The 121896-nt window shown below is 38.5% G+C and overlaps 1 protein-coding gene across 3 annotated transcripts; it reads left to right on the forward strand.

Annotated features, from left to right (window-relative positions):
* Window positions 1-24704: 24704 nt before the first annotated feature.
* Window positions 24705-119713, forward strand: FAM135A (family with sequence similarity 135 member A). 3 transcript variants are annotated; one of them, XM_075747432.1, is made up of 22 exons: window positions 24720-25224; window positions 41238-41323; window positions 44887-45006; window positions 67865-67944; window positions 72052-72191; window positions 72307-72377; window positions 72696-72869; window positions 75027-75153; window positions 75524-75677; window positions 78172-78249; window positions 80409-80458; window positions 82142-82297; window positions 88581-88654; window positions 88962-89116; window positions 89376-91692; window positions 93701-93861; window positions 95581-95672; window positions 97739-97836; window positions 103441-103592; window positions 105372-105482; window positions 117358-117471; window positions 118220-119713. In XM_075747432.1, exons 3-22 carry the CDS (start codon window positions 44918-44920, stop codon window positions 118423-118425), a joined length of 4599 nt encoding a protein of 1532 aa, XP_075603547.1. In that variant the 5' UTR covers window positions 24720-25224; window positions 41238-41323; window positions 44887-44917; the 3' UTR covers window positions 118426-119713. The 3 variants fall into 3 exon arrangements, 2 of the variants coding, with proteins under 2 accessions (XP_075603545.1, XP_075603547.1); XM_075747430.1 differs by lacking the exon at window positions 44887-45006 and having other exon boundaries at window positions 24706-25224; XR_012834439.1 differs by lacking the exons at window positions 44887-45006; window positions 97739-97836; window positions 117358-117471; window positions 118220-119713 and having other exon boundaries at window positions 24705-25224.
* Window positions 119714-121896: the final 2183 nt, after the last annotated feature.

The raw sequence follows: 121896 nt of genomic DNA on the forward strand, positions 1-121896 counted from the left end.
TGTGTGTTACATGCACTCTTAAAGGAAACTGAGTATATTATTTCCAAGAAGAAAAAGAAACTGAACACATCATCTTTGGTAATCAGAATGCATCTTTTAAGCTGATAAATATAAAAAACCAAAAGGCACAAGTGATCTTGAAAATTGTACCTGAAACTTCTTTACGCACGGTTGTTATAACTACTATGCAAGATTTCTGACAGTGAACAAGATGAGAAAGAGAAGTCTCTCTTTTTTGCATTTACTTCATATGGTTGACAGTACTTAGCTGACTGCTTTTCCCTAGTGAGGCCAGATCAAGCAGACACTTGCTTAATTTTACAGACATGAGTAACTAACCCCACTTGCTTCAGCACCATCAGGTATTACAAAACCAGGGTTCTCATCAGCTCATGGACGATAATGTGGATTACCTTTGCAGCAGGTCACAAATGACAGTGTAAAAATCAGAGAACTGCTTGAGCAGACAGCATGTATTTTTCACACCAGTTTAAGTGACCATCAGCCACAGCCGCTCAGGGCTTTCCTCCCAGCCCACACACCCTCCGCTGCCCTGGCAAACCACTCATCAGATATGGGAGTTTTTATAAAGAACCAGTAGAAAACTATTTCCTTTATATTTTTAGTATGAACCCTTCTCTGATCGTTTATTTCCTGGGATGAACTGCCAATGGAAGCAGGAGGAGCCAGCACTAGGGATGATGGGGGGTGAGAGGTATTTATGGCTTTGGGAAAGGAGAGTAGGAATGTAACAGCCCCACCTGAGGTCAGTTTGAGTACCACACCTGATGATAGGCAAAAATATTACCTGAAGTTACTTTCAACTATTATTAAACCTGATTAACTTTCCTACTGACAGTTTCTCTGAAATACCAGCTGGCTGCTTCATTTTCCCCCATCTATAGAAACAATTCTGAGGTATTAATACAATGAAATCAAACATGCTGAGGGGAGCATTAATGGGCTCATGAATATTAAAAAAAAACCAACAACAAAACCAACAAAAAACCCCAACAAAAAACCTCCTCTCTTAAAAGCTCCAGGCTGTTCTGGTGGTAGCGCAGAAGTGGTTTGGGTTTTGGTTTGTTGTTTTTACAAGGCAGACTACAATATTAAAATAAGCAGATCCATCAGGGGACATGTGTCATTATGTATCTGTGGGGTTTAAAGCATGCAAACAAGTAAAGCAGTTTCTTGACCTAACAGTGTTCTTTCAATTGTATACTAACTTTGATTTGTAAGAACCAGCTGTTTTGGCCCCAGGGCACTGCTAGAAATTATTAAGCCATTTAGCAAAACTTGAAATGACTACATGAAGCACAAAGCAGTAAAGGATCAGGGTTTTGGGTCTGAAACCCAAAGGGGTTTTAGATGCCTTAAATCAAAACTCAGTCAACAGTACCTTCTGAACCTCCACTTTCCTTCAGCGTGTTTTCTGCCCAAAAGAGTATTTCTTCTACTAGAATCCATGGGTGCCTAAATTTCTGTCCTAAAGACTCTCATACAAGCCCCGTGCTTCTCCACACTTAAACGTCAGTAAGACTCCCAAGACAGGCTGTCCTCAATCTGTCTTAATGCATGACCCATCTGAAAGTCACTCTCAAAGCAGTGTCAGTGTTTTTTTCTGTCTTAATACTTGTGCTGCCTAGGCTAGGTGGCCTCTTTCTTAGCTCACTGGATTCTTTCAATCCTGCTTTTAGGCTGCACATAAGCACCTACAGGCTGAAAGTAGGGCTAATGTGGAATTTGGAGACCTAAAATCAAGGAGTAGGTAATCCCCACCAATCTTTTTATATGTCCAAAAGTCTTTAGGCATATCTGTTTTCACCAGAACAGTTCCTGAGGCACGTACAGTTGTTACTTTTTGTGGACTAAACTGGTTTCTCATTACCTAAAACTGTTTGGATCCACCTGCTAGTAGTCTTTCCATCTAAGTCCCAGTTCAGTAGGCAGGTGCAGAAGATGTTTGCTAGAATCACTTCTCTGTCTTACCTCAAACATTATTAAAAGTTACATTATAAAAAGTCTTTCTGTGGCTTTGGCCTCTGATCTTTCAGACATCAGTAGTTTTCACGTCCGGACTAGGCTTTTTTCCCTAATGTTACAAAACATGCTGAGGGGAGACCTTATTGGTCTCTACAGTTACCTCAAAGAAGGTTGTAGTGAGGTGGGTTTTGGTCTCTTCTCCCAAGTAACTAGCGAAAGAACAAGAGGAAATGGTCTCTAAGTTGCATCAGAGGAGATTTAGATTAGATATTAGGAAAAACTTCACCAAAAGAGTGGTCAGGCATTGGAACAGGCTGCCCAGAGAGGTGGTGGAGTCACCATCCCTGGAGGTGTTCAAAAAACATGTAGACGTGGCACTTCAGGACATGGTTTAGTAGACATGGTGGTGTTGGGTTGACAGTTTGACTTGATGATCTTAGAGGTCTTTTCCAACCTTAAAGATTCTATGATTCCATGATTCTATGAAAAGTGTGGTTGTCATGCTCTTAGTCTTGCTTTTCTTGTACCATTTCACTTCCAGAGAACAACCAGCAACTAGAAGACACTGCTTCTGGTATAAATACTTGTCATAAAATTATGTCCTTTCTTCACCATTTTATTCCCCTTTGACACCCTCCAGGTACATTATTTCCCCCCTTCTTGATTTTCCTTAAAATGTATCTTCCTTAAAGCATGGTAATATTGCCAAGATTCAGACAGGGTTCCCTTGCTTTTCTTCACACTTGCGTTGTACCTATGATGTATTCTCATAAAACAGAGTATTTGTGCTGAAGAGTAGAGACCAACAGAAAAATGGATATCAGAATTGGGAACAGAAGTATCAACAGGAATCAAATCTTCCTTTAAATGCTCTCAGAATGAGGTACAACACACTGAATGAGGAGGACAATACCTGTTGTCTAACCATGCTGTAGACTTTCCCGAATGCTTTAATAAGCCTTTTCCCCCCCTTCCAGATCCAAGCTATTTCAGTTCAGCTTTCAAAACCAAATATGCTTTCTCATATATTTATGTGACTTTGCAATGTCTGGTTTAGGTCTCAGCTACAGGCAGATTAGCAATTCTAATGCTACAAGGACAAAAAGCATGTATGCAGGCAGAGAAGGTTAAAATTAGATGGGTTGTTTGTTACTTGTCACATGCTGTTGTAGATTGCATCGGCTCCATGTATGTTATGCTATATAAAAAAGATTCATCACAGCCAATGAAAGGAAAATAATGAAACTTTAATACACTGGAAAGGAAAAAGAAAAATAACTGTGTAACAGTCCAAGCCTTACCGTCAAGCACTTTTTAATCTTTTTATTGGCATCTTGCCCACTTTATAAATAAAGTTATAGCATGTCTTTAGGGAAAGCAACTAGTTTACAAGATTACAGCATTTAATTATATGCCAAAAAAGAAAAAAATAAGTGAATATAGTATCTGTGGAAAGGATAAATGGTTAAAATGAATGCATGCAATTATCCACAAAACCCTATGTTTGAATCACAGATTCTATTAATAACAGAGATGTGTACAATAAGACCAAACCATCATGACATATGATTACATTAAACAGATAGAGTACATCTTTCACAGCAGCTGTAGTTTGTAACACTCGGAAGAAATAAGTGGCCTTTTTAGTAAAGACTTTTCAGATGATGACTCCATCTTCCTTTGTTGCCCTTTGTATAGCTGATGAGTGAAATGGCGGTGAAAGAATTCTGAATAAATGATTAAGTACCAGACCCAGGTTTGCTCAGAGCATTGGGACGGATTGGGGCAGAATCTTGACTTGGCAGAATTCTGGTTGCTTGGTAAGATTGATTTAGTTAGAAAATAATTCTCAAACATTAGGGAAGATTCTTCACATTCCCATCCTATATGTAAAAAAAGCAAACAAAAAAAGTGGTTTGAGATGACAGTATCCTCCCATTTTCTGTCTTTCCTGAACTAAAAAAACTGGCATTATATTGTAACTCTTGTAATATATGGATTTTACTAACATTTGATTAACAACACACACAAAAAAATGAAGAATAATTTATGTGATTATTGGATGATATTTTTGCTAGTTAGCTGTAAGATTTTTTTTTCATATCAATATCAGTTTTTACTTCAGCAGAAAAAGTATTGGGCCAAATGTTTTATTGAACAACTCACTTGCAAAAAAAAAATTAGTTTTGGCCAAAAGAAAATATAGTGTTTTCTAACGTAGAAAATGAATAGTTAATTTCAGAAATACAGAAACACTTTGAGTAAACATTTCTAAATGATTTTATATCTTGTTACTCTTCATTTCCAAAAGCATTCTTTCTTTAAGAATGTATCAAAATGCACCACCAAAAAAATAATAGTGGGAAAGAATCCACAATTAAAAGTATCATTTCATATTCAGTCAAAAGAATAATTTTGAAGTGAATTTAAAAAAAATAAGATTTTTTTTTTTAATCAAAAACAGGTAAGTATTTCTGTTTCACTTGACCTAAACCAAAAATTTCCAGTTTCTCTTGTTAGTTGAACAAAAAAATACTCAGGAATTTCTACTGTATACTTTACATTCAGCTATTACAAAAGAAGGGAAACACGTTTAATATGGCTTACATTGGTGATTCACTGGTAAGCTTTTAAGAAAAAGAGTAGACAGTGTACTATAGCCAAAAAAACAAATACAGTTTACCAACATAAGGATTAAGGATGCAAGAATAATGTAAAGTTACTAATGTAATTTTTCTTAGAGTTCTTGGAAAGATATTCATTCATTAACAAAACAGTTGGTATGTGATAATCATAATGGAAATAATTGGAGACGTTATTGATGACACTTTGCAGTGGTTTGTCAGAATAAAGGTAATAATGTTGCTAAATTATGTTTATTCATATTATAATAAATTAGCATAAAATGAAAAAAGACAACCATATTATTCCAAGGACCAGCAAACATATTCTCTACAATCTACATTTTTTCTTTGTGGTGATATGGATAGGAGTGAAAGAAAGACGGAACTTTATTTACCCACCGAACACAGACATCTTCACTAATTGAATATTTACCCTTCCTATGCTTGGCAAAAGCATTAGAAAACTCTGTATTTTTCTTTTCACAAGGATGAATCATTTATTTGAAAACATATTTTTCATTCCATTTATAAATGGGCTACAAGTAAACTTTATGTATTTACTTCTGGCTTTTTCCAGTAGGTGGAAATAGCCTGGTATTTCTATCCAAAGTCCACATTTCATCAGAACGTAGAGTCAGAAGGAGGGCTTGCTGCGTTTAGTGCAGCGAAAATTCAGCTTCATCACTGAAGTTCAGTTTCCAGTAAGTGAACAGATGAATAAACTAGTTTCATGTAAAAACAAACCAAAATGAATAAAGCAAACTAGGCATCCAGACAAACCCATTTTTCCCATTACATCCCTTTATAAAGAGTTTTCCCTGAATAAAAGTTGTAGGTCTTTCCTGAACAGGTAGAGGTTTTAAGGAAAAGACTGAAAAGTATTCACAGTGGAGGAAAAAATTGGAAAGGGTCAGATTTATCTTGTTTTGAAGAAAAAGAGGTTTACTGAGTTTGCATCATCTGACAGAAAAGATCAGCTTTCTTCTATAGTGTTCAGACAATGCATGGAAATGGTAGAAGATATTATAGATTGTTCCTGCTGCCCATTTGATATGATATGAAGCTAGATCCTTACTCATGGGGACTCCTCACAGGAGGAAGGTGGGATCTAAAGGTAAGTAATGACATCTACCATAGACTTCAAACTGAACTCCTTACGTGCTGACTGGTTACCATCCAAAACCACCACTCACATGGGTAATGAAAACAGAGTGAAAATATACTTTTACCCCATAATACATGTAGTGGTTTTTAAACTGAAAATGGGAAACTGCTACAGGGATTGGGTTAATAAAACAAGAAAAACTTGCTGTCCTTTACTGGACTACAGTAAACTCTTTCTAAAATATCCTGTCTTGAATAATAAACAGTTTCAGAAGCTTCAAAAAAGTCTAAATGAGAAATGGAAAATCTCAGCAATTTAGAAAGGGAAAATAATGGTAATAAATTACTTAAATATTTATTGATCAACAAACTGATAACAAAGTTTTCAACTGCATATATCATGTTCCCTATCTCCGATTCCAATATATAGTCAAGTCAACAAATCTTAAAATACGTGTATGGTCAAGATTAGCAGATGGCCATCGTTCTCTGCTCAGAAAATGCCTTAAAAATCTGGTCTCTGAATAGCAGTTGGCAGGAAAAATATGCAGATGGCAGAAGTAACTTTAATATACATCCATTACTGATATTAAATTAAATGGGATAGATAATTACACAGCATAATCCCTGATGATTAATTGCAAACAACAGACATAAAATGTATATATTTCATATGCTAGTTCTTAAAGTGGACTGCTGAGGCAGCTAAGCATCAAATAAAAAGATTAAATCACAAATTAGATATGCTGTTGGCAAAAACAAAACGAAGGAAAAAAATCCATAACCAGTCAATCAGCTGCTCAATAAAATAAGCATTTCTTGCACTGTGCCCTGAAGGTCAGTAGTCTGTGACTCTGATGGCATGTCAAGAAGAGTGATTTGCTTCAGCTGAAAAGAAGTCTGCACAGGTCACACAGCATTCGAGCTTAGGAACTAGTCAGAAGGGTATCTGAACACATCTGAATTGCCTTTTCCAGGGTAAATGCTATCATCATTGAAATATAGCCAATCATCTGCTTCAAATTTAGATCCCTTTTTCCCTCAGACAAACAGGAGATAATCTGTATTGTGCACCTTATGGGCATAATAAAGAACTTGATGATCAAGCAGGCATCCGAGCGCTGAAGTAGCTTTATGCTGCCTTTGCATCCTTCTCAGTTTGGACTACGAAGGCCTGGCAGTGATTCCTAGCACCATTCAAAATGGTCATGGAGGCAATTAAGTTACACGTTGCATTCTGGGCTGTTCTATCATCTATAGCATTATGCTTGCACTGTAGAGTAAACAGACTTCCACCCTTGAACTGCTGTCCTGCACACCAACGTTACCTCATGGCAACATCACACACTCCTTTAGGGTCCTCAGCGTCCTCCTCCACCCTGCTATTAGCGGTCTCAGGGCTTGTGTGTCCCTTTTGAGATGGAGTTCTTTCCCCAAGATTGCCAGGTCTACAAATGTATACATAGAGCAAACATAGCGTCAGCATCCTGGCAATGCTACAGCCAAAATTTCCTTTTCTGATAAAAGTTCAAAAACATGGAGGGATGATATTTAGAACCCAGGGGTCACATATGCAAAACATATTGGAAGGGAAAAAGATGGCCAGTAAAACTACAAGTTAAAAAAAAAAAAAAAATAGATAGGCCAGTAAAGAACAGCAATAACCTTTCTGGGTGTTATTGATAATGAATTCCCTACACTTTGGATTAACAGTATCAAGAACAGTGGCAACAACAGATTTGGTATGATGCATTTTATTCTTTTTATTTATCATCAGCCCTAAATATTATTGCAATTCCAATTTCATGCCATATTCTCCATGCCCTTATTCAAAGACATGTTAATAGAAAACAAGGGAAAACAAGGGCGGGGGGGGAGGGTGGAAACTATGTCTTTCACTAACTTTTTATTAAAGGAATGTTCACGACAATATGTTAAATACTGCCATGGTTTTTTTTTTCTGTAAGGATGTTCAGCTTTTCCTTTAACAAGCAAACATTGACTACACTCATCAAAAAGGGACCTAATGTCACACTGCTTTACTTGTTCTATCAAATGACTTATCTGTGACACAGTAATTACTGTGGTATCTGAGCACAGCATAAAAAATGGCAGCTTTACCCTAGTGTGATGAACAGTGCATTGATCAGTGATATGTACCTCAGCCCAAATCCATTTCAAATGTTTACTTCCTGATCACCAGCCTCAATTATTAGTTCTGTTTTATTTTTTTTATATTTATCAACAAATATTCCTATTCTGGTCCTATAGGAGTCGTGAGTCTGAGTTTAGGATTCTTCTTGCAAATAAAACTCTAGAAAGGCAGAGGTACGGACAAAGATAGCACACAAGGGAGCTGCCAGCAGAAAAACGTAGTTCTGATACAAAGAGCCACAGTATTTACCTGTCTACTGACAATGTATTCTTCCTATGGGGAAAGCAGGTTTCAGTCATTGTAACACTAACAATGAAACCTTTCTAAATAGTAATGAAGGCAAAAGCATGACCCTGCTTTAGGTTTAATCATTTTTTGGTTTTGTTTAATTGTAGTTTCTAGGCCTACCTATTTTGAAATTATGGCCTTCCAAAACATTTTAAGTATTTAGAAAACATTGTCTCAAATTATCATGTCTCATAGCCATTTTGTCTATTATTGTTTTCTATTTGTCATCAGTTCAGTCAGATTTACAATAAAAAGTTTCCTTGAGAAACTTCACTTGAGAAACATCAGGAAGATTGAATGTACCCAGACTAATCAGAAGAGTAAGATTAAACCATCTCCACAAGGTTGGTAGGAAGGAAGTTTTGAAGGAAGATACCAGCTCATAATTTCAAAACCAGCTGGCTCATTGAACAATTTTAACTTTAAAATGCCAGATTGATAAGTTGTGTATGTGATTTCAGTGGATTTCAGCTGGCCAACAGGACCTGTGGCTTACAGCAGTACTGCATAACGGTAATTGTACAGATACGACACATTTGTCTGGCGTACTGCTGTAGTGTGCCAATTTCTTCAACTGCCAGATGACAGGGAACTAAAATTTGGGATATGGAGAGGCGAAACAGAAATGGGTATTTAAATCCCTTGGACTGTATTATCCTTCTGACATTTTAAGACTGCATATCTATGAAATCTGAATTTTATGAAAGTTATAGTAGCTTTGCAATTTAATTTAATCTTTATGATTGGTGAGGACCAAGCATGTTACCAAACATATTTATTGCTCAAACAGTGATTTATTTTTTGTGACTTCTCAGCATAAAGGAGAGATACAATTTGTGCCTATGGACCTGAAACAAAAATTTGTATGTTTATCTTGAGACTAAAATATATGTGAGGGTATTCAAAATCTAGACTTATTTAAACTGGCTCTACAAATTATCTGTATGACACCTTTATATCATTTTGCCTCTGAAATTTATAATACGTACAAGTTGCCATGAAAAATTTTATTAATAAGATAGGACGATCTTTGTGATAGATAACCAGTTTCACTAAAAAGCATTAATGATTTTCTGCAGAAACAGACAGCGGTGATCAAGTGCAATTTAAAAAATTATTAATTAAATCATTATGAGTTAACCTTAGCCATCCAGAATTTTGATGTAAGAACTCTATTAGGGAAGTGCATTGATTTAATTGCACTTTATACTTCTAGTCAAAATGTCAAAGGTACGCTCTGAATTGTATATTATCTGAGGGCTTGATTACTTGCTTGTTAATAATTGTATCACTCATCTAGAAATAAACTCTTCTGACATTTAGCTTTACTCTGCTTTTTAAAGAAGTGAGACATGATTTAGCTAAGGCAAAGAAAAGAATACGGAGTAGGAAGCATATGGAATTAATTATTTACTGTGTAAAACTACATTTACATTAAACTGTCTCAGATCAGCTGGTTTTTTTTAAATGTTTACTGGCTATGGCTGTGGATGATGCCCTTTTTGGATTCATCTGCCCTGGTGTATGAGATTGCTGTGCTTTGCCCTCTGCTCTGCCTACCCTCTGTGCTTGCTCCCACCTCTGCTGATCTGCCAAGAGAGCTCCTCATATTTCCCCCAGAAGTTCCAGTTCAGCAATGACTGAATAGTTTAAGCTAACAGTTTAAGCCATTGCCCTGTTTGGGCTAATAAAAAGATGGAATGCTAATAATATATTACTTAAGCTAATACATGTCACTGCAAATTAAATGGATTGAGAAGTCCTCACATGAGCTACTGCTGCTGAGCATAGCAACTTCTTGCACAGAAAGGTTTTGGAAAGGATACATACCCACAGCTAAGCTTTTATGTAGTCTTCAGGGTTCAGTGTGGACAGGTCATACTCTGGCTAGATCACGTCTTTCAGTGATGGTGTTCCCATCTAGACATAAAATGCTTTGATCATACAAACTCTGACAACATTGTGCAAGAGCTAGGTCTGAGCTAGCTCCCAACATGAAGAGCAGAGCACAAATCCTAACATGCTCTGGGTTCCTCTGTACTGGATGCCTAACCATGCTGAATCCAAGCTAGTTTCTGCTGCTTTGACCTGTCTAGGCTTGTTCAGCAAATGGAGACTGAATCCAGGAGAAACCAGGTTGAAGGTCTGCTGACAGCACAGATAAAATTTCATCACTGGATTTGGTTGCAACACATACTTTGTTTGGGGTAGTATCTTCATCATGATAATACAATTCCATTTGGTACTACAGAGTAGAATCTTAGTAGTTATCATTGGGCCTGGATAAACAATTTTTTGAAATTATTTCCTATCAGGTTACAAACAGACTGTATTCTATTAATTTCACTGTTTATTGGTTAATATTAGCAAATAGTTGCTATTTCCTGGGCAATTAGGGGGAAAAAAGTGATTGTAACATACCATTTTTTCTGTCACTGTAAGTTTTTCTTGCACGGATGGACGTGATGGAAAGGAAACATTGCACTTGTGTTCTTAAAAATCTTACTTCTAATATTTTATGTAGCAAATTATAAACATTAATAAATTGTTTCAAATAAGTAAACTGAGTGTCTTCCGACCCTTTTAGTCATGCCTCCCTTCCCACAATAGCTCACTCAACTAAGGATCTTCAAGTTCCATCATGATGCATGTCGTCCAAGTCCAAGGCAGAGAACAACTCATGCCTGACTGCCAGCGCAGAGCTCCTCACCACAGCATGGTGCCTCCCAGCCTGAGAGGTGCAGAACTAATGAGTTGTTTTCCAGCGATGTTTAGATACATCATAGCAAATTATTGCAATTTAAATATTTCCTATTGTTATGCTGAACACTATGTACGTGCAGAGTGTGAACTAGACAACGGATGTGCTGATTGTCCTGTTTCAAAGTGCTGATCCCACATTCATCCCTCTCAGCGAGAGGCTGGTGCTGCACTACCACAGCCTATTTGAACACTGTCGATAATTTAAATGCAGTCAGAGACTAGATAAGAAAATGGGCAGAGTCATGTTTCCAGTTGCTGCTTTGCAAATCACAAAGCAGAATCTGTTCTTCAAAAGGGGGGAAAAAAAACCCTGAACCACCAAAAAACAACCAAAAAACCCCAAAGCAATTAAAATGAAAAGGGAAAACTAGAACAGGTATGGCCAGGTCCCAGAATTACTGCGTCTGTCTGAGCTCAAGTGCCAAACTTACGACTTGGACGTGGTCTCAAAGGTGCTGTATGCCACCCAGCAATTTCTGCGCTGCTTCCTCCTGCCACCATTCACCTTCTCCCAAGACCTTGTGGGTCAGAAAATCAGGCCCAAGGTTTTAGTTAGGCCATACAGGAGGATGTATATTAGACCAGACCAATGATACATGTTGAATATATTGCTCTGGTATTTCACCTGTAATCCATGCTTCCAAGCTGCCTTTAAAGAACTCGGACTATGCTTATGCAATATTTTGGCATGGGTAAAATTTGTTCCTGATACTGTGAAGTTTGGGGATTTTAAAATATATTCAAGTTGCTGAAAATGTATGCACTTTTTGTATTCGTAAAATAAGCTCTTTTCCTCTTAATGGAGACCAACCTCCATAGCAGAAGTAGTTCAAAATACGCTGTGATCATGATCCATAAGAAAACAAATATAATAATTAAAATAACCCACAAAAAGTGAGAAGAGAAATTCAGTGCCAATAGTAATCTCTGTATGTTTTATATAACTGTTTAACATACCCTTCCCTAAGAAATTATACAAAACATTCAGAAGAGCTCTAGCGTGTACTAAAAACAAACCATAAAGGTGGAAAATGCCATCTGATGAAATACCACTGCTGGATCTTAGGCATGCTCAGAAAAATGTAATTTATGATGGAAAAGCTTATTCCCAATAGTTTGGGTTTATCATTAGCAGCTGCCAAACGGGGTACTGCCGTAGAGGCGAGGCTGCCTCAGCCACAGTCCCCGGGGCTGCCAGTAGTGGGGCTGAGCACGTACCCCCAACAGGCTAATTAATGGCACTAATGGGCCTGACTCCCCCCCTGGGGTGCCCCCACCTGCCCATGGCCCTAGACCTTATGACGGCCTGGGAAAGTGGCTGATGCCCAGGGCTGGGGCTGCCCCGGAGCCCCCCCCAGGCCACCCTGCTCCGGGCTGGGGCAGTGGGACGGGCCCTGGCTGCCAGGCCTTGCTCGGATGGGCCCCTGGGGAGCCCCCCTGCTCCCGAGGGACAGCCCTCGTGGGGGGGCCAAGGCGGGACCTCCACTTCCCTGATCAGAGTGCGGTTCCTCTGTGCCTCACTGTCTTTGTGAAGATGAGTCTTTAACCTGACACTCGCAGCCAACGAACCCCACGAATCGGGAGGGGCACTGGGGAACCGCACTGATGTCACCTGCCGCAGACACCTCTGCGATCCTCAGTTTTGTTCAGGCAATGCTGCAACCCCACAAGTACAACAGCAAAGCTATTATGGCTTATAAAATATCCCATTAATTCCAGTTATTCATGGGTCATTCATATTTTCACAGCACTATTTTCAGGAATATTTGGATTATGTCATTTTACCTACAGCATGGTCTTCTTTCCTTGTTCCACTAAGCATTGAACTTTGAGCCTTCTACAGTTCAAAGGCCAGATTTTTTTAAAAGGCCACTGAAATCCTTGCTGCATGCTGTAGGTGTGCGTGGATGTTTACACGTGACAATACGGCGTCAGAGGTGAAGAATGAAGTAACAGGTAGTTGCGTATGTATTTCAGTGCCTTGGCTTAGCTAAGTGAAATGCCAAGGTGCTATAGCTGGCCCTGCTGTCATTGCTCCCTCTCACAGGGTTTTTGTGGTACTTTTTCTGATCTTTTTGTTCTGCCTTACCTGGTGTTTTTCCTCATGAAGTCAGGACAATCTCATCTTCTACTTGCAGTGCATCACGTTTGTGGCTTTTGTGTTATGGATGTAAGCTGGAAGCAGTGATTCCTAAAGGTTCAAAAGCTGGGGAAAAAGGTTAATGTGGCACACAATAGTTTATTTTGCTAAAACATTTTTAAAAGCTCAGTATTGGTAATTTAAGGAACATTTATTTCAGGAGGCAAACAAGGGTTTTCTGCTTCCCTTCCTACCCATTTCCATGTATAACAGCCAATAAGGAGACCAAGAGGCATAGGATCCACCAGGCAAATTTTTCATAGGCATAGAAGAAACCGTAGTACTTTTGGTCCATTTCCAAGGAGCAGATACCAAAAGATGAATTGAGTAGGAAACAGAGGCAGAAGAAAAGCAACACCTTACAGAAGAAGGAAATCTCTGCTCTCTGAATGATTGCTGGCCATATATATTTGGCTCTGTGTTCTCTTCTCTTTTGTAAACCTTGTGTTCTTGACTACCTCACTCCAAAGTGAAGAGGACCTTACACAGTAGGACTAAAGGGTGCATCGGCTCTGAAAAGGAAGTAACTGAAAACCAACCTACCTTCCTTCCTTCCTTCCTCAGAAGACATTCTTGTGCTGTATCTGAGCGAGGTTCTGACAACAGGCCTCCCTCTCAGAGTTTAACTGAAAATGCACGCTAAGAGTCATTTAATACTAATTGCAGATTATTTAAGGCACGGTGGCCTGATCCACTGCAGAAGGATCACATCATTAATGTAAGTGCAGTGATCGATATCAGCACTTTATATCTGCATTTGGCTGTAACAAGCAATTCAGCTAAGAGAGTGCATGTTCTCTAACCCATGATATCATCGTTCATTGCCTTGCTCTAGGTTAACACTTGAGGAGTGCTGTCAGCCAACGTGTTGTGAGCATTAAAACATGAAATAGTCTAAGGCTTGGAAAAATTTCCTGGAACAACTCAAGCTGATGTGGCGGGGAAGGCACGCTGAAGGTCTGTATTCTTCTCCCTTTCACTCCTTTCTTTTGGAAATATCACAGTGAAAGTGGGATACGAGCAGCAGTGGGGTCCTGAAATTTCTGCAGTGCTGAAACTTCAGGAGGGTTTAACCGTTGTGCCAACCACTGCTCAGAAATGTGTTGCTTTCACTCTGTGGAGCCTGGCAAAACAGAAAGAAATGAATTGGCCATGAATCGAGTGTTGGCAATTCAATCATTGGCCCAGCAGCCACAGATGTTTTCAAGGCAGCTCGTGCTGTGCTGTCCAGAAGCATAGTCAAAACGTGAAATATTCCCCAAGCGGTTGCCTTTAATTGGGTTTAAATGGATGGGTTACGGACTGAATGCATATGTACCACCAGATATGAAACAAGCAAGCACATTAACAGAAAAAACATTATTCAGAAACTTGAGGGCTACTGTTCTGTGTGAATGGATTAACGGGATAAAGGATGCCTTCATTATCCAGAGATCTGTTATTACGTGCATGCCAATATTTTGTTCTCTCTTAGTAGCATCATAAATGTGTCCACGCCAACCCTGGTTTTAGGCGACCCAAAGAACCATCTGCTGCCTTGATTGCACACACCTTGTCCTGACATGTGCCAGCAGGACAAGAGGCAGCGTGATGGTGCTCCGAGCACAGTGGTGGAATGTGATTCTGGCTGACTGACAACAAAAGGGGCTGTTTGCTTTCTTGTTTGGATACTGGGCATGTTTTCCTCTTCACATTATCTTTGTGAACAAAGAAACAGCTTTGCAGCCACCAAATACTTAAGGCTGTCAAAGGTGCATCGTCTGTCTCAGCAAAGACGATAAGAAACACCTGTATGTATTTAAATTCTCAGGCTTATCAGTAATGTTTTGAAACTCGGGTCAATAAGATTATAGTTCACTGGTGTACTTGGTTTGTATTTAAATTCAGCATTTTTGCAGGCGTTCAATGTGAGTGAAACAGCTGTACAGCTGTCATGAAAAATTATGAAAACATTGCATATAACTTTGTCACATCCATTATTTTGACCTCATTCTTTGAAGCATTGAAGGAATTGATCCTCTTGCACGTGAACCTGATAGAGGAAAATAGAGTTTGGAAAGGTATAATCTAATTCCCTACTTGCAGTACACAGCCATAACTGAGAAGTAATGACTTTTATCTAAAAAAGAATCCATTGTGCTAGCTGAATCTCCAAGACAGTAAATTTCTGCATATTGTGAAACTTTGTAACAGAATTGTTTTCCCCAGGAAAGCAACTGGAAACTTATTTATTAATTATCTGTAAATTATCTTTCAAAAATATAAATGAGTTTAATGATAGGTCTATATCTCAGCAGGAAGAGCAGTAACTAACTGGTTTAAATCCTTTTCAATATGCTGCAACTTCATAAATACTGTGCTGTTCAGATATGAGCATGGAGGGAAAGATCCATGGAAGCCATCCACCTCTGCAGGCACAACCTTCCCATGCCTTGTCATATAACTAGACATCGAGGTGCAGTGATAGTGAGACACCTTCTGTATCAAAGAAACTCAGAAATGCATTGGAATTTTTGATGATCCAAGAGCTATATTTTATTAATCTCCAGGAACAGGATGAGTAAGAGCAGCAGTTAGAGGATAATGTCTTAATACCTCAGGTATGGAAATGTCTCTAAGGACCTTTACAGTAAGTCATGCTTTGCTGGGGTATGCTCCATGAAGCTTTTTATTTTTGCATTAGTGCTTTCCATTAAAAGATACTATTGCTTTCAACCACCAACTGCTGCCAGTTTGCAGGAAGGTTTTTCCCATCACCACCGTAAGCAGAACAATAGTATGAGCAAGGAATAAGGGCCAAGCAGAGCTGGCCTGTAGCATGGGGAAAACATCCCCTGACCATTGCTGCAGCAGCAAGGGTCTGTAGGACAAAACCCACCCACAAATTTCACATTCTTTGTAGAAAACAAACATAGATGACCCTATCATACCCCATGGTGATGATCATTTTCCCCTTCTCTTCTCCCTCAAGCTCACTTTCATTCTTCCTTGTCCAAATTGAGGAAGGGATCATTTGAACTGAGAGCGATCTGATCCTCCTTTATGAGGGGCTGCACATAAGGAGAGGTTGGGACCTATCTTTGCAGACATCCCAGTTTTGACCCTGTACCCTTCATTAAATGAGGCTCATTGCTCACAGCACTGTAGAGCCTGTGGTCTGGTTCAAGTTGCTGAAGTTGTGTTGGGTTTCTAAAGGTATATCTACCTGCTAGCAGCAGTCCTGAGGGTGACATGTTCATGTTAACTCAGTGCACACCCCAGTGAATTAGCCCCATCAGTGCTAGCTTGCAGATCTCTGCACCAGACATCAGTAAGTAGTATAGCTGTATGTGAATAATTATTCATCTTCTAGTACTTTGCATCCTCTTTACCTAATTCTTGCACTCATGTCTAGTTGCCTTGACACCATTATAAGCCCCTAAGTGTGTAGACTTAATACTGGACAATTCAATGTTGTGTTGTTTTCTTTCTCCCTTTGATTCAAAGTTGTATCTTGGGGTCATTTTCCAGCTAAGTAGTTGCACGGTATATTCCTGGGTCCCTATACCAGTGCACAGGAGGGATGTACAACAGCTTGTGAAAAAACACCATTTTGACCTGATTTTAGCAACAGTTAATTTGATTTAGTAGTGGCAGGATAAGATTTTTGGTTGTCTGGCTTGTGTATACAATGGTAGGGTAGCTTTGCAAGCATTCAGAAAAAGATTTGTTAATGGAGACTATACTATGCAGAAGAGTAACTGCATGATGTCTGCAAAGAAATGAACACATCTAGAAACACCTGGATGTGATGGGCTGTATATATAATTTGCATCTTACCTTGAGGTATTGTAATTTGCAGAAACCCTTCTGATTCATTTATCTCCTTCTACATATTCTCTAAGAGGTTAATGGCAGCCTGCTTGGATCTGTACTAGCAGACAAGACAGACACCTGCTGCTGGCTCTGTGGTTCTGGATGGGGAGTAGGATGGGGAGAGCCAAGGTACTGCCCATTTCAGCTGCACCTGCTATGATGAAAATATAGACAGATGCTTAGTTCCAGTGTTTGGGCAACCACAAACAGGCAGAAAACCAATTACTCTTACTGTCTTGTCTAGACAATAGTGCTTACCTGCCAAAAGATATTATTTTTCCATAGTACCACTTCAGTCATCATCTGGCGATTTAAAAAACTGAATTAATGGAAGAGTTTCATTCACTTCGCAGCTTTCTCCGCTTTTGGGGCTCATGTTTTTCAGCCTGTTTTTGTAAGTCTAAGAGCAGAGACATTTGGTTTAGTAAGAATTGATACTATCTAAGAATATGTGTTTATATTCATATTTCTGGGAAATGTGGCATTTAAAATCCCAGATGATGTGAGACTTATAATAAAATGAGAAAAAAAATAATATTTTGTAGCAGACATGGTAAAGGACAAGGACCTTTCCTCCATTTTATTAGTTAGTTGCAAAATTAATTTTGTGTCAGAACTGTCTGAAGCAATACAGTAGCGTAAATTTGAACAATAACTTGTAAAACACTCTTTCTTCTGTATTTGTAAGCAGCAGCATTTGTATGACTTTTGGTCATGAGTAGAATTTGTGATGTTCTTGCTCATCCTTCTTTACAAAATGGGTCTTACAGCTTTCCCCTTCAGCAGATACCTGAACCAGCTCATATGTGAGGAAGCTGAAGAGAAAAATAAATAAATGTTCTTCTGTTGGAGACACAAAGTCCCCCACTCTGACACAGCATCATCTTTTTTCCCAAACCTTACACTCACTTTTTGGCAGGGCAATTGCAACCTAAACCACTTTCAGAGACACAGTGGAGATGAGAAGTCTTCAACAGGTAGAGAAATTTGGAAGTAGACTATCTGTAATAATAATGAAAGTATTTGCCCTCAGATGTAACTTCCCTTTCATCTTGTAGACATTTAATGCTATGCAAAGGCCAGAGACCTTCAGAATATTTTTTCTCATACAGTAACCCTGAAAAAGACAGTATTTTATTGCAAAAGTTCTTTATTGCCACCGAGTGTGTTGAAATGCTTGTCTGATATTAGAAAAAAAACGTGTCTCTTTTGACTTACTTGTTTCAGGATGGCATTTCACCTGTGAATTCCCATTTTCATACTTTTCAAATTGCTGTGATCATTAAGATCTTAAACCATCATAATTTCAGAAGTTCCTATTTAAGCAATTCTTTCTCTTTCAAGACGTTATTTTTCAATCCAAAATATAGGTAGAGCCGTGGTGGCTTTAAATAAATGACTTGACAGTCCTGAAATTGTGCTACATGATTTAAATTCTGCAAGGATGCATTTTTTTAACAGTTGAGGTTGTAAACTTGACAGTAGCTTTGCAAAAATCAATGAAAGACCATCAGGATGTCTTAGTGAATTTCATATTCTAACTAAATAGAAAATATGACAATTTAAATAGAAAATAATCCACAGCTCTGTGTATAAAACCTCATATTAACAAGTTTTAAAATTAACAATATCATAGATTTGAGATTATCTGCAAACTATTTTTCTGCTCCCATGCTTTAGAAACTTCATTGTTGACTGCAAAGAGTTGGACACCAAAAAGGTAGACAAAGCTCTTAACACACGTCCACTAACAGAGCTGCATTTTCAGGAAATCAAGTAATTAGCTAAGGCCTTTACTTCCCCTTTAAATCTCAATAAAGTTGGGGGGGGTTGGGGGGGGGGGGGGGGTTGTGATTGTAATTACAACGGTGGGGATCTCTTGTACCAGTCCTGTAACAAAGCAGTGTGTGACTCACGTTCTTCAAGCCCTGGCCTTAGGGCATACATGTCTGTTTAAGTCCTTGACAAACGCAGAGCAAAGGGCTGAGCAAAACATAGTTGAGTCCCAAAAGGTTTTTCTTCATGCTTGTTATACCATACCTCTCTCTCTTCTTTTCAAGCTTATTATGAGAGCTGAGAGCTCATCCATCACGTGCTGTAGAATAAATCCACATGGATTTATTGTATTGCTGGGCTCCCCAGCTCTCAGAAGTATATACTCTCATTTAAAAAAAGAATAACAGTAAATCTTATGCTACATAATCAGCCAGAAGTTTGGGAAAGATACTGTACACAAAAGACAATGATAAATAGCAACATAGAAAGTTGGGGAAAAGCATCTAGATGAATATTTTAACCACTGTTTTTAGGTTTGGTTTTAATTAATAATTTTCATTTGTATTTCAGAAGCAAAATCAAACAATACATTATCTTAGGAATGATAGCCAAATCAAGAAAAAAAATCAGCACAAAGAAAGAATAGCTCCAGAGAAACTGACTGGCAAAAAGAAACTAACACTGAGCTCAGAAGCAAGCAAATACAACAAGAGAGAAAATCCTCCAAAATATCGTGGAGTTGGAAATGGATAGAAAATTGTTTTTGAAGGTCTCATTTGATATTGCCGAAACGCAAATTAAAAAGTGGTGGGATATTTGACTTGTACACACAGACTGACACATCAGCACATATAGTGGTGTCCCTCTGTCTGGCACCAGTGGCATTATACATCAAATACTGCATTTTCCTCCATATGAATACTACAGAAAATTGGAAAGAATCCAAAGACCATCAGTTACCGAGTGGAGTTATCTTATGGGAAGAGCTGGTGGTCCTAACTTGGGCAGCTCAACATGATAAACAGCAGTTTCTGGTGGGAACGTCAGTGTGTAGTACTCACCGCAGACTATAATAAGAGACCTGTTAATGCTAAGTGCAACCCAAGACAAAGCAAAATGCGATTTGAATATGAAGAAATACTTAGCATTAAGGTGGGACCTGCTAGGCTATGGAATATCCTTCCAACAGTCAGGTCAGTAGGTTCCAAGGCCAGGGAACGACCTGGAGAAAACTGTTTTCAGAGACTCCACGGAAGAGCGTACCCATACCATGCAAGCAGGGCACTTATGGTCTCATCACTGCCTCAGAGAACTTGCTCTGAAAGTACTGCTCTTGCACTCTGGAGGTGTAATTAGTTCCTATTGCTGCTTTCCCAAAAAGATGAGAATTGAAATTGTTAGATGTTGATAGGATTGTTAAGTATTACTGCATTGAGATATTTAGGTTTGATGCATCATAACTTGCTAAATAGCAATGACAGTTGATGCAAATGTACTTTGTGTAGCCTCTCTTGGCACTAGACTTTTTAAACCAAATCTTCAAGTAGATTACTTTCGTAAGTCCTAGCTAAGAGACTCAGAATTATTATTTTACATCTCCTTCCCTCGTTGGCTTTCATTTGATGAACACTAATATAACATATGCTGTGCCCTTGACTGTTGCAGTTTTTTCTTGTTATACTTGTAAAGAAAAGCAAAACCAAATGCAGTTTTCTCTGTAGAATCTGTCTTCCCCAGCATTTCTAACTGACTATAAGTATTGTGTTCCAACATCCTATGGATTATATCTCTTCCATATCCTTGTTTCTCCTGTTTTTGAAGGATAATTAACATGCTATATTTAAAATCTTATTTTTCTGCAAGCCTCACGCTGCTGTCTTCTAGTGGTTTCTCTACTTCCTTTTTCCTTTTCGAATGTATTTCCACCTTTGGATCATTTCCTCTCCCTCTCCAACTTATTAATTGATCTCCTTGCACTCATTCTGTTCCCTCCTTACTTGCACATTTCCAGCATCTAACATGTGTCCATTCATTTAATCCTGTATCCCGCCACTTTTGACACCTCCTGAAGGTCCCTTATTTAAAGTCAGTGTACCTAAACCTAAATTCCTGTTGCCTCCTCTGAAACCACTGACTATAGCAGTGGTCTGAGGAGTTCCCCATAACACTCTATGTACGCTGTGTGCTAAAAAAGCAAGTTCCTGATTTTTGCATCAACCTAACAGCGTGCAAGCTGAAGGCAGTTACAGCACTGAGTTCCCCATTTTGAGCTGCCTTTAGAGAGCCACTGCTGACAAGTGAGGGCTGACCCTTTAAATTCTGTAGCCGTATTTTTATATCACCAGTTTGTCCTCTATATGTGATTTGTGATTCTTCAGCCCTTTTGCTTTGCAATCCCCAAATGACAAAAACCCTCCCATTATTTGTTATATGAGGAAATAATCACAATGGTTAAAAAGTAACTTTTAACCAATCCTCTGTGAATCCTGTAAATATATATTGCATCCATTTATTATATAATAAAGTTTACAAGCTAATTTTAGACTGTACTGATCAAATTCTTTCAAGTAAAAAATAACATTGCAATTGTAATGCTTTCTATTTTAGTAGCATACTAGTTTAATTATGATTTTGTAATTATATATTCTAATGAGAACTTTGCAATTCCTTGCAGTACACAGAAGTATCTTTTCATTCACTGTTTTCAACACAGTTATCAAAATGTTCTCAAGATGTAATTAGTTTCTATGTTTTCTTATGATTAAAGCCATTGCAGACGATGTTTCACACAAATCTGTTACACGAAAATGAACATGCTTAGTGCTGTGTATCCTGTATCTGGATATTCATTTGGGGCACACAGCCAAATCTGGCAGTTGTCTAGAATTTTATTTTCATTGAGCAATCAGCTGAACGTTCATTCAGCATTTTTCCATATTTTGACAGCAAAGAAGCACAATCAACAGCTGCTTCTCTGACAGAAATCGTTCCTCCACTCATACTTACTCAATCCTAGACACAGTAATACATGAACCATCCCCGCAATATAATATTGACTCAAAATCTGGCTATCCTATGTCCAATTTTTTCTTCTTTGGTAATTTTTCTGAGATTCAACCTTTCTCTTTGTCCACCTATATAGATTCCTCAGAAAAAAAATGTTTTCTCTCAGTTTATTTATTCCAGACTGTTCTTGAATGGCCTCCTGATACACAAACTGCTTGTGCATACTGTTACCAAGCTTCCTTGCCAGAATATTCATTGTGTTTTCTTCTCCCAAGAATCAAGATTAAGCTTCATCCAATTTTCCAAGACTTCTGCAGCTCCACTCTGCCTCACTGGCCCTTTACCATGTTGTTGTTCTCCCACAGTGTGCTTGCTATACTACACACGGGAGCAGTGTGGCGAGATCCCCAGCTTATCAGAGCCGCTCTGAAACTGGAAACAGCACAGTTGTTTTCGTGTGGTATCACGTCTGGGTTCCCAGTCCTGCTTCTTCAGCTGCTGGTGGCTACACGGCTTTTGTTTCCCAATCTGCATGAGTTTGGTGCTAGCTGGAAGATACAGACCAATTAGTCCTGTATTGAGCCATGAAGACATACCCATAAATCAGTGAATTATTCTTTTAACAAAATCCCGGACTGGTAAAAATGCTCAGCAATATGAGCTTAGGATTTAATTTAATTTCCCATGGGAAAGACAGCTTTGGCAGAACTCAAATTGCAGAAGTGGGCTTCTAGGGCCTCCTGCATCATACCTAAGCAATGAATTACTTCTAGGCCTTTCTACACTAGTTATTAGTGAGGATAATCGATAACTTCCCGATAGGCATCTCTAAACTAATGCTTACCAGTGCAGCTAGCCTTGAATGGGGTACCCATTTTGTGGCAGTTTTTATGTATAGCACCCAAACTTTACAAATCTCCTGGAAATGAGGGCAGCTTTGCACAGAGACTGAGAGAACTGCTATTCCAAAAGGTTGTCTTAATTCAGAAAAGCCATCAGATCATCCTTCTTTATACACGAACAAGCGGGGAGGCAACAGAAAGACATGCAAGGAGGCCAGCAGACCCCATCCCGTAAGACAGCACTCACTGCCACACGCAAAAGAGCATGGTCAGCAGTTGGGCTAATTGACGACAGATCTTCACAGGTGGATTTTGGTGAGGGAGAAAATTAGATTTCTCTAATGGGAGCTATGCCATTTATGGGAACAAGCTGCCAGTTTTCTGCTCGTATCAGAAGAAAAGATAGTTGCCAAGAAATGCTTCCTCCATTTAATGGGAAAGAAGCCTGCGAGATACATTTTCCTAATAGCAAAAGTCCAGGCAAGGTTCGGGAGAGATAAAATAACAAAAATAATGAGCCAGACAAGTACATATCTGTGCAAATATATAAACTGTCAGCCTGGCCTTGGACTAATCAGAAACCAGAACATCTTCCACAAATTCTAGCTCTTGAGAGCCACACGAACTATCTGGTGCTGAGCATTTTTAAGTACAAAAATGCTGTATTTCTGAGCCAAGTAAGTTTGAGGTGTGTGTTGTATTTAGGCCTGGTGGGTCCTTTTGTCAGACATGCATAAACTGTTTTAGTACTGTTCTGTATTTCAGAACTGACTCTGCCTGACCACAAAGCAGTTACTCAAGCTTATCCTGAAATAGCCAAGGGTAAATAAGTGAAACGGCAGCCATGTGTTTTCAGGTTCAAGGATCAATAGTGATGCTCTTGAAACAGCCTTTTTAAAAAGCCTTGAGACACTGGCATGGTCCTGACAAATCAGATGCAAGTTTCATTTAAATCATTAATCTCCCATGAACTGAGATTTCTTTTATGAAAAGTAAATTCCCAGATAGCCATTAGTTCAGCCTGCAGTAAGATTCTGCCAGCAGTGATCAGTACAATCTCAATCAGATTTCACAGAAGCAAACAGGTGCTGGGAACTCGCAAGAATGTCTCACAAAGCTGGTCTTGGTACTCCGTGGCGATCAGCTTCTCATCCCTCTGTCATTCATGCAAACCCAGTAGCACTCAGGCTTCTCACTTTCACACTCATTTTCTGTCTGCATTTTTGGATGCTAAATCAGTGACAAAATTACTGAAAGAATCCTATCCAAAGACTAACAGATCAAATTTAACATTGCTGGCCACCTGACTGGCCTGAAAGACTCCCTAAACTGAAAGCAAATGTACTGCTTTGTAACTCCTCTTTCTGCAAACCAGCTACAGGCTTAGGTTTGGCTTTCAGATGGGAAGCCCACATTGGAGTCTAAAGTCTAACTGTCTTTATGCAAGTTTTCTTCATGTCCAGGGTAATTTTTTTTCATGTGAAGGCGAGCAGAGAGAAAGGGAAGAAGAAACCGATTTTTTTTTCCAGACAGCTGATCATTTTGGTTTTAGTAGCTCTCTGAACCAACTAACTTTAGAGCTAAGCATTGCACTTGTTAATGACACTGTAGTACCTAGCATCTCTCCTCCTTTGCGTTACGACAATCGGTTTTATCATCATCTCTTACAGCCCATTTACTTGTATTTTGCTACTGCGTATTTCTAGAACATCTTACTCCAGAAATGAAAACTTTTTCCCCAAAACGGCTTAAAAGAAGCTCTTTATCTCCAGTCCTGCAATCGGGCAGGTGCCCCACAGCTCGCCCCCCGCTGCCCTCATTGCCCCCAGGCGAGCCCCGGGGTGCCTGTTGCCCGCGGGCTGCTCCCTGCACCGCCTTGCAGAGCCCCAGCCCCGGCGGCTGCCCGGGGGCTCCGTGCCTAGGTCAGGGCGGAGGGTGCCGGGAGGGCAGCGCTGGGTGCCGCGGGGCGCCCGAGGCCGCCGGCAGGAGGGAGGCCTCCTTCGCCTTCCAGTGTGCGACACTGGAAGCGGGCTCTGGGGGGTACGGGGCCGCCGGTGGAAGACGGCCAGTAGCAAGCCCGGAGTTGGTCACGTCTCTCCCAGCCGCCCGCGGCCCGGCCTGGCCGCCGCCCCCGGGGGTTGCCGGCCTCTCCCCTCCGCCGTCGCCCGCCTGGCCCGGCAGGGCAGCAGGGGGAGCACGAGCCCGAGCCGGGCGCAGCAGCGGGGCGAGCCGGGGCTCCGGCTCCCAGCAGCCGCCGCAGGAGCCCCGCGGGCGACTCCTCGGGGCCGGAGGTGGCGCGAAAGGCCCGACGCAGAAGCCGAGGATGCGGCGGCCGCGGGCTTCGCCGCCACCGCCGGCCTCTACCTAGCCGCGGGCGCAGCCCCCCCGGCGGCAGCTGCGAGGCTGCGGCAGCTGCCAGCCTCCGGCACCCGCCGCCCCTCGGCGCCGGGGAGCAGGAAGCGGCGCTCGGCCGGCTCTCAGCGCGCCCCCCCCCCCCCCCCGCCCTCCCCGCCCAGCGCAGAGCGGGCGCCGGCGGCACAGGCCGCCGCGAGAGCAGCAGGCGCTGGCGTCGGATGCCTGCGCTACGCCATCCCGGTGCTGCCGCGGCCTGGACTCCGCGGGGAACGCGGGCGAGGAAGCGGCGGGCGATCGGCGGGCAGCGGCGGCCGCTCCTTTGTGTCCAAGGTCGGTGTGGGGGAGCGGTGAGGGGGCGCGGGGCGGTGGGGGAGAGTGGCGGGGCGGGCCGGGAGGCGCTCCCGCCGGGTGTCGCAGCCCCTCCTGCCGGGCTGGGGCCGACGGTCGCCAAACGCGCCCCTCTGTGCCTGGCCTCTGGCTGCTGCGGGCATGGCGGGCGGGGGACTTGTTTGCGTTGGGCTAACCCCCCCCTTCTCCTCACCCCGGCAGCCCCGGCGGGAAAACTCCGGGAACCTCTCAGCACCCGGCCTGGGGTGGGGGGGTGGGCTGGGGTGCTCGGCTGCCTTCACCGCGGGGCAGAGGACGCCGCTCCTCCTACCCCCCCCGCCCCGGCCCCTCGCCTGCCGCCGCTTTCCCCCGGCCGGGGAGCGGCTTGTGACCGCCGAGAGCGGCTCGTAGCCGGGGAAGTTTCTGCTCGAGCAGCGTTTTGCCGCTGATGTTGATTGTTTATCGCTCTGAGGCGACATGGAAAATAGGTCAGAAATAATGTCCACCTCGTCCCCTCCGTGAAGTGCCCGAGTACCGGCCGCGGTGCTGGGGCAATCGGAGGCGTTGCTGCCTTCTCCCTCCTTGCCTTCCTGAGAAATATCGGGTTCTCCCAGGGTTCGAAACTGTGTTTGGGCTTTTTAAAATTATTTATTTATTTAATACTGTTCCTTGGTGCGGTGTGGAAAGTTGCTGGCCGAGCGTTAGGAATAGCTCCCAGCTATTTCCTGGTGCGCGGAGGGCGGCACTGGCAGCTCCCCGCCCGCCCGGCGGCTGCTGCTGCTGCCCCGGCGGGACCGGCCGGGCTCTGCTCCCCGCTCCGAGCAGGGAATAGCCTGTTCACCCCCAAAACGCCGGCCGTGCGTTGCAGGGTGTACGGCAGGGCATTGCAGTTACGCGGTGCGTGCTTTCAGCAGATGGTTGTAACTCCTGTTACCATCCGTAGGATATCTTTAGGAGTGAATTAACCTTAGGACGCATACGGCAGAAATTGCATGATCAGTAAGCAGGCTTGTGGAAATAATCTTTCCTTTCTGTCCTGTTATTTTAAACAAAATTTTCAATAGAACTTATTTGCAAACTTTATTTCATGATTATATGTTGCAGATGTACCACTTTGAAGAGAAATTTCATAGCATAACGGATTTTTGAAAATTCTAGTTGCGGGGATTTATGGTCATGTTGATATTATAACTAAAGAGGTATTTGTGCTGAAGTGTTTAAGTCCACTTCCCCTTTCTCCTGGTTGCAGCAGATTTTTCTGATTGAAAGGTAAAGAAACTTCTGTTTGAAGTCTTACATTTTATCAAGTAAATTGACATTAATGTCTGTTTTGTTTTACTGGGTTTTGCTTTATTTTCTAAGGAATTAAGTCAGCTAGCTTAATGTTGTCTTATACATGGGCAAAGCCTGAACTAGAATGCACACGCACTGTTTTTTTAGTTTGCTGGACTGATAAGAAGTAGGGAATGCTACTGGCGTGATCCTTATTACCCGGGAAGGGAATGTATTACATTTTCATCCATAAAATATCTCTTATTTAGCATTTTGATTGTGAAGAAAAAACTGCTTGACCCTTGCCAAAGAATAACTGCCACAGTCCAAACCTGGTTCAGTAAAGCTGTGTTTTGCTGAAACGTTATGTCTTTTTCAGGATGAAAGAATTCTGGGTTTGTAGAGGAGCAAATTAAATACTTCGACATAGTTTTTATTATTGCATTCAACAATTCTTTTCTCCTTAGAACTGAAAATACTGTTTTGTAGGAAGTGAAAAGTAGTACAGGCTCAGGCTCTATCTTTGCAAATACTTTTAAATGAATGAAACGCAGAATTGTTATCTTGCTGTGTTTCTTCCATACAACTGTGCCAGTAGTCGCAGTCTGAGTACCTGCATTTGGTATGTCAGAGCACAGCTATAAATCTTAGTCTACACTTTCCTTGGATGGCCAAACTTATTTTCCTTTTCCTGCCTCTCATTTTTTCCCCTGTAGGTAGCACAAGTCAATTCTTAAGCTTTCCTTCAATATCAATAAAAAACTACAGAACATAAATTTGAGCTCATTCTTTGGAATGGTTTAAATTTCCTTTATGTGAAATACAATCCTATAAAACTGGTAAGAGTTGGCTGATACAAGAAGTGAAAATATTAGTTTTGTTCTTAAATTAACACCTGCTTTATTAATAAAATTGATTTGTAATCTTCACTTTAAATTACAGTCAGTATGACTGGCCTGGGTAGGGTTTGGCATAAATAGTAATCAGTAGTAATAAAGTGCACACAGCAACTAAAATCTGTCTTCAAAACTGTGATTTTCAAAACATGCTTGACAACCCAGTACCTTTGTTGATTCAGTTTAATTCCATTACTGTAGAATATAGTTTTGTTTTGAGTTCAGCGAAACCTCAAAAATAACACCTTGGATTCTGTTCAGGCTTCAGAGGAAATAAGCCATGGTGTCACTTCTGAAGCCACTGAAGCCCCAGTGATGGCTGTGAGACTGTTACGTGGCACTCTAGTTCTGTGATTGTAATGTTTCCCTTGGAAGTGTGTGGGTTCCAAAACTCGGTTCTAGAACTGTCTCCTGCATTTTATGCCACATAGAAGAATTACTAAGTACAATTCCCAAGCAGGGAGCGATGTGAAAATTGAGATATGTACCTCTTTCTAATGTTTCCTGTTGACTTTGCTAGTCAGTTCTCCACTGAGGAAGACTCTGGCAAGTTCTGGTGGACTTGATTATTGTGGTTTTAAGACATCATGAACACCCTGTGTCAGCATGTTTCCATTAGTATCGCTTTGACCAGGTTATGGTCTGATGTTCTAGTGTGAGCTTCTCTTTGAGGGTGCTGGAAGTGATTAGGATGGGATACACGTGCTGCAGCCATCTGGCTGGCTGTGGAGGTGGATAGGAAAGCAAATTCTGGCAGAGGGGCAAAGCAGATTACTGTGAGCGGCAAGGTTTTGAACTACTGCAGGTAGAGATACGGGAACTGTGTCTAAGCTCTGACTACTGTTATTTTATTTCTTTGAAGAGAACGTAGATGTCTATACCAATCTAGGAGACAGGTACCTAAACATTTATTAATGTAGTGCTGAGAGTACTGGTGCCTGTGTGTCTCTCTTGGCCTGGGTACTGTCCTGAACGAATGTAAAAGTTGACTGGTACCTAAGATGGACCTCAGTGTGAGACTTATCATAAATGGTTGTAAATTCTTGTTACTGTTGACCTTGTTTCAGCATTTGAAGTTGTTACTGGTATAGACTAGTGCTGCTCATCCTTGCTTGCTGAATGATTCATTTTCTCTTTTCTGTCTTCTATCTTGAAATCCTTCTGTTCTTTTTTGACCTCTGGTCCCTACGGACTACAGGGTAGGCTTGGTAGATTATACCCTCTTGTTAACCAAGGTGGAAGAGTTGTATTTTTGTTGTGTGGGGTTCTCCCCTCCCCTTTTCCTTTGTATGGAAAAATACAGTCTCACTACTGCTTTAATTGTTGTCTTGGCAGGATGGACGAGTAGGATCTGTGCATTGACCAGCAATTGTTTCTGATGGGTATTTGTTTTCGCAGCCTGCTGTTGTGTATCGGGTACCTCTGACAGGCCGTGTGCTCAGAGAGCCTGTAGCCACAATAGGTATTCGTGTGAAGTGCCAGCACATTCAATTTCTTTTTTGGTTAAACTATGAACATAACTTCAAGTTTCTTGAATTATGAATTATTTAATCTTGCATTCATTTTCCCTCCTAGTGAAAAAGTTTGGGAAATGTGATTTATTTATTTTTTTTTAATTAAAAGTTTATTTATATGGCAACCTTCAAATGCTTTATATGTAGGATAAGGATCTTATATAGGAACCTTCAAGGCACAATCTTGCTGTTGTAAATCAGGAGCAAGGGACTGGATTTGATTGGTTAAGTCCGCTCAAAAGCCACTTTTACTTGTCCCTGTGAGCTTTCTACAATCAGACTATGTTTCTGAATAAATGCTACTTCTGTGTCTTTCTGCCACAGCTAGGCAGAACAGTAAATTATGTTCTTACATTCTGTTGGCGTTCGTGCACCTTATGTTTTCTGTGTGGCAAGACATGTGCTTTTATGTTTGTTAAGCATCTGCTGATTTTGGCCTACTCTAGCATTTTACTAAGCACGTTTTGATCACTTTCATTCATGGGATACATCTCATGAAGTATTGTGTATAGAAAACTACGTCACTGTAGAAGTATGAGCATAGCAGTTAAATATTTATGCATTCATTTCTAGCAAAAGCATTTGGTATGTTGGTAATGTGGTGTCGCTGATATTTGTAGAAGTCTGTTGTACAAATAATTTTCCTCAAAGAACAATACATGGAACATTTGTGGTAACAATAGCATACAACAAAGAGTATACAAGAAAAAAAATCTGAAAGAGAGGAAGTAAGTTTGCCATAGTTTGGGCGCAGGGAAAAGTCAGGTGAGCAAATTGTGTTTACTTCAAGCAGGAAGCTCTATTCTTGGAAAGAACAGGCAGAGAAATAAGGAACAGAATGAAACCTTGCAGAGTTCAACTTACAAGCAGAACAAAAGTTGAAAACACTAAAGCAGATTGAAATGACATTAGGTCTATTTTTCATTAGATGATTTCAGTGCCATCTTCTGTTTTTCTAATGGATTTTCTTTGGAGGTTTTGGAATTGGGAACATTTTCAGTGCTAAGAATCTTGAAATTTGTATTTTGCAAGCAATTTTGTTGGAAACAAGATACAAAGTCTCCCTTACCAATATTTCTTACTAAAAATAAATTTAAAATTTCCTCATTTCTGAATTGTGTGACTGGTATCAGGAAAATTGAAAACATATACATTTCACTGGTTTTTAAATTTCAAGTGAAAAGTTACAAGTTTGTTACCTCTAATGCTAGATAATTATACATATATAGATACATATATATATGTATGCATCTAGTTTGCTGAATCTCATTTATAAAATAAATCACAAACCTGCACACACCACACCCCCAAATTCTTAGAATTAAGAAGAAAAAAATCTACAGCATTCATCAGTTGTGCAGGAAGCCTTACCTTTGACTTCTGACATTTTAATAAACTGGCTTGGTTTTCAGATTACTCTGCTTACTATAATCACAACCTTGTTCACATGTTGTAACCTCATGAATCTATCCCTATTAGTGATCATGGCATAGATCATTCGTTACCTGTCATGTAGAGGCTGTCAAGCTAGATAAGCTTATCATGCTGTCTAGCTATGAAATAAACTGAATTCTCTTTAAGCTTTGAATTATTTTCTGAAGTTAACAAGCAAGGTTTCCCTTGAAATTTTGGTATCAGAATGGCTTGCAGTATATCATTTATCGTCTTTCTGTTTAAACTTACAAGAGAAATGTAATAGTATTTGCTCTTCTGCAGTTTTAAGAAGTGTTATTCATAGAAATTGTACTTCCCTCCCAGGTGGTCAGTTCAGTTGTCACTTGATGATGTTTCTGCATAATGATTGTGTATTTCCATGAAAAAAAAATTACAACTAAATAGTGTTACTAATGCTGCTTTTAGTAGTAGAGGTATTTGCATATCTAGTACTTGTAAACTACAGTATATATTGCTTGCCTGCCTATTTATTTGTACATGGCCTATCTAGCTTTCTATAAATGCATATATACACATTTTAAAGATTTTCTGAATTTTCAAAGCAAACTCTAAGATTATACCAGCTATTAGATAATTCTGGGGCCTTTGGTTTCATGCACTTCTGACCTTAAACCCCTCACATCAGTGAAATAATTCAGATCAAAACATGGCAAGATATTGAGGATATTTGAAGTGCCAAAACAATGAGGTGTAGGTAGTAGAAAACATACATTTTAATGCTTTACATGTAAAACGGCATCGAGGAAAGAGACTTGTAATGGTTTAATGGTATACTACTAGACCTAAAGGTGAAAGTCAAGACTTAGATCTCTCAGTTTGTGGCCATTCTGTCAGGCTGAACTACTTTTTCTAATGAAAGCCCTTGCTGCTGGGGCAGAAGCTCTGAGGCATCGGGTCTTACCTGCTGCTGATTTTACTTCATGTATTCTTAAGGTGCACCCTCTTCTGCCAAGGTACATGTATGGCTCTGAAATTAATTTGAATGTCAGCTAATGCTACAAACGTCTGAATTTGGGTTGGTGACTAGAAGCTCTAACAGATGTGTACCTGCCTTTTGACTCATGAAAGGTGTAAAAGCTGGCAGAGTTTAGACATTTTCATGGCTGGTCAGTATGATCAGCTGTCAGTTTGTCCTTCTCAGGTAGGACAGGACAGAGCAAGGACCTGTTTGAAAACAAACCAGGTACACTATCAGCAGGGTAGGGAAAGCCTCTGCTGACTGTGGTTCCTAGTTGTTGGGCCTTTTTCCCCTGGATGTGTTACGTTGTATTTAATAGGTGATTTTGCTTGTTCTAGTTGTAGCAAATTTGAAAGCAGCATATAAGGGATTTAATGATTACGAAACCTTAGTACGTGAATTTCTGCCTAAATATGACAAGTAAATTGTAGGACAAGAGGAGTGAACAAAACCTGTTCCATATAAAACATTGTCAAAAAATGTTTAAATAGCGTTGGTGACGGTTCAAGCTAATTCAAAAATCAGTTTACTGCTTTGTTTTGATGTAACCCTTCAAGTCTACCCGTTGAAGCTACTGAAGGTGATCATTAGACTTGTTTTATTTTGAAGGTGTTATTTCGGTAACAGAGCTATGCCATTTTAAGTTTGCATCAGTTTTTTTAGCGGCTTCTCACGCATCAGTGTTGTTCTGTCAGTTAAATGCCACACGGGGAGGGGGAGGCAAAAGGGGCATAAAGCCTTCAAGCAAAATAAACAAAAGCAGAACTTGAATTTGATGTGGTTGCTATATTTACCTGTTTAATAGGGACTCTTTAAGTAACTTATTTTGGTGCTGTAGTCAGGGGGGAAGCAACGCCGGTGCTGTGAGGCTTGCAGCCTGTGGAGCTTCAGGTGGGTGCGGGCTTGGAGCAGGCTATGGTGTCCAGGGTGGCCTGCCTCTGTCTTCCTCCATGACAGAAAGAGCCCTTCTTCAGCAAAAATTGTTCCTGTTCCCTGACGCCAGATCTGTGGGTCGGTAACTGCGAGCAGAGCATGTTTCTGGGCCTGTTGGGACAAAGAGCTGCTGGATACTGTTTGGCTTTCCAGCCTCCCGTGCCTCCTTTAGGAAAGAAATATCCCTGGTCCAGGTTACGAGGGAGGGTTCCCAGGTGAGTGGTTACCTCCTTGGGAAGCTAGGCCCCTGAGGAGGGAGCGGGATGTGCCCTGCCAAGCAGGGGAGAGGTTGGACTGGGCTGGTGCTGGTGCGTGGGCTCCGGGACTGTGCCCTTCCCTAGGGGGGAGGGAGTACTGTCTCCTTCCTCTTTCAACTTTTGAAGTGAATATAAGGAAGGAATGGAGGGTATTTTACTTCAGGAATGGCCATGAGAAGGGGCAGTTGCTCTCGCCCTGCCACTTAAACCTCTTTGTTTTGCTGCTCCAAGGCGGTGCCTTAAGGAGTTGGGTGCGCTGAGGAGACAGCTAGCCAGAGAAACCACTGTGTCCTGCTGCTGCTCACCTTCCCTTCGCCATTGCTGCGATGGCACTGCTATTTGCGGAGCTGTGCTTTGATCAGATCACTTCCTTATCCTGTTTCAAGCCCTGCAAAAATAGATTATTCTTAGATGGTAACTAATTCATTTTAAAATACTGTCCCACAAGCACTTGGTTGGCAGTGTTGCGGGGGGCAATGTACTGATGCTGCAAAGATGGGAATGAGCACCTGGAGCAGAAACATCTGAAGCTGTTGCTGGTGTGGAAGACTTTGTGTAGTTTCATGGGCGAAGTTGGCTTAAATTCTTGCTGTGCCCTTGCTTACTTCTTCAGGGATTAGATATGAATATTGGCATAGTCTTTCAGATGTATCGGTGCAGCTGTTTGTGGATCCATGCCATATTTAAATCAGGGAAATGTTGTGGTTTAAATAAAAAAAATAAAAACCCAAAAGCTTTACAAAGTAATCTCCAAAATACCTGTAAAGGTTTGTTGTGGTCGTGATGGGTTTTTTGCCATCCGCAACTGCCAGCGCAATTGCAGAGATGGCTGGTTGGTTGTGGGGTGGGTGGGAGCAAGTCTCCAAGGGGAGCAGAGGGAAATCCTTTAAAGATTTTTCTGCTGATAATATATAATGTGCTATTTTCTCACAGTGCTCACTGACATCCATTCTTTCTATAGCATCTATGCTGGGCTCTGCTGAGTTTATTCAAGCTATCATCACAGTTGTCCATCACTGTTGATCAGTGTCTTCTTCCCTTGAAACTTCTTTCTTTAGAAAATACTTTTGCTGGGCATTGGTTGATCAAAAAGTGGACACAGTACTCTATGTACTGTATTTAGTCCCTTCTCTTGTAAATAAAGGAAAGCAGGGAGTTATTTGATTTAATTTTATTTTGAGGTGATTTTTTTGTTTGTTTGGGTGTTTGGGGTTTTTTGTTTGTTTGGGGGTGATTTTTTTTGCTGCTTGTAGCTGTTGGGTCAGATCTGATTTGCTCTAGGCAAATGGCAGAAAAGAAGGTGAGGGACATCAAAGAGCATTAAAAACTGGTGCTTAACTGGTTTTGGTAATAGCTAAGTGAACTTATAAGGTTACATATGTTTCGACTTAGTGTTCTTTGATTTGGAGGCAAGCAGCAAATAAGTTGCTGGAGGTGCTACCTGAGGTTGCAGAGAAAAGTATGGCTCTTCTTCACCTGGTCAGTATGAAGATGAAACAAGCAGCAACGAAATTGACATGCAGATGTTTGTTTGCTACTATATGTTTGTGGAAAGCCTTAATGTACATTCTGAAATACTTTCCCATGACCACATAAGGTCATTGCTTGCAATAACAGTCTGCTTAATTGTCCTTCAACTTTACACTTGTATCATACAACCATAACTAAATTGCACTTTGTAGTAGAATAATATAGATTTGACTGTAAAAGTAATGCCTGTTTTGTGTAACAGAAGAGTTGCAGGGAGGGTGTTAGAAGACCTGTGGGCAGAAAATCATTACAAAAACCAAAATAAGAATCTGTGATACTTCTCTGGTGGGTATTGAATAAAGACAGTGGACAGCAATTACGAGAAGATGATAGAATCATAGAATCTTAAGGTTGGAAAAGACCTCTAAGATCATCAAGTCCAACCGTCGACCCAACACCACCATGTCTACTAAACCATGTGCCAGAGTGCCACATCTACATGTTTTTTGAACACCCCCAGGGATGGTGACTCCACCGCCTCTCTGGGCAGCTTGTTCCAATGCCTAACCTCTCTTTTGGTGAAGTTTTCCCCAATATGTAATCTAAATCTCCCCTGGCACAACTTGAGGCCATTTCCTCTGGTCCTGTCACTTGTTACTTGGGAGAAGAGACCAACACCCACTTGGCTACAACCTCCTTTCAGGTAGTGGTAGAGAGTGATAAGGCCTCCCCTCAGCCTACTTTTCTCCAGGCTAAACAACCCCAGGTCCCTCAGCTGCTCCTCATAAGGCTGGTGCTCTAGACCCTTTCACCAGCTTTGTAGCCCTTTGGAGCCCATGCTCCAGCACCTCAATGTCTTTCTTGTAGTGAGGGGCCCAAAACTCAACACAGTACTCAAGGTGCGGCCTCAGCAGAGCTGAGTACAGGGGCACAATCACATCCCTACTGCTGCTGGCCACACAAATTTCTGGTACAAGCCAGGATGCTGTTGGCCTTCTTGGCCATCTGGGCACACTGCTGGCTCACATTCATCTGGCTGTTGACCAACACCCCCAGGTCCTTTTCCTCTGGGCAGCTTTCCAGCCACTCTTCCCCAAGCCTGCAGTGTTGCATGGGGTTGTTGTGACCCAAGTGCAGGACCCAGCACTGAGCCTTGTTAAGCCTCGTACAGCTGGCCTCAGTCCATCCGTCCAGCTTGTCCAGATCCCTCTGTAGAGCCTTCCTACCCTCAAGCAGATCGACACTCGCACCCAATTTGGTGTCATCTGCAAACTTACTGAGGGTGCACTCAATCCCCTCATCTAGATCATTAATAAAGATACTAAACAGGACTGGAAACAATGATGAAAACAATGTTCTATATTTCCGGAGGGTTCAGATTTTTTTTTTTAATTGAAAATCAAAGAATCAAACTTTTAACCTAAATTTATGTGCTATAATGCTTGTCTCATTTTGTTTTGTTAAAATGATGGGGAACTGGAAGCCAAACCACAAAGAAAAAAAGTGAAATCAAGGATTATGGTTTTTAAAGATGTAATACTGTAAAGTCAGCCCCAAATCAGCTGATTTTATATTAGGTTATTAACATTGGGTATTGGAAAATAAAATAGTCTTTGACAGAATACACTTACGTGTTTCTAAAATAACTTATATCTATATGAAAGCTCTAGTGGAGTCACTGTTTTTCCATGTTGGCCCATGCAGCCGATGACCACAGATGGTATTAGTGTAGGAACTACCAAGAAACTGGTTTTGTGACCGCTGATTCTGGATCAGATTTGCTATCAGATTATCTCCTAATGTAACTTTGGTCAGGCAGGCAAACAATCACATTTCTTAAGTTAATAAGAGTACACAATATATTGTTTGCGCTGACTTAATGCCTACTGTGGGATGAAAGACAGTAACTATTTGGCATAAAGCCTTCCAGTAGAAAATCAGCCTGTCAAATCTAAACTGTATTTACTGTCTTGTCAAACCATGACCTCAGAGCAGATATTGGAACAATGACTCAACTCTGTAAATTGTGCTCTGTTTTATTTACAGAGGACAGTAATGTGGAATTATTTCCTATTAAAAATAATTTACTGAGCGTGTACAGGTGGGCTGTTTTTTCATTTCTCTTGAAATCAAAGCTTTATTTTTTTGACAATAAGTTTGCTTGGGGTAAGAGAGAAGTTGCAACAAGTGTCTTTATTGGACACTCTTCTGATTCATAAAATATTTCAGAGTAATGACATTAACTATCATTGCAGACATTTTAATGCCAAATTCATCCATCCATGTGAAAGTTATTTTTCATTTAATGGCATTGCTTGGGACATGGAATTCAGAGAGATACTACTTTTTTCCTTTGTACAAGTAGGAAAATGAAGTATGTTTTAAGTACACTAAAATAGACCCTTAATATTTCATGAAGAACCTGTTCAGTTAGGTAGAATCAAATTATTTTGGTAAGCTTCCCTCTCCTGCTTTATTAATTCTTACCTATTGTATCCTTCGTAACTTCTTGAGATTATGAGAAGGTGAATGTATTAAGCTATTGTGGTGGGTCGACCCTGGCTGGGGGCCGGGTGCCCACCAGAGCCACTCTATCACTCCCCTCCTTCTCTAGACAGGGGAGAAAAGGTATAACGGAAAGCTTGTGGGTCGAGATAAGGACAGGGAGAGATCACTCACTAATTATCATCACGAGCAAAACAGACTGAACTTAGAGAGGGAATTCATCTAATTTATTACTAAGCAAAACAGAGTAGAGGAATGAGAAATAAAACCAAATCTTAAAACACCTCCCCCCACCCCTCCCATCTTCCCGGGCTCAACTTCACTCCCGGCTTCAACCTCTGCCACCCCCAGCAGCACAGGGGGACGGGGAGTGGGGGTTACTGGTCAGTTCATCACACGGTGTTTCTGCCAGCTTCTTCATCCTCAGGGGGAGGACTCCTCTCATCGTTCTCCTGCTCCAGCAGTGGAGTCCCTCTCATGGGAGACAGTCCTTCACGACCTTCTCCAATGTGAGTCTCCTCCACAGGGGTGCAGACCTTCAGGGAGCAAACTGCTCCAGCGTGGGTCCCCCACGGGGTCACAAGTCCTAGTCAGCAAACCTGCTCTGGCGTGGGCTCCTCTCTCCACGGCTCCACAGGTCCTGCCAGGAGCTTGCTCCAGCGCTGGGCTTCCCACAGGGTCACAGCCTCCTTCAGGTGTCCTCCACCTGCTCCGGCGTGGGGTCCTCCACAGGCTGCAGGTGGAATCTCTACACCCCCTCATCCTCCTCCATGGGCTGCAGGGGGACAGCCTGCTTCACCATGGTCTTCACCACGGGCTGCAGGGGGATCTCTGCTCTGGCACCTGGAGCACCTCCTGCCCCTCCTTCTGCACTGACCTTGGTGTCTGCAGTTTCTTACATCTTCTCACTCCTCTCTCTGGCTGCAAAAGCTCTCTCTAACTGTTTTTTTCTCTTTCTTAAATATGTTATCACAGAGGCGCTGATTGGCTTGGCCTTGGCCAGCGGCGGGTCCATCTTGGAGCCGGCTGGCATTGGCTCTATCAGACACAGGGGAAGCTTCTAGCACCTTCTCACAGAAGCCACCCCTGTAGCCGCCCCACTACTGAAACCTTGCCACGCAAAACCAACACAGCTATGCAGTTTGTTCTTTAAGCCAAAATACTACAGCTTGCAATTTTTTTTTTTTTAGTTTACTATAAGATCAGTATATGCTTTTTATGTAAAGTTCCAGAAGACTCTTAATTAAGTATTTAGAGTAAGCACTTCATTTTTCTTTTTCCCCTATATTGCTCTTCTGAATAGGTTGTCAGGAAAAGATAGATTAATTGTATTAATTGAAAATTATAAGCAACGTAAGTAATCAATTGATTTGCAGATGTATTTCTAGATGCATTACTTCTGCTTTAGTTAAAGGCATTTATTTGCATCACTGTTGTTAAGGTAGCTTGATGGTGAATGGACAGCTTAACTGCTGATGTATACTGTCTGCTCCCCTTGGTTCTTAGCATGAGAGTGTAGTGCTATTTGGTTCGTTTTTCTCACTCAGCCAGTACGCGGGACCAAAGTGGGACAAAGGGCTGGTGTAATGTGGTACCACATATCCTGAAAACGCTGCATTTTGCTGGTTCTGACTCAAAGGCAGTCACATTTGTGCCAGTTATTTCATACCCTTTTAATCATACCTTTTAAAATGTGGGGTTTCTTTTTAGGGGAAGTCTTTGTAAAAGGCTGTCATGGTTTAGCCCAGGATAAAACATTCAGTTTGGTTTGCTCATGTTCTGTTTCCTCTTTGCAAATTACTGTTGAAACCATTGTCCAATTCAGCCTAATGTGGAAGAGGAGAAGGGCTCTCAAAGATGATGAAGTTTTTATTTACTGTAAATTGGCGGCTGAAGAGAGAAGACACTGAAGATAGTGCCCTTACTGGGACGAAAAATACAGAAGTCAGCTAGCGTGGGGTCCGTTTTGCAGCAGCTAGGCAGCTGCTGCAGATATAACTTCATCATACCTTTGGGATGTGTGATCTTTTGCCTAGTCGAGGGGCCATAAAAGGTAGGGGCTTATCATGGTGGAGGGAGAAGGACGCAGAGGTAGGAAAGCAAGTTTTTAACTGTGCTGCTCACAGAACTTTTCATGTTAAACTTTGTAATGAGGAAGCTTAGAAATAACATGTCATTTGTCAGACAGACAAAGACCAATGCCAGGGTAGAAGGGAATAAGCCTAATAAATGTTCAAAATGAATTATTGTATCACATACATGATCTATTAATAGGGGAGAAGAAAAGAAATAAATGCAACATATTAATGACTTTCATGCTCAGTGGGAATAATCAAGTTGTCAGCTCGAAGTAGTGAGTATGTTGTTTTTATCAGTGTGCTGCATAGAAGACCAGATATTGGTGCTAAATTTAAAGCAAAAAGTAGGAAAATCTGAATTTTAATACTTGATTAAGCTGGTTGTTTATCTAGCCCATTAAAATGTCATAGATATCTTGCATTAGCTTTGTTAGAAATGGTGAATCAAACCTTGTAATGGCTGTCTGGGAAGTAACAAAGGCTTAGAGAACCAGGCAAGAAGAAAATTGTAATAGTTGAATTTTGCCCTGAGCCCATAAAATTAGGTTTTTAGGTTTAACTATATTTAAGTAATGCTGGTTATTTACATTTATGTAATTATTTATAACTGTAAAGCTTTAAAAAGAATTTAATTAATAAATCCTGATAGAAAGCAGTCTATTCTGTTGTCTTTTTCTAGAGCGGTGATCATGTTGTCTTTTTAAAATTGGGATAATGACTTGAATAAGGTATCCTAGATATTTCCACTTAAGGTTTTTTGTTTGTTTGTTTCCTTGTTTTACAACATGATGATTATGCAATCCAAAATTCAATTAGCATTTCTTTTCTACCCCCTCACCTTTTTAATTATGGAGAACCAGGGTTTATTTGTAGTGTCGGGAAGCTTTAGTCTTCAACAAGAACACTGTGATACTGGGTACTGCACAGCTGTGAAAAGATTTCAAAGGAGGACAAGAGGGTTATGCTTGATGCAGTAGTCCAGGCTGTCTCTGCAGGGGATGCAGAGAGAGAGGTGAAATGATCAAAATAACAAGCTGGTTCTTTGCAGCACCATGCTGAACTAATACATGCAGTGAATTATGCTTTTTCAGCTTCACAGTAATTAAAACAAAAGAGGATATTAGCTTGAATGAGTTTTGGCCGTATGGATAGATGGGACATATTTCTAATCATGTGCAGAAAAATTTGGCAGGTCTTGTGCATAGTCTTGCCAAAGTCTATGAGAACCCAGAGAAAACTAAATGAAAAATAACTGTCTAGGTTTACAGTCAGATTGTATTATTGTGCACGCTCAGAAAGTAGGCGTTAGGAGTAGCCATGCAGGGTAGGTCAAGAACTCTGTTTTCACCACATTGAGTTTCAGGGGAAGGCTGTGTCTAAGAAACAGCTAAAACTGGAATTGAAGACAGTTCTCAGGTGGCGGAAACAAATGTGTGAGTCGTCAGCACAGAGATAGATGGCGGCTGAATTTGTGTTGGCAGGTGCTGGATCTCTGAGCATAAAGGAGAAGAGGATGGGAAAAAAAGGGCAGGCATGGAGGTGTACAAAGCTCCTACAACAACTTAAAAAAATTGTCTGAAGACTAAATGAGCAGCTAGAAGAAAACTGGAGGAAAATAAACATTTTGTTGTAGTTTTGTTGTAGGATTCTGTATTTTTGCTCTTCCACTGAATATAAAATATTAAATCTAAGGCTAGAACAATTTCAGGTACTCAGGATTTTGTGTGTTTTCCTCTTTTAAAAAAGAACTGAGTCCTTTACACAGGTTGTATTGCATTGTTAAACAAATGGAATAAATATCAGTGCCACTTTGATGCAGCATTGTGGTACCAGGATTTTACCAGGGCATTATTGATAATTTATGGTGTCAAAGATGTAATATCACACGTGACATATGCAAGTGATTTCTATTTTAAAAAAATCCAGAGAATGTATTTTTTTATGCCCCACTTTTTCTGTTTTCTTCTCTCGGAAGCTAAGGCAAAACCAGTTTAGTTTCATGGCTTGCCTGCACAAGCAGGAGCTTCAAGGAGAGTTTCAGAATATTAGGTGGCATTGACCTACCTCTAATGTTTGCTCTAAGAAAGCGGGTTCTTGGTCTTAAGACTCTCGCTCTTGTCCCCTGAATTTTGTCTCCTGAGCAGAAGGAATACAAGATTTACCAGAAGAATTTTATCTGACCTATTATTGTATGTTGTGTCCTCCCTGGTAGCTATGTAGGACTGCGTGGGGGCATGAGCTGTATTTGATGACTCAGACCAGAATATCCTCCTACCTCCTCGTTGCTACATGGCTGCTGAGAGTCTCTCTGGGGATCGGGGTGGCTGGGGGCGTACTGGAGTCCTCTGGGAGCAGGATTTTAGAATTCTTGGTGAAGACAGGAATAGTTTGGCTGAACATGGCAACGTCAGTTTTGCCAGAGCATGGGCGTCCCGAGAGGTTTTATTTTTTTACTTTATTTTGGAAAAATAGGTGTCAAACTGCTACACATACAGAAAGCTGTAGTGCAGGAACCAAGGGCAGATTGGAGAATGCTGGCAGGCGGTACATGTATGATTGTTATAGAGGATGTGGTAGGGGCTGTTATTAGGATGCAGAAAAAGAGAATAAAGAACATGAGTACTGAAAAGTTCTAGAGATACTGCTCTTAGTAAAACGTTTGTTTGTTTATTTTTTAGTTCAAGCAGTATGTTTTTGACAGCAATAGTGAAGAACTGGAAGACTGGTTAATTAACATACAAAAATGGAGTATTTACCAGTGGAGGTAAGACATTCTTTGAACGTACTGCAGTTTTGTTTCTTAGCGTTGTCTTGAAATTCCCAGTACAAGTAGCTAGATTAATGGCACTGTTACACAAGCATTTCTCCGAGAACAAAGCTGGTTTAAGAGGTTTCTGTATATCTCCATCTGTCTTTTCATTGCACTCTCAAGTGCTCTGATGCAACTGCTGTAAAATATCACTAAAATGATCAATTTAGAAAAAAACAGAATCAAGAAACATTCTCTCCTTCCGATGTTCTTTTAAAATCTGATATCCTGTGATCCATTTTGTATTGTGGCCTCAGAAAAGATTAGTTTGGATAACTAAAGAAGTGATGGGCTAGTGGGGAGACACCATGGACTGGCCAGGGTATGTAGGAGATTTTCCACCTTAAGAAAATAAATAGAAGAAAAGTAAAGTTTTGACCTTCAGTATAGGATCAAGTGGTTTTAACTGATACTTTAACTATTGGAGATGTTCAATCTCAGTGCTTAAATATTTTTGAATATTGAATACAAGTTTATATGCTGCATTAACCTCTGTTGCTCATATGGAGAGAGCTCCTACTGAAGGAGTCTTCTGCTTCTTACAGGCAGCCAGGACAAATGTGCAGTTCAATAGCTTGGTTTCTGAATGCTAATTATATGCTTTAAAATACAACAATAAACTCATTAAATATTAAAAAGAATTGTGGACATTTAATGTCATCGAAGTTCATCAGTGAAGTGTAGCTGTAAATTTGAATGGAATCTGTACAAATAAATACTTCTACATGAGTTTAACTTTTTTTTTTGGTTGGCTTTTGTATGATTAGCATACAAAAATAAAGACATTGTCCAAGTTTGAGTTTTTCCTTTAAAATATTTAATCACTGCGTAACACTTTCTATTATATAGTTCAAAGAACACAGTTTTCCTTTGCACAGACGTGAAAGACTTTGACAGAAAAGTACTGATTTGGTTTCTGTCAGCCCAGGGCAGTGAATGTTCCCCTTCATCCAGGTTAAGGTGCACATGGAACAAGCTGATGCTTGGCAAAGAAAAAGCCATCCTCAAAGGTCAGCTGATAGACTGCAATCCCAGGTACATGCAGCGTTGCTTTCTGGATGCTCTGCTTTGTGAACTGTACTGGTTCTGCAGTTGATAGTGGTGCAAGGCATGGGTGCCATTTTTCCAAATATTGTTGGTAGCTGAGTGAGGGCTGTGTTACTGGATTAAAACACATGGCGCTGTGTAATGCAGGACTGGGTTTTTACTGGACCCTGTGTTCGGTCTGCAGGAGTTGCCTGCCAGGCAAATTTTAGCTGGCTGGGGATGCTAAATCAGCTCGACAGAGGAAGGAGGGAGTGGCCCCAGCTAGAGCCATGTTAGACACAATAGAAATACCACAAGTTCACTGGACAGCCCTTTTGGCAGTAATGCAGGATGTGGCTCTCCTGGCTTTTATTGTTGAATTAACTCATTCATAAAATAGACCTTCAAACTTGTCTAATTGGACTAGTTTTGGATTATTCTGAGTTTTCCTACTGGGGACTTGAGGGACCCTGAAGCATTTGGGAGTGGCTGCTTGGCCTAACAACTCCTGCAGAAACAGTTTTCCTTTCCCTTAGTGGAGGCAAACTGTTCAGGGACATAGACAGTGCCACTGGGGAGTGGCATTGTGCATTGTGCTGGGCAGTCAGAGGTGTGTAATGTTTTCCTCCCTTGAAAATGTAGTTTCATCAAAATGCAAGCTGGATGAGGCTGCCTCATGGCATCCTTTGTCTAAGTTCTTTCATTTTTTTTCGGAGTCTTTTAAAGTGGCGTCGTTTCTGAGGTGTTGGACAATTTCATCACAGGTTTTATGCACAGCCCACAAGGTTTGTTGCCCAGTAGCCAAGGGTCATGGGTCTAGGATCTCTGGATCTCTGCTCGGTGGCAGATCAGGTTCCATTTGCAGAGGATACACTTGCATCTTGGTAGGTGATGCACATGTGATAACACAGTATGGTAACCCCAGAGAATTAGAGTGCAGAACTTCTTGATTCTAGCTTTAAAGACCACTGAGGACATCCCTACACAATCCTTTAGACAAAGCAGTGGAAGAGAGAATTGCTGCAAAGCCATGTAGGTTATCAGTGACAGTCCTAGCGCTACATATTGCAGCAAACTTGTGGCATCATTCAGTTAATATGTTGAAGTCCCTTGATTGAAATTTGAATGAACACAGGATATTTAGACAAGCTGGACATCTAGATGCTGTAGTTTTGATCTTGCGGTAAAAGCCCTTGATCTGAGTTCATCATATTGTCATAACTCAGCTTCAGCAGCAAAATTCCTCTTTCCCTGTTCCCTGTTACTTCAGTAACATTCTGTTTCTGTGTTTTTGTAAAGTGCATGTGGAGTCCTTGTATTGGCTGTTAAACCAAGGTCAGAATTAACTTTTTGTTTGTAGATAAAAATCTAGACCTGTGCTATGGTGCTTGAAGCCTTCCAGCTCCTCTGGAGTGAGTACAGAAAGGTAAATCTTATCTTGATTCATATGCCGAGATAATTTAGTTGGTAGGCTAGAGGTGGCCTCTAAAGGTAACTTTACTTTCAGGTGACTGACATCTGCAGCAGCGGTGACTTTTTCTTTTGCCAGCTACTCTGTTTCAGTCTCAGTAGTACTACCTGCTGCTTCACAAAAACCCAAATGCATGTTCAAAACTTTAGAAACAAAAAAACCCCATAATCCATTGAAGCTCCAGCCAGGCTAGCTTTTTTATGTGTACTGCTTCTGTATTAGACCCAGAAGATGGACTAATGTGCATGAAGGATAGTCTGAGTTAGGTGTTTTTGTTTGTTTATTCCTCAAACCAGACAGTGCTTGCAGTGTTTGAAGTGCTTGTAGAAAATGAAGTCTGTTATTAATCCAGTTGATATTGTTGCAGGAAAAACAGCAGAACTCTGTAAAGTCTGTAGGATTTTAATTTAAGTATCAGCAGGTAGTTGAAAATTAGCAGGAAGGTGCCAGTCTGTGGCTGCAGAGACGACAGTGAGAATTAACACTTTACTACTAACGAAGATTGACTAAAAATGAGCATGTTCCTCGCCTTCCCTCTAGAATCTCTCCATCTAAGTCCCTACATGACCTGGTCAGGCACTTTCTCTGCACTGTTTGGCCACACTGTAATTCAGCTGTCCCTGTTCTCACGTCAGAGTTGAGGCACTGCTACCGGCACGGTCATTCTGCTTCAACAAGGGCTGGAAGCAGACCGTGCTCTTTTTCTCCTTGTCGGCAGTATTTTTCCCTCTCTCCAGCCAAGTACCAGAGCAGCACTGCAGTCGTAGCTATCAGTAAGTGCCAGCATTATATTATGCTGATGGTGTGTTGTGATACTTCTCTGATAACGTTTGATTCCTTCACAACAAAGATAGAAGTTATTGTGGGCAGGATTTGGTACATCCTATATTCTGGTTTACTCCAGGGCCTGTACACTTAAGGAAGCTGTGCAAAATTGTGTATAGTGTTGTCCTTTTTAAGGATCAGATAGGCATTATCCCCAGCTTGTGTTCTAAAAAGTTTGTTTTCTGTTTGTTTTCAGTAACTAAGGTGCTGACAATTTTGACTTCTTCATGCTCATAAACATGAGTGAAGTTCAGGCTATGGTAGAATTCTCCGTGGAGCTCCACAAATTCTTCAATGTGGATTTGTTTCAAAGAGGGTAGGTAGTGCGTTCTTTCAAACTTCACTGTGGTGGATGGCTGGTGTTGGAAGGACCTTAATGGGTACTGTCATGTAGCACTGGTTTGTGTATTATTGACTATTTTTATACTGATTTGAAATTTTTTTTTCCTTGTTGGAAAGGCATATACTTTCTAGGAATTAAAATTAAATGCTCAAATAATTTGGCCTAAAATTTAACTTGTAATGAAATATTTTTTATCTGATAGGAGAAGAGGGAAGCTCTGTAGGTTTGTAGGGTAGATTATGTTCTTATCCAGACCTTTACACTTTCATGTCTTAATTTCTGTAATCCCTTCTGTTTGAAATATGATAGGTGTTTCTCTTCAATCTTTTGAAAATGTTGCTGCCCCAATTAACTTACTAGTTTATCAGTTTGGCAGTGGAGAACTACACCAGCTTCTCTCTTCCTCACACTGACTCCATACTGCCTTGTTAGACTCTCCTGACCTCCTCTTACTGATCTCTATAGGTTTTTTCACATTCCTTTCATTTCATATTACCTGATTGTCCCTAGCTTACTTTCTAAGGTCCTCCTTTCCCATGGAAATAGGAAATAATCTTTTGTAGCTTATTCTGGACTTATTAAAGATTATTGGTCATCTAGTGTTGTGGTACATTGCCCTTCTGTCAATCTGCTAACAGACTACAGAAAAATACACGTCAATATTGTAGTTCTTACGATGTTTGCTTTAGATAAATCTGGCTGAGGCTGTGTCAGTGTTTACAGACAGGGAACAATACATATCAGTGTTGATTTATGCTAGCTCCTTTTTCCAAAACATTGTAGAGTAACTTTCCTTAGAAACATTTTAGTAATAAGAAAATATATTCTTGTTTTTAACCTTGTCATAAAGGCAGGCAGTTGGGGGGTGTTTTATTGTTTTTAGTAGTGTTGGGTTTTGACAGGGTGAGTTGATGAAGGTAAAGTAATGGGAAAATGTCATTGCTTTGGGATACACATAGTTCCTCTACCTTGTATTAACCCTCTGAGGTGGATGTTTTGGTGAAGAGGTATAAAAAATAAAAATAAGGTAGGATTGGGATAGAGCTCAGGAGAAAGAGGCATATAATACTGTTATAAAACATAGCTTGGCTAGCTAGCCTCTCTCTTTGCCATGTTACTGTTAGTTTTCATCTATGTGTTATTAAAGCTAGCTTTTCTCTAAATTTGACCTGAAGCTGGCATTGACAGAAGTGATTATCCGTTATGCTGGCAACCATTTGCAGTCAAAGTATATGCAACAGACTGTCTATGTCCCGTTTTGGGGGAAAGTTGTAATTTCACTCTTCATTGGAAGAGGAGGATTAAAGAAGGCTTAAGAGGTCTGGGAAAACACTGAGAATATTCTAATTACTTCAACAAAAAAACACAGTCTGTTGAAATGTGGCCTTTTTTCATCTGTGAAACCTGTGAGGAAGGAGAGGATAGAATATGGCAGCATGTTAACTGTAATAGAGAAGAGCCTGAAGAAAATCTTTTGGTTGTCTTAACCAATTCAAATGATTCCTCAGAAAGGTAGTTGAGAAGCAAAGCATAGCAGTATAATTACCAGTGCTCTACTTGGCATGTTTCTTTTTAGCTTACTCTTTAAAAAGCACACAGGGCAAGTTCAGAGAGGTGGAATGCTGACATAATGAGAAAAGTGACACGACTAGATACTATACCTGTCTTGTTTCAAGCTGAACCTTTAACTCTGGGCATATTCCCTTAGAAAGCAATGTCGGGAAAGAGAGGGAACTTACAGAATAATTCGAAAGACTGAGTAATGTGACTGTTGCAATAATTTCTGTCAATTTGGCTAAGTTCTAGTATTTTTCTAGTGAACTGTCTTTTTACTTATTGGAGACAGGATGTAATATTTACATTGCCAGAGGAACTCTTGGATGATGGATTGAATCAGCAGAAAAGAAAATCTTTAGTTTCATTGTTAGCCTCCTGTTTGTGAGCTACTGCTGTGTTTAACATGGTTTCTCTCACCGAAAGTCAGGTATAGGATTGATTGTATTCATGGTTTGTTTGTGATTGTGTGCATTCAAGCCTACCTAGTTTAGCATGCCTGTCTCCTGGTGTTAGAAGCATAATGACCTTCTGAATTGTGTAAAATAAAATGCTGGCTATTGCAAGTAATCACATCAAGCTGATCAAGCTCCTTCTTAAACCTTAGTAGATTTTTATCCAAACTGTTTGGTTGGAGAGTGAGTCCAGATTCTCAGTCTCGATTATTGGAGACATCATAATTTCCAGCCTAAATTTCCTTCTGATCAGTTTTTAGTTGTTTTTATTAACAGCTTTGAATGCTATGCTTTGAATGACTCTATCAGTCCGAGTGTTCACCATGATGTATTTTTAGATGTCAATCTTTTGTCTCTTGTGTTAAATATGAACTGAATCAGTTTGGTTATTTGAATTTGTGGCACATTCCCCACCACCCCACTCCCTTTCTGTAGAATCCACATATCTCAATATTCAATCAAAACCATTATTATCTCTTCCTGATTTTATAACTGTTTGAAGAAATCTGCCAGCTATTGCATCCAACTGTAGTGTGTTTTCTTGGATCTGTATCTGTAGTGACACTATTGCCAGAAGCACTTATGACTGTGTTTACACTAACAGTTAATTTGGTACTTTAGGAATGAATTACTAGAAGCAGTGTTGATGTTCCTCTGTCTATGTGGTTCCAGGGTTACTTCAGACTAGATTTAATCTCATCCTCTGGAGCAGATGTTTGGCATCGTGACTGTATTTTGAAGTCGTTCATACCAGGAATTGGTTCAGACCTTTTTGTCCCCCCCAGGGGGTTGAAGTGCATTTTGTAACATGTAGATCAGAGCCTGTGGTTTAGCTTTCTCCAGGAGACATCTAGGTTATATACGTGGAAAGCTCTCAGTGAGTTGAACCAGCATGCAGCAAACTGGGATCATTGGGGAAAGTGCCTCAAAACCACTCTGCTGATCTAAACCAATCAGTAGTGCAGACTAAGCCAAAATTTCTTTGAGTGTTTCACTCAAGATCAAATTTACCTGAAGAGTCCTTTAGTGGACTCACAGTTATAACCATTTTATTCTCCTAACTGACCCTTTAAAGCAGATTTTTTATTTTCTTTACTTTTAGATAACGGTTATTATTCTAAGCAGAGGGAAAATACACAGAGCAGACACTTCATTCTAATACATCAGGATTGTCTGTATGTGTGGCTCCCTGCTTCTCATCTAGTTCAAGAAAGGTTGTTCCTATGTCTGTGGTGATTCTGATGGTTAGGTTCTTCTGAAAGTTGGACTGTAGCTTTAAGTTACAGAAGTATGTAGTATAGTTAAATAATAGTTCAGTAGTAACCTTATCTAATACAGCTATTTAATTATATTTTCTTATAACTCTGTGCCACTTGCTTAAAACCCAGCTTGCTCCAGATAGCTCTGTTGGTTTATTTTAATCTGTTGTTACATTCAAATAAGGCTTCACATAATTTTCCATTTTGAACTAGTGGGATTTGATGATGGGAATGTTTTCCAAACAGCGATTGATATGTGAGTATTGTGTGACAAAATGAATAAAAGAAATGTAATTGTTTGGGACCTGCGAGAAAGTGAGGCTTCAGGCTATTATGTCATCTTAGCTCATAAAAGCTTCAGTTAGATTTGGGCTCTGTAGTGCTGACCTTGTATAAATACAAAAGGAAACATAACATAGCTTGAGTGAGATGTGGACTGCAGCAGTGGAGAATGAGTTGAGTGGAAAACTGGTTGGATGATTGGGGTCTAAGCGTTGTTGTCAGTGATGCAAAGGACAACTTGCAGCTGATGACTAATGGCATGGATTGATACTGGGTCAGTAGTTCAGAGTTTTGATTAACAACCTAGACAGAGTGCCTTCTCAGCAAGCTTTTGAATGATAACAGATTGCAGGGAATGGTTAGATACCCTGGAGAAGAGAGCTGCTCTTTGGAGGGATCTAGCCAAACTGGAGAAATGGGCCGACAGGAATCTCATGAAGTTCAGGGCAAATGCGAAGTCCTCCAGATGGGCGTGAATTACCCCATATGTCAGTGCAGGCTGGGGCCCAGCTGGCTAAAAAGCACCTTTAAAAAAAAAAAAAAAAAAGCACCTGGGGGTCTCGGTGGACAAGGAGTTAAACATGAGCCAGTAGGGTGTTGTGTCAGAAGGCAGCCAATTGTATACTGAGCGTAATAGCAGGAGTGTAGCAGCAGGCATAGTTTGGAAAAGCAAGGTCTCCATCCTTCCTGTGTTACGCTGCCTGACTCCTGCCAGCAGCTTTGCAGTGCTGTCAGGCTGTATTTCCCACTTACTCAGTTTTCAAACCAGGATACTTGTCTTTCCATACTGATTTTCCTCTTTGAAAAATCTGCAAAATAGATGCTCAATACATTTATATTTTTTTGCAAAAAATTGTCTCATAAACTTGAGAACTATTAGAGATACAAGGTTTCTCTGTGATGAGAGTTACTGACTAGAATCTGGGCATGTATGATCAGTTTAATGTTACTTTCTGTGCTGGAGATAGGGAAAAGGAATTTTTTTCTGTTTGGCCAGTATCTTTGGACAAAAGATCATAGGATTATAGGATATCCTGAGTTGGAAGGGACCCATAAGGATCATGGAGTCCAACTCCTGGCTCCACACAGACCAGCTGAATGAGAGCATATGACAGAGCGTTATCCAGATGCTTCTTGAACTCAGTCAAGCTCGGTGCTGTGACCACTTCCCTGGGGAGCCTGTTCCAGTGCCCAACCACACTCTCAGTGAAGAACCTTTTCCTGATATCCAACCTAAACCTCCCCCGTTGCAGCTTCATTCCATTCCCTCGGGTTCTATCACTGGTCACCGGAGGGAGGAGATCAGCGCCTGTCCCCAGGCCTGTCCCCAGATGTTTCCTGAAATAATTTTTTGCCATTCTGACAAATACTCTGTCTGTGTCACTGTGCTTCCCTATTTGTATTTCTGTTCACATGTTGTCTCTTATATCTGTAAGTCTTTTAGCATAAGGACTGTTCTCTGTTTGCACAACAGACAGCTATTTAATTTATTAGATTTATTACTGAAAGGCCGATTCTGCCTACTTATAATAATCATTAATAAGAATAACCTTTTAATACTGTGTCAACAAGCTTGTTCCAGGTAAATGAAATGAAAATTAGTTTCAGATGTAGAACAGATTACAATGTTCTCTTGAAACCTTTTCATATGCACTTACAGCATTGCATTCTTGTTTTTTCTAGCGGTGATGTTATCAGCTCTAGATGGACAGTTAGAATATATGATTTTCTGGTAATGTGATTTTGACCTATCTTTTCATGATGTTTAAAAGTTTGTGCAGGTAGGAGGTTGTGGAAAAACAGTGGCAATTTTAGCACTGTTTGTAACAGAAGTTTGGGATGTTCACTTACACCACTTTCTGCTCTACATCCTGGCACTGCCTCCTAATGATTAGAAACGTCATTTACAATGCTGTTCTTCAAAGATGTTGTTACTGTAAGAGCAAGTTGTCTCTTACTCATTTTTCTGCTGTGGACTGTGGATGCTTACCCAGCATATTTACATAATGTTTTGTATGTGTCAGCATCCTCAACTGAGATATAAATGTATTGAGCATTTCTGAATTCAAACAACTGGTTACTGAAAGTGCCACAGGACTTTGTAGTGTTCAGTTTGAGCTGCAGTGTTCCACCACTGGATGATGAATCCTGATGTCTAACTTGGAATAGTTACACCTTTCTTGTGGGTAGTGAGGGAAGTTTCCTGGTAACCCTCAATTTTAATAAGAAGAGGTTTTCATTTTTCTGGAGCTACGTATTGCTTTTTCACCTGTGAACTGGCAAATCTAACAGGCTAAAGGAACTTACGTGATGGTTTCTAGTTTAGCATAGCTCACACATTGCTGCAACATCTGCTTTGAAAGCAGCTTTAGTCTACATTTTCCCTATCTTTGTGCATTCTGATAATCCCAATGTTAAATTCCTATTTTGCACCTAGTCATTTGTTATTTTGTCAGTAATATGCATACACATACCATGGGCCAAAGCTGGATTTAGATGATTTTCAATAGTAATGTCTTTATGTCTGTGCTTTGTTGTTTGTTTGTTGGGGTTTTTTTGGTAGCCATTTTCTTTGTGAAGTAGAGTATCTACTGTTTCATTGTGGGTTTCAGGAACAGAACTTGGTAATGGTTATTTCAGCTAAGTGTAAATTTGTTGTTAACCCAAGTAGACTATGAAAGGTGCAAGTAAAATAAAGTATTATGAGTAGCTCTTTATTATAGCTGCAGGTTTACCTTTATGCTCAGTGTGTCTAGTTATCTGTTATTTGACTTTGGTTTGACTTAAAAGATTCTTGCAAAAGCACATCAAGAGTTTACATTAATAATTTAAGTCTACCACACTTTTTAAAGTGGTATTGCTTTATAAATACTGGTTAACAGATGCAATAAGAATATTAAATACCTTCCACAGAAGAGACATAGATTTATGTTTTTTTTCCATGTGCAGATACTTACTGATGCGTCTAGGCAGCATTGACATTTTATGCTTCCGTGTGTGTGGTTGTGTAATGTAGCGTAAAAGAAAATACACTGAATCAGAGTATGAATTTTAACAAATCTCACTATGATTACACAGTAATTTCCTAAGAAATAATGCAATATATAAAAAGTTGAGGATTTTTCCTTGATCCGGTGAGTTGCCTACATTAATTTTATAATTTATTAACAGGAAATTAGAATTTGAAGAGTACACATTTAGTGGGACCACTTTTCTTTCTTCTGGCTTTATCAGGAATGAAAAGGTTTTGTTCTTAAATAAAGAAGTAGCCTCTGCTAATGCTTTGTGTCAGCATATGATGAAATAACAAACTCGTATGGGACAAGGAACATTCAGGCTCACTTGTTTGGTTTTCTTTTTGATTCATACAGCCCAGTCATACTTTTACTTTCAAACTTTCTGTATGACATAGCCTTCTGGAAATAAGTGTTGTGAATTGTCTTCTGACATGTAGCTTATCTTCTGAAGTATTGTACTGTGATCTTTACTTAATGTAATACGGTCTTTACAAAGGGAGAAGAAAACTGTCAACTTGTCTAACAATTGCAAGATGAGCTCTGTTCTTCAGCTTTTGGTTTTACAGTAATACAAATAGCAGTAATACGGGTTTAAGATTTGGAGAGCTGGGCTATAAACTCAAGGGAATGGTCTAGGAAAAATAACACAAATACTTTTCTTTTGCTTTCATTTTTATTTTTTCAAAGTGGATCAGTTTCTGATTCTAGTTCAACAGTGGATGCACACACTCAGGTCCTGTTTGCTCTGAGGCAAGAATGGGTAAGACTGGGAATGAGCAGTGGGGAAGTCATATTTTAAGTTGATACTGCTTCAGAAGTAAAAAGTTGCTATCATCGAATATCCCACTAGCCCTTCTGATGCAGGATGTCTGAGAGACCAATGACATCGTCTAGTCCCAAAGAGCAATGACAATTTGAAGTACTATATGATGGTACTTCAGAATCTTCTCTTTTCAAATAAAAAGCCTTGTATTTGTTGAGAACAAGAGTTGGCTTATTAAGGCTTTTGAATTATACTCTGCATTAGCTATGTGAGTGGAACTGAAGATGTGGGGAGGTTGTACTGCTTGTCTGCAGATACCCGAGTACGGTGCCTGTGTTAGGAGACATCTAGGCACACAGGGAAGCTTATGGTCACCTAGAGCCATTGTAAATTGGGCTTCTACTCTGAAGTCTAGAGAATCCTCTCTTCCCACCTCCATGTTAATTCCTAGAAGACTAGCCTGTAACTTAAGAAACTAAATCGGATTCCTGAAGCTACCTGTTCTAGGTACGTATTCTGATATGTAAAGATGACTGTACACGTGCTTATTTCTTCAATCATTATTCATAGAGACATAGCTAACACTTGGTAATTGTAGTTGTCCTGGAGGTGTGTTTTCTAAAAACTTAGGTATGTTGGGGTTTTTTCTGAATCCCCCCCATATTGGTTCAAAAAACCCCAACCTTCAATTTTGTAAAATGTCAGTGGGTACTCATTGCATATTCTAGTCTTCTCAGATATTGGGTACAAATTTCAAATCACCTGAATTTTTCCAGATTTTAGCTCTTAGACTGACGTAGTACTTCTGGAAATTTTAAGCTTCATAGCTTTTGCAATTGAAATTGTTATTTGCAATTGAAAATATTTTCTCAACTCAGAATTAAAGCTGTCTAATGGTATCCCATACCCTGCAGGCATTGAATTTGGCAAAATTCTGGTTTTTAAGAACAAAAAAATAAAAAAGTTCAGATGTATACTTATGCTATTTTAATGTCTTGCTGGAGCCTGACAGCACTGTGATAGGTGCAGCTATTTTCCATGACAGCAAAGTTATATATAATTGTGATATGGCTTATGTCATTTGTCCTCCTTTGAGGACTGTATTTGAGGGAGTCTATGTAATTCCTTCTTTCTTTATGCGGTCAAAGAAAAATGGATCTTGTGTATGTAAGACCAGGTACCATTTCACATTGCAAAGTAAAGATTGTATATCAGCATACCTTGCCATGAAGACTGTCAGCAGAAACGTGATCAGTGAGTTTAGTTTAGCGAGGGAGTAAATGACAATGTAAGACAGTATTGAGTATAAAAGGATTCTCTTTGGATAAGGCCCATTTTTTTAATCTGTAGAACAGTATAGCTAGCTTCTCTGTGTAGCGTGAAGGTAGAATGGGAGTAGGTGTTAGTTGAAGACATCAGAATAACGATTTGAGTATGTACCTTCTCTTTCTAAATCAGAATTTTATGGAGTTCAGTATTCTGGCATGGCATGTTACAGCAGTAGCAGTTTTAGCTTTGCATTAAACACATGTTTAGTCTTTTAAATTGCTAATTTTGAGACGCTTTCCCATGTTAGCACTCTTTTGTGCAGAAGTGCGTGTGTAGCTTCTGCATAGGCTTACAGTTCAGACCTGTCCCTGTGTGATAGTAGTAAAAACCAGAGACAAACCATCGTTTCTAGGTGTTCTGCCCTATTTATGTGTGCTTGGTTAATACACATAATAGTTACAGCAGAAAGATGATTATGGTAGTTCTGTAAGTTAGTTTGCCTGCCATGGCTATCTGAAGGGAGAAAGATGCTCATTCTGTGTTCCAAAGTCTTGACTGCCTCGTGATAAAACAGAAGTTCCTAGCATAGTATCTTTTTTGTGTCTCTCCTGCTGCACACACATCTAATCATACCTTTATGTATACCTGTATGTGTAATCACAGACAAGTTTACTGGATCATCACATACTTCAGAGAGCATATAACTTTATCTGAATATGGAACCAGGCTCATTCCCACCACTAAACTCAGACTTGCTGTCTCCGCTTCAGTCAGGTGGTGTCTCCAAAACATCTTCCTCTTTCATTCTTTAAACCTCCAATTACTGTATGCCATATAAAGTAACTTCTCAAATTTTATTTTTTTTAAAAATCCTTGTTTTATCCTCTTCCGCTTGTTCGACCTTTCCCAGATTCTGACTCCTGTTGGCAGTGGGGAAAGACGCTCAGGACACCTCCAAAGACTTAAAGGCACTCCAAGCTGGAGCATCATGTTCATGCTTATCCATGAATAACGTAATTTGTTTCTTCCAAAGTTTCAAAGTTACTTTAAAAACGTTTCTTGTTTCTTCAAAAAGATGATGAATTCCATACACTAAATAATCAAGACCACTGCTGCTACTCATTGTGTATTTTTGTCTGTTTTTAATGCAAGAAATAACCTCCAGACTGTTGGAGGTGATCAGACTGGGAGAAAAGAAAGGTGTATTTTTCACCTATGCCAGTTTCTTTGATAATGGATGGTTGTATAACTGCCTGAGCACTGGTTTCGGTGGAGGGAAGGGATGAGAAAGTGTACCCAGCATGGCCCACCATGAACTTGAATCTGTTGTGAAACACTGTTCTCATCTATGGATTTGTAGTTGGCTTGAGCCAGTACAACTGCATGTTTCTGCCAAAAGGTGTGATATGCATCGTCTTCTCCTGTTTTGTTTGCTCTTGCAGTCATGTTCTGTGGTCAATCAGGTGGGCTTGCTCTTGGCAGAAGTGTAGTCAGAGAGTGGGTTAAGCTGGCAGGAACACTGGGCTAAGGGTATAGATGTTACAGGTAGGGAAATTTGTTGGATAGCAGCTTCCTGTGTGCCTGTACCTTATGGTTGGTCAGCTCAAAATAGTAAGCCAGCAGAAAAATACAAAACAAAAATTGATTCTGGTTTTGCCAGTTTGTTTCCCTGGCCCACAACAGCATCAGATATTTTGTCAGCGCTAGCGCAGAAGGAGTATAAAATACACAAGAGGAATGGGATCCTTACTTCTATCACCAACTAGCTTTTGGGTTGCTTTAACTATAATGCTGTACTGCATCCAGAGAGAAATGTCTGTAAAAGTTGTAACCACCGTGTTAGGAAGACATCTCTTGAACGGGAGAGGCCGCTATGTCAGTATGATCTGCCGAGCAAGAACAGCCCAGAGATTAGTATGTTTTGAAACAAAACCTCTGTTTGAACTTCTGCATTCATCTCAGTTGGCATCCCTGCCCGTAGGATACAGAGTTATGACAAACATCAGGTATGTCAATTCTAATTTCCCTAATCTCTTCCGTAGAGAATCAGAGCTTGCCTGGCAAAGCCAGTTTGCAGAGTTTCTGCCTTCCTTGTTGCTGGCTGCTTCATGCCACCGCAGTGCACTGCCCTGTCAGTTGTGCTGGCTGAGCTGCTGTAGCAGCCTGCTCTAAGTTGAGCTGCTGAACTGGCCCAGTTTGCAGCATTGCTCTGCAAGTGTGTTGGTGTAATTGAGGAGGGGGTAATATATTGCAGCAGAGGAGCAAGAGTGAGTGTCTAGGAGGACAGAGCAGAGGATAAGGGGAAAATGGAACTCCGTAAGCTTGATATCTTGCAAAAATCCTTATATTGTAAAAGTATAGTCTCATTGTCAAGAAATTATTCTTGGTATTTTCTTATTATGAGGAATGGCAGGATTTCCTAGATGCCAGCTTGCATGAATAACAAAGAGGACTCAGTCAACTGCAGAGGACAGAGGGACCCACCCCGATATTTACTGCAGAAAGGGCCCTAATCACCCCCAGAATGCCAAGTCCTTTTCCGTAGGTCAACTCTGAAAGGAGGAAAGAAGAGATGATGGAAAGGTGAGTTTGCAGACATCCAGAGCAACAGAGACCCCCAGCTTCCAACTCGCCAAGGAGAATTTGGATTCTTCTTCAGCGGGTTTTGCAGATCCCCGGCTTACAGGGAAGAGTGGTGGGAGGTCAGCCTCTTTAGGGGAACACAAGGATTCAGATACCCATGCTTATGGAAAGATTGAGGGTCCTCAGTGTACATGCACAGTAAATCATAGCATCACCTGGATGATCACTTCTGCACTTCAGTCCTGTTACTGTGGTTAATGCTTCTATGCACTTTTTCCCTTTTCCCCATCATACTGTTTTGCCCTTCTCAATTTTCATCTCGTAGTCTTTTTGCATGCTTTCCCTTCAGCAATCTTTGTTTCCTACCTTTCCTGAATACATTGCTAGACACAATTTATTTCAGATTATTTTGGATACCATCTGAAGTTTTCTGCAATGCTCAATACAGTTTTCTCATAATAAAAGCCTTAGACAAAATGTAGACTTTAGAAAAACAATTTGTTTTATTTTGTTTGCTTGTGTAAATTTTTAGACTTGTTGAACAGGTTCAGTGGGCACTGTGTGTTTTCAGGGTACCCTGCTTGTGGAACCTGGCAGGAGAAAAAAGGGTTTGGCTACTTAGTCTGTTTGTGCCCATGTAATTTGTTTAGTTTATTTAAACTGGTATCAGAAGGTTAACTCTTCTGAGTTTAGATTTTTAACTTTGTTCTTCTAAGGGTATACTTGCTGCTGTGTACTAGATAGTGTAGGTGTTAAGAGACCAAAGGTAGTTTTGCTGTAGGAGGTGACTCTACCATGGCCAAAAAAAAAAGGTTAAGAACAGCAGCTTTTTCATTTTCATGAAAAATCTCTTGCTTTGGGAATCTCTTGCTTTCAAATCTTGAATGCTCACCTTACTCTGACATTCATGAACTTTTAGGATCTATCATCTTAATAAGAATGTGAATGTTGGAATTTAGAGAAACAGATCTTGACTGCTGCTGCTGCTAACTTTTCAAAGCTTGCTTGTAATACTGTTCTGGTAATCTTGTCTGAGATTATTCTTTAAGAATTATGTTAATAATGAATGCATAAATACAGTACACAGCAGATCTGCTTCTCTCAGTCTTTTTAGAGTTGAAACTCTTGAAGTTGAGGAAAAAAATAATGTACAGGAAGTGACAATACAATTTCACATTATTTCTGAGTAGCTCAACCTGACCTAACCCCATGTCATGTCACTGAAGGGAGTAGTCTTGCTGTCTCCCCCTGCTGTGCGGTCCTGCCTTCTGTAACAGCCACCACTGGATTCTTTTTTTTCCCTTTCCAGGTGGATGGGCATGTTGATCTGGTTTTCCATACAGTTACTGGAACATCAAAACTTGTTTGAGTTTTGAGCAAAACCATGCAAAGGAGGTTTTGGACTGCAAATTGCTCCTTCTGGTGGCAACACTGTCTTAAGCTGACTTAAATGAATCATGAAACTGCGCCTTGCTTGAAGGAAAAAAGATAGATGTTTCTGATTCTGAAAGACTTTTTATTTCTTAGTGTCCTAATAATATCTCAGAGCAGTATGTTATATTTGAAACTATAGTGATCCTATTTAAAAAATGGAACTAGAGGAGCTAATGTGACTTCCTTGAATGACATAGTTTTCTACAGGGGAAAAGATGAAGATGTTGGTAAGGGGTAACAGTGATGACCTTTATTTGATATGTCTTACATAAGACAACAGTTCATGTGGACATTTTGTCATGATTTTTTAGAACAGTTTTCTTTGTGCTACCTGAATTTCCATCTCTGGTTGAATGTATTTGTTGTTAAAACAGAGATTGCCTTTCATTAAAATAAGCTGCAAAGTGAATTGAAAGCCTTGTATACTTGATTACTGACAGATGAGAGGAACAGAATTGCACAGCTGCAAAACTTTAAAAAATTGGAAGACCAGTAAATGCCAGAAAATAAGTTGTCAGACTTGTCTTCTGGTATCCCATCTGTTGTGTTTGCTAAACCTTGATTTCAAAATTAACATGTTATGATGTCCCTGAGTAAAAACTGCTCCCTGTTTGCAAGGGGTGGAACTTTGAGAAATTGTGACCCTGGCTACCAGGAGAACCCATCATTCCATACCTTTGTCCTCAGAAAACCGAAACGTTCAAGCCACTTGGTGGTTAAACATTCGTGATATGTCATTTGTGAGGATGGTATGCTGAATCACAAAGTCAAATGAAAAATACTATCAAGCTAAATAAATAGAGTTAGAAAGTTGTCATATAAGGAAATATGGGAAATCATTAACCCTGAAGATGAGCTTCACAAAACTCTTAGAATTTAAAGATGCAAGGTAACTTAGTATGATTTCTTTCTTACTCCCTTCAGTAGTAACAGGAAATAAGAGGAACTAAAATTGTAAACAGAGAGTAATATAAGTCAGGATTTATTTGATTAAATAAGAGCTAATCTAGTATTGTATTTTTATTTCACTCTTTAAAAAAGCAATACTTACTTGAGAGTATTCCCCCTTGAAGTTTTTAAATATATGTTCATAACCACTGCAGGAATTCTGCCTGAGTGTGCCTGTGGTAAGAACATAGAGAAAAAGCTTTTGTAATAATAAGGCAAAATCCCCAGCTGAATTTACTTTCCCCTCTCTCCTGTCTTATGTACTTAATCCTGTTTCATAACAAGCTGCTGTGACTTCTTTGAGGTATTAGTCTCCCAAATAATTCTCATCAAACTTTTGGTCTAATAACCATTTTGTCAGAAGCAGTGTGTGCCATAGATATGTGAAGTACTTTTAAAAAAGTAATTCACTGTCAAGGAAACTTGCTTTCAAATAAATAGGAACTTTTAATTTATTTCCTGTAAGTTTGCACTTTGTTTTATTTATCTTAATAAAAATATGTTAGCCAGCTGGGAAATACCTGGATTTTTCATAGAAGAGATTGGTAAAAGATTTTAAACAAAGTATTTTGGGCACAATAATTTTCCTGCTGCTCAAGATTTGAATTAGAATTTTTTAAATTATATAAAACACACAATTACAGCAGAGTGTAATCTTGTATTGGTCCTTATTAGAACTATTTATTACAAACTGATTGCAAGATAAGAATCTTTTTGTGTGTTCTATACCTGTATTAAATAATTCCCTGTCTAGTTAAGCCCCGTAACTAGTTTGGTGGCCATTTGGTAGTCTGTAGGCCCCAGGTGGATTTAGTAGGATTAAATTTTTATAGATGACTATGCATTTCTCCTGATGAGGAAAATTAAGGAACAAGTCTAACGAATTCTCTATTTACATTTGTCACTTTGAGAATCATCATTTCCTTGTCTGTGCTTTATTCTGTGTCTTTTTATATTCTCTTATTTCTGTTCCCCTACACCTCACTTTACTCCCGTTCTGATTTTCCTCTTTGCCCCTTATTTGTGTGCCATGCCTGGATTGCCTTTTTGCAGAATACTTATGAGGTTACAAAAAAATTCTGACGAATTTGTAGTTGTATTTAAAATAGAGTATTTGTGTTCCGAGATCATTTGAAATGCTTTAAACATCAGAAGCATATTCAGATTGCCTTGAAAAATTCGTTTATGCTGGCATTTGTCGGTATAGCCTTGTGACTGGTTGTGTGAAATGCTGAATATCTTCACTGCTTTTAAGATGGATTTTTATAAATCCATGAAAGAATTAGTAATGCAGAGTCTCTGCAGTAGCAAGGGGCTTAGCTTGTAGGACAGAGGGATGTTGAACAGAAATAAAAGAACATTCTCTTTCGTTCTTGGATTATTTCAATATTTTGCTGACTCAGCCTCTCACCTCAGCAGGAGTTTCTGTTGGTGCAGGTTTGCTTCAGTGGGAAGAGGTGTGATCTGTAGAAGACACAGGGTCAGCCTGACGTAGCCATTGCAATGGCATCACTGCCTCCAGAGCTGCCTGTTCCTCAGGAGACTAGCTCCTCTGTCCATTTTTCTCTCAGTTCCTAATTTCAGTGCTACATTCCGTGTTTACAAAGCAGTGCTACATCCCCAGCTCCATTTCCCCATATGCCAAATGAAGCATTCTTGCCTGAGCCACTGCTCGGTCACTTTGGAAGAAAGAGGAGAGAAGTCTTAGTGGTGGTCTGCAGTGGAGAGTGTGTTTTCAACTGGGCCTTGCATTCAGTAGATCCCAAGAGCTCTCCAGAGGTTTTGCATATTTAGGGTCACAGCTGTTCCTTCTTTGGTGAACTGATAAATTTAGAAGCTGCCCTGCAGGTAACCCAATGTGCATGTGAATTTTGCAGTCCACGATGTTCAGTGCTTGCTCTTGTTAATGTGACTGAACAGATTTAAGTGTGCAGCCAGTGCACTGGGATTCATGGAAGAGGAAAGGTCGAACTCTGCTGTGCGCACTTCTGCCATTCCTCTGCCTGGCTAGAGGAACTGCAAAAAAGTTTCACCTCAGTTATGAAGCTTTTTCAGGACGTACATTTCACTTGGAATGTACTTTGGCTGGCAAAGTGGTTTTTCAAGTAAACACTCAGCAGCTATCTCTGTAAAAGCACATATGCTTTTTTTGATGCATGAGATTATTTTTTTTAATAATGGTTATGCTTTATGACTGCATTTGCACACATTACTGCCTGTGATTCCATGCGAGAGCATTAAAAAGTCAAATAACCATTACTTCCTACATTTCCTTTTTTGTTGGTAGCAAGCTACATTCTGGTTATTGCTAAACCTACTTCTTGCTCAGATTATAAGTGATGTTTTTCAACAAATGTGATGGAAAAAAACTTACTTACGTCCATCTAAATGATTATCCCAGTGAAAAAAGAAACCTGTCAATTTTCCTGCATGGAAAAGCATTTTCTGGCACATGTCAGATTTTGAATCTTCAAGATTCTAATGCAGCTCGATGGAAAAGGTTTAATCCTTCATACAGGATGGACAGTAGAGGTCTCCGCTGCCTACAGTACAGCAGTAATTCTAACTACCTTTTTCAGAAGACGTTTTCCTACAAAGTCTGTAGTAAGGACACTAAGCTGCAGATAACCATGCTATCAAAAGGTTCAAGGTTATAGATTTGTGTATGATTATATTGAGGACCAAATGAGATAAATAGATACCAGCAAGTACATGCATTTATTTACTGAAGAAATACTGCATTGACCGTGGTTGGCAGAAATCTCCTGGGTATTTATAAGCTCTCCATTGCTGACTTTGGCTTTGCTTCTGTGTGCTGTCTCAGTAAACATCTCAAATATTTAGGCTAACTTGCACATTGTGAAGCAAATGCAAAGGTACCTCCTGGGGGATGGATGTGGAGCTGTTTCAGGACAAAGCTTTTAAGCAGTGCAATGAGAGCAAGAGATCTGGTGTTCATCCTCAACCTCATGTCTGTGGCCAAGATATGTGAAGGTAAGTGCTGGGAGAATTTAGAGAAGGTTGTCAAATTTTCAGACGTAGTATCGTAGATTATCTTTTTTTCCTTCAAGTCTATGATACTGGAAATTTAATAAGAACTGGCAGATGCTGCCTTTCAGAGAAGCAAGTAAATCAGCTGTTGAGAAGTATCTTGCCTGTGTACACACAGGAATGTCTTCCTGAGTTTAGAATCAGGAAAGCCAGGAGCTGGAATATGCTCTATTCACAGATGTCTCTCAAGCTTGTTTTGTGTACCAGCTCCCAACCATGTGCACTTATTGCTATGTTGCCTTTGAGTCATCATGTTGTAAATTGCTGAACCCTGTTTTATAGGTTTCTTTAACCTCTGGGATCACAGACTGATTCAGGGTGGAAGGGATGGTAGCACGTCATATAGTCCACCCTTGTGCTGAAAGCAGAGTCAGCACTTGATCCAAACCATGTTGCTTGGAGTGCTGTCCTCTCAGGTCTTGAAAGCTGCCGTGGGTGGAGATTCCACAACTTATCTGGACAACCTATTCCAATGCTTAAATATCCTTGCCTTAGTTTGCTCAGTCTCCCTTTGGAGGCTGTCCTTCAAATCACTTACATCAGCAACATGAATGTCAAGCATTTGTAGCCTGCTCATTGCCCTGACAAAATGGTGCTAAAGGCGCACTCAAAATCTTTTCTTTGTGTGGTGTCAGACCTTCATCCGACTGTCAGTCTGCTGTTCATTCCAGATCTGTTCCCTGCACTGCCCGTACTGTAGTGACTCCCGTTAAGACTACTTCATTAGCTGCCCTTGTAGCCTAGGCTTTTAAAATGCCAAACCATAGTTGTATCATCAAAGATGATCCAAATGCATCTTGCTGAATTATCAAGTGGTGGTTCTAAACATCATGGCATAATCTATCAGGTTAACTTAGCTACTACTACATGTCAGGTTCTTGCTTCTGATCTGTTTTTCAGTGCATTTTTTCATCATTTTGTAAATGAAATTTCTTGGTGATATTTCTGTTGTTTTATTCTGTTCAGTGAAATATTCATCTATCCTGGTTCAGCTAATGGAGCAAAAAGGTCCTTCCACTGACGGATGCTGCTGTTTTCATGGGTGATTAATGTGTGGTCTTACAGTTTACCACCTTTCTGAATACTATTGATTCTTTTCTTGAAAACAAGGAGAGTAGCTTTAAAGCATCTTTGTCAAAATATTTCTGACTTCTTTGTTCTCTGAAAATTGCAACCATGAAAACGCTGTTTTCCACATTTAATGCAGTCAAAAGAGAGATTAATTAACACAGAATTTTTCAAATTATTCTTCAAAACTCTTCACAAAAAGTCACTACTAATCTAAGCTTTAAGAATGTCAGCACTTTTCTGGAGTCTTAATGGTGATTGCAAAACTTGATCTATTTTTATTTCTTTTTTAATATTTCTGCTCTGAAAAACAGTTTTACATAAACCTTGAAATGAACATAGAGCCTCTGTCTCTATTATCAGTCAGGCATTTTTCCAGGTTGCCATCAAAGTCAGGACTTGAAGCCAAACTGGTGCAGGGTCAGTTCCAGGATTCCTTTGTCCCGTTTCTGGGATTACAGGTGTGTGTCAGAGAAGATGAGCCGTGCCGAGGTTAGGCGTGTGAATCTTACTGACTTTGCTTTAGCACAGGCCACGCCACTGAAATGTTTGTACCGTGTTCTCCATCCCTGTGGCCTTCAGGAAGGCATTTTAGTATAGACGTACTGGTGGACCCAAACTGTTAGATCCTCTGAAAAATTGTAGTACTAAGCCCGCAACTGCCTGATTAAGTCTGCACATGCCACCTCTTGGAAGATGCTGGGCTGGGGTTTGAAAGCTTTGGTACTCCCGAGCTACTTCATCTGTTTGGACACATTTGCTGTACTAACAGTGGCATGTTCTGCAGCATTGTTATTGTATGGGATTTTCTACTACCTGGGATACCTTCATTCTCTCGTTATGTAAGATTATGAAGAGTTTATTGCATTCAGATCTTATTTTTGGGGTATTTTAAGGATATTTGGCATAATTGAATGTGATAGGTAAGTAACAAGTCCTTGATACTGAGTTGTTATGTGGAAGCCCAAGCAGATAGAATAGAATAGATAAGGTTTATGGGTCAGTTGTTGTGTATATGAGAACTAAACAGCATTTATGGTACAGCTGGGAAATAGTTGAAAGTGACTTGGTTTTGTTTTGGTTTAAAATAGAAAAAGAAGCAGTGCAACACAAATCGATTAATGAGTTGAACCAGAGATGGAAGGAAGATGAGGAAGGGAGGGCTTAAGGGGAAGAGAATGACAAGGCTTGATGCATTTTTTTGAAATGTCTTTTAAAATTTGCGGTCAAATGAGGAATGTATATCTTAACTTTAGGAAGCATTTCCTTATTTTATGTATTAGAAATGTAATTCCTTCATGAATAAGGTACTGTGTTTCAGTATCATAGCTCTTCATTTGCAGATAGATCTTTAATATATACAGCATTTAAACATGAGTAGCAGTGAATAATTTGGGTAAATACTGTGTAGGAGGTTGGGGCTTTTTTTATTTAAATATCTTGATGCAGTTAAATAATTGTTTCAAAGATCTAGGCACAAGATTTTGAATTAATGTTTACATATTAGCCCTGAGCTGAACTCCTACAGGATTTTATTATTCAGATTAACAGGTGAACATTTTATGTTATAAACTGCTTAAAGTATAAATCTGCTGAAAATCAAAGCCACCTGTCTCAAACAATACACATTCATCTTCCTATTAGCCCAAATTAAAATACATCAAACAGGTAAAGGGTTTATGTGATAAAGAGTAGAATATTCTGCTTTTGATTAATTGCTAGCAAGTAATAATAGGGAAAGGAAGGATGCCCTAACAGCCTTTTTATTTCACAAATTGCATTCTAAGCACGAACAATTCTATTGATTGCTTTCTTTGAAGCCCAGATTGTAAACAGTCACTTAATAGCATCTTTAGGGAAAATGAGTCTTATTGCATTAAGTAATAGGAATATCACATTGCACCTTTTTTCTGTTTAGTGCTCAGTTTTTATTTTGCCTTTGCCTTTCATTTTACCTTGTTATGGTCCGAATTCATTAGTCTATCCACATTTAGTAAAGTTGATAAGCCTTAGTTAAATTAATGCTCTGTAGAGCTGACACATGGTTCTAAACATGAACTGAGAATGATGCAGATTTTGGACATTTTAAATTCTTAAAAAAAGCGACCCAGTTTGGTAGAAGGTTGGGGTGAGATGAAGTAAAGTATCTGGCATGTCTCTGAACTACCAGTGATTTTGCATTCTTTTCTTAATACCTGAAGTAACAAGCTCTGCCATCACAGCCTAGTTGTTTGGATCACGGGAAGATGCAGCTTGTAGTGGTAGGGTGTCAGGCTCTTGATAAATGTTTACTGTGGATCCATAAAATGACTGTGAAACTGGGGCTGGTGGAAAGTATTTCCTTGCTGAGGCTATTACATGTTAATAATGTATTGTGTCCTCAACATAGATGAAATGAGTAACTGATTGAATGATGGAAGTCACATCTGACCCCGAGAAAAGGAGTACATCAGTGTACGAGATTGCATCATTCTGGATTAGTGTTGAGAGGTCTCTCTTAATCTCTTCAATTCCTTACACTCTTGGAGAACATGACAGTGAAAGCTTAATGTTACATTAATTATTTTTTTAATCCAATACAAAATTAATTTATTTACTGTTTATGAATCAGTTAAGAAATGTATATGGAATCATGTTTGACCTTTGGGTTTCTAAAACCAAAATATTTAATTATTAATTTGCAAGTTAAGTTTTATTTGGTTTTTAAAAGGTAGGAATTATTTTGCTGTCATCTTTTATCTCTAGCAATATCACTCGTTCATTAAGATTCTTCTGTTATAAAGCATTCTTTGACGTACAGTTTTGACCAGACTGAAGTTGACTTTTTAATTTTGTGGGAGGATTAAATTACTTTTTTTTTTTTTATTGGTTGATTGTTAGGCTAGTACACGGTTATATTAGTTGCTAGCAAAGTCTTGGATGGTCAGCTTCGAAACTGAAGTGTAAGAAGCCAAAATCAGAACAACAGAATAGATTAGAGTAGTTTGGATTTGGATGGTGAGGATAATGAAGAGAAGCCATAAGACTGTGAGTGGGTATACACCATGAGTGGAATACAAAGGGTAAGTTGCATACTCATAAGGGTATTTAAGACCATGCTTCTGCTTATAAAGGTGTTTTTGTCTTCCTACTTTCTACTTGTGAAAGTTCTTGCTCCCTCCCTTTTTTTGGTGTTAGTATTTGTGGGGCTGTGCGGTAGGTCACATCAGCTCACTGGGAAGCTAACCCCTGCAAACAAAAATAGATGATCTGAAATGGGATGAGATGGAGAGAACATGTCATCTGAGTGTATTTATGGGTGCTTGTGTCATGTAAAGAGTTCCTTAAAATCAATATGGGTGACAGTTAGGGATTTCCTAGATGAAAATCAAAGTTGGAAACAGTATGGAGCTGAATAGGATTAAAAACTGTTTAAAGATGGGGGCAGAGATGCAGAGAACAAAGCTTTTTATGTTGTTGAGGTTTTTTAACTTTAGGCTTTAAGCCTGCAGTTCCTGCCTTGATAGCATAAAGGCCATAGTACGATGTCTTAACACTGCAAGTACTGTCATATTTTGCTTAGTGTGACCCTTTATTTGCACATTTTAATAACTAGTGGCCACAAGCAATGCAGAGAGTGTCTGGTAAGCAGTGTGTTTTCTGGGGATCCTGGGGGGGTGGGGATGTGTGTTGCAGTTTCACAAATAGCTCCTTCCATGGCAGAATTGGCTATAGCAGTCCTGTAGATGTGCTACGTGGTAGATCCTTCTGAGATGGTTGTAGTGTAGCTGACAATCCTGATTTTTCATTCATATCAGTTCTCCACTGTAGTTTACCATGGCTGGATGGTCGCACTCATAGATTTGTGGTCAACATTTCGATGTCCAAGTGGGCACTGGACACAGTCCTCGGGTTGATATTGGGACTGGTGCTGTTTAACATCTTTGTCGGCGACACAGACAGTGGGATCGAGTGCACCCTCAGCAAGTTTGCCGATGACATCAAGCTATGTGGTGTGGTCCACACATTGGAAGGAAGGGATGCCATCCAGAGGGACCTTGACAGGCTGGAGAGGTGGGCCCATGCGAACTGCATGAAGTTCAACAAAGCCAAGTGTAAGGTCCTGCACATGGGTTGGGACAATCCCAAGCACAGCTACAGGCTGGGAGGAGAATGGATTGAGATCAGCCCTGAGGAGAAGAACTTGGAGGTGTTGGTGGACGAGAAGCTCAACATGAGCCAGCAGTGTGCGCTTGCAGCCCAGAAAGCTAACCACGTTCTGGGCTGCATCAAAGGAAGCATGACCAGCAGGTCAAGGGAGGTGATTCTCCCCTTCTACCCTGCTCTTGTGAGACCCCACCTGGAGTACTGCATCCAGCTCTTCAGTACAAGAAAGACACAGTGCTTTTGGCGTGAGGTCAGAGGAGGGCCATGAAGCTGATTGGAGGGCTGGAGCGCCTCTCCTGTGAGGACAGGCTGAGACAGTTGGGATTGTTCAGCCTGGAGAAGAGAAGACTGGGGAGACCTTATAGCAGCCTTCTGGTGCCTGAAGGGGGCCTACAGGAAAGCCAGAGAGGGACTCTTTACAAGGGCATGTAGTGACAGGACAAGGGGTAATGGGTTTAAACTGAAGGCGGGTAGATTTTGATTAGAGAGAAGGAATAATTGTTTCATGATGAGGGTGGTGAGACACTGGAACAGGTTGCCCAGGGAAGTTGTGGATGCCCCATCCCTGGAAGTGTTCAAGGCCAGGTTGGATGAGGCTTTGGGCAGCCTGGTCTAGTGGAGGGTGTCCCTGCCCATGGCAGGGGGGTTGGAACTAGATGATCTTTGAGGTCCCTTCCAACCCAAACCATTCTATGATTCTGTGTATCACCATAAATATTTACCCCAACACTGTGGGATGTGAAAAGATTAGTTCTGCGTTGAGGCTTCCTTCTTTTATCCATGTGTTTGGTTGCTGCTCTCGTTAATGATTAAGAAAAATAGCCAGTAGAATGAAGAGTCCAAATAAGACAGTTTTAAGTTTCGTAGACTTCCTTGCCCAGTTCCTCCTTCCCACTCTCCATTCCTGCCTTTGTGATTGTGTCTGTATATGGTAAATGAGATGTACTGTACTGTACAGTTGTTGTACAAGTATGTGTTGCAAGTCACTGTCTTTTGCTTTAGCTTTTACCAGATTCGTGCATCTATGAAAATTCCTCCAAGAATTCCACACAAATTAGAAGCTAGCTTGTTACATGCAACAGGTAAGTGCAAAAAGTTCTGGTAAATAAGGCCATTATCTTGCCTTGCTAATTAAGGGAGCATGCTTTTTGTCTTCTATTGTTACTACTAATATAAAAGTGTTTTTAATTTTGTTCTTAACACAATAAAAGTATAAGTTGTTTCATGATGACCTGCTAAAAACTAGCTTGTTCTTAGCAGTGAGACTAAAATTTGATTACAGAATTTGTGTTACTGTTTTTCCTCTGTTAATTCCCTTTGCTGGTAGTAAAACATAGTGATTCCTTCATATTAGTGTCTTCTGTTTCTTCCACTGTTCGGTTCAGTCTTCTCTATGTTTCAGACTAAGGTGATGAAGGACAGATCTCATTTAAGTAGATATCCTCATAGTAGTGGAGAACTTCACATACAGACTCTTATGCAGATTGCCAAGCCCATTTTTTCCCAAAAAGAAGACTGAAAGGATCCAGTCTTGCTGCTTTCAAACTTTCTCTCTTGCTGTCTGGTGACAAAGTTGAAAATTGATTTAACCTCCTGAGCAGCATTACCCACTTCTTCATCTTTTTTCCTTTTTTTTTTTTTTTTTTTAAACCTGGCACTCACTTTTAGTTTCTTTGTCCAGGCAAACTGAACCTGAAGAAATCTGTTAGTGCTCTCCTAATTCTGTTAAGCCCACACCTCAGCATGCTGTAAAAATGTGAAAAGCAAAAAATGAATTAAGTGTACAAATGACAGGTGGAATTCTTGGAATTGCAAGGAAGAAGAACCTGCTATAGTCTGAGAAAATGTGATATGAGATTACTGAAACCTGAATTTTTCAGCCTATTTTAAAAGTAACTCTCAGTAGACCAACAATGTAGATAGTGAAATTTAGTCATCCTTCCTGGATATTTCTTGGATTTGTGTGAAATAAATGATTCTTACGAACCAAGATTACTCCATTTCAAAGGCAAATTTTAGTGTAGTTTAGGGAATTTAGCTCGGCTAAACTGATGCTTTAGTAAAAAATAATTTTTAATAATGTCACTTCATGATATGTTTAATATCACTGAAAAAAAGTTTTTCCATTTCATAGTATATTTTAGAATGGTCTTCAGTTATTTTCTTCAGAAAGCTGCAATCTTGTTAGTAAATTGTGACATATGTATTAGCTTGTTTGTCTCTCATTACTAGACATAAAGGATGTAAACATTAAGATTACAATTTGATGTGAGTTTAGATCGGCAGTGCTGTTAAAATCAGTCCATGATTCCCCCTGGCCACTCCTTCTTACCTTCATGTTGCTCTGTGCTCTCTTGACACAAGTGCCTGATTTGACCTGGGAACTCAACTGGGGAATTCTTTCAGCTGGCGAGTAGCCATTTCACAATAAACCAAACCCCTCCAAATCCCCAAACTAGAGTCCTTTCAAGATGTCTCCGTTTGGTTTATCAGGTAGTTATTGATAATGTTTGTGCCACAACAGAGAGAAGGGTACAAGATGGTCAATGGAAGGACGTTAGTTTGTCCTTCTTATGGACGTGGTCGTGCTTGGCCTTGCCGAGGACCTCTGCCTTCCATTTGTTTCAGCTGCTTGCTTACACTGTAGCTGTAACTCACAGCTCTCCTGCTCAAGGTGGTGAAATAGCTGATGCCAGTTACTGAGACTGCCAATATTTGTAGAAAATAGCTGCTGTTATGCTACCTGTGGGCTAGCACGAAGAGGGTTGACTCACTATCTGACAGTTTCTGTTGCTCGTTGACCATAGAGGAGGCTGGACAGGAGCCCACAGCTACCACTCTTGAGAATGGTGTCCTTTGTTGGTCAGGTACCTCTTCCTATACTTTTCTATCTCTTGTTCTGTCTTCCTCATACTTACTCTAAATCTATTCCCTTTGACAGTGTCATGGTTTTCCCACTCCAGTCCAAGCCATTTTGCCTACTTCTAGCTGTCAGTAGCCTCTGCACAATTCACCTGCAGTTTCCCTACCTTAACTGTGTTTTTCCCTCTCCCACAGACTGTTTGATCGATCTCTTCCTTTTATTTCCCCAAGTCAAATATACAGTTTTTCTCTTCTTCCTGTTCCTTTGCATCTCCTTCCACCCCTTGCCCAGCCCTTCCCAGCTCTTCATGAGGTCCCATGATAATTTAAATCCAGTTTTCTTCCATTTCTATTTCCCACATCCTTTTTTCTAGAGATGCTCAGGGCCCAGGACAAGCATCATTACAGATGTGATACGGCAGGCCACTTGCTTTAGCTCTAGCCTACTAACGGTCTCCTGGCATTCTTGTAATTTGAAGGGAGATGTAGTCATGCCTAGAAAGTTAAAAGCAAAACGTACGTCATTCTAGCCTGTATGAGGTTGTTTCAGATTTGAGGCTGTTCTGAATTCCTCCTTCTATCAGAAACTTGTGGCTGTTTTTTAGGAAAAAAAAAAAAGAAGGAAAAAAAGAGCAAGTTAGGAATGAGATGTCCATTTTTACGATGCAAGAATAAATTAGTTCGCCACTGTTTTTTCCCCTCGGTTGCTGAGATGGCTTTTTGTGTGGATAGAAGCCTAGAAAGAGTCTTGGCCAGTCAGTGTGTTGGTGGTTTAAAAAATAGTAGTTCTGCCTTGTTGACCTCACGTTTGTGAGACCTTGCTCCCCACATAGATGTGGCTTGGCCTGTTGCTGGTGTGCACTTTTCGTCTTCGACTCCTCTTTCTCAGTTCTGAGGGTGGTGTTTCATGTTACGCTGAAGTCAGCAGAACTGAGGGCTGTAACTCAGAATTGGAAGTGGGACCTTGGCCATGTGTCTCCGTTACTTCTTTTGTATCAGACTGGAGTGGGATATCCCTTTTGCTGATGCTGTGTTGTTTTATCAGATTGTGTCATGTGAAACCACACCTGCTCTGCCCTTCACCTGTAACAGATGACACGGATGGATATAAGCTGAAAGTGACGTTACATGTAGGGGGATTACTCTTTAACGATTTGGCTTTTGTAAGCGTTTTATCCTCCAGGACACCTAAATTGATATGTGTGAAAGCACTTCAGCAAAACCAAGTATTTTTACTTGTTTCTAGTTTCTGAAGGGAAGTTGAACTAAGATGTTATGAAGATTGTAGAGTGGAAATATTTGCCAGGTGCAGTGATTTTCTATCAGAGGCCTGTAGATCCCAAATCTGTAAAGAGCAAATTTTGCAATTTTTTTTTTTCTTTGTGGATTCTTTTGAAGTAATTTATTAAGACGAATCACAAGAATTTAAAAAGATGTTTTGTACCCCCATTTACACAACTTCTAAGATTTTGTGTTCTGGAAGAGGTTAATGTTTTTTAGCCTGCTTGTAGAGGAGTGATAAGTAAGCGTCAGTATTTCTGTTACTTTTGTTCTTCCAAGTTCCATCTTCTTCTATGTTGTTTCACAGGATGGTGCCCATTGTATGTTTCCTGTGCGATAACCCATTGCTATTATGCTAAGTACATCCTCAATAACTATTTTAAACCATTCCCTTTCTCATTTCTTCTGCAAGTCTTTTAACCCTTTTTTGGCACAGGATTCCCCAACCATTTATCACACTTTTCTGAACTCTTTTTGATAAGCTGCCTCTGGACTGAAAGCAGAAGTGTCATACTGAATGAGAAATGTAAGGTTCAGGTGATACGCTTGGAACTGGTCTGGCCAGAGTAGTACGCAAAGATCTAAAAGGAAAGAATGAACCACCTCTGTTCTTGATTAATTCAGTCGAATGGTATATGCCATTTAACCTCTTTGCCTCATCTGTAGGTAATTAAGAGTTCTCAGTGTGGTTAAACCTTGCAAATCAACATGAATGCTGAATGAAACAACACAGATTTCAGGTTTTTTGTTAGAATTTTTGATGCTTAGAATGTCTTACTCCAATTTGGAACAAAGCAAAAATTCTTCAGTCTAGAACTTGTATTAAAAGCAAATTACATTAAAAATATTGATACAGTATTTCTTTGAAACAAAATGCACTCCTTCAGACTCCAGCAGTTGCTGACTGAAATGGAAACTGCTGATGGTGTTGGTGTTACAGTTTTAATAGTGAACGTGAAACTGATCGGAATGATGGTTCCACTTATTAGCTGCTCTGGAGTTTCAGATTCTAGGCCAATTATATTAATACTTGTTTCTTTTTTTAGGTGCAGATCTTGCCTTTCCTGCTTCAGTCCATGACAATATAGTTTGCAGTAAAACATTTCAGATTCTTTACAAAAATGAGGAAGTTTCTGTGAATGATGTGATGATTTTCAAAATAAAAATGCTGTTAGATGAGAGGAAGGTAATCTGCTACTCAATTTACTATATTCAGATAATTAAGTCTCTGTTATGTACAGTTTGGATTAGTATAAATAAGAGACCTGAAAAGATTTTGTGCTTCTACAATTTCTTTTTAGATTGAGGAGTCTCTTAATGAAATGAATTTTCTGCTAACATTAGATCTACACTTCACGGATACAGACTATTCGTAAGTTTAAATATAGAAAATTTTATTAAAGCAACAATATATGTTAACTTTTTTAATTGATTAAATCTGTACTATATATAGCTGTAGTATGTTCATATTAGACATATATGAGGGTAAATAAGAAGTCCAACACTGAAGTCTGTTCAGGTTCCATAACTCTTTTTTCTCATTCTGATTATTTTTTCATATTTTTTTTTTCCTGGGGGAGATGTCATTGCATTCCAAAGTACAAAGCTAGGCTAAATTGCTATCTGCGTCAGTTATTGATAACTTGCACTTTAAATATGATTGTTCTAATTGTATGTTGTTTTGTTTTAGACCAGATGACCTGAGCACACTACAGCCAATTAGTAGCCGAACTTTAAAGTTGCACTTTAACTTACACCGGGGCCTTCATCATTACGTCAATGTTATGTTTGATTACTTCCACCTTTCTGTCATATCAGTTATAGTCCATGCTTCTTTGGTTGCTCTGCATCAGCCATTGATAAGGTAAGCTCTTATTAATAAAATGCAAATAAATTATTGAGTGTCCAAATGCAAATGTTATAAAAATAGAATACTTAGGAAGGAGTCAGATCTTTGGCCAATATAGTTTTCTTTATGATGATTTTGGAATTCAGGGCCCAGAGGGATGAGAAACTTCTTGTTTTCAAAGTTACCTGGAACAAATTTTGAGTTTGTTTTTGCTAGGAATAAGAGTATGTAGTGTAGAAGAGAGGTAATACCCAAGACCAGAGAAGAGGAGAAATGCGTAAATATCTGTATTTATACATGTATATTTATATGTATAAATATTTATACATTTTCTTAATTGAGAAGATCTCACTCTAGTTAGTGTCTGAAATAGGTGCCATTAATACAAATAGGGCATCTTCTGTTTGCTGTCTTCACAGTTTTCAGTTACTACTGTAATGGCAGTGATGTCTGCAAATGATGCATGTACCATTTTCTTAAGTAAATGGAACTTGAGAATTCCATTTTCTCTTTTAAAAAGCTTTTGCCTGAATTTTACTGAAGCCTTTTTATTTCATTGACTTGTGTCACCCTTTGCAATCTCTGTTTACCTCGCTTCTGTATCTCAAAAGTAAGCGTGAAAAAGGGCCATACAGTCAGTTACATGTATGATGTGTTCTTCATACAGCTTTTTCTTTAGCAGATCTATTTTTACTTTCTTTTATGGTCTACACTATACTATTTCCCCAAGTTTCTTCATATTCAAATTCAGGCTGTGCCATAAATGTCCAAACCTTTAGCTTAAGTTATTCCTGCTGCTTGTCCCTGTCTTCACACAATGGAAAGCTAAGTCTCTATGTATGTTAGACAGCTGTTCTGTGCAGCAGGGCTGTGCTGGTTTGGAAGATTCAACTGGCTTTTTTTCTTTTTTTGTCTCCTTTCCCCTCCAAGTTGGATTGTTTTGGTGATGTGTTTTAGGCATGGTTATATAGTAACTGATCTGGCACATCTGAAGGGATGGTGCATCATTATTTGGGAGAGGAACAAGTAGTGAGGAGGTTAGAATTACCTTAAGCTAGTATTGTTGTTGAAGACTTCATCTGATAAAATAATGCACTTAAAGTAGCAGCATGTGTGTAAAGTGTCACACTGTACCACAAGTGAAATTCAAGTGTTTCCCCTGTATTCGTCCCATAGCTGTAGGGTCAAACTGCACTTTGTTATGAGAAAATGAAAAACAGGTTTTGTTACTCATTTTCAGTCAGAAATGTATTTGTTCCTTCTGATTTTTTAAAAGGTTACAGAACATCTGGTGTTTTTAATAAAATTCTTCCTCTGTTTCTGGCTTTTCAAGTGGTGATACAATAATGTTGTTTAATTTAAACCTCAACTGGATATAGTTTGTATAAAGAGATACTGAAACAAAACAGCAACTTCTATGCTGCTTCAGTTGTCTTTAGAGTAGAATGTTACTGGTGTCCACAAAATTATTTTATGGATCCAAGTTGTCCTTTAAATCAATTTGGGGTGGAGAGAGGAGGAAACCTTCAAATTCACAGTGTTTTATTTCAGCTGGGCTATCCCATATTGTAATATTTAGCAAATACTTTATACTTGCCATATCCATATCGTGCTTGCTTTTCTGGAGTACCTCTTTCTGAAAAACCTGGACATTGCAGACTTCACTCCTCTTCATCCTTTGGGCTTTCCTGGGTGACAGTTTGCTTTTCTGTTTGGGTCACGTTCACATTATTGGCACACCTTCCTTTCTTAGGGGGTCACTTTCTGTGTGTTTTCATTTTCAGAGTAGCATCAACGTTCCCCTTCTCTTGGGAACAACCAGTATTAACACTTTACTTGAAAGAGAGGAGATACACGTGGTTACAGCCCTGGAGTCCTGTACAGTTGAGGGTAATAGTTTCTTAAATTTCTCCAAGTAGCTGGAGACAGGCTTTGAAGAAAATTGCGTTAGAAGCACTGCTCCCTTAGTGCAGCACCAGAGACTTAACCGAGGTATCTGGGCCATCCTGAGGGGTTTTAAAAGGGCAGCCCACCATGCTAGGAACTTTCAGGATATTACTGAAAGTCCTGCTTTCTACTCTTTTTCAAGAAAAATCAAGAATTATTTTTAACTATGATAGATCTGCGACACATAGTATGTTCAAATTACAAGTTCATTTGTGGTTTTTGCAGTTTTCCTCGCCCAGTGAAGAATACATGGTTGAACAGGAATGCACCAGCACAAAACAGGGACTCTGTGATTCCTTCTCTTGAAAGCGTGGTCTTTGGCAATAACTACACAAAACAGTTATCAGCAGATGTAAGAATATATCAGTATGGCTTTTTATTTTCTTGGGCAGTGTGAATTTTATCTTTTCTGCAGAAAAATTACTTGATAAAGAATGAACTTTTTTAGACTTACTGTGGTGTGCAATGTGATATGGGAAATGAGAAGAATTGTTCCAAAAGGCTATGTTACATGCTTCAGGAACATGCAGGTGGAAAGCTTACAATATTTAGTGTTTAACCTTGTTTTTAAGATATTGCAGTCTATTGAAAATCGCAAAAATATGGATGAGGTTCTTGAAAAGAGACAATTTGTTTATCAGTCTTTTTAGTTACTCTGTTAACACTTCATTTACTGTACAAAATTTATACGTGCCTCATCTTTTTCCTTTTTTTTTTTTTAGGGATGCAGTTTTGTTGTTTCAGAGTCTTTCCTCAGCCATGCCTATAATTTCCACTATACGCTTTGTGCTAGTTTGCTGCTTGCTTTCAAAGGGTTACACAGCTATTTCATTATGATAACAAAGGAGCTCCCCTCTACTCACCGAATTGAACTGGGTATGTTGAATTTAATAAAACGCATCACTGTCCTGCTGATGTTTTTATATTAAAAATACCCTCTTCTAGACTAAACTGACATAAATTTCATACATCTTGTATATCTAAAATCTTTTTGCTCTGAGCTGGAATTTAATAAGGAAAAACAAAACAAAACAAGTACCGTCACGTTACTAATAAAGTAAGGCGATAACTGCCTGAATTTATGCAAATATATTTTTTCTTGTTGGTCTTGTTTTGCCCTGTTATTTCAAACCGCTGTGTTTAGTGGTGAGAAAATTAGAGTAACTCTCAGTTTCAGTAGCATGCTGCACTTGGTTTTTTGTTCTAAGGAAACATTGTATATTTGTATAAAAATTGGAACTCTGTAAGCTTTGAGAAGAATATTACAATGGAAATTTATCTGAAAAAAAACCTACAAGAAGAAATTGCTGCTGATTCAATTTGTAATGTAACTTTTTAAATAAACTTAGTTACCTAAGAATTAGGGAAAGACCTGAATAGACAAGAACTGTTTCTATAAAGCTCAGTAGTTAAAATACACTTTCAGAGAAGCTATTTCTTTAATAAAGTTAAAAGTAAACTCTTAGACGACAGTCTCTTAGAAAGAAATTCAAGTTCTATGGCAACAAAGACTTCTAGTAACTACATTTCATAAAAGTAACTGTGAAAATACTACATTAAATGTAATGAATGGAAATGTATGTTACATTTCTGTAGAATGCAGGTGTATTAGAGAGCCCAGCCTCAACTTGTGAACTAGGAGAGCAGTGAAAGTAAAAAAGGAAAATACATTGGCAATATAAAGGATGGTTTAGACTTTTTTTTTCTCATCAAGCATATACCTTTTTAGTCATGTAAAGTTCTATTTAAATCTGAAAAAATAGGTCTTTTGGAATTTACATTGATTGTAGACAGCAGTTACTGATTTTATATTGTTTAATTTTACCAATGTCAGAACTAAGCATTATGAAACAACAAGGTTGGAAGTTGAGATATGAAACCTATTTTAAAAATGTGATCTGGTCAGTTAGTGATTCAAAGAAAGAATGTTTCATTTGTATATTACAAAATACAAAGCTATCTTTTGAATTCCTTTTTTTTTTTTTTTTGAGGGAGGGAGTGCATAACAAACCTGTACATAGAAAAATGTCAGAAACTGAGAGTTTTTCTTTATAGAAGCAAAAATATTGCTACAGTTACGGTGCAAAGAATATTTCTGTGTCAGTTAATCTTGATATGGAGGGGAACGCCCTTTTAAAGGACTGACTCAACTCTTCGTCTTCCTTTTGAGGACAAAATGTGCTTTTTCCCAAATAGAATCTGTTGGCATTATTGTTGTAAGGACAAGCTTAGACTAAATCCTGATACTTAAATGTTTCAGATAGGACCTTCGGTTCCCCTAAAACACTCCTACAAAATATAAATGTAATAGAAAAAAGCCGGCCGTTGAGTTGCATAGTTGGGTTGTATCTTTCAAACCTCACTGAAGTCACCAAAAACCATTTTCATAAGCTTCAGTAGAACTTGAGTCAGACCTTTTGTCATTTCTGTGGGTAATTTAGCTTACCTTTAGGAATGCAAGCTTGAACAGAAATGCTCAAAATAAATACGTGAAGAGAAAATTAGTACTTACATTTAACATTCGTTGCACATATTCTGCTGACAGTTTGTTTCCGCTGGGTTTTATTTTGTTATTTATTAAGTCTCTGCTAGAATTACTTTGTTTTCTTATTTGTAAATCCTTTTTTTTTCATTTATTTCAGTTATTTTGTATATACATTGATTGGAACAATTGATGTAACAAAAAGGACTAATAATGTAAATATTAATTATGCTACTATTACTTACCTTTTGCTCATGAAAAATAACTAATGCCTACCATTAACACCACTTTTTTTTAAATCCATCAGCAGTAAAAAAAAAAAAGCTGTGTTTCTGTGATGTCTATAAAGAAATTGAAGCTCTCTGGACGTCACAAAGTACACAATTGTCATTTGCATTTATTTTTACTTTTTAAAGTAAATGAACTGTTTTATAGAGGAGGTTTTATGTGTGAAGATTAAATAGGCATTGCAGAAGAGAATCTCAAGTCCTGTTTAAATCCCAGAATCATCACATTTTGTTTTAAATTAAATTACTGTCTTTTAAATTTTGTTTCTTCTGTTTGATTTGCTATTGCTCTGTCATATAATTTTAACACAAGGCAGTGATTTTGTAGAAGCATGTGCAGACAACTGTTAGACTCAATAACTGTAATTGAGCATTTAAGTATTATTGGTTTCAGGAAATAAAAAATGCTAGCATAATGTATATCACGAGTGATATCTAATCTAGAAACTACACTAAAATGATATGCTTTCATGTACTGATCTAACTGCACTAATTGCTAGGCTAGCAATAAGCTTTTTTACTAACTTTAAGGCAAATAACAAATCAGAGATGAAAAAAGGAGTGTAGTAACTAGTCATGTGTGTGCAATCCCTATAACTAGCCAAGGCCAGCATGCAGGTCCTTTATGAACGCCTTCTCAGAAGAAAATATCCACGAACCCAGAGAGACGCCTACCTAGGTATGTTTTCAAAGCAGGTGATATAACCCCTCAGATTTTTATTAATAACACAAGATATTATATTTTTATTAATAATATAAAATATTATATTCTTTTGTAAACAGGAACACTATTTCACCATTCAGCCATAGTGAATGTCTGTTAAACTCTGACGAAGTCTACAGAATTGAGCTACTTATTTTTAGACTGAATATAGATAATAAACCAAGAAATTATTACTTTTGGTTTAGTGTTGTTCTGTTTTACTAAACAAAAATGATTGAAGAGTTCAGTCAGTTGTCACCATTTAAATAAAGTAGCTAAAAATTATACTTTCCATTTAATTCATCACAGACTCAATTTTTTAGATAATTTAAGACTAACTGAGAAATCTTTCAGGTTACTTCTGGTATCTCAAGGCTTGATTCCTCCAAACACTACATAAGACATTCTCAAAGCTTAAAGTGCATTTGTCCACATCTAAATGGCCAGCTCTCCCTTTGGAGAGTGTCATTGTTGGCCTGATGCTGGACAAAGGACGACAGTGCTGTTTAAGCACAAGGAAGTTTGTGATGGGAAAAGAATAAAATGGCAGTTCAGTCACTAGCTTAATTCTCTATAGTTGCATTTTGTTTTTTTTCTAAAAAGAGAACAAAACTATTTTTAGCAGGGCCAGCAAAATTCCATCAGATGTTTGCTGGGTGAACATTACTGCTGTAGAGTGTTAATATTTAATTTTTTTGTCTTGTATTGTTTCCACTCTAGTTTTGGTTGTGGTTTTTTTTATTTATAACATTGTAGTTTGGGATTTTCCGTAATGATTTTAGACTGCAGAGTTTTAGATGTTGTTCAAAGCCTATTCTCAATTGCAGTGTGACAAACAAGATAAATAACCAGTAGTGTCCCAAAAGTAGTATCATATCTTAAACTGTTTTCATATATTTTCAGAATAATTATTATCAAGTACTGTTTAGCTAATATAGATGTCTGTAGTTTCTTCAAAAAACATTTTCTAAACTTGTTTCTGAGAGCTTCGTGCATTTCTGCAATTTGCATATTTTCTCAGAACTTTTGTGTGAGTTAATTTGTTTGGCATTAAGTTTAAACCTAAGTGTAATGGATGCAGTTAGTTGAAAATCAATATATACTTACCAAATCTAGGTAGTATTATTCAAAGACAAGTTAACTAAATACACTGTTGCCGTTCTGTAAACTTATGTTAATTATCCATATCCTAAATTTATTATTGTGGCTTTCAAGGCATGTTTTGTTGGTGTATGCTTTCAAGAAACATGGTGGGGTTTTTTCCTTAATATTGTGTTTCAAAAATGAATTTAAATTTTAATATTTATTACAGACAATTTTAGGGTTTATAAATTGTTCCCCTGTTACTGGTACCTCAGATGTAGAAGGAAATCAAAACATAGTACTAAATTATTCTTTAATTGATCAGATTTCCTTGAGTAGAATAGGAATGATTAACAACGAAAAACATCTTACATGAAGGAATAAATCAGTTTTCTTTATAAATAAGTCATTCAAGGTTTAGATCCAGTTTAAGCTGCAGTACCATGGAAGATTGATTTGCTCTTAACATTGAGCTATTGAGAGAAGGATCAATTAAAGAACAGTTTTATTTGACTAAAACATAATTCCTCAGACAATTAAAGAATTGTATTTATATTCATGTAGCTTGCAAATCAGGTAAATATACACCTGTAGAAAAATGGTATTGAATTAAGGTATCTCTGGAAAGTCTGAGGTAGAAGAGGAAGTGTATTACCTTGTATGTGAATGGTGACATTGCTGCTGAAAAACTGAGCAGCTCTCAATGGACAGTCTGCAAACTGTATCATCTAAATTAAAGTATTTTCCAGTATAATTTTGAATGGAAGATGGGTGTACTTGACAAATTATCATATTAAGTGATCACAATACTCAATTGCAAACCTTTTTTTTTTATTAATCATGTTCTGTCCTCAGTCCCAGAAATTAGTAAGAAATTATTTTAATGGGAGTTCATAATTTACTTAAAGTTGATTGTGGCACTTAATATGGCTTCAAGTTTTATTTGATGGGTTCTTTCCATTTAATGTTTTAAAATTGTTTTGTGAGATAATTGCTTTTACTTTGCAACCTGGAAAGTACATTTTTCATGGATATGTCCTCTCATCTTTCAGAAAACATAGATGTAGAAGTTCGTCTTACAGAATTGTGTGAAGAAGTAAAGGTACATTTTTTTCATGTATTAAATAAGTGAAATAACTATAAAAGTAGAGTGCTGATTTCATATGCTGCTTGGGAATAAACTGTTTGTTTCAGTGATAACATCCTGTATCTTTTTTGCCAACACTTCAACTCTTCCTCGTTCAAAGAGAAATTGCTCAGCTGATTCCAAAACTTAACTGTTGATCTGGTGGCTCGGCATGTCAGTAGTAGCCGTGGTAACTTTTGTATGTCATGAAACTGAAGATTATAGAAAGGTGGATTACTTGTGAATTACTGCATTTATAATTTGAATTCTTTGGTTTTGATGGTATCACCTAACAATGTTAGAAGATCAAGCAGTAGTAGTACATTGTACCAAAGCAGATTCTCCAAGTCATCCCTTCATCTCAAAGGTCTTGTCCTGATGCTGCCTTTCTGTGCATTCTCAAAGAAATACTGTCTACTTCCAATTACTTAATTTGTCTTGCCAATTCTCTCCTTAGCCAGAACTAGCCCCAGCTGAGTAGCTAATTTCATTGTAACAGCAAAGTTTAAAACACAGGTTTTAAAACTTTTTTGAAAGATTGCTGTGCTTTGCTGCTGAGTGGACTGTCTGCCCAGCTTTTGCAGAGCAGTAGGTTTACCTTTCATTACTGTAGAAGTAGTATAACTGCAAGGAAGTAGAATACTGGCTTTAAAAGCGTATTATTTGTGTAACTGGAGACAGAGGCAGCACAGCTCTCTATGGGCAGCTAATAATCTTACTTTATATATTAAAAGTTTTTCTACATTTACATAGCTTCTGTGAATTCTTTAGTTTCTCCCTTAGCTTGCAAAAGTATGTTTATATTTTTTCTTTTTTCTCCTTTTTGTTCTTTTGTGCAGTTCTCATCAAAAGTTCTTCCTCCTCTTATTTCCATGCTCACCTGCTAAGTTGGTGTTTCAGTATTCGCAGTTCTTTTTTTCTAATTGCTCTTTAACATTGCTGAAGTTGGGTCTTTACTTCTTAAACCTTTTGCCTCAGTGCCATATCTGCCTGCAGTTAGTTTCTGAAAAACTACATTTTTGTGAAATGGGCAGGGCACTTAAGCTTAGCAGTCTACAATTAACTTGTGTGGCACTATATCACAGGATTACAGCACATTGTTAAGAAAGAAAAACTTGTTTTGCACTGAATTTGTCTTTGTGTGATCTGCTTCTAGGAAGCCTATAGTGTAACACTGCTTCCTGATTATGTATAAAGTGTATGTAGATATATAGCGTCATATAAATGTTATTGTAAGTTGTGGCCATTCTGAAATGGAGATGTCTTTATTAAATTTTTACGATTGTATCAAGTTTGGACTAACATGCCGAGTATCGTTTTTCTGTTTCCTAATTCTAATTCCTTTCAGGCACACTATATTTTTGCATGTTAGAAAATACAACAGTTGCAACTCAGTTACGGTTGCCATAAATGGAATTGTTGCTTTAATTTAAGGTCAATTAATTTAATTCTAAAAGACAACTCGATAATATTTAAAGGAATGTAAAATAATTTGTTAGTGTTGTAACATAAGTGAATTCAATTCTGATACTTAGACTCATTTGGAAGTTCCTTTTTAAATTAAAATTCTCACTAAGACAAAGTACGGGGTTTTTTTATTCTTGTCTGTGCATTCTGGTCTCATCTGTTAATCATGTAAATGTGTTTTCCTGACTTCAGAAAATGGAAAACCCTGATGAACTGGCAGAACTTATAAATATGAATCTTGCTCAGCTTTGCTCACTTCTAATGGCTCTCTGGGGGCAATTTCTGGAGGTCATTACCTTACAAGAGGAGGTCACAGCATTGCTCGCACAAGAGCATCACACATTAAGAGTAAGTATTGACTTGGCTTTAGAAACTCTGGCATGTTCATACTCTTACTAGGACACACTGTTATGGAAATGTGTCTCAAAATGAGACTCCAGGTTCTAATTTTTCTAGTTTTATTTGAGAAGGTTAGTTGGAATCATAAAGGGAGCTGTTGTGTTGCATTTGTTGGCTTGTGTATCATGTTGTTAGAGTTTATTCTTGGGATATAATACATAAAATACATTATTTATGTTTACGAACCAGCTAATTCATTGATCTTTTGAATAAGAAATGCAGTTCAGAAGGCAAATTGCAGTCTGTGGAATAAGATGTATTTGTGCAGAATGATGTATTTTTATGCAGGAGCCATGCCTAGTGCCCACCCTGCATTTTACTTCCCTACTACATTTAGGCTGCCTGCTTACAACATAAAATAAAATGTACTTTCCTTCTGAAGTGCAAATTTGTAACATTCATAAGCTTTGAAAAGTCTCTTAAGTGGGATTTTAAAAAAAGAACAGATGTATCAGAACTGATCTGGCATGTAAGTATGTGTGCATATGTGTAAAAATATATATAGTGAGTACCTACACACACGGTTGACCTGTATACGTGTATATACAGTTGCTGCGGGTTTTCTACATACAAAAACCACAGCAGTGCAGGTTCCCATAGTGAAATATTTTCAAATATGAACTAAAGCATTACCCTCACTTTCTAATAAATAGGTATTTCCTTCCCATCTTTTGTGACCATGGATTTGAAGAAACCGAACATTGTAAGGTTTTCAGAGAGTAAGATTCATTAAACCTAAACCAAATAAATAATGACACCCATCACCCCTACTCGTTGCACAGCTTGATCTTCAGCTGGCCTGGCATCTTTACTGTCTGACATCACAATCTGTGTATTTGTCTCACACACATTATAGAGTAGGTCATTTTAGGAGATTATCTGGAGGCACTTCTTGTCCAGCCAGTTGCAGAGAGCTTGTTAGAAGGTCTGGTATATGAGAATACACCTTATCAGTGCTTTGCAGTGGTCACAATCCAAAACAAAGCCTATTTTAAGGCTTTATTTCTCAGAGATTTGATTTGTCTCACTAGCATTTCTGTCACTTGCATGAAAACCCTTTCTGTTTTGGTTCTGGAGGGGAAACTGATTATGAGGGATACTTGGACTGTGGTCTTATGTACAGACTTGATAAATCACATTGTTTAATGAGGGAATCATAGTTGTGGAAATGGCCTATTCTGGAGAATAAATGGAACCTTTCAGAAAGAGCACAGGGCTTATTTGTTAGACGTGCAAGGCATAAGAAAGTGCAAGCATTTTACTGGCTATCTATGAATCTTACTACCTTTCTGTGCTTTTTATATAAATTCTGGAATCCTTCAAGTTAACTAGCGGATGGTATGAAATGAGAATACTGTTTCACTTAACCTGCACTTGCATTCAACTGCTGGTATGTTAGTGTTTAATAAAACAAAAAAAAGTATTAATACTTTCACCGCTCCAACTTTTTTTTTTAAAAAAAGATACTGCTAATTATTATGTATTTAGCTTCTTAAATATGGGTTGTTTTAAAATCTCTGTAAGTCATTCTCTCTAGGTTACATTCTCTCTGCAGTTACTTTAGGGAATATAAATCAAAGTAGTTAATTATACTGTGTGAATTGAGATATTCTGCATATTAAAACTTTGTCTGTGATGCTTTCCAGTTTTCACAAAATTTGAATAGGAGTTCCCTTTCTCTTTTTTTTTTTTTAAAGTATCATTTGATTTCACGACTGCATTTTTTCCCTTGCCAGTTGCTGTTAACCCCACTTATTTTGTTACCTGTCACTATGCATAAACAATTTCATTTAAAGCACTATATCATATTTAATTTTTTCTTTTTTTCAATAAGGAAAAAACAAATTATTCTGTAATAAAAGGTGTAGAAATACTCTTACCTGGAGGTATGAATCCACAGCTGCAGCCTAGTGGTGTGGGGATGAAGAGTCTTACATAGTGGTCAGTATAGCTTGCTAGTGAGGAACACGGAGTCTCTAAAACTTAGGAGCCTTCTAAGATGACCTCAGATGACACTTGGTATAACTGAAAAAGTTGAGCTTATTTTATTTTTTTAAAGAAGTGGCTAATTGCTATTTCTTATTGAGTTCTGCAGTTACTGGATACTGCATTATCTACCCAAACGTCAAAGACTGAAAAAGAGACGCAGGACATGGGTAATCTTAAACGTAGCTTTTTATTTAGAGCTTGATAGTGAAGAGCAAGCAGGCTGACTCTAAAATTCAAATAATAAGGCATTGAGAAGCAAATTCTACCTTAGCCAACATACAGAGAACCAGGAATGTGTTGTTACTTAATTTTACAAGCACTAATTTACAGATGTGACACTTGTTTTCTGTACTCCAAGATGTGAAGAGCTTGTGCGAATACTTTGCAAATATATGTAATTAAAAATATATGTAAAAAGATGTGGCTCCACTGGGCTTCCCACATGGCAGTAGAGTGGCAGCCAGCAAACCATAAATTCAGTAAACTTTTAAATTAAAAAGACATGGTAAATCTGAGCCTGGACATTTTTAAGAACATGTTTGGTAGTTGATTTTGGATCCTGTTTTGCAGTGCTTAGTATAGTAGTTTATAATTTGTATTAAAAATCTGTTGAGAATTTATATTCTGAGGGTTTGTGTAAACTACTTCTGGGAAATGTGCAATGATCATGTTTCACTAGAGACATTATCTGCATATGTCAAATGATGCAGGCTTTCTGGTTAATGAATTTAGTTGAGATTTGAGAGATGACCTACTAATTCCCCTCTTGAGAGAATGTCCTTTCTGGAATAAGATTTTTGTACTATACAAAATATAAATATTCCTTCTAAATAATCCCTTTTACTTTGGAAATTGATACTCTGATGTATTCTATACTGGGTGCTAAATCTCTTTTAATTTTACTTTTTCATCTTCCAATATTTACAGACTATACATGCCACAGGAAATGTAGTATTAATCTAAGATGAATGAACCCTTCCAGGGAATCATTCATCTGATTGTTTGAGAGACTTGTATTAAAATACAGCCTAGAAATGCCTGTCATCTGTATTTGGTCAAATTACTTTCACACTTTTGCTTATAAAACAGGTATTTCTGTTGAAGTGTTGTTAGAAAATAAGGTTATAATGAAAAAATAGATTCTAAGTATTTAAAATTATTATTTTAATAATTTTACTTACTTGAGTAATTAAATACTTAAATATTTTAAAATACTTTGAATATTAAGTGCTACATTGAAAAATCAGGAACACTTTAGGTATATTAGAACATCCATCAACTACATTATCACTCTGATAAGGTTTACAACTGTGTTTTATTGAAAAAACTGCTTAGAGTATGTTACTTTATATTACAAAAGATTTTCCCACTGTTCACTGTTCCCACTGTTTAGTTCACATGTTTGTTCCATAGTGACATCTTCTGGCAGGTCACAACGTGTGCTCTTTCAAAATTATTTCCTTCAGTTTGATTAGTCCTGAAACAATGAAAACTGAGAATTAAGATCTCAGACTGCTGCTCATAAATGTGCAGGGACTCAATATATATTCCTCAGCAGTTTTTCTCTCTGATTTTTCCTCCTCTTCTGTTTACATTACCATAAACCCCCATAATTTTGCGAAGTCTGTAGGGACTAGGAGTAGCAGATACAATTTCCTCCTGCAAAGTCATTGTGGAGTCGACCCGAGTGCATAGCGCCTGAGTCACCAGCACCAGCTGGTAGTTGTTCTGGTTCTGCAGAGCCTGTTTGACAGCATCCTAGCAAATGCCTTGGTCCTTCCATAAGTTAAGCAGTGATTAAACATAAGAAACTACTGTTGGTTTGTTTTTTTTCTCTCCTTAACGTTGATTTGTGTGGGCTTTTTGGAGCTTGCTTTCAACTAGTTTTATACTGTTGCTATTCTGCTAAGAGCTGTCTGGAGCTGGTAATCAGATTTGCTTCAAAAGTACTGGAATTACTTAAACAATTATGAATGGGATTTATTGCAAACAAAAGCAAGCCTTCTTTTTCTTCTGTTTGAGAGTGTGGCAGAATTCTAAAGATCTGGTCTCCATATAACTCCAGTTACTTTATGTGGTAAAGTAATTGCTTGCATCTAAAGTCAAAACCACCTTGCTTGCCTGCTGGGAAACAGCTTTATGCTTTTTTCTTGAGTTGAACCACAGACAATCTACTAACTGGGCAATATTCCGGTTACTGTTTTATTTCCTGTTACCTGATTGATTAGGATCTTTAATTCATTTTTAAATTGCTTAGTTTTGAACAATAACCAGTCCATTCTTCATGACCAGTTGTTCTAAAATCTAGTTTTCAACCTGTGAAATTGTTGTCTCTAAGTGTATTGTGTAACAGTCTTCCTTTTTAGGGGAAAGGTTGGGGATTAGGTCTGACAAAATTATATATTTGCAAGGTAGATGTCTGTTTAGGAAAGCCAGCTGGGAAAACACAGAGGAGTACTTAGGAACACTGATTCTGATCCTACACTTGCATGCGTAAACTAACAGAATTTCTGAAGGAAAGCAGATACATCTTTCGTGTGGGTGTCTGGTCGCTGTTGAGAGTGGAAGTTACATTTACAAGAAAGTATCGAGTTTAGTGTTTTCTTTCTACTTCAAAACATTTTCCATGACTATTAACAGCTGATGTTATCACTGAGATTAATTTCCTTCAGCTTCTAGTGCAGGTTAGAGATTGGGGGTTTAATGTTTGTGGTTTGTGGATGGTTTCTTTTCTTAAGCACCTTGGAGCAATTTTTTTTCCAGTTTTTCTTTTAATAAAAGAAAAAAAGAAGAAAAAGTAGAAGCTACAGAACATAAAACTTCATCCAAATGGTATTCTCTGAAAGTACTGGGCAGTGTATCAGAAAAGAAAACTAACTCCCCTGCAAGTGCTTGTCTCCAAATAGAAGTTAATGTGGTCCTTAAAGTCTGATGTTTGGCAGTTAATGCACGGGATTTTCCTAGTATCTTGTCTGTGCTCAGGATGGACACAGATGCTGGCTGCAGCTCTGAGTGAAGTGAGAGAGCTGGGGGAACTGAACTAGGTCTGATGCTCCACCAGAGACAATGCAAACTCTCACGGTCTGTTTAGGAAATTTGATACCTTAAGAGGAAGATCCAGAGTATATTGAGAAAATAAAGCAGTAGGGGGCCCAGAAGTGCTTGGTAAATAAATGATGGATTAAGTAGACTAGATACATATGTGGTTCTCTAAGTGCAATAGAAATTTTGTTTTAATTGATATAAACAAATTGTCGTTTATGCCCAAGTTAATGCACAAGCAGTTGGCAACAAGCAGTTGGCAACAGCAGATTCTCTTTTTTGTATGTTTTGTTACAAAAACAAGATAGTGTCATACTGCATTGAATTGCTTTTTTTTTTGTCGCAGGTAGTTGGGCCGTTGCAAAAATAAAAGTTCTAACAATGCATATAGATTGAATTAATATTTTTATATAGTATTAGAAATGTGAGAAATCTCATCTTGTAAAACCTTAACTTTGGGGTTTCTAAATACTGCATTTTTTGACACATTGATTATGTTTTTATTTGTAGTAAATTGCTGTATAATTCAGACTCTATTTCCACACTATGTATTTGATGATAAAACATATGCTCCCCTATGTTATCAAATACCATTTTAGTATTGTATGGCTTATTGACTTCAGGCATACAATCAAGTCCTGAATACAGTGCCTGTAATTAGCATATATTTTGGTATTGTCTTTGTCATTTACAACCAAAATCTTTACAAACAAAAGATTTTTTTTGCATAATAGTTTACTGTGGGCTAGAGAGTATTCATGGAAAGTTTGAAATACATACTTCTCTGTATTTTGAGACTGCAGAATATCTATTGGGTTTCTACTTCTGAAGGTAATCCTCAAGCACATTTAGAAGTGTCCATCAAACAGTCATTTCCTTTCTTCTCACTGAAATGTCTTTTTAATATATTTGTGTGTTACTGTTCCAGGTGAGCCTGATTTGGATGATCAATTTCTGGGCAATCAAGTTTCAGCAGGCAGTTGAATCTAATTCCCCTCAGTCATCCAGTGCACAAATTAAAATTCTCATTTCAGTCACTAGTCTTGTCTATGGTATCCTCTTCCCCCCAACTCAGACTTTTAAAAAGTAACTGTCTATGTAATACATACAAGATAATAACATTGTTGTATAGGAACGCTGGTGGTTTTTCAAAAATTGTATGTAGTATAAAATAAGCTCTAACTTTATTTGGATCTTGCAGGTGCGCAGATTTGCAGAAGCATTCTTTTGTCTTGAGCATCCTAGGCAAGCTGCCCTTGCCTATCAAGAACTACAGTGAGTAATTGCCTTTTGAAGTGCACAGTATGCAACATGTAGTACTATCATTCTGTAGTGTATGTTGTGTAGCAGTACTGTCTTGCAAAAACACATAACAAGTTCAAGAGAAACGTAGGTTCTAAATACAGATTTGAAGTTTTTAAATGAAAATTATATAAGAAGTTATTAAATAACTATTAAAGCTATTAAATAACCAATTAGTAGAAAAGCTTCTACTAAAGTGAATTAAACTACTGCTAATTTCTGTTAATGTAAAAATCAATAGTTCCATTTTTTTCATGTAGGACTACCTCCTTTTTTTCAGTGCTCAAAGTCATCTACAGATGTGTGCAGCTATCAAAAACACTTCCTTCTGCAGTTCTTTTCCACCCCTCCCTATTGAATGCAGTGAGCTAGATGGAGATATGAACTCCTTGCCTATAATCTTTGAAGATCGATACTTAGATTCAATTACTGAAGGTAAACACACCTCACAGTGCAGTTTTCTTTTCTTTTTGAAGAAATGAGCAAAAATTATGCCTGAGTATATTTCTTTACATATCTTGCTGGTTTTAAAGGAGTACATTTATTAGTTAGGAAATATTTCTTTAGTTTGAATTTTGAGGATGTGTAAAGTTCTATAATTACTAGTATTTATATTTTAGCTTCAGTTACCTGCATAATCTTGTTGTAAACAATCCTTTTCTTGTTTTTTTCCCCTTGCTTTATTTGGTGAAAGATCTGGATGTACCCTGGTTGGTAGTTCAGAGTCTTCCAAGGTCAGAGTCCAATAAACTGGATAAATTTGAAGCTGAAGAAGGTTTTGTAGCTGGTTTTACTAGCCCGGAACTGAAAATAAGACCTGCAGGTGCCTCCAACCTTTGGCATTCAGAAAGTGAAAAGACGCTAACAAAAACTTTGAAAGGGAAGAATGAAGATGCAAATAAATCCAAAGTTAAGGTTACTAAGCTCATGAAAACAATGAAACCTGAAAACACAAAGAAAGTTGTGAAACAGAACTCTAAGGACTCTGTGGTCTTAGTAGGCTACAAATGTTTGAAAAGTGCAGCACTGGAAGATGCCTCTAGAAGCTCAGAAGGCAGGCCTTCATACAATGCTAACGAAGGGCTGGACCCTGCATTAGGTGGATTGCCTTGTGATACAAAGACCTGCACCAGGCAAGTAAGTCAAAGAGAACTTCTTTTTTTGCCGTCTGGAACTGAGGAAAAGACTGCCAGGATTGAAGGTATCCAACCAGGTCCAGGTAGCCCTGTGCACTGTGAAAATGTGGCTATTTTTGGTAGACTTACTATCTCACAGGCAGATTCTGGAACTATACGAACAGATAGTGGTCTACAACCCAGAGGTACACTTGAAGGTTGTCATGGAGGTCAACCAGCTTCCTCAGGAGTCAGGACAATTGAGGTCAAACCAAGTAATAAGAATCCCTATGAAGGGGAGAAGGTAACTGTTCACATTGGATCATGGGCTGAGTTTCCACAAGATGGCATGCAAGGAGAGAATTTGCAGACACCCAACATTCAGTCTTCGGAATCTGGAAATAAATTGAATTCAGGAGAACAGGAACCAGCGCTTGAAAAGGAAGATGTCCACGAAAGAAACTTCCAACATACCAGTGACGTCTTGACAAAAATTAAAAGTAACCAGCCTACTCTTTCTACAAAAGAAAGTCAACTTTCTGCAAGTGGAGACATGACTAAATTACCAGATGTTAGTGTGACGTATGCCTCTTCTAGGTTTTCAGATTCAGGTGTAGAAAGTGAACCAAGTTCTTTTGCAACTCACCCCAACCCTGATCAGGTTTTTGAAAATGTTCAAGGGCAAGGTGCATACAATGGTGAGAGAGTATTTCCTCAGCTGTTACTAAAACCAGACTCTGCTTTAAAAAACGCAATAGAAAGCCATTGCACTGAGAGTACCAGTGCTGTAAGTGAAATACAGTCATCCCTGACATCCATAAATTCTCTGCCTTCAGATGATGATGAGCTGTCACCTGATGAGAATTCAAAGATATCGATTGTACCTGAATTTAAGCTAAGTGACAGTAAAACAGTATTGGATCTTGGAGCAATTGACTTGCCAAAATGCGATGACGGCAAAAAAGCAAACACCAATTTGCAGCAACAGTGTGTTGTATTTTCAGGGCACTTGGATAACAAACCCCTGTCTATACATTCCTTGCTCTCAGGAACAAAAGATCTTTTACACTTAGTTGTTTCAGATGAGGATACGTCTACTGATGTGAAAAGTTACAGCCCACAGGCAGATCTTGGCACAACCTGCAAGGACTCTCAGGACATTGAAAAGCATCTTAACACTACAGAAGAAACGGTTAAATTGCATTTGGCAATTACTTGCATGGGTGAGCCATCTGTTGTTTCAGGTCCTTCATCTGTAAATGCAGTGTATGAGGTTGAAAAAAAAAACGAAGGAAAACATAACGAGCCTTTAGAACTAAAGGAGACAACTGACGAACTGTCAGTAGCTAAAAGTGAAACTGGTACAGATAATCCTTCTCCAACTAGTAGTACTGACATGGTAAAGCAAGGGCTTGTTGAAAACTATTTTGGCTCTCGAAGCAGTACAGATATTTCAGATATTTGGCCTATGGACAACAGCAATCCTGTTAGCCCTCAAAAGGAAACATATGAAAAACAAGTAATTTGCTCTTCCCAGCAAGATGAGGAAGAAGAGGAGGATCAAGAAATGATTGAAAATGGGTATTACGAAGAAGCAGACTATAGTATATTAGATGGAGCTTCCAGTGCATACCAGGATCATGGCTCAGCAGAAGAGAGAGCCCTGAGATCTGAAAGGATTGATAGTGGGCATCTGCGAGATGGAATGACTGTGCCTCCTGTCTGCACTCCTGGCTGTCTGGCTTTTCCTTCTTCTCTGAGAGACTCTCCTTGCAATGTTATCTGTTCTTCAAGGAATAAATCTGATGCAATTACACAACAGCCAGGCGGTACATCCTACAGCTCAGCTGCATCTGTTTCCTGGTGTGAAAGCTCCCCAAAACCTCAAATGTTAGCGTAAGTGATTGTTTTAAAACAAAGTTTCTACTTTTAGAAATTATGTTAATATAGTATAGAAGGGGAAGAGAAGCATGGTTAGGCTCCAGAGTGCCCTCAGGACTGTGGCTTGTGGATTAAGCACACTCAAGGAACATCACGTTTTAGATGTTCAGATAGAAGGGCAGTTAGCACTGAATTCCTTCTCTCAGTTATGTTGTAATTTCATGTGGTTTGACAAACTTCAAGCAAAACACGATTTTTTTTTTGTTTGTTTCTCTGATATGTTCCTTTTTAAAAAAAAAATTGTTCGACTGAAAAGTGATGCTCTAATGGCTACTGAGCATAAAAATGGTGGTTTATGAAATGGAAGCTGTTAAAATAGTAAGCATAGGAAAACATGCTTGGAGTTTAAAAACATGAAAACAAAACCATTCTGTAAGTGGTTGTCCATTTAATTAGTTAAGTGAAGCAAATCTGCAATGCTAGCCAAGGTGATGGCCTTACTTTTCAATCTTAAAATATCCAAAATGCAACACCTGAAAGACATTAATGCTCTAAATTACACTGCAATTTGGATACCAGGAGAGCCAAATTCAAAGGAACATCAGGGATCCCAGATTGCACTCCTGTAACGTAGGAGTTTCCCTGATAACCCCCTGTGGCGAACTGAACATGGGAAGCAGCAGCTTAATGTGTTGTATTGGAAGTAAAACATTGCTATCGGAAAGAAGGCGGCTTAGAAGTGAGGTAGTAACAAGGAGAATGCTAAGCAGGCAGAAGAGATAAAAGACCAGATAGTCTGTGGTAAGGAGCTTTGAACAGGAGGAAGGATTGAACAGTGGTGGAAGACAGGTTGGAAGTGGACAGAAAAGTAACTTCTGAAATACTGGAGAATGAGTACTGGAATGGAATGAGAGGGATGAAAAGCAGAGACTATTTAGGGTGTTCTGTAACAATAGAAAGCAGAGTTTCCCAAAGTGTGGGATAACTGCAGTTCCAGAGGGCATGATCTGCTCTGTAGAGAACCAACCTCAGTACATTCAGTTCAGAAAACATGCCTTGAGTACAAACTAAGTAACTTCTGCTGTGGAGTGATAAGACCACCTGCCTGCAGTGGTTTCTGTTTAGGCTGACTTCATTGAGGCTTGCTCTTGCCAGTTAGTGAAGAATGACCTAAAGATAAAGCTGGGAAAACAGAGACCAAAAAGTAGAATGGGAGGAAAACAGTGAGCAGGCAGAAGAGAATGGAATACAGCATGACACTGTGAGGGATCATGCAGAGGAAAAGAAGCGTAAGGAAGCGTAACGCTTGAAGTGCTGCAGGGAAACTGATATGCAATTAATTAGGTAGGAAGGTCATACACAAAAAACTAAAGGAAGGGGAAGAAAGGGAGGAACACAAGGAACCCCTAGCATGTGGGGAGCTCAGCTATTGGAAACCATACAGTGTATGCCTTCATATAACATGTAAAAGATCAGAAGTCTGGATCTGGCTGCTTCTGAAGCACGTATCAGTTATTCAGCCTACCAGGGAGACTTTCTGTTGAGCAGTTGCAGCACTGGCCCCAGCTCTCTGCTGACCTTGGAAATAGGTTTTTAAGTTTGGCAAGAATTATCACAAGTCAGTGGAAATCTTTACCTTGACTTCTGATTAATTATAATTCCTGTAATTTTGTTATTGCATTTGAACAAAGCTGTTGCTTGCTCAAGACCAGAACTAACTCAGAATCTTCAGTGGTTTCAGAAATACTGCAGAGTTTGCAGAAATGTTCAAAGAACAGAAAAGAGTAGAGCTTGGGGTATGGATTTTGTTACAGAGGAAAAGAGGCTGTAAGAAGCCGCAGTAAAAAATATTTTGAAGAACTGTCTTTTTTTGTGAAGACAGTAATTTGATAAATATGTTATCCTTTATATTAATTACATAGAAGACTAAGTAAAAAGACAGTAGAAAACTGTATCCTAGGAGACATTACGTTTGTCTGGCAATAGTAAATGTTGTTTTATCATAAATACAATTTTGTTCCAGTTTTCTGCAGGCTAAAGAAGAATTGAAGCAACTCAAACTTCCTGGATTTATGTATAGTGACGTTTTCAAACTGGCTTCTTCAGTACCTTATTTCAGTATGGAAGAGGATGACTGTTCAGAAGAAGGAATACATCTCATAGTCTGCGTCCATGGCCTAGATGGTAGGCTGGGAAATGTGATACTGAATGAGATAGCAGTTCAGGTTACCGGTCAAGTTTAGCTTTTGTCATTTGAACTCTGAACTGAACACTTCTGAAATAGATTCACTGCAGGGAAATAGGGATCTGATATTGTACTGCTACATTTGACAATATGTTCCATAGAATCATTTAAATTAAGAATTTTATGTAACATTTGTCTTTAGTAAAACTTTCATGCATATAAACCCATTTTATTCCATACTTCACGTTAGATACATCTTCAGGTTTTTTATGTTCTACAGGTATACGTCTGTATCGTGGTAATAGAATGGAGTTACTAACAAAACAGTTTTGTTTAGAATTTGTAATGTTACATTGTCAAGGAAAATAAAGTATGTGTATCTTGTTAGAAAAAAAAAGTATATGTAAAATGCAGTCAAGTCTTTATAAGGTTTTAAAACATTAGATTACTGAGTCACAGAGTGGTTGAGGTTGGAAGGGATCTCGGGAGATTGTCTAGTGTAACTGCCTGCTCAAAGCAGGGTCACCCACAGCAGGTTGCCCAGGACCCAACCCAGTTGGGTTTTGAGTATTTCCAAGGACTACTGTAGTAGGAATGAGAAAATCTCTTGCTAGTTGAAAGGAGGATTGGAAAGTTTAAATAGCTTGAATATATTCACCTGCTTTTAGTTCAAAGCATATGTGCATGTTAAGAAATAATATCCCCTCTAGTTAAGATAGTCACAGCTTTCTGCCGTCAACATTTTTGTCTTTTTTTTGAGAAGCTTCTGAAAGTAACAATGTAAGGAAACACAAGAGGGCAATAGATAGAATATTGGACTGCACTGACGCTGCACAGCCTTCTTGTTCATTTTTCAGATTCCTAAGTTTAAAAAAAAAAAAAGAATAGCTTTTCTTTCTTCCTCTGGGCAGAAAGCATCCTTTGGTAAGTGCTTTTAAAATGGAACTCAGAAGTATTCATTCTTACTAGCGCAGATGTTCAAGTGCTATTGCGTGCCTAGAATTGACACAAAAGTTAACTTGGCCAAAAAACTGTTGTTAAAAAAACATGTGTTTGAAGCCTTAGAAAAATCCATATAGTTAGAATTTTCCTATAAAATGGTGAGTTCATACAAGTTCTTTCCTATTAATAACAGATTTAAATAAAAATCTTGTTGTCTAATTAAGGCAGAAAGGGTACTCTTTCTTCAAAAGCATACATAGTCATTGATGTAGAGAAATCTTCAGGATGCTAGTTAAACTTCAGCATTTGTTGTCTTGGGTACCAGTCTAAATGTAGCTTTATCTGCTGACAGTCCACTCTGCCTTTTTATTCTGTGAAAATGTTTACGACTTGCCCTTGCTCCTTCACTGAATTCTTTAAGCTAGCTCTGAATTCTTTAACTGATTTTCATCAAAGTTAATTAGGTTTTCAAGAATGTAATGTTCACAGTGCTGTGTATCTGTTGGATGCTAAGACAAAATCAAACATGACTTCTTAAATCCTTGCTTTTTTAAAACTGGTGTCTGCATTGAATGTCATTTTTATAGACGGTTTTGTGACTAAATTTGGCATTGCAGTTTATCTTCCTGAGTCTTCCTGAATTTTAATTAGGGCTGAGAATATACTGAACAGCGTTTAAATATAAAGTTGTACGGTAGGTTCGTTTCAGTATTCTAAGTGCTTTTATTGCAAGTTAACTTTGCAGTATCTAACTCTTGATTGTTTTTCCTTTTAAGGTAACAGCGCAGATCTAAGATTAGTGAAGACTTACATTGAGCTAGGGCTGCCTGGAGGGAGAATAGACTTTCTTATGTCTGAAAGGAATCAGGTATTTGCCAACAAAAAAAGAATTTTTGTAAAGCAATAAACAGTGTACGTCTTCAGACATGTTTATTTAATGGCGCTATCATGTTGCAGTTTACCACATTCTGTATATTTTTATTATATTCTCACGGAATCCATGATTTGATCTATGGCTTTCGTTAAACTAACTACAAAACCTAGTATGATATTGAAAGTAAATGTTTAAGGAGTAACATCTGTTGCTGCCATTTTGTTGTGTGTACTGATATCTCCTAAGTTCTCACCATAATCAGTTAGGATTGTAAATTAAATACCCTCGATATTAATGGTAAAAATCATGATTGTGAAAACTGGTGTGGCAAGAAGGGAGATGTGTTCTTTCACAGGATCTGAGACATACAAAATACCTGTCTCTTGTTCTTTTGTCAGTGTACTGTAAGATCCACATCATGGCACTGAACCAGTATCAAATTACCTCTTGTGTTAAACTTCTGTGAATTTTATTATTTTCAGATGAAGTAAACTTGACAAAGCACAGGAGACCAATTTTTAATTTTTTTTTGTGTTACATATTGTATTAGATATACTTCAGAACAAAAAGTCTCTTCAATGGCTCAAACAAAAAGTTCATTTAGTGCAGTGGTGTTTTTCTGGCAATAGCTGCTGGGATGCTTTGCGAAACAGGCTGGACAGGCACCAGTCCATGCTTTCTGTTCTCTAGCCCTATAGGTTTTGGCAGTCAGCAATTCTAAAACTTTCTGATTTGGGAATTCCATTGAGACCAGTGAGCCTAATAGCTACTGATGGACTTTTCTCCTTAATGTTGGCCGATTCTTTTTGAACATTTTTAATTCCAGTTCCCACAGCATACAGTTGAGATTAATTCTGTGGTTCACATACATTACTAATTCAGTTGCAAACAAGGAAATTGAAACAAATCGCCCCACAGCTTGTTTTGGGAAAAAAAAAAAAACATAGTCAATAATCATTCCCCATTTTCTGCTTTAGTAATTAAGTATTTTATAAACAAGCGTAATTTTTCCCTCAGGAAGCAACTGAAGAGACTTAGTTCATTCAGTATTTCTCAGGATCACATGTAAAACAGTTTCTGGTAATCCATGGTAATCCTTCCCTGACAATTTTCAAACTTCTTATCGTTTAACATAGGATGATCAGAACGAGACAGGGCATTTAAGATGCTTGCGCACTACGGACTTACAAAATGCTGTATTGATATTTTGTATTCTTTCCTTGTTTTCCTAACATAGCTGATTATATAGAATGCAGATGTATAGATTATTGCTTGCATATATGTTTAGGGCTGTTTTTCCCTGTGTAACATTGTTTTGCAATTCTTGCCATTTTATCACCCAGGCATGCAGTACTGTAAGATTCTTCTGAAGTTCTGGTTGGTTCTAGATTTGACTATCCTGGATATTTGATTTAGTCTCCAAACTCTGACCTCTCATTATTCTCCCTCTTCCCTTTCCCAGATCATTTATCAATATGTTGAACACGGCAGATTTTTGCACAGATCCTTTGCAACTTGTGTTGAAAAGTTTTAGGCAGCTTTTGCCTACGTCTTTTTTAATTTCTTACTGCTAATTGTTGTAGAGAATCAGCTGTGAACTGGGATAAGGCTTTCAGGGAGCTTTTTTTGTTTTGTTTTGAATAAACAGTTCTAATATAGACTCTTTTTGCTGTTGCAGTAATTGTTTCATTTCTGTTTCCTGGGCAGTGTGATTTAGTTTTGAATATGCAGTTTGGTTCTCTGTTTCCCTACAGATAAGATTATGTGTAGGGGAAGGCTTAGAAGTAAGGCTGGCAGTGTAATGTTAAGATTTGTTTTGGTATATTAGAAGAAAGTAGTCTTACATTAAAATGTGTATCACTTTATTCCATGTTACAAAAAAAAAAAACCTTGAAAAAATTATAACTAGCTGTAGTGTTTGTATTCAAAGTTAATGTGGATGCTTTTATTTGTGTGCTGTTGATCAAAACACTGGGGAATACGAATTCAGACTGAATGCAGAATGTATATTGCTGCATTAGAAAATACAGTTATTATTTTTTATTTCTTTTATTTTACAGAATGATACCTTTGCTGATTTTGATTCCATGACAGATCGCCTTTTAGATGAAATTATACAGTATATACAAATTTATAATCTAACCCTTTCAAAAATCAGGTAATATCTGTTCTATACTATTTCTAGAAATAAACTTAAAACTAGAGCCCTGTGTTGTTCTGAACTGTGATGCTCAGGAGCAGGCCAAAAGAGAGGTGGGAAGGAGAAATTCAGGGTTGGGGGGGGAGTAGGACAAAGGGGAAAGGACAAAGGAGAGAGGGAATTCCCAGCTGAAAGGAAGCTGAACAGTGTTGTAAGCTCACCTAGTTCTGTTGGTGGTTTTAGGGCAGAGTTAAGCATTACATTTAAGCCTGTGCTTCCTCAGATCCTGTGTGGTAGGGTTCTGCAGAAAAACAGATAATATTTTGAGAAAGTTGAAGGAAACTGTAATAGCACTATGTCAAGATAAAGTTAGCTTTCTTCTGATTTTATAGTCTCTTCACCAAGTATGACATAGCAGACTGTCTACCTTGTCATTCCTACAGGGAAATTCCATCTTATCTGTGATGTTGAAGGGCAGCTGTATGAAAAAAATATTTCATCATTTTGATGTTTTCTGATTGTTTCATCTGCTAAAAAGCATGTTTTATATTTTAATAGAAGGCTCATCCCAGTCTACGCATTCCTGTTTCCTTTTTCAGTTACTTCCAGGGAATACCCATTCCATTTATTTTCTCCAAGTAGGATAGATACACTGTTTGGGCAGACTGCCTTACTGACTCAGCTGTGTTGCTGGAGTTAGCTCATCAATAGATGAAAGGAGCAAATTCAAGCCTGACTTCATCCATTTGTTTAGGCATCCTCAAACTGTACATCTGGAAGTTTTTTTGACTTGCTACTCACATGCATTTCCTACAAGTTTCTGCATACTCATGTGTTTGGTAGCCCTTATTCAGCTAGATAAAACACCTAACATGTTTAAACATAATCTCACTTTTTAAACAAATGTTTCTATTTTGAGATGGGCAAGATTTGACATGGTTCATTTTGTCTAAATTTAAAAAAAAAAACAAAACCAAAAAAAACCCAAAAACAAGGCATCCTGTAACTGTATTTGTGTTACGCAAACTGCATGTTAGCACCCTCTGTGCAGGGACAGGAGAGTTCTGTAACCCACGAGCATACACTGACACTGACATCTTCTCTCTCATGCTCTGGTCCGAAGGCTGCAATGAGCAGACCCACCCAGTTACCTTCTTGTTGTTCATACCCAAGAACTGAATTCTCCTTTGCTTTTGGTTTGCTTCTCTCATAAGATTTTCAATTTGCAAATATTTTTTGTTTTATTTATTACTTGTCACTTGAAAGAAAAAATAAATTATCAATTTTTATTTTGGTTTCTTTTTCAAAGTGTATACTTGTGTTTGGCCCTGCCAAAGCAGAAGTCTCCATCTCTCAACTTTACCTTTTCTTATGTGAAACTTAAACTTATTAGCAAATCCTGCAGCTGTTTCCTGATAGCTACCTGAGTGAGCTTTCAGAAAGAGATGTGCTTATATGCAATTCCTTGAAGGGATGACCCAGAAAGCCCAGGAAAGTAGTATTGAGAAATCCTTTGTTCAGATAGCTGATGCATTCCTACCTTGTTTTGGTGATAAAGAAAGCGGACGTTGTGCCAATTAGCCATGCTCTCCTGAATGATTCTAGTTTTTCCTCTAAGGAAAAACTTTACTAAAGGAAGTGTTCTCTGTATGAGTGCTGCTCAATAGCTGAGTCAAATTACAAATCAGTCTCCAGACCTATAATGATTTTGTATGTCAAAAAAGCCAACAGCATTGTGTGTCAGCAATACTTGTTCAATCCCTCTTTTACATTCTAAGTCTCGTTACAGCAAAAGGGAACACACTTCATATGCAGAGCTAAGAATTTATTGTTAGTCCAACTAGTGTTTTAATAATCTCATTAAAAATGTAGCAAAAAATTACTGTTAGTGTAGTTGTAGTACTACTAAAATTCGTAGTCCAAATTAATGCAGAAAAGTCCCATTATTAGTATGGCTAAAGTTGTTAGTATCTTTTCTAAGGTGGTAGGCTCCCCTTCCAGCAGCTGTCTCGCTCCTAAGATTGGTGGTTTCTGTCTTCCTTAAGCAGTGGGACATCAGCGTTCTGGGGCTTCAGTGTAAGGAGAATGATGTTCCCAGTGGGCCTTTCTGCCTCCTTGGCCTTGGGTCTGTCTGGATTTATTTTCAGATTTTTCAGTCTGTCCACATGCTCTTTCCTTTGTTTCCCATTTACTCTTTTCTCCCCGCCCCGTTCTCTGTTATCCTTAGTACTGTCTTTCTTTCCTGAGTTGTAAGATTGTGCTTCTGCAGTGACCATTAATAGACCTCACCTGGGTCTGCAGTCTTCCACACCGCACTTGATAACACAGTTCAAGCCACACAGAGTAACTACTTGTTATTAATAGAAACTATAGTGAAACTAAAGCAACTGTAAGCCTCACTTGTTACTTCACTGCCAGACAATTGTTGTCACAGCTAAAACAAACTAAAATCTGCTCAGACCAAGACAAGTCAAGAGAAGTTCTGAGATTCTGTGCTCTCAGGTCAGTGGAAAGCCTTGTGCCTTCAAGTAGCGGCAAAACTCTATTTATTGTACGACATTCTTACACTGACATAAGAAAAGGTGCTTCCTGTACCATCAGAACCCTGAGCTGTACTACAGTGTCAGATTCAGTGAACCAACATTTTTGGTACTGCCAAAGCTAGTACCAGTTACAGAATATGTGTGCATTCATCTCCTCTGAACAAAATCTTTGTGCTCACTACAAGTGTGTAGCAAGCATGAACTGGAAGCTTGGTTCACACCAACAGCAATTTGTCTTATAAAACAACTGTCTGGTGAAGAATTACAGAATACTCCAGGTTGAGAGGTCCTCTGGAGATCATCTGGACCAGTTACCCACTCAGACTAGTGCCACCTTTAGGGTTAATGCAACTTTGAAGCAAGTCAAATTGCTCTGTCATACCTCTTCAAGTTTTGAGTATCTGTGAAGATGGAAGCCTTCCCAGGTCATCACATAGCTGGGAAATAAACCACATGCTCTTAGGGTGTAGTTTCAGAAACCATTTTCCTCATGTCAGGTCTTACATAAATTTCTGATGACCTGTACTGGACTTTCACCTCAGTTGGGTTATTCAGCTTGTCATCCTCTTCCCTAAGTAACATTGGCTCACAAATAAAACAATTTTTAATGCTATGCATATATTGAAACATCTCTTCGTTGTTTCATCACCTTTTTGGTTATGGCTTTTGATGGATTTTTTTTTCTTCCATGAATTTTCATAGTTGGACAGGATTTTTTTGTTTTTAGCACAGAATAATGCGGTTTTACTGTGTCTAATTTCCCAGTATGATCTGACTTGGTAGACGTGCACCATAAAGCACTTATAAATACTACAGTGTAATTCTATTACTTCAGTGTGTTAGTCTATCTTGTATTCAAGAGATGGTAATATTGCCACCTACTGTTCAGACATGCATTGGTTTTGCAGAGCATCCCACAGTTGCAGGTATCCAGAACAATGGGTAGGATGGGTTACGTTTTTGTCTTAAACATTCAGAACTCTTTTTGAAGGGTATTCCTTTTCCTCCCTTTTCCTTTTTGATTTGAGCAAATCCTTAAACCTTTCCCTATTAGAAAATAATGTTAAAGGCTTATTATGTGTACACCTAAACATCTGCATTTGAACATATTACTGTATCCTTTGTTATTATTCGTAAGTCTTTACAAGAACAAGTGTTAATCTTTGAGGTACCTTCACATAGCTAATTGTGAGCACCTTTTTTTCCTCAAATGGATCTTTCATGTTTCTGACGTTTTGGTTCAGGTATGCCTGTATTCTTGAGGATGATAAGATTGATTGATGGATCACTGTGTTTTCCAGTGATTAAATTGGCCTTTCTTATGGTACAATATAAGAGTTTCTCTTCCTTTTATGACATTTAATAAATAGTGGATGAACTGTCAGAGAACTGTCAAGAGAACATCTCTGCTAATATTCAGATCTTCTTTAGAAAATAATCTCTTTTATTCAAGAGCAATTGTGTGATGCAGATCATCTTCAGGATAAACTCACTCAATTTCTGTGGACATTTTCTTGTTCCTAAAGAAATCTATGATTTTGTTTTTCTTGTGGGGTCTTTATGATGTTTTCCGAGAGAATGGTTTTAAATTTCAGTATTCAAGAGAGTCAGCAGCTCAGTATTTTGTTTTGCAAATGCGCGGCTGTTGTGCTGACAGCACAGAGGATACATATCTTTCATTTCTAAATTAGTTAGGCAAACATGGCAAGCTGCGGCAAAGAATTTCTGATATTGCAGCAGTTTTGAAAATTTAGTAGTAAAAGCGAGTAAGAATATGTGTATATGCTTAAACTATGTATTGGTAAGGAACAAATAGCCTATTCTTTCATAGAAACGTATAATTATGTCAGAGTTTAGGAGTTCAGGAGTGATCCTGCCATTCTATAATCCAATGTTTGAATTTTTTTTCATTTAGCTTTAAATTGGAATTTTTGGAGTCAGTCATTCTTGCATGGGAAGCAATTAAACAGTCAAGTGATTTTTTTAGCACTGTATTTTACACAGATATTACTGGTAGCTTTGTTTTACCTATTTTTGTTGATGAATGTAGTGATACAGAGCAAACAGGAAGGATGATTTTATGGGTGTAACGTTGTGCATATACATGATCCAGCCACGATAGTTCTACTATATATTTTTGGATGGTTGTGTGTTCTCCCCATGTCCTGAGGTTACATTTGTAAAACAGGGAGACACTTTTTCCTTCTAATTTTGTGAGTCTTGTCTCTACCATAACGTCTTTAATTCACTGCCTAGGAGGGTGTGGTCCTTACCTCAGCAGGAATCTGTAGGCATAACTGCATAATAACTAGAATTGCTTTATTTTGTAGTGTCCCTTCTAAAGAAATGCTTTATACAGACTTGTGGGTATGACAGTAGGCACCTCAGATTAAGTAATGATTATTCTTAGGTACAAGAAGCTGAAGAGTCCTGCCCATCTTTCCCCTAACTTGCTTAACCAGGGAAACAACGTAATGTTCTCCTGGCAGACAGATATCCTACAATTGCCTCGCTCAAGCTGGTCATCACTTATTTTGGTCCAACTGCTAAGCAGATTTGAGATGTTGCTTCTCTTTTAAAATAATCAGATCCAGTTAATGGTTTTCCCCCTTGTAGGAGTACTTTGGGAATCCTTCTCCACTAGGTTGTTTCAGTAACTCATACTGAAGGCCATCACATGCAAACGTAGTGATTCATTCAGTCATACTCAGCTCCTCAAATATTTTCTGAATACTTGGTGCTAAGGGAAATACAACCAGAAATAATCTTGGTTTTGGGTGGGAAATGCTGGTGGAAGGATAGTTGGTTTTCACTAGCTTTTCAAAAATCACGTGTAAAATAATGCCGGAGGAGCTCAAAACATGTTTGTAATGAGTTTGTGCAGCTTGGGAGATACGGACAAGCTGTTTTCTGTGTGACCTAAAATACAGGCTGCTGAATGGAAACTTTTCATTAATTTTTTTTCCTATGCTCTTTCAGCATTTTATGACACCAGTTTTATTTTTCTCTGTTTAAAAGGGGAAAAAAAAAAATATTGCCATCAAATTCTATGCTATGCTGTTTTTTCTTTTTTAAACAGCTTTATTGGACACTCACTGGGTAATTTAATAATCCGTTCAGTGCTCACGAGACCTCGATTTAAATATTACCTCAACAAACTTCATACCTTCCTGTCTCTGTCAGGACCACATCTTGGTACCCTCTACAACAGCAGTGCTCTTGTTAATACAGGTAAAGTATTCTTTTCAGTAGTATAAGTTTAGGGGAGATTTGTCTTTGAAATGCACTTAGTTTCATGTGGGGGGGCACATTTCTGCATTACTTTGATTATGAGAGAGTGCACGTTTCACTGTTGTAAGAAGAGAGAAGAGTTAGAAAGTATCAATAGAAGGATGTGCTAGAAATGGTTGACATAAGCGTTTTGCCATGCCTTTGATTCAGGCTTTCTGTTACATCACAAACAAACTCCAGTTTTAATGTGTTGAGTCCATTTTATTATAAACTGAATTTTAAAATACTTAATCTGCAAAACAAGTAGGTAACGCATTAAAATAATTCTGAATTACTCGTAGTGTCTTTTCTGTCTCAAAAGTGTCCTGCAGTAAACCTTACAACCTGCAGTGCATTTCTACAGATGTGTTTGTACCTTAGGAATGTCTGTTTTTCTAAAGATTAAATGTAGGTCTAGGAGAACTTGTAGAAACTATTGACTTTTGAAATAAACATTAGAAAATATTTTCAGGTTGCATCACATTTTTAAATTAAAACTTGTTTCTGAGTTTACCACTTACCTTGGAGAGCCCAAACCCAAAATGAGTAACACTTATTTTCACTAAATATAAACATGCTCATTAAACTCTTTTAAAAAAAAACACTCCAAAAATCATGAATTACTTTGTTTAGTGCCCGTTTGTTTATTGATGGTTTTATTATTTTGTTTCATACAAAAATGAGGAGGAAAAACTTTTAACTCCCATGTGTTGAGCTTAAGAAAAGTGGACAGGAATTGCTGGCAAACTGGAGTTACTGTGACTTTACAGAAGCAAGGGGAACATTAAGAGCTCTTTGGATGTGGTTTGAAATGGTACCATTTATAGCCCTCAATACACTAGCAGTGAGGTTCACTTCAGGATTAAGGTTAAAGCTATCAAAGTATAATCCAGAATATATTCACTGAAAAAATAAGGATTTCTGGAGTATTTAATCTCTTTTATAGTTGAAGACTGTACAAACTATCCTTTTCATATAGTAATCTTCCTCTACATTTCAAACTCCTTAAGATTTTGGAAATACCAAGATAATAATAAGTAATAGGTATTGAAGACTAAATTACAGTATTGTGTGTATACATTAATGGCCTTCAATAAATTCCTTCAGTAAAAGATAACTATTTCCTTGAGGGTTGAATCAAGACATTCTTGAGGCTGTAAGGGCTTGGTTGCTTGCTTTTCTTTTGCTTGGCAAGGGAGAGAAGATTTTCGGAAGAGCCAGTTAGCCAGCTGGCTTTGGTCATTGACTAATAAAGAGGGTACAGCATCATAGAAAATAGAATATTGCGATTTTCCTCCCAGAAAATCCTGCCTCCTTCAAGTTATATTTAATGAATTCAGTGGTTCTATAAAGTTATTTTTAGAAATCTGAGAAGTAATGCTTGTTGTTTAGTGCTGCATATTTCAAGATCAAAATGTTCTAATCTGTAAATTATTGGAACAGAGGTTGTATGTTGCCTTATGGGTAACTTATTAATGTATTTTCACTTTTTGTAAGTATAATTATTTTTTGCTAGAAAGGCATGTACACTAGAGGAAATAATAGTCTTCATGCTTTATTATGTATAGACAGGAAAGACTAATGAATAAAACTATTAAATGTTTCTGGGCTTGACAATGCTGACATGAAAAATTAACATCTGAGGAGCTAAATATGCGAACTTTACATACTTTTACTTAAGTTTGATTAGTTTTCATATTTCATTGTGGATCTCTACTTATGTTGTACTTAACAATGCAGGACTGTGGTTTATGCAGAAGTGGAAGAAGTCTGGTTCTTTATTGCAATTGACGTGTCGAGACCATTCAGATCCACGACAAACCTTCTTATACAAACTTAGTAAAAAAGCAGGTAAGCTTTGCTGTTACTTACTGTCTTTTAAAGGCCACTGTACATAAATATGAATAGGAAACCTAGAAAAAAAATTCAGAAAAGCTCCTGTTTCAGTTTATATGAGAGTTACTGTGGGTTTAGTCCCATATTCTTCAAGTAAAATAAACAATAAACCATTTTTGTTGCAGAGATGAACCATTGGTTTGATACTTTCCTTCCTAACTAATGAGCAGAAGTTCTGAGTGCAGCCACTATGCTGGCATAGATATGTATGTGTGCATGCATGTGTGTATATATGTATCTCTATATCAGCTGCTTCTTGAGCCAGTGAAGCTAGTGATTTCGTTGTGAGAAGTCAAGTACATACACAGGATTACCTCTTTCTGTATCTATTTTTCTTACCTATTCTATAAATGTAAAGTTCTGCTTTAAAGTTTTTGCTAACCTGTCTTTTATTTCCTCATACCATATCATTCATACAGTTTTCTTTGGTTTGAGTAACAGTTGGACTTGATGATCTTAAAGGTCTTTTCCAACCAAAACGATTCTGTGATTCTATGGATATTCTTAATTCAAGTGGTGGCTGAGAGCTAGTTTTGGCAGTGAAGAATGTGCCAGTTGGGGGGTAGTTTCTATTAAACATTACAAAGTTATTGAAGATTCATCTGACAGGTCTTTCTAAATGTGTGTCAAGCAAGCAGTTGTGGGCCAGAGATGGTCATGGTGTTTTGTGAAAAATCTGAGCATGTTTCTCTATCAAAATATTTGTAGAGTGTCACAGATTTAATTTTGTTGAGAGCAAAGTGGTACAAAGATATGGGCAGAAAAAGACTGACATCCAGCTCTTGAGAATATAAAACTTACAGGACTTGGAAGAAGCAGAAAAGAATAAGGAACAAGAAAAAAAAATCATAGATAAGACAGAATGTTGATCAAAACCTGATTTTAGAAAAACTTGGGATTTTTTTCCCCTTCTGTTCAAAATCTACTATGACAAAGTGATTTTGTTGCTGATAAGGTGATATTTAAGGCTGAACTGGTATTTAAAGGTGAACTGCAAAGTTAAACATTATTGGAACAACAGGATAACCATCAACTGAAGTACTCTCAATGTAGCTTTTCAGTCTTCTGAAAATAAATATTTGATCCTAAGCAGAAGTTATACAGTGGATGCTGGGTAAGATTGTGGGACATGTGTTATAGAGATCATCAGACTAATTAATCAGTTTGCTTTAAAGAGTTTGCTATTCCTTAGTTTGGTGTGTATATATCTCAACACAACTAGAGACACTTTATTTATATATTGTTGTCGGTTCTAGAAATACAACATATTTTCTGTCCTGCCATCTCTTTGTTCATTCAGTGGGTATACGGTATTGTCTGTGCTTGAGTCTCAAACACCAGCTGAGAGGAGTTTGGGATTCCCCTAACTGTACAGTTTCTCTTCAGATTTTTGATCCAGAGAATTTGCATACTGTTCTCTGTAGGGATTCTAAACATAGGTGTTTCCAGAAATTACTTTACCCCAGGCTATATGCAAGAGATTGACAACACTGTTGAGAAGTATAGCCCTGATCTTGCAACTTCTCTTGATTTTTGTAACTTTATATGAAAACAGGAGTCTTAAGATGCAGAAATATCTGTTGCTGCTTAATGGTGTCTTCTTCAGATGCTGGCTTTGCAGCTGGGAAATTCCCTAAGGCAGCAAAACTTGCTACTATTTGGACTCTGCTGTGGTCCAATTGGTTTTGAGATTATCCCTAAAAGTGGCTGTGGATCGGCAGGTGATGTTTTGAGTGTGTAGGTCTCAACCACGTGGCTTGTGGCTGTAGTTCTCAAATTTGGCCAGAGGACATCTCTGTTAAACACATTGTCTTGTTGCTTACCTCCAAAATGGATGAATTTCCTAATTTCTGTCGAGTATTGTAGGTGAAAGTACAGTTGAGCATTTCCTTTTCCACCCTTAAAAAAACTCCAGTAAATACTGATGCTTAGCACCGTTCAGACACAATAGAACTGTGCTCATACGTGTTCTCTGGTTTTAGTCCTGGAGCAGGACCAGTTAATACCAGAAATTTCGCCGTCATGAACACATTTCTGATAAGTCTTTCTCAGTGCTGTTTCTGTCATAGAGTCACAGAACAGTAGGGGTTGGAAGGGACCTCTGGAGATCATCTAGTCCAACCCCCCTGCTAAAGCAGGATCACCCAGAGCAGGTTGCACAGGATTGCGTCCAGGCAAGTTTTGAGTATCTCTAGAGAAGGAGACACCACAACCTCTCTGGGCAGCCGGTTCCAGTGCTCGGTCACCCTCAAAGTAAAGAACTTTTTCCTCATGTTCAGATGGAACTTCTATCACAACGATGCATCTAGGAGGATCTATGACAAACATTTTTACCAATCTTGCTTGTTCCTCTCCATTTGGGGCCTGGTTGGGCTTCATGGCTGGACATCACCTCAGGCTCTTGGATCACATAGAAGCAACACCAGTCAGTTTCTCTGCTGCTGCCAAAATTTGTGAGCTCTTTCTCTTCCCAGAGATCCCTCTTAGAAGAATCTGTTCTGGAAGTTTTAATGCTTTAATGCAGAGAGCTTACGGAGTATTCTATCAGAAGAAGGTTTTATATGTGACTGCAAAAAGAATTGAGTCTTCTGAGTTTATGCAAAATTCTCATCTCACAATAGGTTCAGACCTTTTAAAGAACCTTTGCAACTGAAAAATGAAACTGAAAAATTATAAAGATATCATGAATAAATCCCTCCCATCTACATCATGCAGCTCTTCCTTAGTACAGTCTAAGTCAGCCTGTCATTACTTGCTGAAGGAATACTTACCCAGAACTTGCTCTTTTCAGTTTCTTTAGGTTCTCTACCTCAGTTTTCCTTTACTGTAAAAATCTTTTAATAGGATTTTTTAAAGCATCCAGTAAGAAACAACTAGATTTTCCTAAGTTACAGTTGTTACAGTGCTGCTATTTGTGTATTTTATTTCATCCTTTGATAGCAGTGAATGATAATTACCCAGTTCTGAGGTAAAAGCTGAAACTGTGACATATATGTGGTTCATACTCAAGCAGTAGAGTATTTAGACTTATTATCATTAGTCATGGTCTGATTTTTTTTGTTTGTTTTAAAAATAGCTGGGGCCAAGTCAAGTTGGTTATTTTCCAGAAAACTTGGCATAAATTGGTTAATATGCTATGTTGTGCCTGGTAGATATAACTATGTGATTCATAGTTATAATAGTGATTCATCTAAGTGACAAAATTTTCATTAAAAATTGTTGTTGTCATTAATTGATGTTAATATTCTTAAATGAAAAGGAAATGCATTCACCTAACCACAGATATCTGTGATTTAGAATGTGATCATTTGGTTGTTCTTTTAGAAGTGTATCTGGATAAGAGTTTTGTTTGCAGAATTTCCTCAGATCTAATATTGGAGATACAGTTAGCTCTCAGTTAGCAAGTGAACTCTGGGAACATTTCAATTTCATTTTCAAGTAATTTGTCAAGGCAGAATGACAGATAACTTGTTTTAGCAATTCTCTTTATCTGTTTCTGGTGTATAAACAGGAATTGATTATTAAAATTGTAAATGTCTTTTGAAATGATTGATTCAATAAATTACAGCAAATGACAAGTGGTGATGATGATTAACTGTCTGCTGTTCTAAGTCTCTGTTTTTCTGTGGCATCGTATGTGGCTTGTCTGTCAACTAGTTTTGCTTTTATGCGCTTCATAGAGTGTTACAGTTGTAGAATGTTTTTTAAAAGTCAAGTAGAACTCATTCATTGCCCAGCTATCAAGTTTGTTAAAGCAGAAGGAGTGACTTTAAAAAGTTAACTTATTCAAGCAACCTTAAAAAGCCCACTTGTATGTTATCTTCAAGTTTAAGAATTACAAAACCAGTAATTTTTCAGGCCATGTAATAGGTTACCCTATGAAAAGAAATCTTTATTTCAGAGAATAATAGCAGGTTGTGGGAAGAAATTGAGACTTTTTTCTGATTGGATTGTTGTTTTTGTAAAAAAAATTGGATGTTTTCTTTCTGGACTTGACCATTCAAAAGTCTAATAAGTTAGAGCTATTTTCTATCTTACAATTATTGACATTGCTAATTGCTGATAAGCAGCAAAAGCTGACCTTATTTGCTTATAAGGAACAAAAGGTAATATGATTATTTATGCAAAATGAAGAGAGTTAAAGTTTATGCTATTTCTTGAATTTTAAGTTACTTTAAGCACTGGTCACTTTTATGTTGGCAGTTGAGAGGTTTATATTGTCTTTAACCCAGTAGAGAATGTAGTTTTCTGACATTGCTTCTTCATAATGATAATGTTTAGAATTGTGTTCTTTGACAATAATATCCTTGAAATCTGCTTGTCATGTCTTCAGCAGCTGCAGTCTGTCTGGTAATTTCTGGGGGCCTTGGAAATGATTGTTGATTTCATACTGTGACAAACACCAGGTTGCCAGCTATGAGGACGTGTTCAATACAACACAATTGTTGTTGCATAGATGAATGTTGCATGAAAAATTCTGCATTATGTGTAGTGTTTCATGTTGTAGTATTAAAGATTCAACAAAAAATAATTTAATTTTTTTTGATATTAACTTGATAAGAAGAAGATTTTTAGACACAAAAATAAAAAATATATGGTCATCTATTTTCTGATTGCTTGGATTTTAGATGTTAGTATGGTCTATCCACGTAGCAGAAATGGGTACTTTTTGTAACTGAGCAGTTGACATTTGCCATAAAACTTACAAAATGATAATTATGCAGACCTGTCCTCAAAGGGATAATGGAGAATGAGTTAAGTATTATTAGAAACTAGTGCAGGAATGAGTTGAGCAGCAGAGCACCATGTAGGGATTCAGTGACAAGTTTTGGAATTTGCACAGCTCCTGATTTCTGTTTCCACTTAATCAATTGGTTATGCTTAAGTATTTTCTACAAGTGATAACTACACCTTCATGTTTACTTTCTAACATCAAGTGTAAAAATCAGCGTATGAAATGCCAACTGTTTTTTTGGCACATCATCAAAATAATAATAATCAGAAGATTTTTCTTTTAAGAGATTAAAGAAGGATATGCATTTGATCAGTATATTCAAATACATAATTGTATTACAAATATTGTAATTTTCATCTGCGGAAGCGGAAACGGAGGAGCTGCAGTGAAACTGAAGATGCTTTCAGGAGCATCTTGAGCACTGTCCTAAGCACTTCTCCCAGCTCCTCTAATTCGCTTTGTTTTGTGCAAGGTAAACAAGAGAAGTTCATTAATTTGGGGTTTTTTTCTTCTTTTTTTCTTCCCCTCTTCAATTAGAATATTATGATACTTACTTTATTTACAATTTATACTCAGCTAGTTATATTTTTCATAAAAATTAACATATTCCAGGGAGTCCAGGAAAATAAACTGTAAATTCTTGATTTGTAGCTACTGCCACTCAACAAATCTGCCCTTTCTTGTTCATGGTACTTCACATGGTCATTTTTGATGGGTTCAGAGACCCTGCCTTATATGTTAAGAAATTGGCAGTGAGAGAACAGTTTCATTTATATGTAGGCCTGGCTTTTGTGTCAGTCAAGACTTTTGTGTGTGAATACCTTGTTTAGAATGCCAATACACTGGTCTGTACAAGTATTAAAAACAAAGAGCCCAGTTCCATCAGTTGGTCTTTGCCTGCAGAAACTTGAGGTTGTCAGTCACCGGAAACAACATTAACTGAAGACCCTGGAGGCAGATCCCAATTTGAAATAAATTGCAATTGATCATTTGTAATTAAGGACTTGGCGAGTAAACTTACTCCAAAACTTTGGACAGAACACATTCTCCTATAATGAATAATGCTATGTGCCAGAAGCTGAGACTGGCTTCTGTAAAGTAAACCTCAAAATGATGATTTCTGTCCCAGTTACGAATTTGCTCACTGGCAGGAGTGCTTCCTGCAACAAACTTTGGCACTGCAAGTTTTTCTACTTCAGCTTCAGTTCTGAACATTTTAAAGTCTTATTTCTCAGCTGTAGAATATGCCCACATTAGCACTCAGGAACGCATTCAGAAGCAAATCTCTTCATGATCCCTGTTTACTTCAGAACACAGTGAATCAGCTTTAGCAGCCAATGCACGCTGCATCCACAGGACCAGACTGAGCTAAACTGTCATGAAAATGGGCATTATAACGGATGAGGGAATCTTAATACCAACGGGTTTGCTCTACAGTTCTGTTCCTCTTACGCCACAGAGTTCACAAATGTGACTGTACAGCCATCATCTCTTCTGGGATATTTTTGTACTTATGTAGGTAGGCTTAGATTCATATGTCTTAGTATTTATTGCCTTATCTCCCCCCTTGAAAATGTGCATTTACGTCCATGTTAACAAGAGATCAGCAGTGAATAAGCATGATTGACAGGTTCTCTTCTTTGCAATGTCTGTTATGTCCAGGATGTCAGCTTAGCTTACTTGGTGCTGTTTGGCTTTGTGGAGGGGAAAAAGCATTTCAGGTCTTGACTTGAGGGAGTGCCTGTTCATATCTCATGATGAGGATGAGGCTAGAATTGAAATAGCATCCCTATTGGTAGCATGGCATGGAGACTAACTTAATCAGCTCTGCTAAGAGGAAGGACTTCCTAGCCCTCAGTAGGTCTGTTCCAACAGTGTTGGAAGAATATGGTAGGTTCCATAGCATCTGGAGCCAAGTTCTTTAAAGTAAAATCTTGAAGGCAGAATTTGAGCTGACATGAAGCTCTTAAGTTGATGGAAATCTAGCTCCCTAATCAGTCTTCTTGCGGGGCTGCAGCTGACAGTCTGAGCTTCCTTGCATCTGTACCATGGCATCTTAATCTCAGACCTCAGTTGACTCAGGATCTCAATGCTTGAATTTTTGGGGCACCATACTAGCTCTATGTGACATGTTAACTTCACAAAGCAGTGAGGAAGACCAGCTGCAGGGGGTGGCTGGGCTGCATTCCGGGGGGTAATTTTTGAAGTCCCTAGTTCCAGACTGCATTTTTGGGAAAGCTTCCAAATCCCTATTTCCAAACAAGTATGTAATTGGGCAGAATTGAAGAAAATGTTGGGGGTATTGTACCTTGACAAAACTGAGACGTTTCCTTCAAGTCAAAGCAACCAGGTATAAGGGGGTGTTTGTTGATGAGAAGCTCAACATGAGCCGGCAGTGTGCGCCTGCAGCCCAGAAAGCCAACCGTGTCCTGGGCTGCATCAAAAGAAGTGTGACCGGCAGGTCGAGGGAGGTGATTCTCCGCCTCTACTCTGCTCTCGTGAGACACCACCTGGAGTACTGTGTCCAGCTCTGGGGTTCCCAGCGTTAGAAGGACCTGGAGCTGGTGGAGCGAGTGCAGAGGAGGGCCACAAAGATGAGCAGAGGGCTGAAGCACCTCTCCTATGAGAGCAGTCTGAGAGAGTTGTTCAGCCTGGAGGAGAGAAGGCTCTGGGGACACGTTATAGCAGCCTTCTGGTGCCTGAAGGGGGCCTACAGGAAAGCTGGAGAGGGACTTTTTACAAGGGCATGTAGTGATAGGACAAGGGGTAATGGGCTTAAACTGAAAGAGGGTGGATTTAGATTAGATAGAAGGAAGAAATTTTTTACAGTGAGGGTGGTGGGGCACTGGCACAGGTTGCCCAGAGAGGCTGTGGATGCCCCATCCCTGGAAGTGTTCAAGGCCAGGTTGGATGGGGCTTTGGGCAACCTGGTCTAGTGGAGGGTGTCCCTGCCCATGGCAGGGGGGATGGAACTAGATGGTCTTTGAGGTCCCTTCCAACCCAAACCATTCTATGATTCTGTGATTCTATGACCCTGAGCTACCTGTAGGGTTGGCTCTGCTTTGACTAAGTGGGTAGGATCAGATGATCTTCAAAGGTCTCTTCCAGCATAAATTACTCTATTCCAGCATTATGTGATTAGTATATTCCTAAGGAAAATGGCAGCTTACTTAATGGCATCAGATTATCGTACTTTTATCCTACTTTTTATCGTACTTTTTTTTTATCGTACTTTTTTTTTTTAAGCTTATCATAAGTGATTTTGATTTAATTATGCTCAAGAACTCTGTGGTATCCACAGTGAATATTGTCCATTGCAAATAATCGAAGCCTTGTTTTGAATTAGTTAAAGGGCAGTGGTGTGGAATTTTGTCATCCTTTTTGTCGTGCAACTCTCAGAGAATGTCAGCAGCCCATTGTAGCAGTGGCTCCATCTCCATTCCCTGCTTGGGTGTTGGCTATAGCTAGAGGGCGGACTTAACATCTGATTCTGGTGCCTGAACATATATAAAAATTTATTCCTCTGTGACTGCAGTTAGTTACGAGTTACCACGTTTCTGTACCTGCTGTTCCAGACAGATTTTTCCACTTGGCATATTATTTGGAAAAATTGTTCATGAATTTATAGATATCATTAATTCAATAATGACTAATTCACTGGAGGACATGAATGGCACGATGGTTAAATGACAGAAATTGTGCTGTCTGTGTAAGCTTAAATTCACTTTGACTGAGATTGAAGTTCTTTTAGGTGATAAGGTTGACCATAAAGATTTTGAAAGCCCATTAAAGGTTCGTTACTACAGGAAAGAACATTCTGTTACATGGGACAAAGCTTGGTGTTTCAGCAGTGATCTTTCACTTGGATTGCTCTTTCCCAAGCTGTCTCAAATCCTATTGAAAAATTTAGTCAGTACTTTCTAGTTAATGACAACCTCAGTGTTTTTTATAGTACTCTGCAAAAATGTGTGATCTATTCAGGAGATGATGTGATGTGATGAGTTTCAAATGTATTTTGTTCTGATAGAGTTAGGTTTTAATCTTCCAGCATTTTTGCCTAACTACAACAATCTGGAAATGTTGGCCTAATTAGATTTTGGAGTTGGTTTCTTAATTCAGTAGCTGAAAATTTTGCTACACAAATAATGGTTCATTAATTCCTTGGAATAATTTTAAGTTTGGGATTTTTGTAATATGTGTGACAGATCTTGTATTATGTGTGGTAAAATAAAGATGTGGGTCATAGGAATTAACTGAGCTGTATTCTTGTTCACAATTTATTCCTGATTTTTTAATTTAATTAAAGGTAGAATATATTTAAAGTCTAGAAAGTAAGTGAAAGAACAATGTGTAAAGGTGACTTGTGGGCCAGTTTTTATTGCTATATAAATGAAAGATTGTGATAAATTGCTTCTTTGTCCACAAGCACGCTTAATTTAGGCACAGTTTAGGACTGCACACCTCCATATTGGAGACCATTTTGTGGCCTGTGTCCTGAGCAGTCCCATAGCCTGTCTGGAGAGCAGAAGGGATTCTGTTGAACACCATGCAGTTCCTTCTCATTGACAAATGGTTTGAATAACCTCATGTTGTACAAATCCAAGGGGTTCTAGGCTCTGTACATTTACATATACCATGTTGACTCCTCTCTTTCCCATGCATATAGTCATATGTGGTCTATATATGTCACACAAACTATGTCAGAATAAACGACTTCAAGGCATAAGACTTGGACTTTTTTCTTCAAAATAGGCACAGAGAGCCACCCAAAGAAAAGCCACACAAGAATATTTAAGCAGTAGACCCCATGTTTATGAAATACCCTATATGCCTTCTTTGCTCCTACTGCTCCCTCAAACTCTTTTTCATCATGAAAGATTCCTGATATTTATCAAGCCTAAAATGGAGGGAAGCCCAAAACATGATTTTTATGGACCAGAATATAAAGCATAAAAAGAGTCACTGTAACCAAAAGGGGATGCTGAATTTACTAGACTGTGATTTCCTAAGCCTGGTTTTGGGGTGGGGTTTTTTGTTTGTATTATATCACATGAGAGGATGAAGAGAGTCTATTTAAATGTTGATTGATGTAGACTGATGTTCCTCCAAAGATTCCCCAGGATATCTCTTCCCTCTTCAGGTTGATTAAAAGATCTAGGCAGTCCACTTCTTTGTACCTTTTACATGATTGCTAATGGATATTTCTCTAGGGAAAGCGCATAGCAAAAAAACTTAATATAAGATAGACTCCCAAGGAATTTTCAAAACTATTATAGATTAGCCCGCAGAGAATTCCTGTCCTTGATTTATTCCAAATGCATTCTTTTCAACTCAGTGCAAAGTTTTGGAACTGGCATCTGCATCTTCGTGTAAGATTCGCTGCAGTCATTTTTCATCAGATGTCAAATAAAAGACTCCAGTGATTTAGCTGATCGTTTGAGATAGTGTTGTTTTTCAGTGGGCACAGGCAAAAAACAAACCAAAAAACAAAACCCACAAACAAATTTCCTGTTTGAAGAGGACAGGAACCAGGATCTAGTTTGGATACATTTTCTGTGCGTTTTTATAGATTTACAGAAATAACTTTTTTCCATTTTCTGTGAAATCTGGGAAGATCCATTTACTTTTTCACATGCTAAAGTTGTTCAGCATTGTTTCTGTAACTGACTTGGTTTGGAGATGTAGTCTTCATCACATGGAGTATACAAAATATTGAAAGTTAGGAAATAACCTCTGAAAAAAAGGAGGGATTTTTCACTTTGGGCTCCACTGACGGCTTTAGGAACAGATATGTATTAATACTTAGTAGATGTTTGGTCTGAACCAAACAGAGCCACTAGAACCCAGAACTCCCAGAACCTGGCAGTATAGCTTCTGAATCACAGGTAGGAAATAACTTCTTTCTCCTACAAAATCAGATCTCTTTTTTTAATGAAAGAAAAGTTTGATTTGTGGAGGTTAACATAGGAAGTGTTTGCTGCAGATTCCAAGAAGCACTTTTGAGGAATGACTTTATTTGCAGTATTTCTATAATTCTCAGAATGAACGAAGTACATTTTGTAAATTAAAAACTAAAAGTTACAGGTTCTGACCATTATTCTCTGGAAATTAAAAGCAGAGCTGAGAGCACCAGTGCAAAATTCATTAGCTCTGGTGCAAATAAGAGTTGGATCAAACCTACCAATAAGATGTAAGCACTTAACACCTAGGAGATTCCCAGAGAGCCATTCAGGCTGGCTGCTTTTCAGTTTAGCTTACCTTTTACATATGCCTAAACTGTCTGAGCATTTTCCGGTTTTGCCTAACAGTTGCCTTTGTATTTAACTGTAGACGGCTGTGATATTCAGAAGAGGCTGTTCTAAAGCAAAGGCAACCTGTTTTCCTGAAATGCTCCATTGCATTTGGCCTAAAGCAGATGGGCAACACTGGAAATCTGCTGAAGCTTTTTAGAGAAAACATAACAATTAAATGTCTTAAGGACTGTGACTTCGTCATTACTGGGAGTTCCTACCTTTGCACCGTCTTAGTATTAGAGTGATTTTCCAAGAAGTAGGAGGTCTGGGTTTAACTATAAAGGTTTAATTATATTTGGAGGGTTGTGTTGGGTGGACCCCGCACCTGTGCTCGAGCTGGCCGAACCTTACAGTGAGGCAGTACCTGATAGGGGCACCTGCACTAGGAGGTTTATGTCGTGTCCTTGTTGATGCTTAGGCATTAATCTTGATTGACTGAAACAGCAGTGAAGACAAGGCATCATCCATCTTTAGGTTTAAGCAGTGCAGAGGCTTTACTCCCTTCTGTCAGCCAGAAGCCAACCACTTTATTCCTAAGGAGCAAGATGAAGGTTTGAACCATACTCTGTTTAAATGGGAAACATCACAACTGGGTCACACCCGTAGGTATTGAAATATGTACAGAGGAAGAGCTGCTACTCAACATTTTATTATTCTGTGGCTCTGCCATAATTTATTTTTCTGCCTTTTTTGTGCAAGACCTTGTAAGAAACTGGTGCCAAATTTCAGTTGTAAAATGTTTATTCTGTAGCAATTGTCAAGGGATTCGTTATAATAGATACCTTTTTCTCTTTTCCTGTAGGTCTTCATTACTTCAAAAACATCGTGTTAGTAGGCTCTCTGCAGGATCGTTATGTTCCTTATCACTCCGCTCGCATTGAGATGTGTAAAACAGCTTTAAAGGATAAACAATCAGGTAATAAATATCCTGCAAAATAAACAGACCGCTCAGGTTAAACCTCATGGATCTCAGATTCATCCCGTTTAATTTTGGGTGCTTAACTGAGGCACCTCTGTTACGTATTTAGACACTCTGGGCTTACTCTGTAGTAATGGAGAGAGAAAATACATGTGGGAGATGAATTGCTTTCTGGATCTGTCCTGTTCTATTCCATGCAGAAGAAGATAAGACTGAATAAATTTCTAGCTTACAGACTTTGCTGAAAGTTATGTGGGATGAACAGAGCCCCTGGTGTGTTACTCTGTGAACAGCGAGGACAAATAGCTTTGATTTTTGAGGACATCAAGTTGTAGCATTGAGCATGTGGGCTCTACTTAGTTGAAGCTTAATACTGGCACTGAAAGAAAAGATAAGTTTTCCCATTTTCAGTGATGATTGGTTGTTGTATTCACTGTTGAGACATCCTAGACATTTGCATTCTCGCATTATGTATTGACAAATAAATACCTTTTACACAGTGTAATAAATTTGTGCTGATGAGCACATTCTCACTATAAATGTACAAATACTCAAATGCATACCTTGAAATTATTTTTCCAAGATTTCTGAGGAAATTAAACTTTCTGTATATTTTATCTTAACAACAGCATAAAACATATCATTACCTCTCTTCTTCTGGAATGTATTCATTTTGAGTTCAAGGTCAAAGAACTGTATTTGTTTCTGGTGGTTCACATAGTACAACTTTCCTTTTCCTCTACAGGACCAATTTATGCTGAAATGATCCAGAACCTGCTTCTGCCAGTTCTTCAAAATAAGGAATGTAATTTGGTTCGTTACAATGTAATTAATGCATTACCCAATACAGCAGATTCTCTCATAGGGAGAGCTGCACACATTGCTGTTCTTGATTCAGAAATATTTTTAGAAAAATTCTTTCTTGTTGCTGCCCTAAAATATTTTCAGTAGAGAAAAGCATTGTAAGAGACTTGGTTATTACCTCATTAACAAATGAATCAAATAATGTGTGGTATTAAAGTATAGCTGCAGCTGTATTTTAAGAGATATTTATACTTTTTATATGGAAGATAATTTATATCATCCACACTTAGGGCTTTTTAACATCAACTTTACTTTCTAGGTAATGTGGCTGTGCAATATTTTTTTTATTTTGTTCTTTTTACTTTTCTATTACTTTTTCTTAATTTTGGGTACCTAATTATTTGGAGATTAAAGCACAGTGCGTACTTTTGGTTGGTTTATTATTGGCTCTTCAACTACAGAAGTCAATGTTACTTGGCTACATTTTACAAGAGGCTTTAGATGCCAAAATAAATTGTATTTTAAAATTCTAATAAGGTCTTACACCTTCAGTTGTCGTATTTTAGCACTGTAGGAAGCTTAACTGGAAACACAATGAGCTGCTAAAATACTGGATATTTAAAACCGACTGTATCTGTGGGTCTCGCAAAGACCATTACAGAGTTGTCTGTTCAGATATCACTACAGCTTAACAGTTTTCTACAAAGTCATTATCATCATTGTTAAATATGTTATGCCTGTGGGAATATATTTTCTACTGATCTCAAAAACATGTTAGTTTACATACTCAGTTTTATTACTGGAACTTTAGTTTTCAGAAGCAAATGGCAACTAAGGATTTTTGAATGTTAAATGATAGCTGCCTTCAAATAATTGGGGTTTTGCGAAATGTATTAAAATTGCTCCTTACTCTGTCAGTTCTTCAGATGAACACGGACAGTTTTACATGGACTTACTTGTATGTACGTAAAATAAGTAAATGTTACAAATTTCTGCAATACTTTTATGAATTTAAGCAATTTTTAAATATTGTTAAAATGTTTTATTGACTACAAAGTATTGTAAATATAAATCAATACATCTTCAAATGGGACAATATTGTAAACTTTACCTGTTTAGTGATACAGATAAAATGTTTTTGATATACAGGAATGTTAAAGGTCTCTTGACTTTCTATTGGTGCTGAATAGCATTAAGTTTGGTTTCCCCTTCCTTCCCTTCTGTCTGTTTCAAACAATAATTCACTAAAGGTGGGGGGAAAGAGTTACATGTGCATTCACTAATTGTAATGAACATTTTTTTGAAAAATAGAAATTTGTTGTATAATGCATGTTTATTTTTAGCATTGTGTTATTGCATCTGGTGTTAATAAAATGAACAAATTACTCTAATGGAAGCAATTAAAGAAACTGAAATGTTCTGCTAATTACCAAAATTCTGGGGAGGCTTTTTTGTATATAATTAATAATTTTGTATTATTTGAAATGAATATAGCAATAATAGTTTATAATGAAGTGATTTTGCATTTGGTTTGTTAATACATTCTTTGTATTTTTTTTTTCTTTCTGTAGCTTACAAGTTTCAGGTGACCACCTACAGTTCAGCAATGTACACACTTAAAAGAGTATTTTATTAGAGTTGTATTAGGCAAGTCTTTGTGACGAAGATATCTTAAATGCATTCCCATGCCAACAGTGTACCTATTTTTATTTTTTTTTTTTTTTACATTATGATGGTGCTAGTATGTGAATATTTAAATTCTGACATCTCAACTGTCTTTTGTTTCACAGTATTCTACGAGTTGGCTAGTGGCTAAATTTTTAATACCAGTTTAGGGAGCTAGATCTAAAAAATTCTCTTCAATTCACAATGATCAAGTTAAACTACTCTTACTAAGAGTAGTTACTCTAGAGTAAGTATTTAGAATTTTGTCACTGCTGAAAATTATCTGTCTTGCTGCATCTGTCTGGAAATCCAAAAACCTAAAGCATGCTTTTGTGATTAGCAAAGCAGAAATATCCTGGCAGAAATAGCCACCTTTTTTTTTTTTTTTTTTAATAGTAGATCCCAGCCGTGTAAGGAGGCTTAAATTTGGTTTGTTCTTTGAGGAAAATGGATAGTGAAAGAAAGCACGTGATATTTGCATGTAAATTTATCAAGGAACAGGGCGAATTAAGAGAACGTTAACATACTCCCCATACTCCTGCATATTTCTGACTTGTATTTACTAGATAGAAATATGGATTCTTATATACATAATTGAATGTCATCTGATGTAGTAGCAGCTATAAAGTGCTCTATCTCACCTCCTCTCTGTTCGAATCTATGCATTATCTTCCAGTAGTGATAGTGACCTCTCCTTTACACAGGTATCCTACAGCTGCTTGAAAGAGAATTATGCTGCTTGCAGAATGAGAGATAAAAATTAAGGTCTTAACATTCGTTTAGAAAGCTGCCAGTCTCTTGTTCCCTGAAGGCAGTAGGCTATTTCACAAAGCTTTCAGTGATATTATGAGGAGGTCACTGCATGAAATGAGATGTTTGGACTGACGTGGTTTAGCCCCAGCCGGTAGCTAAGTGCCACGTGCCGCTCGCTCACCCCTCCCCCGGCGGGATGGGGAGGAGAACGGAAAAACAACGGCAAAGCCTCGAGGGTTGGGATAAGGACAGGTTACTGGGTTTATCGATCCAACGACCTACCGGACGCTCAGCCGCTCCCGGAGCCACACCGAGCCCGCCCCTGCCCGACTAGCCCCCTTTTATGGTGAGCATAACGTCACATGGCATGGAATAGCCCCCCGGCCAGCTTGGGTCACCTGTCCTGGCTCCTTGTGAAATTAACTCTATCCTTGCCAGAACCAGGACAGAACTTTTGTTTGCACGTAGTGTATATAAATGAATTCCCTGGTTTGTTTTTTTGAATCTTCCATCAAAAGCAAACTTTCTGATCCTATAGTTCTAGAAATTGCTACCAGTTTGGAAAAAGAGCTCATGTTCTGCTGTGGAAATCCCCAGGCTTTGCAGCAGAGCCAGCAGATTTCACGTTGATGGAAAACTTTATCTGTAACCCCAAAACGCGTCATTCCAAGCCAGTAGTATTGGCACAGCCCTGACCAGGTATGGTGTTCAGATAACCAGGTGAGAGAGGAAGAGGGGGCATTTAGGCAGAATCAGCCTGGGGCAGAGCTGGCTGTGGGACTTCCCAGATAGCCTCGTGGCCAGTGCACATTCTGTGCTCTGAGCTTTCCTGCTGCCGAATTTGTGCTAGCCCCAAAGTCTTTTGTCCCCTGGTTTTTGGAACAGCAAAGCAAAGCAGCAGATAGTATTGTTTGAGATAAATGATCAGTAAAGAGAGGGAGGAAAACAAAGAAAACATTTATTTTAATCACAAAGTAGAAAATGCCTGTGGCATGTGCTACGTTTGTATTTATCAGTGTTCAGATTTATTACCTCCTCATTCACAAGATCTAGAAATACATAATTCAGGAGTAAAAAGTAAATTTTCCATTTTTACAGCAATACAATAAATGAAGAACGGGAAAAAATGCTTTGAAGACCTCAGCTTATTTTTAGGGAGAAGAACAGTTCCTAATTAATCTTATATTGCCATTTCATCCT

The sequence above is a fragment of the Balearica regulorum genome, chromosome 3 (assembly GCF_011004875.1).
Source record: "Balearica regulorum gibbericeps isolate bBalReg1 chromosome 3, bBalReg1.pri, whole genome shotgun sequence".
Lineage (NCBI taxonomy): Eukaryota > Metazoa > Chordata > Aves > Gruiformes > Gruidae > Balearica > Balearica regulorum.

What these genes read in the sequence shown, in the direction of transcription:
- FAM135A (XM_075747432.1), top strand. Translation starts at nt 44,918, where the DNA reads ATGCTCATAAACATGAGTGAAGTTCAGGCTATGGTAGAATTCTCCGTG. An exon ending in TAGCTTGTTACATGCAACAG is followed by an intron (nt 67,945 to 72,051) that starts GTAAGTGCAAAA and finishes TTCTTTTTTTAG; the next exon opens with GTGCAGATCTTGCCTTTCCT. An exon ending in TACTCACCGAATTGAACTGG is followed by an intron (nt 75,678 to 78,171) that starts GTATGTTGAATT and finishes CCCTATAACTAG; the next exon opens with CCAAGGCCAGCATGCAGGTC.